The 135,171-nt window shown below is 42.0% G+C and overlaps 6 protein-coding genes and 1 long non-coding RNA gene across 12 annotated transcripts; 4 read left to right on the top strand and 3 right to left on the bottom strand.

The window, feature by feature from the left end:
* Positions 1–12,758: 12,758 nt before the first annotated feature.
* LOC134495216 (glucose-6-phosphatase catalytic subunit 1-like) lies at positions 12,759–21,433 on the top strand. The gene is made up of 5 exons (XM_063300467.1): positions 12,759–13,018; positions 14,448–14,557; positions 14,658–14,763; positions 19,840–19,955; positions 20,589–21,433. The coding sequence occupies exons 1-5, from the start codon at positions 12,801–12,803 to the stop codon at positions 21,098–21,100; spliced, it is 1,062 nt and encodes a 353-aa protein (XP_063156537.1). The 5' UTR covers positions 12,759–12,800; the 3' UTR covers positions 21,101–21,433.
* Positions 21,434–22,314: 881 nt separating this feature from the next.
* PTGES3L (prostaglandin E synthase 3 like) lies at positions 22,315–42,366 on the bottom strand. 3 transcript variants are annotated; one of them, XM_063300466.1, is made up of 16 exons: positions 42,203–42,366; positions 41,763–41,829; positions 40,078–40,176; positions 39,352–39,441; positions 38,229–38,282; positions 33,020–33,148; positions 32,243–32,402; positions 32,058–32,115; positions 27,111–27,267; positions 26,927–27,043; positions 26,639–26,769; positions 26,177–26,243; positions 25,531–25,619; positions 24,971–25,025; positions 23,124–23,218; positions 22,315–22,833 (listed from the first exon to the last, which is right to left on the bottom strand). In XM_063300466.1, exons 1-16 carry the CDS (start codon positions 42,364–42,366, stop codon positions 22,698–22,700), a joined length of 1,668 nt encoding a protein of 555 aa, XP_063156536.1. In that variant the 3' UTR covers positions 22,315–22,697. The 3 variants fall into 3 exon arrangements, with proteins under 3 accessions (XP_063156536.1, XP_063156534.1, XP_063156535.1); XM_063300464.1 differs by lacking the exons at positions 38,229–38,282; positions 39,352–39,441; positions 40,078–40,176; positions 41,763–41,829; positions 42,203–42,366 and adding an exon at positions 34,544–34,660; XM_063300465.1 differs by lacking the exons at positions 22,315–22,833; positions 23,124–23,218; positions 24,971–25,025; ... (6 more) ...; positions 32,243–32,402; positions 33,020–33,148 and adding an exon at positions 37,697–37,935.
* Positions 42,367–44,948: 2,582 nt separating this feature from the next.
* Positions 44,949–53,847, top strand: RUNDC1 (RUN domain containing 1). The gene is made up of 5 exons (XM_063300468.1): positions 44,949–45,372; positions 48,048–48,206; positions 48,360–48,558; positions 50,202–50,312; positions 51,344–53,847. Exons 1-5 carry the CDS (start codon positions 45,037–45,039, stop codon positions 52,213–52,215), a joined length of 1,677 nt encoding a protein of 558 aa, XP_063156538.1. The 5' UTR covers positions 44,949–45,036; the 3' UTR covers positions 52,216–53,847.
* A 4,510-nt stretch (positions 53,848–58,357) lies between these two features.
* RPL27 (ribosomal protein L27) lies at positions 58,358–61,383 on the top strand. Its single transcript, XM_063300475.1, has 4 exons — positions 58,358–58,467; positions 60,210–60,379; positions 60,593–60,703; positions 61,294–61,383. The coding sequence occupies exons 1-4, from the start codon at positions 58,387–58,389 to the stop codon at positions 61,340–61,342; spliced, it is 411 nt and encodes a 136-aa protein (XP_063156545.1). The 5' UTR covers positions 58,358–58,386; the 3' UTR covers positions 61,343–61,383.
* Positions 61,384–62,570: 1,187 nt separating this feature from the next.
* Positions 62,571–72,886, top strand: IFI35 (interferon induced protein 35). 4 transcript variants are annotated; one of them, XM_063300472.1, is made up of 10 exons: positions 62,571–62,659; positions 63,795–63,822; positions 65,340–65,435; positions 65,717–65,875; positions 66,972–67,088; positions 67,512–67,665; positions 68,903–69,012; positions 69,811–70,003; positions 71,250–71,356; positions 72,290–72,886. In XM_063300472.1, the coding sequence occupies exons 2-10, from the start codon at positions 63,808–63,810 to the stop codon at positions 72,476–72,478; spliced, it is 1,140 nt and encodes a 379-aa protein (XP_063156542.1). In that variant the 5' UTR covers positions 62,571–62,659; positions 63,795–63,807; the 3' UTR covers positions 72,479–72,886. The 4 variants fall into 4 exon arrangements, with proteins under 4 accessions (XP_063156542.1, XP_063156541.1, XP_063156539.1 ...); XM_063300471.1 differs by lacking the exon at positions 62,571–62,659 and adding an exon at positions 62,673–62,845; XM_063300469.1 differs by lacking the exon at positions 62,571–62,659 and adding an exon at positions 62,908–62,947.
* Positions 72,887–77,828: 4,942 nt separating this feature from the next.
* Positions 77,829–79,331, bottom strand: LOC134496243 (uncharacterized). Its single transcript, XR_010067886.1, has 2 exons — positions 79,206–79,331; positions 77,829–78,092 (listed from the first exon to the last, which is right to left on the bottom strand). It is a non-coding gene; the product is annotated as an uncharacterized LOC134496243 (long non-coding RNA).
* A 10,695-nt stretch (positions 79,332–90,026) lies between these two features.
* On the bottom strand, positions 90,027–111,597 carry VAT1 (vesicle amine transport 1). Its single transcript, XM_063300474.1, has 6 exons — positions 110,957–111,597; positions 100,081–100,288; positions 97,626–97,796; positions 94,386–94,475; positions 91,766–92,007; positions 90,027–91,030 (listed from the first exon to the last, which is right to left on the bottom strand). The coding sequence occupies exons 1-6, from the start codon at positions 111,404–111,406 to the stop codon at positions 90,926–90,928; spliced, it is 1,266 nt and encodes a 421-aa protein (XP_063156544.1). The 5' UTR covers positions 111,407–111,597; the 3' UTR covers positions 90,027–90,925.
* Positions 111,598–135,171: the final 23,574 nt, after the last annotated feature.

The raw sequence follows: 135,171 nt of genomic DNA on the forward strand, positions 1-135,171 counted from the left end.
CAGGAACCATCCTCCCGTCAAAGATGAAACACGCATTGAGCTAATGACATGCGAAACGTTACGATGTATCAAACACATTGAAACGGCGAACATGACATACCGCCTCCCCAAAAACAAACTTAAGGACCCAGTTTAGAGGGGTAGGCGGAATGGAAGCGGGCAACAAGGGTAGGAGAAGTCACGTCATAGGCAGCGACCCATTCCGGATGAGGGAAGTGCTTCCAGCAAACTAAATACTGTAGAGTATTGCGAAGGCGTCTAGAATCTAAAATTTCTTTAACTTCAAAGTGTTGTTGACCGTCAATCATGATGGGGGTTGGAGGTGGAGGCTGATCATGCCATCGGTCAGAACGAGTACTTGTTTTGAGCAAGCTGCAATGAAAAACAGGATGTAAGCGTTTAAGGTTATGTGGCAAATCAAGCTTAAAAGTCACAGGGTTAATTTGAGCGGTAATGGGGAAAGGACCCACAAATTTAGGTGCCAATTTCTTTGAAGGTTGCGAGGACTTAATGAACTTAGTTGATAAATAGACCAGGTCACCGACTTGAAAAGCAGGATGAGGGGCATGTTTCTGGTCAGCATAGTGTTTGTAATCCGATTGTGCATCAGCTAACGCCTTTTGAATCACCGGCCAGGACTCCGCTAGTTGTGTCGACCAATCCCCCGGCGAGGTCGGTCCGACAGAGGGTTGCAGTAGATCCGGGATGGGCACAAAGTCTCTGCCATGTGCAATACGAAATGGGGTCTGACCGGTGCTTTGATGAACTGCATTGTTGTAGGCAACTTCAGCAAAAGGGAGGAGGTCAACCCAGTTGTCCTGCTGATAATTTACAAAAGCCCGGAGGTATTGCTCCAGCGTTGAGTTTAACGCTTCTGTGGCCCTGTCCATCTGTGGATGCCATGCCGTGGACAAGGCTTGCTTAGTTCCCAAAAGTTTGAGGAACGCCCGCCAGAATTGCGAGGTGAACTGTGTGCCCCTGTCCGAAATCAAGCGAGAAGGACATCCGTGTAGCCGGTACACGTGTACCAAGAAAAGGCGGGCCAACTGGCGTGCGGAAGGAACTGACACGCATGGGATGAAATGGGCTTGTTTAGAGAAATAGTCTTTGACAACCCAAATCACTGTTTTGCGCCGGCTGGGTGGTAACTCTACAATAAAGTCCATGGAAATCTCATCCCAAGGGCAAGCTGGGCTAGCCACAGGTTGCAGGAGTCCCTGAGGTTTACCTCCTTTGCGCTTTGACATAGCACAGACAGAACAGGAGGCGACATACTCCTTTACATCTTTGCGCAAGGTGGGCCACCAGAACTGCCGCCGGACAAGGTGCAAAGTTTTTACAAAACCAAAGTGTCCCGCCACCTTGTCATCATGTGCACGGAGCAACATGTCTTTGCGCAACTTCTCAGGGACATAGAGACAGTTAGATTTCCAAGCAAAACCCCGGTCAAATGTAACATTGTCTTTGTTTGCGAGCAACCAAGTATCAGTTTTTAACTCCTTTAGAAACTTTTGTTGCAACTGGGAAGGAATTGACAAAGCACTCGGCGGTTCGGAGTCCACAGCGGCTGGCTGCTGCGCCCGTGTTTGGCTGCGCGTCACAGCCTGCATACCCAGTTGTGGCGTTGTCCACAGAGTGCTGACCACTTCGGGCGCTGCGCAAGAGTCCTGGGGTTGCCGTGACAACGCGTCTGCCAGGAAATTCTTTTTCCCCGGAATAAACTTCAATTGAAAATTAAATCGATTGAAGAACTGAGCCCAACAGACTTGTTTTGGGCTCAATTTGCGGGGGGTGCTGAGGGCTTCTAAGTTCTTATGGTCTGTCCACACTTTGAAAGGGTGATTCGCCCCCTCTAATAAATGCCGCCAAGATTCTAAAGCAGCTTTTACTGCGAATGCCTCCTTCTCCCACACATGCCAACGCCTCTCCGTCTCAGAGAACTTGCGGGACAGGTAGGCACATGGTTTGAGGCACCCTGCCCCATCAACCTGCATCAATAATGCCCCAATAGAATAATCAGAGGCATCAGCCTGAACCACAAAAGGTTTGGAGGGGTCAGGGTGTTGTAAAATTGGCTCTTTGGTAAAAGACGCCTTTAGCTGCTCGAACGCCGCCTGACAGGCCGGTGTCCACCGCAGCAGCGCCCCTGGATTCTTTACTCTTCTAGTATCTCCCAGTCCCTTGGTGCGAAGCAATTTCGTTAGGGGCAAAGCAATTTCAGCGAACCCCCTGATGAACAATCTGTAATAATTACTGAACCCCAGGAAACTTTGAAGTTGCCTGCAGGTGCGGGGTCTTTCCCAATCCACGACAGCCTGGACCTTGGCAGGATCCATTTCAATGCCCTTATCTGAAATTCTATACCCCAAATAATCAATTTGTGTCTGGTGAAAGGCACATTTGGACAGTTTGGCATACAATTCAGCTTTCCTGAGCTTGCAAAGCACCTGTTTAACCAAGGATACATGTTCCTCCATAGTTTCAGTATAAATCAATACATCATCCAAATACACCAATACCCCTTTAAACAGATGTTCGTGGAGTACCTCATGGATCAATTGCATAAACCCCAGGGGCCCCAGCCAGACCAAAAGGCAAAACCTTATACTGAAATGCCCCCAATGGGCAATTGAATGCCGTTTTCCACTCATCGCCCTCCTTGATCCTTACACAGTAATAGGCTTCTCTCAAATCAAGTTTGGAGAAGATTTTTCCTTTGGCCAGATGAGACAACATGTCTTTGATCAAAGGCAAAGGATATTTATTGGAAATTGAGACTGCATTTAGCCCCCGGAAATCAGTACAGAGTCTTAATGTCCCATCCTTCTTTGGGCGAAAGAGGACCGGTGCCCCCACCGGCGAGTTGGCTGGCTCGATAAACCCACGAGCCAAGTTTTTGTCCACAAAGTCCCGAAGCAAAGTTAATTCCTTTTGCGTCATGGAGTAGATTTTTGGCTTAGGTAATTGGGTGTTAGGCACCAGCTCAATGGCACAGTCCGTTTTCCGATGAGGGGGCAGTTGATCTGCTTCTTTTTCTCCAAACACATCAGCAAACATCTGGTAGTCCACCGGCAGGTAGTCCACCGGCAGGTGTCATTCTCAGCTTTATGTAATGGTTGCCCAGCCCAAATATTCAGACTCACAAGAGGTTGCTAAATGAAATCTGATTTATTAGGGAACTTAGGACAAATACAGAGAAAGCTGAGAATGACAGAAAGCGCGCCAAATACAAACTTAAACCCCTCGTTGCAAACGTAACCCCGCCTCCCTACCAGCAGAGCCGCCCGTCCCAGGTGCTGGCAACCGTCAGATCTCCTAGCCTGGGAAAGTAACCTTGAACACAGGAGATAACCCAAATACATTCCAAATTCACAGCCAAGAGATAAACCACTCCCAACAGGAACCATCCTCCCGTCAAAGATGAAACACGCATCGAGCTAATGACATGCGAAACGTTACGATGTATCAAACACATTGGAACGGCGAACATGACAGTGAGTCTGCCTTAACAGTAGTATCATCTAGCCCATAATCTACCATTATATGAAGAATATAATGAGGCATTCTAACAAAGGCTTTGCTGAGATCCAGGCTCACTATATCTACAGCATTCCCCTGATCTACTAGCTAGTAACTATCAAAGGAAGCATAAGGTTAGTATGGCACAATTTCTTTGCAATAAACTCATTCTGGTTCCTGTTAATTGTAGTACACCTGTCCAAGCACTCACAAACATGCTGCTTCTTGGTAATTTGATTGAAGACCTTATCCAGAATAGATGTCAAACTGGCAGGTCTGTCGTTTCTGGGTACTCCTCCTTCTTTTTGATGATGGGGGTGGCATTTGCTCTCACCAATCCTTCAGGATTCCTCCAAGATTTTCCAAAGTGATTTTGTGATAACCTCTGCCAGTTACTTCAGTACCCTGGGATGTAATCCATCTGGCCCTGGAGACTTAAATCCATTTAAATTGGCTAAGTTCTCTCTTAGCTAATTTAAGCTTAGCTTCTTGTCTATCGTAAGCTGCAGTTCCCTACTTCCCCCTGTGACATAACCATGATCAGCTAGGGCTCCATTCCCCTTCTGAGAGAAGACAGAGACAACATAGAAATTAAGAAATTCTGCCTTTTCACCATCTCCCATTAACAATTTGCCACTTACTCCTCACAATGAGACCTACACTGACTTTATTTCTAATGGAACCAGAAAAGCGTTGTTGTTGTTGTTGTTTTGGTATCTCTCACAAGCTTCAGCTTATTCTGAGCTTTAGTTTTTCCTGACAGAATTCTAATAGTTTCTGGAGACTACTTGGTATTCTTCTTTGGTTCCCCTCCACCTATTTCCTGTACATAGCCCTTTTTCTCTTCAGCATTTTAGACAGCTCTGCATGTATCCATGCTAGCCTCTTTAGCTTTCTCAATTTTCCATTCTTGTGTGAATAGTTTGTGAATGTGCCATCAATAACTGATTCTACAGAATTTTCTATCTTTCCTGGACATTCTTCTCTTTCAAGATTTCAAGCCATTGGATCCAACTACCTCCTCTCAGAATTCATGAAAATCTGCCCTTCTGAAATCTAGTATGCAGGACTGTCTTTCTTCAGTTCCTCCTCCTCTGGATACCACCAATTCAAGGATAATACAATCACTTTCCCCACCTTCACTTCTTCAACTAATACCTCCCTGTTGGTGCGGGTTAGGTCCAGGGCAGCAACCCTTTAGTCTTTCTTCCACCTTCTGACAAATGAACTTGTCAACAAGAGAGAACAAGAATTTATTGGACCTCTGATTCTTGGCAGAGTTAGATTCTAAGCAGATGTCAGGATAATTCAAACCCTCCTTTATTACTATTGGATGTCTCTTGGGAAGACGGTTGGTTTGTTGCAGAAAGACCTCATCTGTACCATCTGCCTGTCCAGTTGGTCTATAATAAACTCCCAAAAGTATCACTTTTGTTTCTCTCTTTTTATTCTTATCCAAATACTTTCAACAGGATTTCCATGCTCTGATTCCTGAATGTTTATGCATCTATATTTTTTCTTTAGGTACAGTGTAACATCTCTGCCCATTCTCTTGAGTATGTTTCTTTTGAATAAATTGTAGCCTTCCAGTGCCATTCATAAGTATCATCCTACCAAGTTTCAGTTTTGTTTTTTTATCGTATGGCATAGCAGTTCGGTGTTCATGCTGCTTTTTTTCTTTGCTGGGAAATCCTTGTGTGGTCCAACAGCCAGATGTGTAGACTATTTAGCCGTGACAAGTCATGTTGCCTAGGGTGCACCATGAGGAGGCTAGTCTACAAATTTCAGCGATGCCTATTATATCATATTTGTTTTCTTGAATTACAGTCTCTAGCTCTCCCTGCTTATTTCCCCTACGGGTATTCTGTGCGTTGGTATAGAAATATCTGAGACTTTGAGTACCATCTACTGGTATGTCTGTTGTAGTATCCTCTGAAATTTTGAGTCCCCATCCTGGCTTCCTGCTTCTCCCTTTGAGTTCTGCTTTCTTGGCTGCATATTTAGTTCTGGGCTTTCCCTACCCTTCCCATTTGTTCTAGCTTAACCCCTTCCTCACGAGACTAGTGAAGTGACTGTCACATACTTCCTTCCCAATTTTTGTAAGATGTGTCCAGTCTGTTCCCAGGGGTTCTTCATGAAGGTGGCATAGGGCATTTTCATAGCATACTCAGATGTTGGCTTCCAGGATCCTGTTTTTCCCTGTTCTGCTATGACCCACAAGTTTGAAGGACTGGTGAAAAAAGTATCTTCCTGAATCATAGTCTTCACAGATTCTTTTAAGATCTCTTTGGACAATGTCATTTGACCCTACATGGATCCAGAGGAATCAGTGGGTTTTAATAGCCTTGGTAGTTTCTCCGTTACATCCTGTATACAGGCCCTGGAAGACATCCCAGTGATGTCATATTAGATCTGCACACAGCTGCACCTGAACAAACCATGCCACAGAACATTGTAGAAAACACCTGAGCCTCCGGTTGATTGGTCCGGTTGATTCCTGAGTTCCCCTGGATTCCACTGATGTGCATGCAGATATGTAGCACTTATAAATACTTTACAAACCTATATTAGAAACAGCATGAAGTCTTGCCTGGTATATCACTATGCCCGACTGCAGCTAAAATACCACATTTCTCAATTCTTCCCATCTATCACTTCCATGCAAAAGGAGACATGGCAAATACATAATAATTAGCCTTTGAGTTCCAGGGAAAGTGAGAGCCAGCTGGGTGACATGTCTCAGTTTTGCCAGGATAAATCTGGTTCAGGGGGAAGCATTCTGGATCCTGGGCACACCCTGCAGACTAGGAAAGGGTCTCAGTTTTCAGGAGCCTGCTCCAGACAGCCACCAGCAGTCGCACAAGCAACAAGAGGGTTGAGTCGCAAGAACAACAGCAGGCATATACTGTATGTGAGGCCCAGTATGAGAAGCAACTTCCACGTTCCTGCTCACCAAGTCTACAGCAGTGTTTCTCAACCTTGGCAACTTTAAGGTGTGTGGACTTCAACTCCCAGAATTCCCTAGTCCACACATCTTAAAGTTGCCAAGGTTGAAAAACACTGGTCTACGGTATCCATAGCAGGACTCCAAAAAATTGTAGCAGCCACAAGATGGAAGCAAAGCATTAGAGTTTTCTGCATCTCTTTGCTGTGATCTAGTGGATATCTGGATTTGTACAGCTCAGATATGATAGTCATAATTGTGTCTATAGGTTATAGATCAATAAGAATGTAAATGTATGCAAATTAATGAATTTCACTCTTGGAAATCTGATCACCCTGGAGTCAGTGTTTTGGACAAGACTGATAGGCCTCAAGATGTATCTGAGCAATGATACAGCCTGCTGATCAACAGACTATATTCAATTGACCTTAGCCTGTGAACAGTGTCTTTATGGCACTGGTACAAATTTGTATGGGACCGAAGGGCAATAATGAATGTAACTTTTTTTTATCCTGCCTTTATCTATCTATCTATCTATCTATCTATCTATCTATCTATCTATCTATCTATCTATCTATCTATCTATCTATCTATATCAGCTATCAGCTATCTATATCATCTATCATAAGTAGAGCCAATTTGGTGTAGTCATTAAGGCACCATGCTGGAAACCAGGAGACTGTTGTGGCAGAGTGCTGGAAAGCGTTTGGCCTGAGAGATCAGAAAAATCACACACCAGGCATTTCTATAAAAATAAATGTATTTACAGAAAGCTTCTTACATAAACGTATTTATAGGCTTGTGCATTCACACGCGCTCAGAGAGGACTGGGAGGAAGGCTGTGTAGAAAGGAAACCGAAACTAACAAGCCCAGGCAAATACCTCTCCAGGGCAATTAAAACCTTTACCTAATATGGTCATCTTTTCACACCCAAAACTAAGGATACTTAAGTTTGACCTTCTGACTATGCCAGAGTGATTTGTTACCGTAGTAACTTAATGGCTTGCTCCTTGCAAAAAACAAGGAAATGCCAACAACCGTGAGTTCGAGTCCCACCTTAGCCACAAAGCCAGCTGGATAACCTTGGGCCAGTCACTTTCTCTCAGCCCTTGAAAGCAGGCAATGGCAAACCACTTCTGAAAATCTTTTCAAGGAAACTGCAGAGACTAGTCCAGGCAGTTGCCAGGAGTCACCACTGACTTGAAGGTACCAAACCCCCCCCACCAAACTATCATCAATCTATCTCAAGGTGGTGAACGTACCTAATCCTCCTGTTTTCCCAACAACAACCACCCTGTGAGGTGGGCTGGGCTGAGAGAGAGCGACTGGCTTGGAGTCACCCAGCTGGCTTTCATGCCTAAGGCAGGACTAGAACTCTCAGTCTCCTGGATTCTAGGCCAGCATCTTAACCACACCAAATTGGCTCTCTAATAATGTAATGGAGGATGTTGCAAACATCAGTTGATTAATTCTGCTCAGCATTGACATCAACAAATTCAGTGGACTCAGCCTTCAGTGCTGGAAACTGCTAATAATTTCTAAAGAATTTTAAGTTGTTAAGCCTGGTCATTTACCTTGCAACAGAAATGATAGCAAAACTGCTGCTTGGACATAAGGGTGGGGAATTTGTGGCCTACAAGCTAGGTGCAGCCTGGCAAGCTCTACCAGCCTGCTTTGCAGCCCACTACCTTGGCTCTTATTCACCTGCTCATTCAAGTGGTTTGGCTTTTTAAAAAAAAAAAAAACTTTCCAGGGAAGCCATTGGGATTAGGTTTACTGTTCAGGACATAATTTGAAGTGGGGGTGGAGATCACTGAAGGAGAGGAAAGGGTTATTTATTTATAGTAAGTTAGTTAGTTGATTTATATAGTTTCCCTCTCCAATGATTCAGGGCAATATACAATTAAATTTGAAAACAAAAGCAAACTATCATAAAATATAATAAAACTTGTACAGGAAATCCCACCAAGACAATTCAACAAACAAAACAATCATATTGGATGGGAGCACAAATCCATCTGACTCAGTGACTGGGGAAAAAAGCAGGTGTTTAAGGCATAACAAAGGCCATCAGGTTCAGGGCCATCTGGATTTGGGGGGGAATGCTATTCCATAGGGCTTGTGATGGAGTTCGGACCAGGGGTAGAAGAGAGCACATCCCAGGCTGATAAACGTTCTCACAGTTTGCTTAGCTTGGAGAATGCCTGGGGAAGGGGGGCGAGGAAGAAAGTTAGACTAGCTCCTCCCTAGATTTCCCAAGAGTATTTTTCCCTTTAGCTCAGTTAGGGAACCTTTAGTCTGGCAAGATTCTGTATAAGGTAGAAACAATAAAGGTACTAGAGTTACATCTCTGACTCAGCATGGTTTCTTCACCTTTTTCACAACAGGGCTGGAGCAGCAACAAAGAAAGCAAATCTTCTGATCACTGACTTATCCTAATGCCTCTGGAATTGCAGACTCATGAGCTGGGTGAGACTTTTCCAGATGCTTTCCAAGAAAACTTTCCTTCTTCAAAGTGATAATTCATCAACCCCCCTGCCTGAAGGCGGTAGTTTATATAGCCTCTTGTTAAATACTTAAAGCATAATACAGGCCCAAATCTCATGCTGGATCACATTAGGCTTTAGGGAACTGCAGTTCCAATCTACCTGGAGGGCACCAGGGTAAGGCTCACTCTAAGGGAATTCTCTTTCAGAAGAGGAAGGGTTGAATTCCACAGGACCCAAAATGGCTGTGACTATAATCAGCTGTGCAATTATATAAATAGCAGTAGGGAAGCCTGAGCAGCCTCAGAAGTAGAGACTGAGGCAAACATTGAGGATTTAACTCTGTCTCTCCTGACAAAATTTTCTCACCAGGTTGTTTTTTCAGGAAGAAATCCATTAATGCCACCAGTGGAAGCTTCAGAAGATATAAATGGCAACTGCTGAGATGGGACTTTTTGTGCAAGCAAAATGTTTTGTGGCAGAGAAAGAGGACAAATTAAGCACCCTCTTTCTCATGGTTGTTCTTTGCGGGTTTCAAAAGCACACGATCAACTCCATTCAGGCCACTCATGTCTCATTAAACTTGGCCTACAGATGACTCCTTCACAGCCACAATACAGCCTGAATATCTCCACTGGCCTGGTCTTTTGCTGTGTAAAGGGAAAGGTTAAGTTGGGACTCCCACAATACCAAACTGATCAGATTAGAAAGCAAGCAGTGGAACAGTGACCCATTGTGGTTGGGCAGTAAACAAGTTTCAACAGGGCGCAGAAATCATGTGGCAACTCTGCCTTCCAACCTTTGCTGTTGTTCCTTATGCACCAACCCCATCTCTGTTGTCCAATGTGGCTACTAGGCCTAGGCTACCGGGACTAATAGGTGAGACAATCTCATCCTTTAATAGGCTTGTGTGCTCCTTCCTAACTCCCTTGACACTGCAGTTTAGTGGTGAAATCCCCACTACTGGGGATTTGCTTTGTTTTTTTAATTAAAGACCAAAGAGAATAAAGCTTGGGGGACTAAAAATGAACTTATAACTCTAGTATTATTAACTGGCCTCTTAATCAACTTCATTCCCCCCCCCATTAATAAATTGTGGCCCAATTAAGCATTACATTATGAAAGAAAATGAAGGAGTCTTATATTTGTTGATGCAGCTTTTGATTTTCCTCTTTTTCCTTGGTGGTACTTCTAAAATCTAAGGCCCTCCTCTCCTCCCTCTTTCTGTGCATCCATTAGCCAGTTTCTGCTGGAGGAGGCCACTTTATATTATCTAGCCCAGTGTTTTTCAAACTTGGCAACTTTAAGATGAGTGGACTTCAACTCCCAGAATTCCACAGCCAGCATGAAGTCCACACATCTTAAAGTTGCCAAGTTTGAAAAACACTGATCTAGCCTGTCCTGTCCAGCTGACTATGGGATTGTCATTGAGAGGCTGGAACTGGTCATGCAAGTACTGTAAACAAGACCAAAAGGGCTGCTTGTAGAGATACTCTTAAAAGCTTTTTATTCCTTGCAATTAAGCAAAGTTGTGTCCTATGGTAAAATTGGATTTTCCTTCAGTTCAGTTTTCCCAGGACATCCAAGATCTCTCTAGCACAAAAACATAAATCCTGCTGGATTCCCTGAGAGGGGAAGAAACTTTGCTGAGTGAAAAGCAAAACAAAGGTAGAATTTAAAATAAATTTATTTTGGACATTTAAAGGTTATCAGCAGCAGGAAGCGTAAAGCAAAACCATTAAAATGTGACCAGTCTTCAGCAAAAGTGACTTGAGCTAACCAAGGCCTAGCAAAAAATGAAATGTTCATTGTTTGATTAAACAAAATGGGAAGAGAGAAGGACAACTAATGGTGTGGATCTTTATGGGCATTAAATCCATTAATGTAATGTCTGTCTCAATCATGAAAGATGGCATATGTTTCAATTCAGCCTTATTTGGCTGTATGATCAAAAGCACTGTCCTGCAGGAGGCCCTGACCTGTGAGATGAACTTCTCTCCCTTCTCATGAGATAGGATTATTGCAGGGTATGGAAGATGACCTTGATGGAAATACCCAAAAAGTAGGAAAATTTGTACAGACCTGCAAAGGGGGATCTCCCTGCACAAGCTGAAGGGGGAACAAATTTAAATGGCTAAACCTACACTCTCCGTTTGCTTAGAAGATCTGTCAAAATTTGCTGGCCATTGGTACAGAACATAACATACATTTTTCAGCATTTCTTCTCAAACTATTGCATCAGGAAGAATTGGGATAACCATAACACTTCACCTTTTCAGCCTTGTACAAATAAATAGTCCAGAAGGTTATCATGGCTGATAATATCATAAATGGCCAGAAGAAGCCACATGCTGTAATTTCTGGAACAAGTCACCCACCACAGCAATCAAGGCTACTTCATCCCAAAGCCAAGCCTCAGGCTGAATTGGAATGAATCTAAAGCCATTTCCTCACTAGTGTTTTTTACGAAAACTACTTCACATTACTTCTCATGTCCTTTAAAAATCATGCATAAGGCTGCCAGGTTTATTTTGCAACAGTTAGGATGAGCAGGCCCTGAAGCAGCACCAAGCTGTTGATTGAAATTGGGGGCTGTGCTGATTTCTTTTTGTATTCCTGTCAATAGTTGTTCTTTGGAGTGCTGCCATTTGGTCCTGGAGTCCAAGATGCCCAGATGGGTAGCCCGGGAAAGGAAATCTTGCTTGTATGAGCTTCAAGGCTAAAGGTTGCAGCCTACGCAGAGAAGAACAATTTGTTCTTCACCTGGAAAGTCAGAGATGAATAGACCAGCAGGTAGGGAGGAGAACTCAACTCTGCCCCCTCTTTCTTATCTCCTTTTATTTCCAGCCCATTCCTCTGCCTTCCCCAGGAAGGCTAAACTTGGCCCCAGCATGTCCATGCTGCTGTCATTCAGTGATCCCACTCAGCAAGCAACTGAGCTGTTGTTTTTTTTTAAATTATTCTTTGGAGTTGCCCCTATGCTCAGAACACACACTCAGCTTCCAAGCTCATTTTGGTTGTGTCTCATCATCACCCTTTACTTTCCTCTGTGGGACTGACCTTTGTGTGTGCTTATTAATCATTTGCTTTATTGCAGAATTTGGAAAATAATGCCTTAGATATTGTTAATTGTACTGCTGCATGTATTCCTGGTGGATAATTCTCTAACTCCAAGTATGCCAGATTGTGACCTTGGAGTCTTGATTAATTAATTAATCACCCTGGAAAGATTACTTATCAACCCTTATTTCCCAGTTTTTAGTTTGTGTCTAAAAATGGTCTGAGATTTTGACATCTAACTAGAACAAGCCCAAAGAACAAAGGACATTGAAACTGCTTATACTAATTTGATTCTTTAAAAAACAGCTCTTGAAGATTGCCTGTGGCTTATGCAAGTGTGTTATGCACACATTCCATGATAGTAGTTGAATTAAGCAGAGTATTTTTCCCCCCAGTGTGGCAATAGTTTCCCCATCTACTGAGAGTTATCACATTTAGATGTTCGTAACTTCTTTAAAAGATTCCTGAGAAGTGTAGTTTGATAAAGAAGTGTGTTGAGAATTCTGTTAAGCAGGGTCTAGCCACCATTCGGGATTCTGTGGGGAGAGGCAATGACATTTCAAACATTTTCAAGCAGGTAGAGGAGATGTGCTCCCTGAAACAGAAGATATTGACTCGTGCAAACAAATACACTTTGCTTCATGCTGCAGCTTCTGTCAATATTTTTTGGACAGGGGAGGTGGTTAAAGATCAAAGATCAGACGGCTTGGATATGAAAAAGGCCCAGCAGTAGCTGGGGAAACTAGGAAGAACCAAGGTGGGAGACGATAATCTCTGCTGAAGGTTCACCATGGATCTTATGCACAGTGCAGGGGTCCAGGCCACCAGCTACCTCCAAGAGAATTTCATGGACTTTCAGGACTGGTTTCTCTTCATCTCCACAGCAGCTGACCTCAAAACAACTTTTTTTGTCTTCTTCCCTGTCTGGTTCCAACTGAAGGAAGCAGTGGCAATCCGGCTCATCTGGGTAGCTGTCATCGGTGATTGGTTCAACCTTGTTTTCAAGTGGTGAGCATGGGTGAGAATCCCTGATCACCATATCTGGGGTCAGGAACAACTTCTCCTCTCACTCTTCCCACTCAAAGACCAAAGTGGCTTTTATACCCCTTCCTTGTTGCAAGTTGGTTGATCTGGTGCTTAAGCCAGAGCATAGTTCTTTGCATGCTGTGAAGCATGCAAAAGAGTATGATATACAATAATACTAGAATGAACAACTCCAAAAGGTACCTTGGGCTTATATCTTCCAGATTTTGACTCTTTGTTGAAGGGCCAACACAAATCATTATTTATTAGGTTGGATGTAATGCTAATGACTGATGCAAATCAAGAAAGGACTAAAGAGAGGGAGGGGACTGGGAAGAAGAGAACTGTTTTCTTCCAAATAAGCTTTCATCGTTTCCAGGTTATATTGCATATAAGCCACCTCAGAGAGTTGAATTTAGAAACACCTAAGGAGAGGGGAGCAGTCTTGAGGAGTGCCATTATTCTCCCCCCTCTCTCTTTAGAAAGTAAACGGTCCTTTGTTCAGTTGCTTGAGTATTCTGAGCATCCACTTGTTCTATGGATTTTTATTCTCTGATTATTACAAACTGGGATCTGGACATCATGAGGAGATCTGGGGACACTTTTGTCTCTGTGTCATGGAAGAGGCTACAGATGCAATTTTACACACAATTACTTGGGAATAGGGTTCGCTGTATTCAATCAGCTTTATAAATAGATACTGTACTGTGCTGTATGTCCAGAATGTGCTGTCAGGCTCCAGTCCAATTCAACTTTACCTGGGAGTCAATCTTACCAAATATAAGAGGTCTGCCTTCTGAGTAGGGAAGAGTAACATTGCACTGTACAAAAAGTCTTTGGCATTTTCAGACCTTACAATTTTGTTAATTCACAACTTCTAGACTTTGGTCTTATATGTGACTGAAGTCAAACAGAAAAGTACTCTATCTGTACAATATAACATGCGTTCCTCATTTTTGTTGAAAAATTTAGATTGATTTTGCTGAATGAAGGAAAATAATAAAAAACTGGCAGTTGAGATTTTATTTTAACTATGTATGGCTACTTTTCTACTAAAACGATCTTCAAAAAGCTTGCAAAAATAAAAATTAAAACTCACAAAAAAGCAGCAAGGGTAATAAATCTTTCTGAGTCAAATACCTTTGGCTTATAATTCTCATAATTCTCACAGGGCTAAGAATTATAGGAGTACAGGTTGGAGAAGGCTGCCCAAGTCTATCCCTGCTTGAAAAGCTTTTAACTCTAGAACAGTCTTGCAGGTAAATCTGAAATTAGAAACTGTTCCTTTTTAAAATTTATAGATGGATTAATTCCCCAGTATGCCTGGAACTGTAATGGCTATTTGTTGTCTTATGGCTGCTGATGGCTTTCTCCTTTACTGGGGTCAGAACTACTCAATTTTCCTTCCTTCTAGGATCCTCTTTGGAGAGAGACCCTACTGGTGGGTACATGAGACAGATTTCTATGGCAATGTAACACCCCCGGTAATCCGGCAGTTTCCCATTACCTGTGAGACTGGTCCAGGTAAGGTTGCAAGTGACATATCCCTTACTTCCCCAGTGCCTTCCTTAAGCCACTGTAGCTATCTTTTCCTTTCACTGACTCTTTTGTATCCATCTTCCAGGTAGCCCTTCTGGTCATGCCATGGGGTCTTCTGGGGTCTACTATGTCATGGTGACAGCACTGCTATCACAACTATTGCCAGAGAAGCGAAACACCCTGACTGCCAGGTGAGGCCAGGAAGCTGGGACTTTACATTTAGAAATGGGAATAACTGAGAGAGCTCCTCTCCTGGGTGCCTTGTTTTTCCTTTGCTGTTCTGTCCTGTAAATAAGGATACAACTCCCCATTCCCACTTCCCCCTAGGGAGGGGAGACTGACACACAACTATGGAAAAAAAACTATCCTTAGACATTGTCCCAATTCACTTTCTCATTTTCAAGCAGTTGGGGGTTTTCTTTCTTTGAGATAATGGCTGCCACAGCAATTAACACGTTAAGAAGTATTATCTATATGCAACATGAAATAAAACTGTTGTTTTACAGCAGTTTCAAAGCTGACTTCTAAATCAGCAGTGAGAACATTCATGAAATCAAGACCTGAGATTCAAAATTCAAGCATTATATTTGTGCAAAATTTAGTTTTGTTGAGTTTCAGTGTCAATCTATCACTGTTTTTGTTCAGCTGATTTTTGGAACCTTTGACAAATGTGTGGATTAAAACATCATTTTGAAAGTATCTGACTGAGTGATTAACTTGTTTCAGGGAATCATCAATTTCTCCTCACAAATTGATGATTCCCTGAAACAAGTTAATGAGTCAGTCAGATATTTTCAAAATGATGTTTCAATCCACACATTTGTCAAAGTTCCAAAAATCCGCTGAACAAAAACAGCAGTAGATTGACACTGAAACTCAACAAAATTAAATTTTGCACAAATTGATGATTCCTTGAAACAAGTTGACAAAATTCCCTGAAACAAGTTAACAAAATTTACTTTTGACTGCCAAACTGATTACATAAATTTCTATTGGCAAATTTACCTAATCCTAGAGTGAGTGAATGCACAGCCAGGTGTCTTGATAGTTTAGCACAGGTACACAAACATGGGTACACACGGCATAGTCAAAAAAGTCAAGATGATGGTCACAATGGAAAGATCAAAACTCTGCTGGGTTTGTAGACTTTGCATGTGTGCAATGCACATAAAAACAGGCAGAAATTTACACTATCACGGCTGCCATCTTGACTCTTTTTTTATCATGCTGTACACTGTAGGCATCCCTGCACACAATGTAAGGTCTCCAAGTTGCAGGTGGTCACAAAAGTCTTGGGTGCAGTCCCAGATTCCATTCCAATGTTTTTTTTATATAATTTTTATTAAACATTTTTAAAAAGGAAGATAAAAACTAATACAAATTAATACAGCGTAAGAGAAAGACAAAGAGAAAAAGGGAGAGAGAGAGAGAGAGGAGAAAGCCAAAAGTGCAAGAAAGGAAAACAAAGAAAAGAAAAATAGAAAAGAAAGAAAAAAGATGCAAAGAAGTAGCTTCCAGTCTTCTTTACAGCAGTTATAAGTACAATTACAAATTTACCTCTTACTCTATGGTTACAACTTAACTCTCTTCTTTCTATAATCTATCCTGTCTAATCATTAAAACCATAAATCATAAGTTGGTTTTTTTCTGTTTTACACAAGAAGTCCATAAGGGCTTTCCCGTCAGCAATAAATGTAGATACTGTCTTTTCTCTGATCAAAGAAGTCAATTTAGCCATCCCAGCAAGTTCCACCATCTTCACCAACCATTCCTCCATTATGGGTAGTGCCGAATCTTTCCATTTTTGTGCATACAATAATCTCGCTGCAGTCATCATGTAAAAAAACAAAGCTCCGTGACTTTTTTCCAACTGTTTGTCCATCAATCCCAAAAGAAAAACCTCTGGTCTCAATTGAATATTAATCTTTAAAATCCTCTGAATCAGGATGTAAATCTGAATCCAGAATTTTCTAGCTATTTTACATGTCCCCCAAATGTAATAAAATGTCCTTTCTTGTTGTTCACATTTCCAGCATAAATTTGAAGTGCCTTTATACATTCTAGATAATTTCTCTGGTGACATACAGTATACCAATGGTACATCATTTTATAAAAATTCTATTTAGGATTATAACATAGTGTAAATTTCAATCCTTTCAACCACATATTTTCCCATCGTTCTATCTGTATATTATAACCAAAGTTTTTAGCCCACTTTATCATACATTCTTTCACTTGTTCTTCTGTTTCAAATTTCAATAAAAATTTATACATTTTAGCAATTACATGTTCATCATTTGTACACAATTCTATTTCAAACTCAGTCTTACAATGTTCAAAATCATAAACTCTTTTGTCTACTTTAAATCTTTCTAATAACTGTAAATAAGGGAACTATTGACAACTTTGTTTGTTTGTTTGTTTATTTATTTATTTATATTTCAAATTTCGTCACCACCTGTCTCGCACGAAGCAACTCTGGGCGGTTTACAATAAAACTAAAAATAAATACAAATTAAAATACACTAAATACAGATATAAATATAAAATATAAAATCCAAGATGGCAGTATTAATATCCCTCTGCCATCAGTTCCAAGTGGCACTCTGTAGTTACAGTCAGCATCACAGTCAGCATCTCCATAGTTACAGTCAGCATTACAGTCTGGCTCATATTACCTTTATCTTTTGTTTTGTAAAATCTACCAATTGTCTGCACTCTTTAACAGTAAACAGAAAACATCCCCATGAAGGTCCAGTTCGTTGTCTATTTTAATTCCAATTTATTCAAATGCACTTTTACCAAAAATAACTAAAATAACTATTATTTCAAAATAACTATCCCCTTTATCTGTTTTAAACTTTCTTACATCCACTTCTTGTTAAGCTTTTTGCCAAGTTTTTAAATCTTTAAAACCTTTTTTTATTATTATTATTCCTTTGTAAGCCAGAAAGAATGATGACTGTCCTAACAGCCAGGAACCACACTGAGACGAGGAATAGGTCTCTAGTGTTTATTACTGCTACATTAGACAGAAAATCCTAACAAACTGAAGAAGCATGGGAAAAACCCAGACAGATAAACCCCCAAAGTCAAGGCGGGTCTGATCTGTGTCTCTTTGAATGGCTGCTTAACTCCTCAGTACTACGCATGCGTTTTCCCCCCTGGATAGAGACCCCCTCCTGCTCACCATCAGTACCCATGACAATGACTCACCAAGTGGAATTTTTATCCTGCTTCTCAGAAAATCTCTCTTTAGCTGTAAATTAGTTACATCCGAAAGTGGTTAAGAAATGAGGCTCTTGCAAACCTTATGTCCATATAGGCCACATTATGGCTGTGAGCTTGATTGAAATCCCTCAACTCCCAGCCGCTTAACTCACAAGCTGACCACAAAAACCTCAGTTCCTGCAGTCTACCCACAAGGAGCAGCTGTCCGGGCTGCAAGTGGGCGATCTCATGGTCTCTCCTTTTTTGGGAGAGACTGTGCCAGCCAGAATTCAATTGCTGATCTCCGATGCAATGCTGTCCCCACTCCTTTAGGGATGTCTAGTTTGCCATGAATCCTCACTGGAAGCTCAGTCCATTCAGATGTTTTAATGTGAAGGAAGAATTTAATTATAAGGAGGAATGAACTGTATTAAAAATGCAGGTAGTCCTCGTTTAGTGATCACAGTTGGGTAGATGATGTCATCATCACTAAGTGAAGTGGATGTTACATGACAGCAACTGTGCTTACAATTTTACTTCAGCTTTCCTTTGCTTTACAGCATCTGAGGGATATGACCCCAAACAGTTGGGTGAGTCTAAAAGGCAGGGAAGGTTACTGAAACTTGACTCCCAAGGAAGCCGGGTAGAAGGGCAAATCTTACAACCCTCTTCCCCACTCCCCTGCCCCTTGGAATGCTCACCCCAGTGCTGGGGTAATTAGCAAGAAGAGAATTGATGCTTCTATTTACATTCATTGGAGAGGAAGGGAATACAAGACAGTGAGCAGGAACTTACTCTGTGAGGGGGGAAGTGGGTCAGGCACAGGCGAGACTGCCTACCGAAATCACTTGGTCTTTTAATTCCCCCCTCTTGCAGAGCAATTGGAGAGGAAAGGATCACAAGAAAGTATGCAGGCAGACAATGAGTAACACTAGGCTGTTTGTATAGCATGCTTGCAGCTGCCAGCACCAGCGCATCGCTTTCAATGTGTATTCCCCATTGTATGCCTGCTTACTCTCTTGTAATCTGTTCCCCTCCAATTTCTCTGCTCTGCAAGGTGGGGGGGGGGGCACAACACGTCAGACACAAGACAACACATACTGACTGTAATGGTGATCACACGACTAAGGGGCACTGCGAAGGTCATAAATGCAGGCATTGGTCGTAAAGTTATTTTTCAGCGCCCATGTAACTTCGAACGGTCACTGAACAAAGCAGGTGGTAAGCAAGGACTACCTGTAGTGCCTTCCGGTAGAGGTATAGAGATTCCACCCTCTCCCTCGGGCTCCAAATCTCCTCCCGACTCGGATAATGCACCACCTCCATCGCTCTTGGGGACGTTGTAGGTTCCTCGGCTTCCCCCAACTGCAATGATTTGTCCGATGCCACTTTTGACATTCTGTGGAAACTTTCTTAGACTCTCAACTGGGTACACACATCTCCAGGTAGAGCCAAGGTTTGAAGAGATTCACAACTTTATGTGATGACTGGAATACTCAACCTCCCATTAAATCCGACTCATAAGTAATTACTTAAATTCTCCTTAATGGGGTGTAGCATTCAGTGCAAAGGAAAAAGTTGCCTGTGCTTTTCCCTCATTAAACATCTTCAGTTAATTCAAATTCCCCCCCCCCACTCCCCATCCTAGGTATGCACCCCTCCCTCTCATGCCAGTTAGCGTAAGCATCTGCAGCTGTCTTCAATGGCTCCTTGCAAATGACCTTGGCAGTCCAAGATAGTCCAAACAAAATGATTTCGCACTCCAATGATGTTCCCCCTCCCTTGCCTTCGACTCGCAAGAAGAAGACACGTGTTGACTGAAACAGGCACGTGAGTCCAATCAATTGTTCTAAGAACATTTGATGTGGGAGCATGACATTAATACACTGAAGAAATAGTTAAATGAAATCCTGCTTTTTCCTAGTCTATCTTTTGGGGTACAGCCCCTGGCACATCATTCATAGGACAAGCTGGCCCTTAGCCTAAGAAAATGTCCCTCTTTGGTGTGATTAAGAACTCCCACTTTTGCCCTGATCTGTCCATCCTCTCCATCCCAGGTGTCTGAATGGTCTCCTTTGGGCGGGATTCTGGGCTGTACAAGTCTGTGTTTGCTTATCCCGAGTCTTCCTTGCTGCACACTTCCCACATCAAGTGATCTCAGGTGTTATTTCAGGTGAGCTATTCCTAGGCCTGAAATGTGAATACACGGTCAAATTTATATACCCATAAGCATTATTGTTCAATAGAAATTGCATGAAAGGTTGCATGAAAGGAGTGTATGCATGTATAGTTATACTATTTATGTTACATACACCCAAATAATACTTGCCAGGGACTAGATTGGCATCAATTGCTCAAGATCAGGACTGACTGTAATCAAGATTTAACCCACTCACATAGGCAGAAGAAAAAAAACCTCTCAAAATGTTGATCATGACATTGTTCACATATCACACTAAGCTTTTAGCATGCTTTGATTTTGACACAGCATGTTGAGTGAACCTGGCCACTGTAGTTTTTAACTATCACCTATGGCTTAGCATGCTGCGCAACCACTTGCTCCTTATTCAATAAATCATGGTTAAACCACCATCAATTAATATGCTGTTTAATTTTCTGCTTGTATGAATTAAAGGGTAAAAAATTCAATGTGGGTTCAAAAGAGAACAGGGCAAGCTTAGCACACATAAGTGATATTTTTATGTTTGCTTATTTAGAGAAGTCTCTCACCCATCTTCAAGAATAAAAACCCTGCATGCCACTATTAGAGAATGCCAACTCAGTCAATGATTCACTTATTCCTCAGGGATGCTGGTGGCTGTGGTTTTTGAACACGTCCATTCCATCTACACCGCCAGTCTCATGCGATACATTGGAACGATTGGCTTCCTCTTTGGTTTTGCCCTGGGCTTCTACCTGCTGCTCAAGATGCTGGGTGTAGATCTCCTATGGACACTCGAGAAGGCCCACAAGTGGTGTGAACGGCCTGAGTGGGTCCATATTGACACGACCCCTTTTGCCAGTCTGCTGCGCAATCTGGGCATTTTGTTTGGTCTGGGGCTTGGACTCAACTCCCCAATGTATGCAGAAAGTTGCAAAGGGAAGCAAAGCCAAGGGCTGACTTTCCACCTCAGCTGCATCATTTCCTCACTGTTAGTCCTGCACCTGTTTGATTCCTTTGAACTACCCACTGACCAGGAGATCCTCTTCTACATCCTATCATTCTGCAAGTGCACTTGTGCCCACATCTGTGCCGTGGCCCTGATCCCCTACGGCATTTCCCACCTCCTTCAGCAGACAGACAAGAAAGATTTATAAGGAATCCTGCAGTAGAGCTACCTTGGACATGGATCTTCTTTAGTTCTGAAGACTAAAGGTTTATAAGCTAAGATATGTTGCTGTCTCTTCTGTGGGTGATCAAACAGAGCCTTGATCCCTTCCATACACTGATGAATACAGCTGCCTCCAGATAGAAATGGTTTGATATTCTGGCTGGAAGGACAGGGAGGAAAGGCATAGGTATTTTAGCCAGAGATGAAAGCTGAGTGGCATCTGGGATGTGCCTTAGAAAAGCTTCTGAGGAATGCAAACTGGAACAGGAGATGGCTAAAATACCTTGTTAATTTGCAAGCAAGCCGGAATTCATTACAATCAAACTTTTAGTAGTGGCCTGGAAGAACCATTTGCTGAATTTGCTGTCTGCTCCCCCCCCACCACACACACATTCTGGTTCCTTCTCCATATTTGTCTTACATTCTTTCCCCTCTTTTCATGTAAATGTTTGCACACAACAGCATTTCCTTATTTATCTCCACCCAGTGTCGGGCACAAATCTTGTTTTTTTGCCATTTTCTTACCACTTTGGACATGGTTATCCTACATTTAACCAATTTACTGCCCATTCAGATTTTATAATGGAGGTTTTTTCTTCCACTTGTAATCGTGTGTTTGGCACAGCATAGGCAGCGCCATAAACCCTAAATCAAATTGATGCAGGGTTAAGTTTGTGTACCATTTTTTAATATAACACCTGAAGGATTCAGGCACTTTCCTAGGATCACATTTCTATGCCTGCTTTTCAGGAAGTGATTCACAGTCACATCACAGTACTTCTTGAACAAAGTCATGTACTCAACAGCTTGTACACAAGCTGGTGAACTACGCAGTAACAGGCTGCTACGTATGAAGAAAGCTTATGCACCTCCCTCTTATTATATATCATGCTGTTTTGGACTAAACAAAACATGGATGATTAGTTATAAAAGTTTCTGATCCTAAGATGTAACAACAGGGAGTTAGAACAACCTTCCCAACTTGGTGCTTTCCAGATGCGTTGGGAATATAAATTCCAAAATGTCCAGCCAACAGGGCCATGCTGAGAATTCTATGCACATCAGTCCCCATATATCCAGAGGAGGCCAAATTAGGCAAGACTGAGCAACGCATTATGCCCTTTAAGCTCCTTTCCAAATGGTTCACCAGAAGACAGTTTGGAGAAGACAAGATACACTCTTAGAAACAAATACAGTAGCTAACTCTTGCAGTGTTTAATTTGGGATACAGTAACAGTATGGGACATGCATCATGACACATCTCTGACACATGCAATTCTTCTTCTCTGTACCAAAAAAAATGCTTGGTTTATGACTTCCTACAGCTGCTTCCTACAGAGATAACAAGGCTTCCAGGCATGCTTGTTTCACAACCCACAGCTCCCTCTTAGACACTTTACCTCTTTCATATCTAGTACTAGCTCTCTCTGCAGTATTAGACCACTGATAATTTTTTTCTGCTGGTACTGGCATGCTCAAGAAACAAAGGAGGGAGATTATTATATTATTAAACAGTCCTTAAGGAACAGTACGGCTGAATCTTTCCCCCCTTCCCTAATTGCACCATTGGTCCTGATGTCCAGTCATTGTTCTGAGTTCTGTTTGCTGGCAAATGCCAGAAGAAGAGCTTCTACTTCTGGTCGTTGGCTCATCCGTGTAGCTTTGCCCTGGTAGCGTCCATGCTTCCCTGCTCCTTTTCCTTCCAGTAGTTCAGCAACTCTTGTGGGAAGAACAACAAGAAGCGTGTCAGATGTTCGGCTAGACTGGATTTTCCTTACGCTTCAGGTTCTTCATTTGCCAGTAGCCTTCCAAAGAGTACACTGAGACTATATTTTGGCTGATAGGTACTTTGTCTTACAAATGCCAGCTGGATATTTGTCTCTTTCAAATACCCCCAAGAGTCTACAAATCTTCTTTGGGCAACTGACAAAACAACAGACCAGAGCTCCATCTCCACTGGTCACCAATCTAATACCTTGGTTTTATTTCAACTGGTTTGAATGACTCACCTGGGGCCTAGTTTCTCCACTGCTTCTGAAGGCCCTGCCAGCAGAAAAAGCCCAGCTGCCTTTTCATCTCCCACAGATAAGAAAAGGAGGGTTTCCTGCTGAAAGGGTAGCATTTCAAATCAACTGCTGCTAAACAAATCCTTTAAAAAGTACTACTCTGCTCAAGGATGCCACTATATATCAATACTTAGGTCAGAATTTTCTTCTGGTGGTATGTCTAATTCATTAGCAGGCCCCCTACAATTTTTACATTTCACTGGTTCCATTCTTGACAGCCATTTCAGGGTCTTCAGAGAAGCAATGCTCTGCAATTACAGCTCAGCTTTGCTTAAATGTTAGGATGAAGATCCATATATATGATCCCTATTTTTAAAAACCTGGGTATCAGCGGAGGACTAGTTTCTATTTCTATGTCATATAATTTTTATCAAGGTACTGGAGAACTAGTGGGTAAGTAAAGTCTATTCATCCCTATAGAAGGACCAAGTGCAACAAATACTGAATCAAGCTTCAGCATAAAGAACTGACATCAGTAAGCTGGCAAAGATTTTTTACCCCTTTGGATGTAAGCTATTAACCCTGAACTTTCATCTCTTTTGCTTTCATGTCTTTATTTGGCAGTATCATATGGATAAGAATATTTTACCAGAGAATAGTTAATTTAGGATATTTTAATGTACTTATTTACATCTGTTCATTCCTTATTCCATGTTAAGCCTTAAACTGTAGCTTCTGTGGTCAATTGCCTCACTTTTAATTTCACATTGATCTGAAGCCGTATGTTCTAAAGCCCACAGTAAAGATTCAAATGCCTATTAGTTTATCTATATACTATTAAAACTCTCGTGTGTTTGTAACCTTTAACTGGGCAAAACGGTGCATTACTAGCCAACAATTTTTGAACCAAGGTACTTCAAATGGGCTAATTTACAGAATGCGTCCACAATCCAGGACCCATGACCCCATGACTCCTGTGGAATTGAAATTTGGGAAATGTTATAAAACATGTTATGACATAAAAATTATCATGAAACATTTTATGATGTAATACAAAATGTCATAAAACACTTCCTGTGGTCAACTTCTGATGTTTGACTGTGCTATATGATTCAATATGAAAGACATGGGCTATTTTCAAGGCAGATACATCTCTGAATATCTCCCTGAATTTTTAAAAACTTTTCCAGTGAAGGCAGTACATTAGAAGTTCTGCCATTGTTAAGGCATTGAGGAATCTGGTATGGAAATATCTCTGAAACGATGACCCAATGGGTCACGGGTTGTCTAGTTTATAATAAGAAAACTGATATACAGGTAGTCCTCGCTTAATTATGGTAATTGAGACTGGCAACTCCATCGCAAAGTGATATGGTCATAAAACACAACATCACGTGACCACGCTGACTTACAACAGCACTTGCGGCAGTTCCAGTTGCCATTGTTACACGAATCCCATGCAGTCACAGCATCCCATGGTCACATGATCACTATTTGTGACCTCCTGCTGGCTTCCCCATTAGCTTTGCTTGTCAGAAGCTGGCAGTGAAGGTCGCAAATAGTGATCACGTGACCACAGGACGCTGTGACCATCATAATTGCAAGCCAGTTGCCAAGCGCCCAAATTCTGATCATGTGAACGTGGGGATGCTGCAATGGTCACAATTATGAGGAACAGTCATAAGTCTCCTTGTTCAGCGCTGTTGTAACTTCAAATGGTCACGAAACAAATGGTCATTGAATGAGGACTACCTGTATCAGAAACAGGAACTTCCTTTAAATTTAAAATAGGAAATCTTCAGCAAGTCTTCATCTCAGATAAAAGTTCAGAGAAACAAGAAAAGACTCACCCCAGAGCCAATTTCATTTGCAATTATATTCATGAACTCAGAATCACCATCTTTCCTGTAGAGAAGAAAAAGATGTTTCATGATCCCCCAACAAGCTTCTTTCCTATTCTTATATTTATATAAGAAATAAGTCCAAAATTGCACTGTCATACCACTCTCTGTAACAGGTCTATCAGCTCCACAAACAGGAAGCTATCAATGCCGGATTGACTTGATAATTTAATTAGCATTAACTTCAGCTTTTTGGAGATTTAAAATACAACACACCTTTCACTTGGTTGGGCTTTCAAGCATTTATTATTAAGGGAAAAATTGAAGAGTTCTCAGACATTAAAATGTACCCGTTGATAAAATTAAGTATCATTTTGTGTGCATGGGTGTATGGGGGAGGAAGGTAACTTCAATTATCTTGAATTTCCCCTTATCTCAGACATTTGTTGGTTCCACCATACTGACTGATTATCAAGTTGGTGTCAACTCTTAGTAACCACATAAATAGATTTTCTTATGATGATTTGCCTCACTAGCCAAGCTTAAACACGAGGAGTCTCTTCCCTCACCTGTGTAAGACAAACACTGGCTGCTGAGCTGAGATTTTGAAGTTTTGTGCAGTAAGAACAGCTAAATCTCTTAGCAGATTCACATTGTTCTGGAAAAAGAAGTAGATTGTGGATGTGTTACACTCAATCCATTCCGATAGTCAGCAAAGATTAAGTGACTGAGGAAATAACAACATGGCAATCCTAGCAAGGTCTTTCTGTTTTTCAAAGCAGGGCAAGGAGGCAATAAATGTTACTGAGCTTCTCCATGATCATGCTGTATTCTACTCATCTGGATTCTAGATCCCACAAAATTTTGTGGTATGCTGGGAGGCCAGACCTTGATTGGTTTTGAAAGGCAAGTAGGTACAATCTACCTGCAACTGGCTCTCAATCTGTTCCTTCTAGAGGCTGGACACCACAGTCCTTCCAGATGAACCAGATCCATCCTGAACATTATTTGCACGCACAGTCACCTACTCTGCTATTCCTGACTGACCCACCTTCCCCAGTCATGGTTTCCATATTCTGTTACTAAACATGCCTTTCGACAAACTGCTTACCAGAGTCTTATCTCAACAGAAAGTTGATGGTGTATCTTACTGCAGCTACTGTAAAGCCAGGCTCTAAACTTTCCATGGCAGAAAATGAAGTGACACAAACGTACCTTCTGAAGCAGCTTCAGAGAGCTCTGCAGCCTTTTCACAGCTTCCACATGCTCTTCAGGACCATTCCTAAAATGACAAAGGCAAGCAAGGGCCCTCAGGAAGGACTGTATAATCTCTTATGGGTAAGCTTTGTGGAGAAATCTGAGGGATGCAGAATTGAATGGTAATAGAAATTGCTGTATGATTTGGGAACAGAATTCCTTCCAACTTAGGTGCAATTGTTGAAAGGTTTACATTATTTATCACGAACCTTAAATATACTGAAATAAATTATCTGTTCCACTTAGGTAAATAATTAGCCTATGTGCCATTAATTCTTGACATAAGAAAAATCTCAACATTCAGCTGTTTTTTCCTTCTACTACTTACATGGAATTCTCAGGCCAATAAGTGTGAAATAGTTTCTCTGCAACTATGTATAGAGGTACCCCTCTGAGGTATACAGAAAGAGAAATACTTGCTTAAGCAGTGATGTCATGGCCTTTTCAGTGGCATGGCTTCGATCCAGACTCTTCAGCACCCGATTACCAGCAAGGAAAACTAAGTTGGTTTTGTTCTTTTTCCCCTTTTCCGTACCCAAGAGCTTAATGACCTTTAGAACAAACACAAATTGGCTCAGATTAGAAGAGTTTACAAGCACAAAGAGGCAATTTTTGTTCTTACACAAGACACAGAGGCAGACTGCAGGACAGTCGGAGACTCACATCTGAGGAAATTTGATCTATAAACCCTTGAACGTAGGGCCTCACCTGCAGGTCACTGAGATTGGAGACATGTGTGCCACAACACATATTGGCATCAATACTTTCAAAGCTTATTATCCGAACTGGCCCAGTGTGGTCATCTGGCAAGCCACGGCTCCTTACCTGTAATACAGTATCTGGTTAGAGAATACATAGTATTCCTCCTTCCTCTACCACAGCCCAAACTTACCATCTCAACTTCAGGATCGCCCACAGCAAACTCTCGCACCACCACAGGGATTCGGGCTCGAATTTTTTCATTCACACTCTGCTCAAGAACTGCCACCTGATCTACTGTCACTGAAGAGGTATCTAGCTCAATAGTGCTTCGCTGACGGCCCAGCTCCCTACAATGGATAGGAGAAAGACAATATGATATATTCCCCTCAGTTGTCAGGGAGAAAATGTAGGTCCACAGAGAGGCTTCTGGCCACTACATGATCTTCTTTTGATTAAGAATTAATCTGGAATTAAATGGAGGCGGCAATCCTATGCATGTTTATCTGGGAATTACACATCTTATGAACCACTGTGTATATCTGAACTGTAGTGAAATCAGCCATTAGTCTTATTCACCAATCCAACATTTTGTATCAACATTCATTCATTCATTCATTCATTCACTGAATCTCTAGGCTGTCCCATTCAAGAACAACTCTGGGCAGCTTCTCAATGAAAAAAACAGGTAAAAATAATATCAAATAAAAAGAATAATAGTAGCCCGGAGGGAACAAAGCCAAAAACATTCACCCCATGAATGACTTAAAAGGGCCCAACCACACATTAACCCAAGGCCTGGGAGAAAAGCTAGGTTTTTAAGGCTCATTTAAGGGGTGCAGGGTGGGGAGGTTGAACAAATTTCTGTAGGCTGCAGGATGCTGTTCCAGAAGGCAGGTGGAACAACAGAGAAGGCTGGTTTCTTGGGTATTGCTTGATGACGCTGCTTGATTGACATGACCCAAAGCTAGCCAATTTTGTTGGATCATATGAGACAGGCAGACACTATAGCTGACAGATTGTCCCTCAGATAACTAGGCTGTATGCCATGTAGGGCTTTAAATGTGACTATCAGCACCTTGAATTGAACATGGACACTTACTGGTAATCACTGCAGCTCATGGAGCACAGGTGTTACATGGGCATAGCAAGATTTGCCTAGCACTGGAACAGCTGCAGCCTCTGGGTGGGCTTCAAGGGCAGTCTCAAGTAAAGCACATTGCAATAGTCCACTCACAAGGTGACCAAGGCATGGGTGATTATAGGGAGGGCCTCCCAATCTGGGAATGAGTGCAACTGCACACAAGCTGAATCTGCACAAAGGCCTTCCTGGCCACAGCTGCCATTTGTTCTTCCAGCAGGACCTGAGATTCCAAGAAGACCCCCAGATTATGCTCCAGTCCTGAATGGGGCAGAGCAATCCCATTTAGAACCAGAGGTGGAATATCCCCAGAACTGGGTAGTCCAGGAACCCACAGTCACCTGGTCTTGCTAGGGTTGAGCTTGAGCCTGTTCCCTGCCATCCAGATTCCCACAGCCTCCAGGCATTAGAATAAGACTTTGACAGCATTGTTTGGTTGGTTAGGAGTCAAGATGTACAAAACCACAGTTAACTTCTCTCAGTAGCCTCATTATTATTAAACAGAAGGGATGAAAATGTCAAACCCTGTGGCATCCCACAAATCAGGAGCTTCAGACTTGACCTCTCACCTCCCCCCCCAACATTGAGTGGATCCGGCCACAGAGAAATGAGGAGAAACACCATAACACAATGCCTCCCACCGCCAGTCCCTACAGCCAGTCTAGAAGGATACATACATACATACATACATACATATCTCATATCATATCATATCATATCATATCATGTTCCACTGAGAGATCAAGGAGGGCCGGGATGGTTGCACCACCCTTGTCCCAACATTACCATAGGTCATTAACAAGCATGATCAGTGTTTTCTCAGTACTATGCACTGCCTAAATCCAACTGAAAAGGTTCAAATTATCTGTTTCTTCCAGGGTCCTCTGTAGTTTCAGCCCAACTATTCCTCAACAATCTTTTCCAAAAAAGGGAAGCTGGAAACCAGACATAAATTGTTTGGGATGGTTGGATCTAGCAATGGTCTCTTAACAAGAGGACACACCACTATTTCCTTTAAGGCCAGCAGAACCACCCTTCACTCAAGAAGGCAGACACCAATGCATAAATTCAACCATATATATATATATATATATATCAATCAATCAATCAATCAAATTTATCACTGCCCATCTCCCACACAAGGAGGGACTCTGGGCGGTTATATCACCAACCGGGGGGCGATTACAGATCACCAACTGGGGGGGCGAGGATCTAATAAACAGGCAGACAGAGTTAACAGTCCTGAGGATTCTGTCCACTTCCTCAGAAGTAACGAGATCAAACTCTTCCCAGCTAACAAAGCAAGGTCATGCCTCTGTTACTGCAATCAACGCAGCCAGTCACAGCCCAAATCCATGCAACTTTATCTGCAAAGTGCATATTCTTCACAGCAGCCAAACAGATGTTCCTGGGGCTTGTCCTTTCCCAGCAAGGAATAGGCCATGTGAAAAAGGACCTCTGGATAGCTATCCTTGGACACAGTAAGAATGGAGAAATAACCATATTTTGCCACTCTTATCACCACAATGCAATCCCTAATATGGGGTAATATGCTTGGTTGGGTTCACTCTTCAGCTTCCTTCAAACGTACTCTAGGCATCTCTGTTAATGATTCATTTCCCAGTGAAAAGCAATGAGTCTCAAGGGTCAACATACAGCAAGAGGCCATATAGGAACAATCCGATTTAAAGCCCTTGTCACTTGCCCACTTCAAGCAGAGACTAAGGCCTCAGGCAAACAGCCCGCCATGTCCTCAGTAAATAACTCCAAGCTCCCTTGGAAACTCCATCAGGTACCTGGGGCAGACAGATCTAATAGGTCCTATCTTCCTGCAGGGAGTGGGAGAACCAGCAAGCCGAAAAGCAGAGAGTGATCTAACATGGCAAAGGACTGTTGGTAATGTCCTCCATCCTCAGATGATATCGTAACTGCCCAAGAGAAAAAACAGATAGGCCCTCAATGATTTGGGTCAGGTCCAAGGTTGGCTTGAATTCCTGAGCTGCCTCTGACTGAATGCCATCTGGGGGCACATTAAAATCCCCTAGAACCATCACTTGGAGGTTCCATTGCCAACCTGGCCACAGAATCAAGCAGCTCAAGCTGCACAACTGGTAGAGCAGCAAACTCAACTTGCTCCCTAGAATCCACCTTCAATCACAAGGTTTCACATCCATTTTACATGCAGTGTAGAGTCTCTGAAAGCCATCAACGCTTCCAAAATAACAACTGCCACCCTAACCCCCACCCATTGCTGGGTAGAAGCTGAAACCAAACACAAAACCCAAGTGGGCACATCTCTGAGAGGAGAACCTCTCCCCTACCACCACTTGGGTCTAGCCAGATCTCAGTTATACTTGCATCTTGGAAACAGACAAGCAGCCTTGTTCTACTACTGTTTCTTAACAATAGTTATATCCCCTATAATCCTGAAGGTAATATACTGCCATCAAAATTAATAGCACCGATATATCTGTGCTCCATTAATTGTTCTAGTCCCCTTTTTATATCATCTAAATTGCTGGGTATCACCAAGGTTCATATCTTGTCAGACTCTTCAATTTCATTACGGCTCACAGTTGCTTATTTTTTTATACTGAATTCTGATTTAAGATGAAAGCAAAATATTATTTATTAATCACAATATTTAATAAGCACTAGATTTGTTGGTGTATTTTTAGTTCTGTCTTAACAAGAAAACATGATGTCAAAAATTCTCAAAGTTTGTGAGGACAAAGATTTTTTTCTACCTTTTGTTTAAAAACTACCTTGTATTTTTAAGGCCAAAAGTGATGATATCTGTTCTTCCCAATGGCTTCATGAAATGTTGAAAAGTGTAATGATTGCCCTAGCCCAAATACTCAGACTCACAAGAGGCTGCTGTGTAAAATCTGATTTATTAGGGAACTAAAGGCAAATACAGAGAAAGCTGAGAATGAGCAAAAGCGCGCCAAATACAAACTTAAAACTCCTCCAGTGCACACGTATCCCACCCCGTTACATCAGCCCCGCCCGGTCCAGGTGCTAGCCAACGTCAGACGTGCTAGCCTGGGAAAGGAACCTTGAACATAACAGATAATAGAAAAACATTCCAAAGCAAAGCCAAAAGATAAGCAGTACCATCCTCCCATGAGAGATGAAACACGCAACGCATTAATGACATGAGAAACGTTACGATGGCTCAAAGGCATTGAAACGGCGAGCATGACAAAAAGATATTTTTGTAGCTGTTTTGTTTGTTTGGAAAAAAACTAAAAATCAAGCCAAAAGTTGTGGCAACTTATAATCAGTCTTGAGAGGGATATTGCAGACTGAATATATCAATTTACATGCTGGGGGAAAAGTCAGTTGAATCCAAATTACCTAGCTAACTGGGGGAACAGAACCTTCAAAACATAAATAACTGTTTTCATTATATTTCTTTACCTTCTTATTATATTTCTTTAGCTTCAGAATCTGTCAGGCATTTCATCAAAGAAAGGAAAAAAAGGCAGGTGACTTTTGCGAGTTGCCAAACGAGGAGCCCAGCTATAGCTTTACTGTCCCAGAATCCTAATGGTAAAATGATGCCTCAGTCACGTACTAATATATTCAAGTCTGTAAACTTCCTCTTAAGATTTACTCTAAGCTGCCACCCTCATGGCGGCAACCCTTAGTTTAATGCTTCTTCCCCATTCGCTAATTTTGGGACCATCTACTTTGAAGAAGAGTTCCAATGACTCAAAAGCATGGTCAAACTTTTCTGCATTTTGATTTGTCCTGATTAAAGTATTGCCAACTGTGGATTTTTATTTTTTAATGAACCACATGGTTATTTATGCTCTTTACCTGAGGTTACTGTTACTAAATACCCAGTGGTTGATCTATATTACAGGGTTTTTTTGTCTGTCGGCATTGCCTGAAGGCCTTAAATTTCTAGAGATTTTGCAACTTATCTCTGCTCCATTCCAGTTTTTAGAACACACAAGCAAGGAAGAAGAGGCAGAGTTGCATCCTGCTTACCACGATGTTGTCTTGTATCCAAACATCAGATCTGCAAGTGCTGTGATGAGATGTTGTCCTGAAATAGATAATTATTCATTATCTATTATCAATTATTTCCTCCCAATTAGGTTTTTTTTTTTTTTTAAAAGTGTTCTCTGTTACATCACCCAAATTGATCAATATCACATGGATCAATTCTTCACCTGAATGCTGCTGCATGTGGTCAAACCGCCGGTCCCAGTCCAGCACCAGCTGTACTTTAGTTCCTGGCTCAAGTGGTGTCTGGATGAAGTGTAAAGCATCTGGGCCTTGTCGGGTGACTCTGAGAACAGGGATGTCATTAATAAGTCCCCGGTCATCAGGCTGGAGAGAAGAAATTTAAAGTTACAATCTCAGCTTCGGGGGAAAAACACCCTCAAAAAGATGTATAAAAGAGACAAACTTAATTCACAAATATTTTACTTGTGGGAAGGCTGTGGGGAAAAAGTACACTGATAAATGCCATCCATTCCACAAATATCCCAAAATAATTTTTATTAATGCAAAAGAATGACAATGCATGATTGCATAAATAGGGGCATCACTCAACCATTTTTACATTATTAATTAGCTCAAGTAAAAGTTTCAATCATCATGAATCTCATACAGCAGGTTTTTAGGCAGAATTACACTGCCACTCCAGAACTTTCAAAATATGTAACACATTTTAGCTCAATTCTATATATATCTATTTTACGTTAAAACCTGTATTCAGTAGAACTTATTCTTGAATTATCTCATTAAATATCTAAATAAAACTAATACAAATAAAACATCAATTTAAAACTAAACAGAAAGTCATGTATTCCTAGCAAGTATACTGACCAATTAAATTTTTGGTTTTAAAAACAGAAAGTAGTAGTTAACCCAAAGCAATGTGTTAAGAAATATACAATAATTTACACCTCTAAAATAGTCTGATTAAGAACAATTATTAGTACCTGCCCTCCACCCTCTGGGAAAAGAATAGTGTCTTCCAGGATGACATGAAAACCTTGTAAAATTGTCTTCTTCCCACCAATTTCTGTAGATAATTCTGCAGGGCAGCAGGAGACCACCTGAGTGGAAAACTGAAGAGAAAAAGAAAGGGATCTTTAGCTTTGGGAAAGATCTGGAGGCAACCAGCACACAGAAAGTTGAGATCAAAGAGGTATAGCCCAAATGTATCATGTGCAAGCCAAGAATGCTGAACAATGAGAAAACTACATGTTTTAAATTTCTTAGGGGAAGTGCACACATCTTGTTACAATTATTATATTCAGCAAATAATGCAACTTCTATTCCAAACTTCTATTTTATTTCTATATTTCTGTACCACATTTTAATTCTGTACCACATGTTTAAGAGCCTCATGTGGCGCAGAGTGGTAGGCGGCAGCATTGCAACCAAAACTCTCCCCGCGACCCGAGTTCGATCCCAGCAGAAGCTGGATTCTCTGCTAGCCGTCTCAGGTCAACTCAGCCTTCCATCCTTCTGAGGTCAGTAAAATGAGCACCCAGCTTGCTGGGGAAGGTGATGACTGGGGAAGGCAATGGCAAACCACCCCGCTATAGTCTGCCAAGAAAACATCACAAAAGCAGCGTCCCCCCAAAGGGTCAGACATGACTTGGTGCTTGCACAAGGGACCTTTCACTTTTTTTCACATGTTTACCAGGCTTCTTAACACCCAACAAAGCCATTTTAGTACATAAATGATAGTAGTTTTTTTTTTTAAGATGTTCAAGCTCACTTCCTGTTGCATCCTAAATGCTTAGCAGAATAGAAATATCTTAAAATGAGACCAAAGAATATAGATACGGCCTCTTGAGGCACTCTTCTATAATTACAGGGAGCCACAATTCTGCTCATAGTCAGGTTCTCTGTGGGCAAAGGGCAGTCAACCCTCACTCTTCCCTTTTGCTTTGCTGGGCTTTCCTTTCCTACTGACATACAATGCATAAGCAACTGATTTTTGTATAAGCATACTGTATTATGCAAGTAATTAAATATATACTATAATAAATTACAATGCCCTATTAGTATCAGTTGCACTAGAATAAACTGTAATAAGGAAAACATCGAATGACAACAATTGTTTGGGGAGGAAACCAGGCCTACCTAAGAATCGTCAGCTGTTTACAGGACTGTTCTTTCATTTAACAGGAATAATGGGCTGTCCCGGGCCCAGATAGTCCTGCCGGTTTCTAAAAGTCTGCATCTGTTGGAGATAGAAAAAGCTAGTGGGAGGGACTCTGCAATTATTCAGCTCAACTTGCGCTAGCGAACGGGGGGTTAGGCATAGTCTTTCCAATTTTGGGTAAGGCCAGTTTGCAGTTTTGGAGACTGGAAAGATTATGCCAAGAATCCTTTTTCTAGCACAAAAGGATGAAGAGTAAAACTGCAAACTCCTTCCATATACATTGATCCGCCTCGAATTGCGGCAATGAGCACGATCCTGAGCATTCACTTCCCGCATCCTTCCGCACCTGCTGGACCCAGCTGTCCCGCTGGCACATAAACGCCATGCAGCCACCGAAGTCAGCCAACCAGGATCAAGGACCACCACCGCTCGGCGCTTTTTCCCTCCCCGAGGCAACGGACATGCGCGACTGGCGGTCTAAGGCAGGCAGTGAAGGTCACAATTGCTACGTTAGGACCAGTTTCTGCGTTTTCTAAAGCTTGCTACGTAGAAGAAGGGCGGCACCAATGTCGGCCAGTGAACGATTTGTGTTTTATGACGTAAGCAGCACCTTCAAGGGGCTGCCCAGCCAGGACGGGCGTGGGGTGGGTGGCGGAGCTTCGGGAAAGTGTGGCTGTGGTTGCTCCCTGTCTTTTTGGGGAGCGGCGCAACGAAGCACCGGTGCAGCTACCAAGCAGGGCGCGCCTGCTTTCTGTCTCGATTTCTCCGTCACATCCATTATTATTGTTGCTTAGATTTGTTATAGTCGCCCACTCCAAAAACTCTGAGCGGCTTACCGCATCAAATATACAATTAAAAACAATTAAAAACGCAACAACGAAGCGGTAAAAACGGTAACAATCCGCGATTCTTTGCTCACCCTTTCATTCTTGCGAGGGGATAGAGATCTTACCCCGCGAGCTGCAAGCCTTAAGATTAACCACTTTTAGGATTGGGTAAGGCCCTTGTTGGGGATGTTAGCGGAGACTGGCTTCATACATCGTGTTAAGGCAATGAAAAATCAGAATTGAGTCGGTTTATACAGCACGATCATACAGTGTGTAGACCCGGGACTGCAGAACTCCAAACGACTACTGAATGGCAGCAAAGAGGAGAGTTTTTCCCATCTTTCTGCTGTGTTGAGCTGTCTGAATTTTTGCAGCACAGGTCTAGTAGCCGAACAGTTTATGGTTGCTTCCTATGACATTTTGCTTGGTATTATATAGATCAGTGTTTCTCAGCCTCAGCAACTTTTTTAAGATGTGTGGACTTCAACACCCTGGCTGGGGAATTCTGGGAGTTGAATTCCACTCATCTTAAGTTGTGAAGTTGAGAAACACTGGTACAGTATAGAAAAAGGATTAAGGGGATGGGGGAGAACAATAGTTGACTGGATCTCCATTTTGGTTCCCATTTTTAAGACCAGAGAGTTCTTCCTGCTACCCTCCATGTTTGTAGCCCAGAGCCCAGATCTGATAGCCCTAACATAAGATACTTTGGAATTATGCTATAAAATCAGGTAAGGTTTAGGATAGTCACAAAGAAGCATGATAAAAAAGCTGCTTTCTCAGGAAAAATAAAAATGCTCACCATTTACGCTAACCCAAGTGACTACATCCACATAATTTTCTTGACACTGTTAGGGAAATGATTTGCTATTGCCTTCTTCCAGGATGTTTTTTGATTTCCCTGTTTAATCAACAGCTGAGGTATTCCCACGTGGTCCCCACTTCTGGCTGAGCTTCCAAGATCAAGCAAGGTTGGCTACCCAATGAGATGGGGGGGGACACACACCTATAGATGTCTGCTTGAAAGTAAAATCAGTTGAAGCTTTTATTGATCATTCTTCTTTCACAAAATGTTATGGAGAGTTTCCTTGCAATTACCCACTGCTACCTGAGTCTTGTTTCTTTCTACACCAATTAAGGATGAAATAATATGATCATTTTCACAGTATCTTTGAACTGGGAGCACTAAGAACTGGAAGATGATAGCCTTTCTTGTATTGATGTGGCAGGCCTTAGTGTCCTAGCAGTGGCAACACCAGCCAGCTACAGCTGTAGCTAGACCAGTGTTTCTCGACCTTGGCAACATTTTTTTATTTTTTATGTCCCACCTTTTATTATTTTATAAGTAACTCAAGGCAATGAACATACTTCATACTCCTTCCTCCTTCTATTTTCCCCATGTGCTGGCTGGGGAATTCTGGGTGTTGAGGTCCACTCATCTTAAAGTTGCCACGGTTGAGAGACACTGAGCCAGACTGTAGACTAAACCGGCAAGCAAAGTGGGAGGAGCTGGTGGCAGAACAGTTCCATTCTGTTGCCAAAAAACCCTACATGGACCTGTATATGTAGTGAACAGGAGCTGAGTTCTACTAGGAGTCTTTACTCTTTGAGCAGTAGCTCTGCTTTCTCCACTACACTCAGTTGCATATTGTTTTTGTTTTAGTACACCTAGTATACGTTGCTGGATTGTAAGGTTTTTTTAAAGTGGTTTTGATTCTGAAACATTCTGAGTTCAAAATGGATGGTTCTGTGTTTGAAAAATATCCAGTGGAGTTTGAGCATTCTTCTGGTTTTCATAGTTCGAAACATTTCTGGAATGGTTGAAATACTTCCCGAATAGTTGGAATAGCATCAGAATACTTCTTGTAAAGTTAGAACAGTTCTCTGGAACTCAAAACACAGCACTTTGAATTGGAACAGGGCATTTCAAGCTTAAAATGCTTGAATTTGAAACACTTTCCACATCACTAATTGTCACTGTATCTGAAATGAGCTGTTTTGTATTTTTTCACTATCTGATGTTGAGAGAAATATTATAGCAGCAGTGGCCCTTATGCCTAGTCCTTCTGAACCTAGCATCATTTGGGACTAATCAAAATCACTCTCCAAAGAGTTGATGAACTGACAACAAGCAAGAGGGTCAGATTAACAAAGTTCATTCAGAAAGATGTTGCTAACATGCTGCTTTTATGTTTGTCATCTCCAAGGAGAAAGAAACCTGCAGTGAGGCTCAGGGGACATGATGAAGGAAGATGTAGGGTCAGAGAGGTTAGGTGAAGTGAGGACATCAAAATCAGAATAGAACTAGCCAGCAGATGACATAGGCCTTGCCCTGCATTTACTCTTCTAAGCTGAAGGCAGGAGGTGGGGCTGCTATGTTGCTCATCCAGCAACAAATGTCTCCAAAGAGATAGTCCTATATGAGAGTTAAAAGTAAACCCCTGCATATTAATGTCTTGGAGCACAGTTACAGACCCTGAAAATTCTGGAGAGGAATACAACAATCACATGTTTTTCAACTTTGTTTTTCTTCTCTCTTGCTTCAATTACAATGGTGCTTTTGCATGTGGGCAGAAAAAAGGCAGTGCAGTGCCTCAAAAATGGAATGAATACATGGATAGGGCATGGATTATAGCAACTGCAGGGTCTTTAGGGCCAACTCCACTTCCAGATTTGGTGCAAAGAGTTGTTTATTAAGATAAGTAGTCCAGTAAAATTCTGCTGCAGTCATTTAACACTCATTTGAAAACATAAATGCAACTGAAATACTTTGCCAGATGACATTGACCATCTGCTTCCTTGTCCCAGGCCTTAGCCAGTACCTTCCCTAGTCCCATGTCACTGCTGACTGTAGCTGTAGCATACTTAGGTATCAGTCCTTTCAGGGATGTGTGCCTTTTCAGATGTCATCCTAAAATTATTAAGGGCATACAGAGAAAGATTAATACTTTCACTGAGAGAGGAACATATCCCAAATTTATGAAATGAAATGTTTTAAAAATGTACAGTATAGATCAACTTCTCCAACTTCTGGCACAGTGGCTTGAAATACCAGTGGGGCACAAGCCATATCCCATCCCAATTCTATGTTAGCTTGTGAATGTGGCAGCATCTGGCAAATTGCTAGTGCAGAGTCAAGCTAACAGAAGCTCAGAAGTAGTTAAAGGTGACAGAGACTCATTCTGCCCTCTCCTACATACTTACATCAAGATCATCCATAGCTGGGGGTGGACCTTTCTTGGTGACCTTTTGCATGAGCTGCAAGGGAACAAAAAGATTAAAGCAAACAGTGCTGCTATTTAATACTGAGAAATATGCATGGGCTTGGCTTCTTGTCTTTGGTCTGTTTATCTTATGATTGGTTCTTTGCCCACTGGAAAATACATCATCTTGATCTCAGAACCTTGGATATTGCTTAATACTGCATGTTTCCACATCCATTATGAAACCACAGACCACCCTTCCCCAGTCTGGTGCCACCAGGCCTCCACTATCTCTAGCCAACATGGCCATTGCTGAACATAAAACTGAAGGCCATGAATTGTGCATTTCATTTACTTTCCCTCTAGTGTTTTGAATCTATCCACAAATGGACATAATCAAGACTTAACTGTGCCCTCAAGAAGTGTTAGGCCTGTAAAGCCCATCATCTTCATTAATTGTGGCCATGCTGTGGGATGATGGGAGTTATATCTGAAGTGTACAAGGTTGGCAAAGGCTTTCATTAACTGTTCAGCCTTCAGGATATTGCTACCCAAATAGTGTAACTAAAATACTAACAGCTATTTACATGAGAAAGTATTAGAAATACCTACTAATATTTCTGTTAGCCAGTGAATAACAGTACTGAATCTGGCTAACTAGATTTAAGTTGCCTTACTAAGCTATGTGAAAAGAAGGCAGGGCAGCATGTAGACTATCACTTCTGAAATCTCAAAACGAGGGAAAGGTAAATATTATTTTCTCTTTTGCTATAGCCTTTTATCTCTTGGAGATTAACTTGAGCATAAATTTGCATTGTGAAACACTTCATGTATGAATGATGCATAAATAATACAAGAATTTATGGCATGTATAATAATAGTACAGTCCCGCCTTTGGTAAATGCTAGTTTTCTAGCTATTGCTTCTATTTGATAACATTGCTAAACAGAATCACTGCATTCTATAATATATGTAAAAGGCTCTTGTCATTCCTACTGTCCCTGTTAGTCAGAACTAGTAATGGGATGCAGAATGGCCACTGTCAGCTTTCTCAGACTTCAGCTTTGCTGACTGAGACTGAAAGAAATTTCAGAATTCTGCCTTGATCCGATAATTGGGCTCACCTCTGCATATTGTTCAGCCATGGCTGCTTCTACCTCCTCATCTCCTTCCCAATCTCGCCAGTTATCGAAGTCCACAGAGAGCCATGCTGGCTATAAATAAGATAAACAATTGCTTATGGCATGGTTCCATCCTTGCTACTGTTACTGTTATTAAAAGAAACATTTCAAAACCAAATGATAAATAAACCAATGGCATTCTAATTTCCCTATCTTTTCAACCTAACAGAGAGAGAACTGGTGCTTAATCAGAACATATATCACCCAATTGGCTATTTCCCCCTTTAGCAGGGTTCACAGCCTTTCTTTCAACAACTCTACTGGTATAAAATCAACTAAGTCATGTTAACTACCCATCTTTGACTAAAAAGCAAAACGACCAATTTTCTATCGAGATTGTTAAGCAAGCAGGACTCAGCCTTACTGATATCTCCACTTAATACTGAGATTGAGTAGTACAGGTGGTCCTTGTTTAGTGACTGCCTCATTCAATGACTGTTCAAAGTTACAACGGTGATTAAAAAGTAAATTTGCAGCCAGTCCTCACATTTACAACCTTCGCACGTCTGTAAATCAAAGGAAAGCTGAAGTAAGATCATAAGCACAGTTGTGGGTTCACTTAGCAACCACTTCACTTAATGACTGAGTTGCTGGTCCCAATCATGGTTGCTAAATGAGGATTACCTGTATGGTTCCCTAATTAAACAGGGAAGGTTAAAGGAGACCTACCTTGAAATCTTCTTTGGTGAGACGTGGCCAGGGCACTTTTTCCTTCCACTTGCGTGCAAAGAGTGTGATGGACCTGCCTGAGCGCTTATTTTGAGAATCCTGAAAGTGATTACATTTGCAGTAGAAAAATGTCTGAGTTTTATCAGTTAATTGTTCTGTAGGTAACTTGTAATTGCAATTAGTTGTATACATTTAAGGTGGGGTGGTCCTACAAATACTGATGCAGTCCACACTTGAGGGCCACTCTTTTGCCCTTATTTGCTTTAGAAGTTCTATCGATCCACACTAGTCAGGGTGATAGCTTTGTTTGGAAATAACAAGATGCCTGAGGGCACCCTTAGCATTTTTCCTCTAATATAGTTTAAAAGCATGTTTTAAAACTGTGAAAAAATGTTTGTACATCAAACTTTTTGTCAATAACAGGGAAAGGATTCTTCTATTGAATATAATATAGAAAAGGGGAGAGACACATAGTAATAAAGCAGCACAAATGAGAAAGACCAGAAAGTCCTGTTTTTAACCAATGCTTATATTTATATATTTTCATTTAAGCAATATTACAGAAATAAAATACTGGTTAAAATAAACTCTTAAAATAGAGCTCACCAAAAGGAAATAGTGGAGATATGCAATGGTATAATCCCATGGATGGATTCACTCTATCCAATACATCACTGAACAGTTGAATCTACAACTTAAAAAGACAGAAGAGTAATGCTAAGATCATCCACACCTATGGTATTATGCCACTGTTCATTAAAAAAAAAACTGATTTTTTACAGCCTAAGAGGGAAAACAGAAAATTTGCAACACAATAATTTGTTGACAACATCATGTAGATGTCTCACAGAGTTAACGAAGTGTGATAAATCCAAAAGTGTGCTTCCTGACAAAAATTTTCTTACGCAATCATCTTCTCTTATCTATGGAATTTTCTATGTAGGGGTTGTTAAATGTTGTCTCCTACTTATAACACCCATGAACAGGGTTATGTTGTATGAAAAAACATGTTCAGTGTTTTCCAGCTATACGTAGGTTTTTTTCCTAATCCAAATCTGTTAAAGAGGAAAAGAAGAATAGCTGCAATACATCTTGTAACTGTTAGTGATAACAGCTGTATAGCTGGAAGCACCCATATGCAGATAAGGAAGCACAGAAGCAGACACAAGTGTATACAATAGCACCGAATGTGAGACCCAAGACCTGCCATTTTGTATGAACTGCTTGTTGCAAGTATCTGTCTGGCAGATTACATGAAGAGACTGTAAAATGCCTTGCATTCCCTAAAAATGCCATCCTTGATAAATTAACATTCTATTCCAGTAGTAGCCCCTCATTTCCTCTAGGTGACATCTGGGGCAGCCCATCAAGGGATCTAGGAATTCCTGTCCGAAGGAACAAGACATTATTTCCCGCGTGGGGGAGATGGGCAGTGATAAAAATATGATTGATAAATAAATAAATAAATACATTTTACTGCAGCCTGACTTTGGTTCTGTTTCTGCTCACAGAGATGCATTTTTCTCAAAGAATCTCTAACTAGGAAGACAGATTTTCCCAACTGGTTCAGTTTTCAGTTGGAGTCCTGCTGCACAGAGATTTTTCAAAAGTATCTGTCAAAGAAAAATAGATGTACTCTTCGATGTTAGGGCTCCCATAAACTGGTCCTCTATTCAGCTGCTTACCTTGGAATTCACCCGGGCATAAAAGTGAATCTCATTGTACATTTCAATGCCATCGGTATTCTTACAACTGCAGAAAGAAACACGGTAAATACTTATCAGAATTTTTCTCTTGTCACAAATGCTATTCCAAATAACTGACCTGGTAGGCTAGCTATTATATTGCTTAAGCATTACTAATCCACAGTTTAATGGCACACTTTCCATTTTTAGTGAAGACTGCAGTTGTGTGAAGCGTTAAAGTCCACTGATCATGTGTGAATGAGAATCAAATGGAACATCAACAGACTTATACAGTAACACAGTCCAATGTATGTTTTTGTGGAAGTTAAGTTCCACAGTGTTAGATAGAAAATAAAGCAAGCCATTAGTACTTGCTTACCTAAGGCCAATATTTATCCTCCTGTTTTTTTTTCCTGAAATAGAAAACAATATTCTCTTACCTGAATATCACCTTGTAATCATCAAGGTCCACTTTTACATCTTTGCTGTCTTCCACGCAGAACTCAAGAAACACATACCGTAGACGGTCATACCACAGGGTCTTGGCTGGTTGTCTTAAGGAAACGAAGAATGCACGTTGGGATGGTAAAAGCGCGAATGCCATCTCCAGAGAAATGATGGAGCCTGAAGCTCATCATCATCATCATCATCATCATCATCCTGCTTTTTTAATATGTAACTCTAGGCAGCAAACATGCCTAAGAGTCCTGCCTCCTATTTTCCCCACAACAACAACCCTGTGAGGTGGGCTGGGCTGAGAGAGAGTGACTGGCCCAAAGTCACCCAGCCGGCTTTCCTGCCTAAGGCAGGACTAGAACTCACAGTCTCCTGGTTTCTAGCCCAGCACCTTAACCACTAGACCAAACTGGCTAGTTATAATACAGACAATCCCATTTTAAATTATTACAACATATGTTCCATTTTTTGTGGCTTTTATTCCCAATCAGAAATGTCTTGCATGGATTTTTATGCTTTTTAAAGCAGATTTATGTGACTCCCATTATAAAATTGTTTTATTTAGACAGTACAGAACCATCCTCTCCAGTCACTATTGCTCTGAGCAGCTGAATTGATGGAGGAGCTACTCACGGTGGTCACCAGGACCAAATTTCCTGTGAAGAAGCAGACAGTGAGGAAGAGCTACCTCCGCTTACTGTAACCAGCGGGATTGGAGAATCTCTTCTCAGAGGCCGTTGAAGCAACCGACCAGTGAGGAGCAGACCTTTAGCTCTGGAATCGGTGGTGTCGTCTGTACTCTGACTAGCCCATTTCCCTCATACATACTTGACTGTTATTAGGAAATGATAAGGCCTTAGGAAACAGTGCTGGGTTCTCCTCTGTTCATTTTCCTTCTCCATCCCCTTTTCCTTTTATGCCTTAGTAGGTTTAAACTCCAGGGCAAACTGTCTATTATTATTATTATTATTATTATTATTATTATTATTTTAACAGCTCTGGGATGAAACTGCTTTATACTGTATATGTATAATCTCCATCCATAACATGGCAATTAATGGTGAACAGAGTTTTTAATGCTGTGGCTTACAGCATTGTATGAATCAGAAGATGAACTTTTTTTCTTACCTGCTGTGTAAAGACACACACTCACACACAAACAGGCTTGCTTGTACTCTATATGGCCCTGTATTATATCCCTTCCCTTTCGGTATAGATCCCTGTGAGTTCAAGATTCCTGAGACTTGACTGAGGAGAGAAAAATACTGTGGGTTTTTTTTTCTTGGAAAGGGAATGTTAGACTGAATCAAGCCTATCCTTGAACAGGGAAGCCTGCTTGCTATTCTGTAACATATCAGAGCTATTTCTGTTTGCTCAGTTTGAAAGAGGGTACTCAAGAGGAGCACACAATGTAATATAATTGGAAAGTTGTAATAAATTGAAAGTTTAGTGCTGCTGGCACAAAATACCACATTTTCATACAGTGAATATTAGGGATCTGAGGAAGTAGGCTTCCTGCCCAAGAAGGCAAGGCCGAAGATTTTCATTCTATTTTGAGAGGATCCCAGAAGTCACATGATCAGATCAGATCAGATCAGCTGGAAGAGAAATCCAGAACAATTCCTGCCAGAGTGGTCACCACACCGCAAGCACTCACCTTGCCATGACAGCTGCCGCTTAATGTGCTCTGTGTCCTGGCTGCCGCTTATTGTGCTCCGTGTCCCCCAGCCTTCCTGCCCCGGCAGGCAGACAAACTTACTTGATTCCCCTCGGGCCAGGCGGAGCTAAATTCAGAGCTTCCCCTCCCCAGTAGTTGCTGCCCAGCACTGAAGCTACGATTCCAGAAATGTCCTGAAGCATCCTGCAAAATGTCATAGATACCATGTATCTATTTTAACTGGGTAGTCACTTTGACCGTTATAGTTCAGTTGAAAAAAAGTAAACTTTCTTGGGTATTATGCCAGTTTCAATAAGCTAACATAAGAGTAGTTATTTCTGATATTATGGCATGAACTTTTGTGGACCGGCTTAAATTTGCTTTCAAGATAAGGCACATTTGCTTAGAGAGATTACGTGCAAGATTTCTGCTTAGTAAATTAATTCTTGATTTCATTATAGAGACAAATCAAGTTGCAATTTCTAACTTTTTAACTGTGTTTGTAGGGAGTAAGCATCTACGAAAAAGTACAAATTTCCAGATAAGTGAGATTGTCCTGCAAGTATAATTCTTTTCAGTTCTATAACTTATATTATTGAAACAGGATTAACTTTTAACTCTCGTGAGTATATACATTTACTCCCTTCCTTCGAAACAATCAACATTATATATTATGTATTTAAGAAAATTCTAATTAAATCTCAGCTGAAATATGTATCCTTTCTACTAACATAGCCATGCCTTTTTCTTTTCTACCCGCCGCTCAGATTTCAGACTGAGTTGCTGAAGTTTATTTTGGGCAATTGACCTCTGTCTTGTTCTTCGTTGCCGTTTAGGGGCGGGTAACAAACCAACCACATTTCAATTTAATGTGTTGTGCGAACTCAGACCACTTGGTTAGTTTATGCTTCAATGCATCGTGCCAAGCTAGAAAACTGATTTAAATAAACCACCCTCACGTCAATCATGGGAACGCACGTCATACGTCAACTCACGTCATTTCTACGCCCCTGCACGTAGAAAGAACTGAGGGCCACAGCTACTTCCGTATGACGATTACTCTCTCTCCCTCCCACAGGAACGGAAGTGACGTCTCACCTCGCCTGCCCGGTTCCTGGCTGGTGTTTTAGCCGTTGGCGGCGGCTACTCGTGGCAACGGTGATGGAGACTGCGGCGAGTCCCGGCGAGCGCTGGGCGCCGGTGGGCGCGGTAGCCGAGGTCCAAGCTGGAGAAGAAGAAGTAGGGGAGGAGATCGAAGCCGAGCCGGGATCCCCGCGGGCGCTGATGGCGGAGCGCCGCCGCCTCCACTCGGCGCTCCTGGCTTTGGCTTCGCACTTCGCCCAGGTCCAGTTCCGGCTCCGGCAAGTGGCGCACGCCGGTCCAGGACAGCAGCAGCGCCTCCTCCGCGAGCTCGAGGAGTTCGCTTTCCGCGGCTGCCCCGGTTCCGGCCTCGGCTTCGCCGCGGCGGCAGTGGATGGAGTGGGCGGTGACGCCAAGGTGAGCAGGAGCTGGAGGGCATCGGCTTGGCAGCTGATCCGAAGCCGTAGCTGCGGATCGGGAAGTTGCGTGGTCGCGGCCGTCTTCTGCTCTGCTCTTTCAAAGAGACATTAGGCAGACTCCGTTGCCTAATAAATCTGATCTCCTATATATATGATAGTGGTAAATCTAGAGCCGCTTGGGATAGTTGTATGTTAAGCTACTACAAAGATTTCCTGGAACTTGGCTCTGTGCAGTGCCTAATTTACCCACCACTGGATAAATATTCCAGTTACTTAAAAGTTTTGATGTTGGTATTTAGAAGCACAAGTAGTTTTCCGGCCCCATATTAAGCACAGAACATAAAAGGAAACATTACCGAAGATGCGGCCACTCTAGCCTTTCAGGAACAATTTATTTCTGTCAAAGCTAATGAAATCAGCAGTAGAGGAGAAGAGATTGTTATTATCACCTTACTAAAGCTGACCAGCTGTCAAAATACAGAACTTAAATAACATTAAGATTTGGGCTCATTCTGGTTTTCCTGGTGGGGGTGTACCCACAGTTCCAACACAGTGGGGACATGATTTTTTTTAAGTTGTTATAAAGCCAGACTTGCAGTTTTCCATTTACTTCCTCTAAATTATTGACACTAATATTAATCAAAAAATTAGAAAATCTTTTTTTCAACCAGCACAAATTAATAAAATGTATGTGCCAACAGACTTATAGGACTTTCTCTTTTCAGAATTACTACTTGAAGGTGTGATAGTCCAGTTTGTTTGTTTTTAAAACTTTGTGATTAATAAATAAGCAAGAATCCAGCTTAATAATACAGATTTTGGGGGAATTTTGAATTAGAAAATGTTCAAGCATCTGTCATTTTTTGAGATTTGATTGAAGTATAATCAAGGAGGAGAAGGATATAAATAATATCCATACAACCAAGGCAGCATAAAGTTTGGAGTCTTATCTTCAGTATCATGCCAGCTAACTTTTGCTAATCCCTAACAAATTATCGCTATCACGGAGCATTTGCTCTAACTAGATCTGATGTATTGCCTTTGGTAGTCACTGACAGTAGATTCCCTACTGTGGATACCTCTGTCTGTGTAACTCGCCCACTGTAATGGATGTGGGACATGTCCTTCTGTACAGGTAATTCTTGCTTAGTGACCGTTCACAGTTACAACAGTGATGAAAAAGTAACTTTATGGCCAATCCTCGCATTTACAACCTTCACGGGTGTGTAAAGCAAAGGAAAGCTGATCGTAAGCCCATTCGTGGTTTCACTTAGTGACCACTTTGCTTAATGACCAAGTTGCCAATCCCAGTTGTGGTCGATAAGCAAGGACTACCTGTACTGAAATTTACATGGGACTTAATTAGATCCCTCATAAAAGAATTCCCAGGTGATGTTGAGTGGCACATCAGTTTTCTTCTGATAGACCATAGAATTGTTGTTACCCACAATAGTGCCAATTTTTGTCTAGCTGCTATGAGGCCACAGCAGTGAATATTGTCCAACATGGCCAAACCCTTTAAAAACATTTACTCTTCCTATAGATTCCTTGTTGCCTCTTGTATATGCTAGTCTGTGACAATAATAAAAACATACAAATACAGAAAATGGAATAAAAGATTATTCATCATTAGTTAGAGCCAAGCCTCACTGATTTAATGAGCCTCCCATGTTCATGACTGCAACCCAAGTATGGATGTTTTCAAATGTAGTAAACTAAGAAAATGTGGAATATAAATTGTATGTGATTTATAATTATATCAGAAGCGTTTCCAGTTCTTAAAAGTATTTGCACTGAAATATTTATTAACATTGATGAAGCATACATAATCCTAGTTTTAATTTTGAGTAGTCTAACACGCTCAATACGTTGGTTTCCACCTGAGATGTCAAAGCTCAATTCAAGCCCACGAAGTGAGTGCTGTGATCAAATCAGAAAATATGTTTTTGAAAACTCTCCAAGATCTGGGAAATCTTTGAGGTTCCAGTACTATATCCTTTTTATTCATTAGTGTTTTTTTATTCGTTAGTGTTAACAAAGCAAATTACTTTGCTTACCTAACAATTGTTTGCTGTATTCTGCATCTCCTTATATTAGTTCTTACATCCTGTTGCACTAGAAAGGCATGGTTTTCTGAATTGATCCATGGAATTTAATGTGCTTGTCACGAGGTTTTCTAGGTTTTAGCTGTAGGGCATCCTTCCCCACCTGCCCCTTCCAGTGATTATGGGTTACAACTCTTGAAACTAATGGGATTTGTGGACAGAAATAAGAACTGGAGAAAGATGCTCTAAAGGAATGTTCAACATTCTGTTAGCTCTGGAATGTGCACACGGTTCTTTGGAACCTTATTCTAATTTTACTCTTAAAGTCAATAGGAGTCTGGTAGCATCTTTTCTGATCAACAAATTATATAAAACATAGGCTTTTGTGAGCTGCAGCTCACTTCATTAACTGCATAGTGTGACTAGATTGATCAGTCTAGCCGTTTGGCGCATTTGATGAAGTGAGCTGCATCCCCTGAAAGCTTATGCCTTTTAATAAAATTTGTTAATCAGAAAAGTTGCTATCAGACTCCTCCTGATTTTTTGCTCCCATAGACTAACACAGCTCTCCTCCTCCAATTACTCTAATTTACAAAGAGATACAAGATGATTTTTTTCTTTATTTCAGAATGAATTTGAGAAGCAAGAACAGCTTGAAGCACGGAAGGAGAAGCAACGGGAACTCATTCTGCAGCTCAAGGCACAGTTGGATGACTTGGAAACATTTGCCTACCAGGAGGGCAGCTATGATGCACTGCCTCAGTCTGTGGTCATGGAGAGACAGCGGGTGAGGCCCACTGGTATATAGTCAGGCATAATCTTTATTTGCCTACAGAGGGGCACCTTTTAGCTGAGCCGCTTGATCTTTAATCATTTGGGGAGGAGAATCCTTGGGGAGGGGTGAGATTAACCCCTGTTTTGTTCTCACTGTGCTTCACAGGTGATTATTGAGGAGCTAATCAAGAAATTGGACATGAACTTGAGTGAGGACATTGCCTTACTATCCCCAGAGGAGTTGCGTCAGCAGGTGGATGCTGCTGTGGCACAAATTGTCAACCCAGCACGTGTAAAGGAACAGCTGGTGGATCAGCTGAAAACCCAGATCCGGGACCTTGAAATGTTTATCAATTTCATCCAGGGTCAGAAAACGCAAATATCTTGCATACTGGGCACAATCCATGGGGTTGGCTAGGAACCAGATCTGAAAGGGAACATGGAATGTATTGAATAACCTGAGGTTCTGGATTGAATTGTGATGCCAAATTAATATAAATATTTACTTCAGCTTAAGGCATTAATAGGTATCAAGTTTTGTTTATTCCTTCTTAAATTAGAGGGAAAATGAGAAGAACCAAGTCCTGTTTAATAATTTTTCAGTAGGGTAGTCCTTCTCCTGTCTTGCAGGGGGAAAAAAGCTAAATTCCTATGGAACCTGAATATCCTAGAACATTTATTCTGGCATAAGTTTTCTAGAGTCCACTTCATAGATCCTATTATTATCCGAAGTTTAATTCTGTAAGCCGCCCAGAGTCACCGTGTGAGAGTTGGGCAGCTTTACAAATTTGTTAGATAGATAGATAGATAGATAGATAGATAGATAGATAGATAGATAGATAGATAGATAGATAGATAGATAGATAGATAGTTGCAGATATATTAGGTTCTGTAATGTTGTCTGAAAAGATAAGGAGATCATGGTCATACCAAAATTTGTTGCACCATCTGCTTATCTATGTGGCTTGTGGAATGGTTGCTTCAGGTGGCTGTTTATAAATAAGACCTATGAGGATTGCTGTCTAAGATGAACAGCTGATCGCTGTTGATACTTTAGAGTGATTTCAGTTGTGACCTATTGCAGGATTTGATAACATTGGCCATCACAATAGCAAGGATATAGTCACTTCCTCATCCAGTGTTATATTCACTTTCAGTTGGCCTTCTGCATTCTTTCTGCAGTATAGGTAATTCTTTCTGTTCTGTGAGAGAATAAAGATACACAAATTTGACATCTGAAAAAGCAGTATCTGGCAAAAAGTATGACATGATTTCAATTATTGACTATTAAAATCACGTACTCTGACCTTATTTAGACAAGCCCATAAGACCTGGCTCTTTTCCCAAAACTAGAATTGGTGGTGGCCCTTGGGGGTTGTGGGATGGTGATTATTTTCTTCTGACGTTCTTTTTGTATTTTATGAATAGTTCTACATTTTTTATATCGTATGCCACCCAGCTTCATAATGGAGTTGGGTAGCTTAGAAATTTAATTAAATAAATAAGTAAGTAAAGTATTAACATTAATAAATTTACAGTGGCATAGGGTCTCTCTGAAATCCAGAGAATGGCAGTAAACAAAGTTTTTCATATTTTTGTTTTTAACAAAGACTCTGATGACCACTCAACTTTTATTATAGAATCACTACATACCAACTCCGGATATTTTTGTCTATCTAGAAAGAGTCCTCCTTGAGGGAGATAGGCGGTGATAGAAATTTGAAAAATAAATAAATAGGGGTAATCCTTTACAAAGGCTTGTACAGAACTGAGATATCCTCAGATGATTGCACTGAATGTGGAAGCAGAGAATATAGAAATAATGTATTGCAGCTGTTAGGTTTCATCTGTGTAAAGACAGCTGAAACAGAAGGATTATTGCTGGGATGAAGCTGGGCCTATGGATCACTGGGTCTGTGGATGTGAGCCAAAGCTGGTTTGGTTTTATAATGGTTTTATATTGGTTTTATAATGGTTGGCCAAAATCTTTTTCTTTCTGATATTGCAGAAGAAGGCAGTCCTGGCAAACCAGAGGATGGACATTGTGACTGTTCAGGTGGAAAAACTGGAAGTGGCACCTGCAAGCCAAACGCACAGCAACCCCACAGAAGCAACCGAGGTGGGTATCTGAGCAACTTCAGAGGCCCATATAGATTTGCTCTTAATCAAATAAATAAATAAAGGCTTTTTTTTTTTTTTTTGAAAAATTGATTCTAGATCAATGTTTAGTTAAAAAGATTGGATGAATAAAAAAATGTGTGGGGCCTTTTGCTTGTTGTAGGAATGAAGAGATGGCAGTTTGGAGTGGGTGGGTGGGTGAGAGAGCTGGAGTGTACAGAACCCATCCATCACAGGCTCACCTGCCCCAGTTCTTATTTCCTTTTCAGCCTCCAAGATGTTGGCAGAAGCAGCCACCAGTATCTTGTTTATACTATATTGTGGAAAAATTCAGCACCGTTTCTTTGGAAAGAGCTGAGTAGGAATTGGTCATCCTCATCAGCTGAGCTTTCCCCAGATGCCCCTTTGTAACCTTGATTTCTCTCTCACTAGTGGAGGTGTATTACTACAGGCTTATATTAATTTCTTGTGCTTGAAAATCAGCCACAGGCATCAAATGTCCCATCACTATAAGGAACTCAGATTCTTAAATATCAGACAGCCAAATGCCTTGGGGGTTTCCTGAAAAATGCTATGGGTGCAAGAGCTATAGGCGGAATGTGCTGTTTGATTGTACATACCAGGCTAATGAAATATGGAGTGAATTATGTGCATGTTGCAAAACACCCACAGATGGAAGAGGCAGCTCTATTCCTGCCTTAAGATTGATATATGGGCAACAATGTGGGCCTGTGTCTCCTTTTCATTATCTGCCCATGTTGTCCTGTTGAATGAGTCAGCACAGATATTACTACCCTCTTTCATGATCACCCATCATCTATATCAGTGCCCACCAACCCCAGTCTCAAGTACTGTTTCTTTTCCAAAACTATACAAGAATGTTGCTAAAGTGAGCCCTTCTTATCACTGCAACCATCATAGCCTTCCTCCTCATTCTGTCCCTTCCTCAATCAGTGATATGAGGCCCTGCAATACACAAGGATACACGACTCTGTTAAAGAATATTAAAGAATATTCACTTTCTTTCTGCAGTGAACCCAGAAGATGCCCAGAAGATGCGAGAAACGGGGCTACATCTCATGCGTCGGATGCTTGCTGTGCTACAGATTTTTGCCTTGAGCCAATTTGGTTGTGCAACAGGCCAAATCCCTCATCATTTATGGCAGAGGGACAAGTCTGACAGAGATTATTCCCCTTTAGTGAACAAGCTAGAGATGGCTGTGGCCCATGTCAGGCAACTTGCTCAAAAGTACCAGTTGCGAGAGCTGGAGCATGTCATCAGCTACTCAGGTGTCCAGGATACTTCTTTGGGAGGACGTGATGAACTAACGCTGGCTGTACGTAAAGAACTGACAACTGCTGTGCGGGATCTGCTGGCTCATGGTCTCTACGCCCCATCTCCTGGGATGAGCTTGGTTCTAGCTCCAATTGCCTGCTTGCTGCCTATGCTGGGCTCCTCCCCTCAGCCCATGCACCCATGGGAACTCTTTGTGAAGTATTACAGTTCAAAGAATGGCCGTGCCTTTGTGGAATCGCCAGCGCGCAAACTCTCCCAGTCTTTTGCCCTCCCAGTGATGGGTGGGGTACCTGCCACCCCAAAGCAGAGCCTGCTGTCAGCCATTCACACAGTATTGTCAGAACATGATCCATTCAAGCGTAGTGCAGACTCAGAACTGAAGGCACTGATATGCCTGGCGCTCAACGAGCAGCGTCTAGTCTCGTGGCTCAACCTCATCTGTAAGTCAGGAACATTGATCCAAGTCCACTACCAGCCCTGGAGTTACATGGCCCAGACAGGCTTTGAGGGAGCCCTTAATCTCCTTAGCCGCCTTAGTAATCTACAGTTCAGCCTTCCTGTGGACCTGGCTGTACGGCAGCTGAAAAACATCAAGGATGCCTTTTGAGTGGCTTGGCAGGTGGACGCTGCTTCAGTCCTGGGGTTGGCTGGGTGTGTGTGTGGGGCGGGGGGGCATTTGTTGCTCTGTCCAGGAGGCCAATCCTGGGGAGGAAAATGCTGCTAGTTGGCTGTAGTCTCCTGTTGCTGAACTGCTGCTATTAGCTATTCCAGTTGCATGCATCAGGCTGGCTAGAGCTCCTGATTGGCAGGAGTTCTGAGGTACCTGTTGCATGGACAAATTTGACAGCAGAGCTAGAGAGCATTTCACTTGCCAATAGACATTTTAAGGGGATGTTAGGAAGTTGTTTTTGTCCTGCCATGGAACCAAGGTTATATTTAAACATAGCTAATATTTTAGTTGCATCACAGTTTATGTGTTCTCTCCCTGAGGCATAGGGGAGTGATGCCTAGGTTTGTAATTTCACTTTTAAATATACTGCCTGGCTTCTCACATTTGAAGAAGTGGCTTTCTATGTGCCAGTAGCCTTAAAACTATTTGATACTGATGCTGCAGAACCAGTTACTTGCAGGGAGATGTGTTTGTTTTTTCCAGTCAAGCTATTTTGTGCTGAAATAGAATCCAGTGTATCCTTGCGTGTCAATGTATGCCCAATATTTTCAGCTGGCTTGCTGATAAGGGAATACATTGGTTAAGTAAATACCACAGTTTACTCAGATTCCAACCAGACTTGATGAAAACAGAAAATTCAATACACTCAGGTGTTGAGAGAGATTTTGGGGATTAGGTGGGAAGGAAGAATGAGAGAAGATAATGCACTTGTTTGTAGAAGCAGTTTAATTTGGGATCCTGGTTACTTTGATTTGTCAGAGTGGGTTGGAGGTCTTGGCTTGATGTCAAGAATGAAAAAGCTGTTAAGCTTGAAAGTTTAAACAGCACTTAAAGCTTCCTCCTTGAAAGAACAAGCACCTGGATGCTGGATGCTGGATGCCTCCTTGCTGGCACACAAAGTAGTCTTCTCTGACTTGGTCTGCACAACCAGCCCTAAGCTGCTGTTTTGGAAATTCACACTGCCGAACATTGAAGCTGAACCTATTGATTCTTCCATTAGATCTCTTAAAACAACAAGGCTTGGCTAGAATGTTCTTTTGAGCTATTTCTCTCCAGTGGAGTAGAATAGTGATAAAAGATGTATCTAAAAGGGATCCATTCCAGATTGTAGCACTCTTCCATTAGGTCAACAGTAATCTTTTAGTCTCCATGTAGACAGCACTTGTAACTCTATACAGTCTCTCTTAAGACTTCCTATATTTGTGAGACTGAAAGCAAACTGCAGTTCTCAAAGCTTTCTGACTATGCCATTGCTCAAGAGGGCAAGCAGGGGGGCTCATTGGCCTTTTGGCCACATAAACTGTGCAGTTTTATTTTTGTTTTCTTTTCTGAAAAACTAGTTGTGATACATCTCTATATATGAATGGTCTGACTGAAATTCCTGTCCAGTGTAGGTGCTCTCTTCTACCCTTAGGTGGTTTATCTGTTGGTGCACTTTAGAAAACCGTCCTAAGCCCTTCAGTTAAAAGTATCTGTTTGTGTGTTTTGACACCAGTTCATTGCAATGGAAGAATGCATTGATGGGGAAAATATGTCTTTTGCTGATAATAAACTCAGCCTGGTGTCTTAGGTTTTTTTTTTCATTTAATTTTCATTTGGTTTTATTTGAGTTCCTGCACTGAATTGGGATTAGACTCAAAGGCCTAATTGGCTTCTTCCCACTCTGCAGTTCTAATTGTTTCTCTAGGCTGACATGGCTGCCACAGAATCTGCTCCTGGCCACGTGTACATGTTTGGCTGAGGAAAAGTGAAGTATCTCTTTCAAAGGAGTTGCTCAATCTTCCTAGGGAAGGTACACAGTTCTGAGGATGATAGATCTTTCACAAAGAATGAAATAAATGGATTCATCTTTCCAACAGAATATGGAAAGATGATAGGAATATCAGCAAACAAAAGTATTATAGTTGTGTCTATGGAGATTTTTGGCATGAAGCTGATCCTGCTTTACTTGGTCCTCTAGTGATGGGGAAGAAATTGACACAGGGAATTCAGTATGTTGCACTACAGTGTATTTCCTTTGTTAAAAAAAAAAAAGCTGATGTTATCTTTAAGCATAGAAGAGAATCACCAACAAACTGACTGCTATTGTGAAAATGAGTTACAAAAGTGTCTAAAATCGTCCATCAGGAGCAAAGATAAATGACAGCCTCAAGAAAGAATATGGGTTCTTCACAAGAGACTACAGCACTTTGAAAGAGGCTTTGATACTTAATGCACCCTCTAGTCTAAGGAAGAGCTGGGTTTGTATACAGGTATTAAAAGTGACCTCAATTTTCTTCCTTTTTGTGGAGCACTGTTCATACTTGGCAGTGGGGGGGTGTCATTAGTAGGCCTGAAAGAAACAGAGGTTTCTAGAATTATGAAATAAATTGAAAGGAAAACCTGATAGGTAAGGGATTATTTAAATGACAGCCAATGAGGATTAGTGACAGTGAAAGGGAGGGAGGTGGAATGGAGTAGCCTAAATTCTGAACTGACAACTATTCTGTGATGCATTCCTGCTTTTTTTCAGTTAATTGTATTTATTGCAATAGATTAGGGGAGAGCAGCTGTTTTGCCTCCAAATAGCAGACGAAAACATAACACACACTCTAATAATTGACTCCTATTAGCATAAAATAGATTATACTGTTATTAGGAACTTGGCAGCTTTTTGTGATAGCCATTCATTCCCTGCCATCTTCACCACTTGAGAACCACAATGTATTTTTCCCAAGTAGTGGTAAGTAGTGTTTATTATTTGCCTAATTAATGGTAACACAAGGTCCTAATAACAAATACCCCAGCTCTTTCATAGAATATACAGTCAGAAAAATAATATTTGATTAAAACAAAGTCGATACACTTGATACACGGGCATCTATCTTCAAAATTATATAGGAGGAGGAGCAAGAAAACAGCTGTAATATATTATCTAAGTTTTCAGCTAGCTGGAAAGCACTTTGTTCATGTTCTTCTCAGCTATGAAATAGCAATAGGTATTTTAGGGGTCCATAAGTTTTTGAAATGTGGAGGATCCAATATAAAATGTCAAAATGTTCTGTCAGGAATAAGCCCTATTAGTGCTCCTGCAGTAAATACCATTTACAGTGAGCCCTTCTAGTGCATGTTCCTGTTCATCTATACAGTCTGCTATGGTTTGTGAGCCCTGAGCAATAACTGACAGCCAGCATAAAAACATGTACATTGCTGGTTTGATCCTGCACAGACACAGGTATGGAAAAAACAAACTCAAATGGCAGCATGATCAATTCTGCATTACTAATTGTTACAGTGAACAAATGAGATCAATGAATTAATAAAACTGAGGTGTACTAAATTTAAAAAATCAATATCCCAATTCATCCTCACAAATGATCAGTCATGCACTTGAAGCCTTCACTTAGAGAATCAATGATTTGTCACAGGCCAGAACTTTGGCAGAGACATAACCTCAAAAAGTTCAGTGTGTTTGATAGGTTTTGTTCAGCTGCTCTTTTTATTATACTTTTATGTATCTTTCAAAAAAAAATTACAGCTTCAAGTTTCAGCACATAACACCATAATATTGTAAGTCTTAACATTCAAGACGTTAGTGACAGTCATTCTCTAGAACTATCAATGTTGTATACAAATTTGCATAGCTTAACAATTCTATGATTAAATTAGATGCTCTGAGAAACAATATTGAAACAATTCTGAAATAGTCACATTAGTCAACATGATACTCATACCGTTAACCTCCCATTTCAAAAACAAAAACACAAAAAAGGAAAATGCTGTGTTGCATTGACCTTAAAAAATTAAACCATAATAAACAATAGTCTAGAACAGTGGTTTTCGACCAGGGCAAAGGGCCACAGGTGAAGAACATGTGATGGGTGGCTGCAGCATGTGTTGAGGGGGCCACAGAAAAGCAAAGTGTATTATACTGCAAATACTTCCTTGTTGATGCCAAATAAGGCACCAGTTACTGTCCTGTGTCTGTATCCAGTGATGGGACCTGGACAGGTACACAGGAGAAAAACAAGGTTGGAAGGGGAACATGGGCGGAAAAAGTTTGAGAAATACTGGTCTGGAAGATTCTCAGAGAATATGGGTGGGAGCTTTCCAGTATTTTCAAATAAGGGAATTTTCTCTTGGCTATGTAAGAGGATTTATGGAAAAGATCTATTCCTTAGCAATTTGAATAACAAAAAAAAAAATGGGAAATGCATGTTAGGTTGCTGATCCACAAAGTTATCTTTCAGTTGTCCTGTGCATGCAATACAAGAATCTTCAGCCAGTATTTTACACCAGTTGTGTAAAAGAAAATAATTTTTATGGTATATTTTAAATTCCAGATAGCACAAAACTGTTGAAGCAAAAGTTTCACTTTCAATTTACAAATTGTACAGTAATGATATTTTTATTTTTTTATTTATATTTCCAATTTAGTCATCGCCCATCTCATTCAAAGAGCCAGTTTACAATAAAGCAAGAATAAAAATTAAAATACAAGTTAAAAATACAATCAATATTATTTAAAAATATAATCCTGTTAAAAAGTTCTTGATTTACAGGAGCATCTTCAGGGTGCTAACCACCCCCAGGGTTGGTTACCCCTTTGTGCCTAAATAAATTTTTCAACATAGAAATCCAACCTTTAAAGATCTTTCTTGAATTTACTTACTCTTCCTAAATTTCTGAGTTCAGATCATTTCAGAACGGTGGGAAGAACGTCTTGCTTTGGCAGAAATAAGCAAAATAATTACAGAATTAACGTAATCTGCACAGCTCAGCCTTCTCCTACTGATAGGCTACTATTTTCATCTCCATCCCCAGCACAGTGCAGCAAGTTTTTAAATTGTTTTTAAGCTGATTCAAATAGTCCCAGTAGGGCTTTTTCTACGGAAAAAGTGTTTAGGAAATAATATCAATTGATCGTACTCTTAGCTTAACATAGAATTCAAAATGAAAGGGAGAAAAAGAGGGACTCCTGTTTTGCCTGAAGCTGGTTGGTATTCCCACGCTTAAAAAAATATATTAACAAAATAGAATCAATTGTCATCCTAGGTTCGGCTGCTCTCCCCCAACTCAAAATTTGACCTTCCTCTTTTAAATGCTTAATTCGAACCACAACTTTCACACAAAGTATGAATGAAAAGAACGGCAGAGGGCTTGCTGGGCTTGCTACCGCCATCTATTTTGGGTGGACTAGGTAGTAAATATATTAAACACATCATTACAACTACTTTTAAATCCTGGATTTCTTAATTGTTTTCTAAAAGTAAATCTTAATTTTTGAAAAGAGACGGCAGAAATTGCTTTTCATAACTCAGATATCGGAAATTTCAGCTTTCTCAGACCTACCGTCTTTCGTTTAAGTTCCATTAGCGCATGCGCAGCCTGTTAGCTAGGGTGAAAGGTTGGCGGAAGTTATTTGACTTTCTTTTTCCGGCTTCGTTCTATAGGCGAGATAGCTTCGGTAAGTTTGCCGTAGGGGTCGTGGAACAATCCATTATAATCCTCTTAAACTGTTTGGAAAGTCAGGTTGGTGGGACAGTTAAAGAGTAGATATAATTTGTCTTTGATGGTTTGGGAGGTTTGGGAATAAGAACCTGCAGCAAGTAGCTGTGATAGAGGACTTCGTTTCTCGGTCGGGGCTCTGCCTGCACGAGAGAGGGAAATATATTCTCTTAAGGGCTGATGTTCTTCTTCCTCAACTTCCATGCTAAAGTAGTCACCGTCTAGAAAAAGAAGTAAATGTGGAGGTGTCTGTTTTCAAGTAAAAATAAAGGAATGTCTACTCACTTCTAATGGGCAGCCATTGTCCTTTATCACTGTTTCCTTGGCTCTCGTTAGTGAGATTACGAAGATTAAGTTAACCCTGTTGGTGACCAAACTTCCCCCCAGCCATCATTGATCATACCTCTCATTGCTAAGGTCAAAAGATTTCTTTTAAATTCTGAGTTGTCCCACTCCCAGATAAAGCCGTATTTATATGTGAATGAAACGTTGTACATATCTGTGTATATCCAGGTGTAAGTTAGTTGATTACTTGATGGCAAGGAAATGCTTGATTTTTCAGATAACGATGTGATACATGAGTGAATGCTTTTTAAGTTTTTCTTCCTCTTCTGCTCAGAGATGGGCAAGTTTATGAAACCTGGGAAGGTGGTTCTTGTTCTGGCTGGACGTTATTCTGGACGCAAAGCTGTTATTGTTAAGGTGAGAAAGCTAGATCTCCTCAACCAAGTATTTTAGTAAAGACTCCCTGAACTCAACTCCAGATGACTAGATGGACATATCCATGTAGTCTTCTCGGCAACAATATGGAAGCGGTTTGCCAATACCTCCTTCCAGGATATTTTTTTACTCTCTAGTCTGCTCTACAGCCTTGGGATTTCCTAGTGGTTTCCCATTCAAGTATTAATCATGTCTAACCCTGCTTTGGTGTTTTCAAGATCAATTAAGTTGCCAGTTTACTTGTTAGAAGGGCTTAGTTGTGGTCCAAATTAGTGGAATATATTTGGTATTATCTTACCATTAGATTTTATTTCAAATATAAATTACCCACCATTTCAGAGCCACTTTAGAAAATATAGTTGCAGTCAAAGCCACTGGACAGCATACAGGTGCTATTATAGAACTACATAACCATACAAAAATATTACAAACTAATAAAGAGCTGTATCAGGAATAGAAACAACAAAGATGGAAATCCAGTTGCTTTGAATATCACAATGGAGAATTCTGTTTTAAAGTGATCTTAGCTACTGAGAAGAGCCAGTGACTGTCAATAATCTTATATTGTGTCTAGTTGTGTATGACTAGATTCATACATTGCAATAAGCATTGTTTATTTAAATATAGCTTACTGAACAAGCTCCAGTTTTCTGGATTACACTACATGTTAAGCCATAAAATGTAGCTTGCAAATTTCATTGGCTGGGTTCCTTTGACACACTTATTTGTTGTCAAAGCAACAAATAACATTATGGGCCTATTGAAAACTGTTTAATGTCTAATTGATTTCCGTGGATCTATATAAAGTCTAACAAACTGGGTGCAAAGTTCATTTTTGCCACTTACTACGATGTATTGAAAATTGCATTGATATATGGGATTTGATTTTATGTATATGTGTGCATATATATATATATATGAATATGAATATATGCATTGATATATGGGATGGGAGGGGGGACAGTTATTCATGGGGGTGGTTGGCCCTGTGAGGGTCCAAAGTTAAGATCTTCCCATCTGGAATTTTATATTTTATATTGTATGTTTTGTATTGTATTTTTAGGAATTTATATTGAACTGTTTTAGCGATTTGTTATTTTTGTTATTTGTAAGCCGCCCAGAGTTGTCATATGCAAAGAAATTTAATAAATAAAATAAAATAGTCATACTTGGGGCTGGCTAGTGCCTTGAAGTGCCCCTCCTATGCAATGACTGAATGAGACCACAGCCATCTGGATTTTATTATATTTGATAGTTCTGTGAAATTGTTTTATAGTGTGTTTTATATTGAAATTTTATTATATATTTATTGTCTATATTGTAAACTGCCCAGAGTCCCTCCGGTCAGAGGAGATGGGTGGTGACAAATTTGATAAACAAACAAATAAATAATAAAAATTAATGTATGTAGGCACATTTTATGATAACATGAATTCTTAAACTCCTCAAAGTGAGCTTAGGATGTAAATTCTGAACTAAGGAAAGTGAGGACAGATTTGCACAGTAATTAAACAATGATCAGCTGAAAAAATACAGAATGCCTTATTTGAAGAATGACTGGGTAAATCTTGAATAGGAGGTTCCCTATTCGGAAAAACAAAATAAATAACACTAACCCACCCACCCCATAACGTTGCAGTTTAATACCCATCAGTATCATCATTTAAACATTGTGACAGATGCTGCTTATGATGGCTTATCTTTCTAATGAGTTTCTATTACAGAACATTGACGATGGCACTTCAGACCGTCCATACAGCCATGCCTTGGTGGCAGGTATTGATCGTTACCCACGCAAAGTAACAGCCAGTATGGGCAAGAAGAAAATTGCTAAAAGGTCCAAAATCAAGTCATTCGTTAAAGTTTACAATTACAACCACTTGATGCCAACCAGGTGAGTTGGAAGGAAAAGAAAGCATGGAGGAATATTACGTGGGAGGAAAATAAAGTATGGAGGGCTGTATTTGCTCTTTCAACCAAGAGCAATAGTTTCTGTCTCCCTTCTCCTGTGCTTTTGAGCACAGCTGGGGAAGTCAAAGAAAAGCCAGGCAAGAGAGCAAAAGGGCTTCCGGGTTTGTAACTCCCCCGCCTTTTGTGTTTTGCTCAGATACTCCGTTGATATTCCCCTGGACAAAACCATTGTCAACAAGGATGTGTTTAGGGATCCTGCCCTGAAACGTAAGGCACGGCGAGAGGCCAAAGTGAAATTTGAAGAAAGGTGAATCTTGGAATAATGTTTGCTTCCAATTGAATGCATGCTGCAGGCATTAACTCTTGATGCAGCAAAAATGTTATAAGATAAGGTGGATGCAAAATAATTCCATCATAACTCATAACTGAGTTTACTTTTTTCTCTCTTGTCTCTCATCCCACCCTTTTGTAACATGTTGCTTGATGAACGAGCCTGTAGATTTCAAAGGCTTGGGTAACACTTTGAGTTGCCCTAATAAAGACAATGCTTTAAGAAGGAATTTAGACCTGTTCTGATGGTTGAGGTGGCTTGCTTCCTTGCTTATTTATTTTTCTATTTATTACATTTATATGGCTGCCCATCTCACACAACACAATTGGGCGGTGTACAACTTATTTTACAGCTTCTGTGATTCTGACAGTGTCTCTTGATTTATGTCAGTCTTCCATACTGGTTCCACTCTGAATGTGCTAGGGCTACAACTCCTAAAGTTCTCAACCACTGTACTTACGTGATACTCATTCCCTAGCTCATTTCATGCATGAAGTGATTCCTTTGGCTGATGCTCCCACATAGGGATTTGCAGAACCATTAACAAAATGTTTTCTTTCTTTCAGATATAAGACAGGCAAAAACAAGTGGTTTTTCCAGAAGCTCAGATTCTGATTTGCTTTTAGCTGCACCAATAAATGTTTTTGAAAAGCCCATTTCTCTGTGTTTGTATTGCAAATTTCCTCATCCATAGATGAGTTAGAAAGAGTAAGGCTACCAGAACTAGCCTGCAGAAATTCACTTGACCATAGAAGGCAGCAGACTTTTCTTTACTGCCATCTGCCAGTTGTCTGGATTTTTGCCCAGATCTGGTAGTGTTACTCAGACAGTAAGAATAGTAAAATAATTGTCATGAGATACTTTGTCAAGTAAAGCAGCAGAGGAATACATGAAAAATCATGTGATTGCATCATCCATTGGGGCCAATTTAAATCTGCCTCCTAATTGTGATAAAGTGAATTCTGAAGAACTGCAGACTGATTCCCTGACTCAATAGATGAAGAAAAATAAATCTCCACTATAGAACAGAGTATCCTAGATACGACATAATTGAAATAGGAATACAGTAATAGGAAATAATAATGTGTATGTGATTATTACTACACTCATAATTTGCCCTTCCTCTGGCTTTGCTGGCTGGGGAATTCTTGGAATTGAAGTCCACACATCTTAAAGTTGCAAAGGTTGAGAAACACTGCTCTGAAGGTTTATATCTTTGGCTTCCAGCATTATTCATTTTTGCTTAGTGTAAATATATTGCTGGGTGGAGTAAAATCAAATACTAAAAAGAGAAAAATCACTTGAACAGTTTTTGAGTAGCACCCTGAGTAAGGACTGAATGTGTGCTACTTGAAAAGAATTAGAAGCCTGATAGTGTCGCCCTAATTTCATGTTGACTGGAGAGCACGTTGCCATGTACACGTGATCATTGTTTAAAATCCTTAAAACAGGTGGTAACGGTTTTGAGCTCCAACTCCTGTCACCCTGTAATTACGGCTAGTGGATAACTTGGGGAAAAGCAATGCATGTGTCTCTTGTCCTAAGTGTAGGATAAAAAGAAGACTAGACAGAGCCAGCTGACCAAACAAGTCGATCCTTAGCATCCGTTTCCTGAAATTTCTCATACGGCTCGGGTGTTGGAGATAAAATAGGTGTTGGACGGGGTGTTGCTCGGGTGTTGGACGGCGCGCGCATACAGGTTGTCCATTCAGCCCAAACTGGATAGATCTTCGGATCCTTCCGAAATAGAATTCGACTTAGACCTTTCTGATTAGAGCCTCGCGCGGCTGAGGAGCGAAGGCAGCTTTCGGGAAGTTCTGAGAAAAACCTCCGCCTCCTCTCCCTGGAGGGCGGGGCTGACGGGAGGGCCTGAAGGGCTGGAAATCGAAAGTAGAAGCGAACTCTGAGAAGCAGGCGCTCCGAGCTTTGGAGGTAAGAGTTTGGGACGGGCAGTAGAGGGTGGTTCCCCTTCTTCCCTAAAGTCGCGAAGATCTACAAAAATCACGCTTTTCTTTTAATGGAGAAATTCGCCCCATGACCGTGGCAATGTAGTAGGGGCTGTGTTAACATCTCCTCCCGTCTCGACCCCCCACAAAAGTGGGGTGCTCCTGTTCTGAGGTCAGAAGAGATTGGGAAAGAAAGATTCCGCAAGCAATTTCATGCTCTCGACTCAACGCAGGCTTGATTCTGATGCGATGGGCAGGACACCACGCTCTTGAGGCCCGGAAGCCCTTCGGCCTTTCTGATTGTAAATAAATAAAGAAATCCGGGTTGATTCACATTTGGGTTGGGACTTCCTCTTCTCTCTCTCTCCCAAAGTAAGGATGAGATGGGAGCCTATTTCTGGGCAGAAAGGAGGGAAGCCCAGAATTTGTTCCTGGGTTCTGAGCTCGCTAATCTGAACTTTTTTTTTTTTTTAATAAAAATGCCAACTTTTAGCTAGCCCGCATGGCTGGGATTATTGGAGTTGCCAAAAATTATGTTGTGTAACACGAATATAAAATGTGGTTGCTTGATTTTAGCTCAGCTTATTGCATGAATCCAGTCACAGAGATTTGTAATGCGTGGCCATTGAGTTACTGGGATGTGCAAGCCCTGTCAGCTGTGGTTTAGTCAGCAATTTATTTATTTATTTATTCATTCATTCATTCATTCATTCATTCATTCATTCATTCTTTAATTAATCAAATTTGTCACCGCCTGTCTCCTCCCACCGGAGGGACTCTGGGCAGTTTACAACAAAATACTCACTAAAACAATAAATACATGTATGCATAAATAAATTTATGATTAAACTGTACTTAGCATGATGTCTGAACTTGGACAATACTTTGTATGGGTAGCACCCATTGAAACTGAAGATGGGGAAAAGGGAGGAGGGATACTGATAACCAGGAAGACTTCTAGTGGTTAAAAAGTGGGGATTTTAGCTCAGAAATTCTCTGTATTCCTTATGGCCACTTGAAGCAGATTAAATTGTGCAAAGTTTGTACACAATTGCAGAATGATTTGGCATTTCCCCTCATGAAATGTACTGTAAATGCACCCCTTCCATTTTTTCTTCTAGGAGTGTCAGCACAATGGATTCAAATACGGTAAGCACTAGTAGGAAACTAATATAAAAAGGTGGACTTTGTTTACCAGAAATAAAAGGAGAATGTAGAAGGCTCTAGAATGCCCTCATGCAACATGGATTGCTCCAGATGTTATGGACTACAATTACCAGTCAGCCTAGCTAGTGTGGTCAGTGATAATGGGAATTGTAGATCAAGCGTAGACAGACTTCAGGTGGAGTCCAGACAGGAAGTGGTAATTAGAAAATATTTTTATTCTGGCTGTGGTCTATTAAAGCTTATGTAGTGGTAAATTCACACAGTTCCCCAGGACTTTAGTCCCTTTCTAAAAAAATTCCTAGCATATTTGTCTTTAGTTTTCACTGAACTACTACTGTGACTGCAATATTTTTTTCCTGTGGGTATCACAAGCAGTTCCAAGTCCTTTACATTAAAGAAGTGAAGATATTATCTGCCCATTTCACCCAGTTTGGAGAAACTATTGAGCTCTTTGTAGTCAACTTGAGTGGGTTTTTTTTTCCTTGATACGATGTCGACTGCCAATTTGGCCACTTCACAGCTCTTACCTGGCATCAGATAATTTGTGAACAAATTAAATAGGACAACCTGGGAATGCACTAGGCAGAACATCCTTACTTCACTTCATTGGGGAAAAGGCCATTTTGAAGATGTACTGGAAGTTTTTTCTTCTTGCCCTAAGATTGCTAAATCTGTTCGGAAATCTTTGGTGAAGTATTTTTAGCAGAATAACAACCATGTTTGTATGTCATGCTAAACTGTACTTTAGCATAATATAAATACATCAGAATAGGGAGCAGCCTCACATACCTTTCTCCTTCTGCATGTCTGAGAGAGTATCTCAGAAGCTTCCATTTTATTTAACTGATGTTTGTAATTTTTTTAAACCCATGAATTGGATGTATTGAAATAAGGGTGAGCCTATACTAGGCTTCCCTATTATTTTCACAAAACGTTTCAGGAGCCAAAATATGTATGGCCAGTCCCTGCTTTTTCAGGAAGAGGGCAGACTTTCTTTGCCTTAAAATAGTGATTCACACATGGTGGTTTAGCAACTATCTGTAGTACCAATGCCAATATATATGTATACATATTAATAAGGTGAAAACTTTGGAAGGTCTCATTCATGTTACGTACCCTGGCTTATATGGGGGTCTGCAAAAGATTTGTAAATGATGTGTTTGGGAACCATTGTCATAAAAACAATCAGTGGTTGTGCTGGAAGAAAACAATTCTTTGTTTGTTTGTTTCCTTTATGACCATCAGAGGTGGAAGGGCTTTCTCTATAATTTATTCATAAAGAGACTGATTTATGGAATGCTTACACTTTATGTTATTACAAATGGATGTTTTCAAGGAACAGTGATTGTGTTCCCTGTTGCCTCTTTAAATTTTCTTAATTAATGCTTCCACATCAGGGGTAATGCTCCCTTCTCCTCAGCTCTCTTCCCCATTCCTTTGTGATCACCTCCATACTTCCTTTGTGGGAGGAAGGCTGTGAACCTCGTTTTGTTCTGCAGGAGTCCTTCATCCATCTACCTGGGGATAACTTTGCTGCAGGTGAACCTTGGAAGATGACAGCAGTCCAAATCTTGAGAGAGATTAAGAGATGCCAGGTATTCCACTTAGAGAAGAGATTGTCTTTAGTGGTTCAGATGAGATAAACTGGTGTTTGGTCATTCCTTGGAAACTCTCATCTCCACTCCTACCTATTGGTAGCCAAGTTTTAGTGTTTGGTAACAGTTGAGGTTTACTGGACATGCCCCAAGGCACGTTAATGTCCCATCATCCATTCCTCCTGTTCTTGATAGATTATTTTTAGCTTTCTGTTTAAATTGTCACAGTTAAAGCATGAGAGAAAATTCTGATCGGCCTACGGTTGTCTCTTCATCTTCAGGATGCATGGAAAGTTTTTGAAATGGATTGTTTATCCTTGGAGACAAGCAAAAGGGCAAGTGAGCAGGACTTGGCCAAATTACAAGAAGAATATGATCTGCTCAGTCGAAATCTTCTTGAAGCTGAAAATGAGGCCAAGGCCCAGGAAGCCTCCTTCCAGGTCTGACAATTTTAAATCCAGACTTATGTATAATCTTCCTGTAAGGATGCCTTCAATGGAGCAACACATTGACTGCATCATCATATTACTCCTGATTGCCTACAGAAATCTCCAGAAAGTGAAGATGAGGCCCAGGATATAGCTCTGGTGTGCCACATTTTAAAACTAGATTGTATATATTCTTTTAAAACAAACATTTTTTGGCAATGCTTGAAAAGTTGGATATTGTAATTTATATGCATTATATTGTTTCAGTTAAGCCATATAGTACATTTATTGCTTATTTTGCATAATTTCTTTTGTTCTTGCAAGCCACTAGGTGAATATGTTAGAGACGGAGGCTTCTAATGCCCTGAACTTCTCATCTGTAGAATTTTTCTTAAGCGCTTTGGCCCAAATTAGAATATTTCCCCAGTTATTGCCAATGCACATTGCAAGCTTTTGCTTGCAGCCACTTGGACAAAATCCATTCAAGTGAACTGTGCATGCCATGCCAGTACTGGCAGCTGGGCACTCCAGTTCAAATATGTTAGAAGCCATAATCTCTGGTGTAGAAATGAGACCCCACAACTCTGTAGCAAGGAAGATGTGCCAGGTCCATTCTTGGTAATCTTCTGTTTAAGGGCAGAAAAGCTTGATCAACTTCATATTCCTGTAACTGACTGTGTCAACATAATACGTTTGCCTGTGTTTAATTGTGGCTTACTCAACCCCGTCTTTTGGGTTCAAAGGACCCAGTAAGCCATAAACCAAGGACACAAATTAACTTTGCAAATCACACTTAGCTAAAATGTGGTTGGTTAATTTGTAGTTCAGAGTACGAGGCAAACACGGCTATTGTTTCCCATACTCTGCTATCTCCAGAATTTCAGCATCTCTTCCAGAATTCTTCCTGCCGGAGTCCCTAGGCTCAGGCCTCTTGCCACAAGCTGAAACCTTGGGGAGGCCCAGCAATGATGGCTGTATCTGTTCAGAAGCTGATAACGTGCAGTCTGTTTTCCGAGAGTCTGAGTCAGTAATTCATCTTTAGACTGCCATCCAGTGGCAAAGAAGTCCCACTTGTTCCCAACTGGTAACCTACCTTCTTCCCCTGCAGTCAACGCTTCAGTTGGGAAAGGAGGATTCAGACCAGTTGCTGAAAGAAAAACAGGCACTGGAAAATGAAGTGAAACATCTGGAGTGTCTTCATACAGCCCAGGAAGAACTTTTCAAGGTATTAGGACAAACGAGTTTCCAGATGTTTCTTAAAGATGGCTTTGGAAAGCCATATTATTTTATTTAAACTCACATAGGCGAGCTTTGGCCCTGAGCTATACAAATTATTCAAAACCTCAGCCCGAATTCTTCTTCGGACTTCTCCATTTGGAGGAATTCTCCAAACCACTTGTTTTTCTAGAGCAAAAAATACTGGGGCTTGAACATATCTGTCAGTCACATTTTCTGCCCTATAAACCAACCCAGGAGGCAAAACATTTTGTACAGGTACTTTTGTGTCTTCCCCTAATATTTCACATCTGATTTTGAACATGGAGGGGGCTGAGCCCCAATTTGTGTGCTAGAGTTTGAGGAACAAGTAAACCTGTTGCATAGGAGAGGGAGTCTCAAGATTCAGTGTATACAACTTTGCATTGCCTAGGTTCCAGCTGCTCTTCCTGACACAGATATGGTGTTTAAAGGTCATGTGGAAGAGGGAAAGTTTGAGAACTTGCCAGAAATGCTGACTGTCTTGCCCCAGATCCGATGCCCTGTACGTGGGGGATTGGCTCTCATCACTTTTGAGGATCCTGAAGGTAGGAACAAGACTTCAAAATTGAAATTCTGGTTCTTTTTAGCATCACCATAATGGCTATTAATTGTGAATCACAGTGAAGGTAAAGAATGGGAACTTGTTTGGAGGGAAAAATATCAAAGTACTTAAGGATAATGTGATTTCTTCAAATCAGTTAAGATATTGGTTCAGTCTTACCTTGCCATGGGCTCTTTATTTACCTTTAAGTAGGTTTCATTCACTTAGCCCATGCCTTTAAATTGGGAGAAGAATTAAGCAGAAGAAATGGAAGAGAAGAGAAGCATGGATTTTAATAGTGTCAGCTCTCTTAATCTGGTCTGTATCATTTCAGATCTACATCGGTGACATTCCTCGATACCAAAACAAACAAAAGATAACAGTAAAGAAAAACCTTCCCACTTATAGAAAGGAAGCATTGTAGCCTTTCATTCAAACAATGTGTTTTCTATTCAGAGGGGATTATATTTATTTATTTATTTATTCACATTTCTGTCACTGCCCATCTCCCCCTAAAAGGGGGACTCTTTACCTAAAATACAGACACAATCTGCAGATATCAGTAAGAACTGGGCCTAAGTGTAGATAGAGAATTCAGAGGGATATTTTGCATCAGGTCTGGAGCCCCATTGCTTGGTCTTGCACAGTGATCCAGGTGTTTTCCAAAGATGAAAAAAAAATAACCCACAAAGGACAGTGCATTTAAATCAGTGTTCCTCAGCCTCAGCAACTTGAAGACCTGTGGACCATGCTGTGGACCATGCTGGCTGGGGAATTCTGGGAGTTGAAGTCCACAGGTCTTCAAGTTGCTGAGGCTGAGGAACACTGATTTAAAGGACAAGTTCCAACTTCATGAGCCCTCCCTTTTGTACTTTCTGTACTACTGTTTTATACTTTGTTAGAAACTGAAAATTTTCTTCAGTCCATCACAGTGTTTCTCAACCTTGGCAACTTTAAGATGTGTGGACCAACTCCCATTAGCTGGTTGGGGAATTCTGGGAGTTGAAGTCCACACATCTTAAAGTTGCCAAGGTTGAGAAATACTGGTCCATCATGTATTGAATCCATTGATTAAAAACCCTAAATCCTGTACACCCATTCAAGCAATGAGATGGTCCAAAAATACCCTCTTCTCAAAGAATGGGGAAACTGGTTGGGGGTTGTTGAACTGACCCAAGAGCTGCAGAGGGAAGAGACTGGTTTGGTTTGAATGTGTCTCTTTCCTTACTTCTCCCCATCAGTTGCCAGCAGCATCATCAAAACAGGACAGCATCGCATCCAGCTAGACGAGTGGAGCTACATGCATGTGAAGGCTGAACCTGTGATCTTGCTGCTGCCCTCATTCTTAAGTGTGAGTTCTTCAGCCTTTGATTGTGGAGGAATGTATGCATTTGGGGGGTTACTGTAGAAAGGGGGTCTCACTGCAAGTAGTATTGTCTGCTCATCCAATCTGCTTAAATCTGTGATTAGGAAATATCCCAACTGATTGTTTTTGATTGTCTCAGTCCTTTAATAGATGGCTTGAGGAGGGAATGTTGGCAGGTACAGCTAATCACATGGTGAGCTGTATGAGTTCGGAGGGGAAAAGGCTAGCAAGTCCAAATTACTTGGCACTTTAAAATAAGGCAAAAACGTTGCCCCTGCATTCTGCAACCTGCAAAGTTACATACTTTCCCTTACCTCATTTTGAATTTTAACTTTTGATAATATATTTTCCATAAATAGTTATGGAGAAGGCCAAGGCATTGAGCATTAAAGCTTTGGTCCAACCACTGGAAATGCATTCTTCCCTTTTTTCTGCACCTTCTGTTTCAACTGGGGCTGCCTAACTTTCAAGGATGCAAGCAGTCAAATTAAAGAACTACAATGAAACTTTCGGATACCCAAAAAACTAATTTTATGCTCCATTCCACACTATATTTCCCTGAAAGATCAGCTATCGCTGTTCAAAAATATCATTCTGAAGAAGAGAGAAGTTATCGTCATGCTTTGAGTTTTCCTTTACCCACTTACGTTGTGGTTTTATTTTTATTTTTGCTTTCTTAAGCTGCAAAAAATCCCTAGTATTAATGCCAACACAATATTATAATAATGCTATACTGTTGTATACAATTCTACTTTCTCAAGGCTTTTTTTCTTCTGGCCCCAGCAGATCTCCCTGAAACAGAGTCCCCGGCAAGTGCTGTTATCTGGATTGTCTGCCCTGTCTTTGCCCAAGGATCAGCTCTATGACAAGCTAGCTCTGTTTTTCAGCAAACGGAAGAACCAGGGGGGTGAGGTGGAGAATGTGGAACAGCTGAGGAACTCAGACAGTATAGTGCTGACTTTTGTGGATGATGGAGGTAGGGGGAAATGTGAGAAAATGGAGAGTGTGCCTCATGTGTGTTGGGGGGAGTAGCGTTCCTTCTACAAGTTTAGAGGCTCATGATTATATAGCCTTCTGGATTTATCAGTGGTCCCATATTCTTCCTAAGATACTTCTATTGAAGCACACAAGGGTGGGTTAAGAATTGTAAGCAGGCCCACAACTAGGGTCTGTGTCTTCCGGGGCAAACATGGATTCTGTGCCCATTTTGGTGCCCCCCCCCCCCAGCACGGCGCCCAGGACACATGCCCTGCTTGCCTGCCCCCCCCCCCCCCAGTTGCGGCCCTGATTGTAAAAGTGGCCATCCACTCTTGATCTGAGCATGGAAGCTGGAATCCTAGCTTCTGAGCCTGGACCATCAATAGATTCCCTCTGCATATTTATCATAACCCTTTTTGAAACAACTACTAGTACTGTAGCCACTGCATTATTCTATAACAATTACTCATAGTCCTCATTTAGTGACCACAGTTAGGATCAGCAACTCATCCTTAAGGGAAGTGTTCGCTAAGTGAAGCTGCAACTGTGCTTATGATCTTAACTTCAGGTATCCTTTGCTTTACAGACCTGCAAAGACTGTAAATGCGAGGACTGGTCACAAAGTTACTTGTTCATCACCATCATAACTTAGAACAGTCACTAAACAAGGCAGTCTCTAAATGAGGACTACCTGTAGTTCTGTAGTGTTGTGCTGTTTAGATTGAGAATGGCTTCCTTTTCCCCACCTTAAATCTGTTTCTTCACATTTTCAGCAAGTACTTCTCAGTCCTTGTATTTTGTGGATTAACTTTTCCCATCATTTTGTAAATTTCTTACTCAACGTTTCTCAACTTTAACAGTTTTAAAAGTCTGTTTGGTCAGTCTTTTACTTCACAAGACAGGTGAATTGGAACATTTCTAATTTTATCTTTTTTTTTTTTTAGAACATTACAATGTTTAGTAATTCTTGAAACTTTCTAGTTTCAGCATTTTTGTTTGAACATCCCATAAGAGTTCAATTTTTTAAAAAGCATGTTGTTCCATTTTCTTTTCTGCTTCACTTCTCTGCACAAACCGATTTTTTTTCCTTCTAATTGGAAAGACGTGGGCAGAAAACTGAAATAAGCACAGCAACATTGCGCTTTGCGGTCTGTAAAACTTGCTTTGTCTTGCACAAGGACACATATTTGGGGGGACGGGTCTTGGTTACAGATTTCAAGCACAGTCTTTTTCCTTCCTTCCAGTGGCTCAACGGATTGTTGAAAAAGGTCTGTTCCAGGTGCCTCTTGGAAAGGAAACCCATCAGGTCAAGGCATCACCTTGCTTAGGTGGGGAAATGGCAGATTTACAGGTGAGGGGGAAAGATTGACAGAGATACATCATGTTCTCCTCTCCTAAAGCAAACTGTGCCCCCATCCAAAGGCTACAGTAGGGTGGGGGCTGTTTTCCAAAAGTAGTGGGTGGGGCTAGAAGAAAAACTAAATTTTGTTTCATTTATATTTAACTTTAATTTAAATTATATACAGTTGACATGGTTACTTTACAGTCATGTATTTAATCATTTTTTTCTCTCTCACCATAGAAATTAAAAGTTGGTAACAATTTTTGGAGATTTGGGGGGGCACATCAAGGCTTTGTGGCATGGGTATCTCTGGGGTCAAAAGAGTCAAAAGCTGCAAGGAGGCAGATGTAGTTTCACAAATGAAACTCTGCCCTTTTGAATGTGCAGTTCTTAACACAGAGATGATGCCGTTCTTTGGGAGGCTCTGCCCTGAACAGTAGCCCGTTCCTGGCCCCAGTCAGAGAGAGATCTTCCTTCTCCTCCCAAATTCTGGTACATTATAGCAGGAATAATTCCATAGGAAAATGGTGTAAAAAGGGGAAGAAGAAAAGGTCTCCTTTAGCTCAACTTTAAGCTCTTTTCTCCAATTTTCAACAGTGGAGCACAATTGTGATTCCATAAGACCCATACATTTAACTGTGTAATGCAAATGTGATATGTACCTTTCCATCCTGGTGCCAGCTGAAGAATTTACAAGATGTTCTGTGGTCCACTGGAATTAGAAAGGGCATCTCATGTATATGAATTGGACATTCAGTCGTCTCATATCAAGAACCCCAACTTAAAGCAGAGAACACTGCCTACCTAAAATCAGCTGGCAGGACTATAAACAGATCTCTTGACTCTTGTTTTTATTTTAACCGCTGCTGTTCCTGGCTTTATATTTATCTTTATTTGTGGCATTTGTTCACCAGCTTCCATTTTCTTTTCTCTCCATCCCAGCTCTGTCCTTCGGTCTGCGCTCGTACCGTCCTGCTGACAGAGATTCCAGATGTCTTAGAGAGGGAGCTAATGTGTGAAGCTCTGGAGATCCATTTCCAGAAGCCAAGCAAGGGTGGGGGAGAGGTGGAAGCTGCTGTGTACGTTCCAGCTGGACATTGCGCAGTAGCTGTTTTTCAGGAGGAGATCTGACCGATTCTGCTTGCCCAAGACAGAGATGACATCTCAGTCAAGATACAGCTGAAAAGAAGCACATGGAACATGCTGATGATCCAGGGAAGAGAAGAAACTTTTGATCGCCTGAACTAGGGCTTAGTGGAAGGAGATAGAACCTGTCGAGCTGGTATTGCTGGGCAAGGTGGGAGATAGATCCATTTTTGTAGTTTAGGTGATAAACTGAGGGGTCTTCTGCCACAATGATACCTGTCTTTCACATCTGAACTATGCACGATTTGATCTGTGTTGCTGTTTGTTCCTCCAGTAAGTTTATTGTATGTCATTGAGGCAGCTGTAGCTGCCTAAATTGTATTTTCCTGCAGAACATATTCAACAAGAAAAATGTTCAGAAAATAAAAAGAATGGAATGCTGTTCACAAAGAATTCATGCAAAGGGAGCAAGGCTTTTAAGTAAAATAATTCAGTGGCTTATTGGTTGATTCAGTAATTGGAAATTTTGACTGCAGCAGGGGTGAAATTGCTTGAAGCATTAGGATATCCTAAAATAATATGACCTAAAGAACGTACGATAAGAATGAATAATACTAAAAACGTCCTTTGCAAACAGGAGAGACATGTTTGTATGTGTGATGTGCCTGTCTGTGTTACAGATTAGTTTTTTTTCCAAGGAAGTTAAACACTCCCCCATTTTAACCTCGGATATGTGTTTGAAACAGCCTTTTCATATATATACGAAACCAGTACGTGGCCCCAAAGTATCTACTAAGTTCCATGGCCAAGGAGGAATATAACCTTGTCTCTCTCTAATTCAACACCATAACCACTGCAAATTGAAGGTGCTCTGGATGAAGATGAATCTGGGCAAGAGTGTCTGCAGACGTGGTCAGAGTCAAGATGGCAGCCATAACGGTGCAATCAAAGCACCAGTTTTTACATGAGTTGCACATGTGGCTTATGTGACATACATGAAAGGTAGGGCTATGATTGCCTTGCTGTGGCTGCCATCTTGACTTTTTTGACCACACTGAATCTGGATGCACAGAAATTCTGAATGTCTGATATTTATGTAACTTTTTTTAGGGGCTTGATGAGGCTAAAGTACATGGGAGGAAATTTGGTTGGCTTTCCCCATTATCCCTCTCTGCATCTGTTGACTCTTGGCATAGTAAGGCTTCAGCCAATGCAGATGGGGAAGGCACTGGGCAAATGGATATCGTGAGGAAACCCAGTGCAGGAGGAGGAAAGGTCTACCTATTTTTACTTCCTTACCCAAGTTGATTTGTTGATCGCTTAGTACAGTGTTTCTCAACCTTGGCAGCTTGTAGATGTGTGGACTTCAACTTCCAGAATTCCATGGCTGGCTGGGAAATTCTGGGAGTTGAAGTCCACACACCTTTAAACTGCCAAGGTTGAGAAACACTTAGTAAAACTATGAAAGATGTGTAACACCTCACACAACTTAAGCGAGCATAGGCAAAATACATACATGGATACATAAAAAAGCCTTCCAGAAGCAAAAACAGGTCGAACCTTTGGTTCATTGTAAGATTAACTACCGCTCCTGGATTACACGGGAAAGCTAGGTTGTCTAGCCTTATTTGGACAATTACATTGGGAATCGGACCAGCAGGCGGAGACCGCCCCCCTCTGCAGAAATCGCTGCTGTGTGATAAACAGCTTCGGCCTGCGTTAATACTCCCGACTGCTGCAAATCCCCGAGGGAGCGATACTGGGCGTTCTCATCGGGCGGCGCCAAGGTAGTAAAACCCTCCAGCGTCGCACAGGGCTGGAAATAATTGAGGCTGCAGTTCCGTGGCTCCCAAGCGTGTGTACCGCATTTTTGTGCAAATGCAAATATTGTGGGTGTGTACTTCGTGTTCGCCAAGCTGCGTATCTGCTTAAATCGATCGCTTTTTTCTGCCCCCCTCCCCCCCTCAAGGCGGTTCTTGGGTTGGGCTTTCGTTTTTTCGTTACAGTTGTTCCTGCCCAGGTTGGTATCCACGTACCCAAGTCTACCCGACTGCACGGATTTCTTTTTCCTCTTAAAATTACTTGCCGCCTCATTTCTTTGAACCCAGTGCTGCACCTCACTTCGGGAGTGCGGCGTTATCCCGGTCGGCAGCGCGCTTCGTTCGCGGATTTCATTTTCTCCGCTCGCTGCTACTTCCTGCACCCGTTAAGAGGACGATTTCGGGTGAAGCCACGCGTTTGATTCTGGCAAACAAAAAAGTTTTTCTGCCGCTTTGATGAATGCTTTTCCTGCCATCCCCACCGGCCCACAAAAACCCTATCATATTTAGAGCGACAAGAAATGCAGAGGGAGTGACATTTGCAAACCAGTATGGCAGCGTTTCTCAACCTTGGCCACTTGTAGATGTGTGGACTTCAACTCCCAGAATTCCATGCCTGGCTGGGGAATTCTGGGAATTGAAGTCCACACACCTTAAAGTTGCTAAGGTTGAGGAACTGCTTTCTGGCTTACAATTTTCTACTGTGGGAAGTTAAAATCTTCAAGAAGATTTCATAACATTATAGCAAGTCAGCTAATAGAACGACTGAAGAGGAGCCCACTAGCCGATGCTGGGGCTTTCAAAAAGGAATGTGATGTTTTAGATGCTCGGTTGCTATTTTTAATTATATAAAGAGTGAGTATACTAAAAAAAGAAAAGTGGTTGGTTTCACTTCAATATAGTTGTGTGAGCAATTCGCTTTACAGGTGCTCTTTTTATGAGATTTCTGTCCTGTCAACAGCTCCCTTTAAATCTTGTGTGGTGTGTATAGAGCCAGAACACCCATTACAGATGAAACTGCTATGGCTCCATCCTGCAAATATGCTTCCATCAACTTACATTTGGCCTGTTTTTAAAATTCTATCCCAGGAATGTGCCTCCAAGGAGTGATATTCCTGGACTCTCGTTTAGAAAGAGGATCTGAAGACCCAAGCAAAAGATGAGGGCTGAAATACCTTTTTCTTTGATAAAAATAACTTTTCCTTGCCTGCTTTTTGAACTGTTCCCTGCTTTGTCTTTCTCTCTCTCTGTCCATCTGTCTCTCTCACTTTCTCTTCCATGCACATACATATACACAGGGACCCAATGCCCTGGGCCTTTTCTAGACCAGCATGTTGCACAAGAACACCTGCATATACATCTTCCCCTCCCCTTTTCACTGCATTTTACTCAGGCTTGATTAGTAGGTTTGGAAAAAGCACTGAAACTTCATGAATATTTATATTATGCAGGAATACTTCTTTGCATGTTAATTTGATGATTTCTGGTGAATAATTCAAGAGCAGAGAGTCAGTCCAAGCACCTGTGCTGGAGCAACAAGGCTTTTGAGGGAAGTGACAAGCTGGCTCCTCGCCCACCATCAGTAGGGCAGGACCTTCCATTGCTGCATTATTCATGTGAGAGTCAGCAAGACAAACGGGGCGGGGGGAGCTCGTGGGGCTCATTTATTTGCAGCCTCTGAGATGGCTGGGCTAAGGCTGAAAAGGTCTTGCCAGAGGAGACATTTGTGGGCTTGGCGGGAGAGGGAAGGGAATCACTTGGTCCCTCACAGCCTGGTCAGAAAGAACAATGGACTCTAAAAACAAACATATCTTTCAGTATTAAATACATTAATGTTCCAGCTTTGTTTTTCTCCAGATCTTTTTACCTGTTACACTGATGTGATAATGTCTGTAGTTAATATATTCTTCAGTTTATACATTCATCGAGTACAGCTGCTGTCCAGGTTAAGCAAGATCAGATTTACATAAACTCCTTTGTGTGCAGGATACGAGTGCTTGCCAACTTCAGATGTGGCTTAAACACTGGCATTCTGCACACAACACAAAACAGTATGGCAAGCAGATGATACCTACGTTATGCAAGAGTCAGGCTCTGTGGGGCTTTCCAGAACAAAATGATTAGGTGAGTAGGAGAATGTTTACTCCCCTCTTTTGGGGGAGGTGGGCAGTGACGAAATTTGATAAATGAATAAATACAAAAAATTGTATTTGAACTCAAAAAGTATTGGATGTTTGGGTAGGTGTGGTCAAGAAATATGTACCTTTTCCAAACTGTTTGCTTCTTCCTCCAAAGGAAAATGAATAGGTCATCCCCCCATGAGGATGGGGACTTTAAAATATTTGTGACACCCAAGTCCATGGATCATCTGTGTGCTGTGTTTGAAACTGAAGATGCTTGTCTTCTTGAGCACTGCACCACTGGAGGGGATGGTGGGTTACCTCTGCTGTACCTCTAGTTCAGTGCCAGGATGCCTTTTTCCCTAGATGGCAGCTGAAATCATTGGGCATGAGTTACTGCTGTTGGGGCTGGATGATTCACAACTGTAATAGTGTTCAAAATTCTTCCTATGGCAAAAAGCCAATCATCTGTGAGTCTGCTATAGACCTGTCAGGCCTGTCCACATGGCAGCTTCTCTTCCAGATTAGACAAAACGTCATCATGCTGCACTATTTGCGTTCGTGGATATCCCAGTGACTTACCCCTGGAGCATGCAGCGGACAAGTTGATGGTGCAATTGTGGTGGAGAAACTGGCAGTGCTGAATTTGTATCAGAGTCCCCCAACTGTGCTATGATCACCTTTGAGGATGCAAAAGGTCACTAGTTAAGTAGAACAATTATATGGTGTCGTGCTGGCATGTATGTAAGGAAAGAAGTAATTTATGGCTGAAGAAAAACAATGAAGGTCCTTTTGTTGATAGTTGTTAGTGATGCAGATCTGTCATTTGGGGATTGGAGTAAGCATTAATCTTCCCTATGGCAGGGATGTCTTATTTCTGACAGCTTGAGGGTCGTGCCAGGCACTGTGAGGCCTGTCAAAGGCCACACTTCAGAAGGAAGCAGGGCTATGGCCTGTTTTGGCAGGAGGAGGTGGGTTCCTAGGAATTTTAAGGAGTTTATGCAGGACATAAAGCCCCCAGGCTGCTCCTTAAATTTCCCCCAACCATTCCAAAATGTAAAAAGGGCCTGATTTTTGCCCCTACCAGCCACCAAGTGAAAGTTCCTGGGTACCACCAAAGACTACATGCAACTTTTAGGCCAAATGTGCTGCACCTCTGCCCTATGATATATGCGTCATTAAAGTTTACATACCTTTGAAATCTGGCAAAAAATCCTGGCTTAGAGAGTTTATTGTATATTTTCCCCCCTTCAAAATGGAAGCTTCTTGCTGGAGGATTGCTGGCAGTTTTGGGAAACTCACACCTTCAAATTGTTGCATGATTTTGACAAAAACAGATATTGGAAGGTGACATTGATATAGTGAATATTTGGTTCTGAATACAGAAAAAGTTGATACTGGTTTGGGCATTTACTGTTTGGGGGGATGGGGGCCCCAAATTAAAGTCTACTCCAGTAATGAGCAATCTGTACAAAACTGCTTATTATTGGAGATTACATTTTACAGTCAAGATTTTGAATTTTAAAATGTTGGAAGGTAGATTTTGAGTTGAGGATTTTGAGAAGCATTCTGAGGATTGAGCGAGTATCCCTGGAGGTGATGGGGAAACGCAAAAAGAAGCAAGCAGAGAAGTTTTGTTCTATTGCAGTGATGAGCTTAGGGCTTCCTATTGACTCCTCTTGATCCCTGTTTTTTTCTCATTCAGTAGCTCAGTAGGTACTGAAAGTCAACATGGTTTGTCAGTCTGTGCAAAAAACTGTTCTTTGGAAGTAATAGCACATTCAACTGAATTGAACCCCAGTGAGGTTAACAGCCTGGGTGATGTCTCTACCTTGATGGTGGTGGGGAACTGAACTCTCAATTCTGAATTATGAACCCTCCAACTTTCTTACTGAGATAATATTGAATTAATTTTTAGGAATTTCTGGAAAGTGTTCTGTCTGTTTGGAGCAGCAGTGGAATTGCTGCAAGCAGCTATAGCCACCAAATGGCAACAGAACTTCACTTCAAAAGAGTACTATCTTAATTACTGAAAATATTGTCATTGGGAGTACATCTAAGCACACTAGAGGTCATTTCCAAAGCTACTGAGTAGCAACTGGATATACACGTCTGGTAAAGATATACAGAAATGCTTCTAAGGCAGAAGATACAATATTTTAAGAAACTAAAATACTTCAATAGCTCTAAAAGGAAGATTCTATATGTCCTGAAAGCTAAAGAACTTAGTTTTAGTCTGAATATTCTGTATGCAGTTTAACAGACAAAACCATGAAACTGCATGGAAAGGAGTTGGAAATGCATTCTGAACATGATCTGTGTATTCCTTGTGATGGAAACTTAGATTACACAGATTCCATTTTTCCCACACCACTTACCCTATAGAGTAGACTATGGAGACAAAGTGACTTCTCCAAATCACTCAGTCAGCTTCTATGGCTAAAGGTGAACTTCAGTCTCCCTGGTCCCAATTCAGCACTGTATCCACTACAGTATATTGGCTTGTCAAGAAACTGGGGATTTTGCAGGCTAGTGAAAGCTATCAATACTTCAGAGACAGGTGCTTTATTTTTATTTATTTTCTATCCTTTTATTTTTTATAAATAAGGAGGCAAATATACGAAATACTCCTTCCTTCTCTTTTCCCCACAACCACCACCCTGTGAGCTGAGTTGGGCTGAGAGGGTAACTGGCCCAAGGTCACCCAGCCAGCTTTCATGCCTAAGGCGGGACTAGAACTCTCAGCCTCCTGGTTTCTAGCCCGTTGCCTTAACCACTAGACCAAACTGACTCTATGCTCTGGTGTCTTCTATAATTAGTATTAGTGCATACCCCTCTTTTTGCAGAGTGCACCCTCCTTGGACACAACTTCCAGGATCACAGGCTGGTGTGGTTTTATTGTTATCTGCTACAGCACTTTGCTTCTTTTCTGGGAAAAAGCCCTTTCAGTTTCCTGTCTAGAAGTGAGAAGCATTTATTTTAATATCAATGGGATGCCTTGAATTCTAATTATGGTCTATGAGTTCTACCGCAGTTGTTGTTTTTTCCTCTTTGTCTAGAAGGTCTTTTCTAGAATTCCCATTAGAGTCTGTCAGAGAAAACTCGGTTTAAGTAGTTATATAGGTCACATTTTGTAAACCCGGCAGAAACGGAGCTAGCTTTCCAAGGCTTCTTTGTTGTTAGTAGCTGGCCTACCTCAGTGGACTTATTGGCCATGAAACTGAGTTCCTTCAGTGGACTATGAGCCTAGACCTAGTCTTTAAGTTAGTTGTCTCAAGGTTTTAAAGGACCCGTGTCTGATAAATTAGAAGATAAATAATCTTAAGGAGCTATGTTAAAATAATAGGGTGGCTTTTAAGGATGCTTGGTGTGACTTGCCACCTCTTAATACGTAGCCTTTTCCTCTTTCAACAGTTTATAATTTCAAAGAAACATGGCTGTGATAGCAAGGCAGATGGGGCTACGTTGTGGCACAAGGCTGCGAGGAAGAAAGGCAGGGGAGAAGGGATACAGGAATCCCCAACGTTTTAGTTGACTTTCATTATTAGAACTTGCAGATCATTTGCATTTTGGGCTATCAGAGTTGTGTCATCATTGTAGCACAGGTTATTGACGTTTCTTTCTCCAGTATTAGAACCACACTCCTTTCAATCTAGCTTCCCTCAATATATATTCTGCATATAGTTTGAATAAATAAGTGGTGAGTGTACAGCCTTGTCTCACTCATTTGCTGACCTGGAACCAGTCTGTTTCATCACATTCCATCCAGATTGTGGCTTCCTGACCTGTGTATAGATTTCACATAAGGACAGTGAGATGTTTGGGATTCCCATTTTCCTAGGCACCTTCCACAGCTTGACATGGTTAGTACAATCAAAGGCCTTTCTATAATCAATGAAGCACATACTGACTTATTTTTGGTATTCTTTGGCTTTCTCAATAATCCAATGTGCATCAACAATAATATCTGTTGTTCCTTAGCCTTTTCTAAAGCCAACTTGAACATCTGGTATCTTCCTATCCATGTAGGGCTCTAATCAATGTTGAATGATATTAAGCATTATTTTGCTAGCAGATTAAATTAAGGATAATGTGCAATAGTTTGCATACTCTGTTAAGCTTCCTTTCTTTGTATTGGTAAGTACATTGACCTTTTTCAGTCTGTTGGCCACTGTGTCATTCTCCAGATTTGCTGATATAGTTTAGTTAGAACCTTTACTGATTCTTATGTTGCTTGCCATATTTCTGTATATGCTCCATCAATTCCTATAGCCCTCTGACCTGGTAGCCTGGTCAGCTTGGTAGTAATGATCAGAATGCTGATCTGTCTTCATTTTCTAATACTAGAGGTTCTTGTGAGCAGGGAATATTTTCTAAGATGTCTTGGATATTGACATCTCTACTACACAGAATTTCAGTATATTTGATCTTCTCTGAATCAGTTACTATCTGCCCACTGGCATTCTTTAGCAAACCAGTTTGAGGTTGGAATCTCCTTCTGAGTTTGGACATCCTTCAGAAAACTTGCCTAGTTTTTCCTGTGTCTGTTTTCATCTTGGATGTCTTTATAGATGTCATAATTCTGCTTCTTTTCTCTTCTAAAGAATGAAAAAATAAAAGGGGGCTTTTCTATGATTTCTTCTCTGTGTCAACAGTGGAAACCCCTTTCACCCAATACAGCAGATAAGGAGAAATTAATTTTGTTCCAGCTCCTCCAGAGCTATTTCAAGCTAAAGCCAGCCACTTCTAACCCCAGGACAGATTAAGCTGAGCTGTTTGCATAATTTACCAAACTCAACCACTGCCATCTGCACCCAAACCCAGTTGAGCTTGTTATACAAACCCAACCCAATTAAGCTTGTTGAACGAACAGGGCCTACTGTAGCCTCAGGAACTTTTCAAAAGGAGCAACTATTTTATGTTGGCAGAAAAAGTTAGCAGAAATTATTGGAATCTGAATTGCTAGCCACAAGTAGACTCTGGAAAGATAGAAGATGTGTACCTTTAATCGAAAGGAAGGACAAGGTATTTCACAGTAGTATTCATTTTCACATGCTGATTTGAAAGAAATTCTCATCTTTGCCCAGAGCCAAACTATGTATGCACCTCAGTTCTGTGAAAATGCACAGGAAAAAACACAAAAAGGGATGTGTGAGAAAGAACTGGGCTGAGGGAAACTGAGGATAAAAAATTCTAGTCTTTGTGGGCCTTTATGTTCTTTCATTCTTTCATCTGGAACTTGTTCCAAGAATTCTTTGTTATTGAATAGAAATAATGAAATGCATTGAATAAGAATTATGATTATCTATGATTCTTTATGCTTGAGCTGCAAAAACTGGTTCTTCAGCTGATGAACCAGCTCTTAGCAGTTCTTTGCCAAAATAGTGACAGGCCACTGGGAGTTATAATTTGCAGTATTTGGAGGCCCACAGACTCCTATCCTTGATGTAGGTAAAACCTGCTAGACTCTTATAAGCCAAGGAAGATGATGAACAGAGTTTTAATAGCCACTAGCAATGTGCTTGATTTGGATAATGAAAAGAGGACTGAAAGTTTTGGCCTGCCCATGCGTGAAGGTTTTTATTTTTAATTTATGTGGATTTGATATGCACCAAATCTTGTTCTGTAAGTGTAGTTCACATTTCTGCAATCTGGAACCTTCCAGATGTGATGATTTGCACTTCTATAACTTCATCATACCTGGAGAAAATGAATGCTTATCTTTTTATTCATGGCATAAAAAGAGGGGGGGCAAATACCCTAATACTCCTTGCACAAAAGTCAACATTTTTTATAGCAAGGAGTCCTTTATTTTACTTAGAGAAACAAGTCAGATATTACTCGTCATCTCTTCAATTTCTAAAAATGCTGCCCTTCATGGCTATCTGTGACGCATTTTCAATTCCAGGCTGTCATCCAGAAACTTGTGGAAAGTTGCATCAGTGTTATCTATTGATATAAAATTTCTTATCCTTTAATCCTTTATTGGATATCCAGCAAGACTTTGATATAGCTCTACAAACTGAGCATTATTGGGCCAACTAATAAGGTTGCATCAGGATAAAGTAAGTCGTTCCCCCGTCCACACACTCTCTTTTGCTTTGTAGAAATGGCTGCCTGGATGCTCAGTATCTCCAGAGCTTGAGCCTGAAGCTAAAAGAGCTGAATGTTGGATGAAGAAACATGCGCCTACAAACACTGTGAAATGCAGAAAACTCCTAAGCTTCCAAAGCCAGGAATCATCATTCCTGCTTGGCACAATGTCTCAAGGGTCTTTTTTTCCAACCACGGAAGCATGGTACAGTGACCACATTTGGCAGGGCAAAGTGAAAGTGTAACCCATGCAAAACTGACATTTTTCTTAAACTGATCTATCTACCCAAGCCTTGATTTTAACTTAACAATTGGTGAGTTCTACAGATGGGGCTGGCCCATTCAATTTCCCAGCTTTCAGGGTTATCTTTCTCCCTGTATGTCCAGCAGATGTGTGTGTTCCCTCTGCTTTCTACCACCTTAAAAGCATCTGCAGGCACTTGCATGCCTTCCTCTTCAAAAATCTCCCTCTCTGCAAATAATTCATGTATCAGAAAGGGAGCTTTTCAGACAAAAGGATTTTTGACATGACTCCTCTTCCAGAGAAGTAGCCAAGTCCCCACACACTCTTGATGGGTTTTAAAAAGTCACATGAGAGGATTGTAACACATCATTAAAGTTGCTTTGCTAGCATCTTGTGATGTTTTAGTTATCTAGATCAGTGTTTCTCAACCTTGGCAACTTTAAGCTGTGTGGATGCTGGCTGGGAAATTCTGGGAATTGAAGTCCACATAGCTTAAAGTTGCCAAGATTGAAAAACACTGATCTAGATCATTGTATTCCTCACAATATTTGTCAGAGTCTAAGGGAATCCCCCCCCCTTTTTTTTAATGAAAATGTACTTCTAACGGTTGCCTTTGGATATTGTGCTGAAAAGTGTAGATATAAGCAATTATACAAAGGGGGAAAGTAGAAGCTCTTCTGAGTGAAAAGCATGATGCCCTAGTGCAGAATTACTTGGAACGTATGACAAGATGATGCAGGAAGCATTTTTGTGTCTGATCTAGTATCATGCTTGAAATCACACTGACATTGGGACAGCAGCTGATGCAAGCAGAATTTGGAGACACTTCTCAGGCTTTTTACATGTTGAGACACTGACTCCCAGAAGAGAAGAAAGAAGAAACACAAGTACTCTTCATTTCTCTCCCCAGTTATCCCTGCTAGTAACTCTGAATTTCCAGGAGAGTTGCAGATAAATTGGTTTCTGCTTCTGTGCAAAACTTGCTGGTTCGTTCAGAGCCTCTCCCACTTTCTGCAAATACCAGGCTTCAAGTAACAAATCTTGCAAGGATTTTGTTCTAATGTGACCTGAACTTCCTACTGCAGCCTGGTTTAAAGAAGGCCTTTAGAAAGTTCCAAGTTGGACTGTGATCTGTTCAGAATGCAAAGGCATATAAGAAATGTCCTTTTCTCCTCCAAACCCATAACTGTATAACTTTTTTTTTTTTACCTTTTCAGGAAACTGTTATATAAACCAAATCACACAAAGCCAGGTGCAGGAAATTTGTGGGCCCTCAGATGTTGCTAGGCTACAATCTCTAGCAGCTACCAAGAGCATGCCCAATAGTGAAGGATGCTAGAAGCCAAGTTCCTCCATTCCTGTGAGCCTTTCTTCACATATAGTTGTTGTTATATAACACTGGTAATTTTAATTACCCTTTTGTTTAAACTTGGTTGGCAGACGAGATGTATTCCAGGCAGCTATATCAATTCCTCCCTTCCTCCTAGGTCTCTGGGAAGTTCTCAGAAAACACAAATAATGAAACTATTCCCCATCAGCTGGCAAAGTCAGCAAACACAAACCTATGAAAGAATAGGGAGATGAGAACCACAGGACAAATTCTATCATTTTTGTTATGCTTTTAATGGAACACCCAGAAAACACCTAAGGCATATGGTAACAGTAGGCAGACTAGCAATTTCATGTCTGAATCTGTAAACAGCGTTGGCACATTTGCTTTGTTGACACACACGTACACGCACGCACGCAGGCGCAAGCAGAAGAGAACTTCTTTTCAAACACCATAAAGAGACTTGAGAAAGCATCTTGAACCATAACAAGACACACAAGCTGTTTGTGAACCACCCAAAGTAGATGGGGTGGGACAGTGTCACCACCAGCTATGAGGGGGCTGTGCAGCCTGCTCTCACTGCCAACTGCCTTTTCTTCCTCAGCCATCTCCCTAGCATGGGGGGGAGGGATCTATTTGGCAATAGTAGTGGTTCCACAGCTGACTCTCGCTGCAGGGCCAGGATATCCATCGCTTGTCATTCAAGCCTACATCACACTAAATCATGCAAATAAAACAGCCTGCCTTGACAAAGGGAGCACTTTTCCTGCCTCTGAAACACCCACAATTACCTTGACTTTAGCTTTCTTTGCTAACATTTCTCCCAGTGGTAATTAATACCCCTTCTGGGGTTTGGCCAGCCAAGCCTAACACAATGCCAAATGGGACTTTAAAAACAAAAAGAAAAGCTAACTGATGATAATGGAGAGAGGATATTTGAAATGATGTTTTTATTTTAGAGACATAAGTATAAAAAAAACAGTGAAACAAATCTTAAAGAAATAGCAGACACTATGAAATGTTTACCTCTGGACTCAGAATTCTGAACTGTTTAAATCTGAGGGACAGTTGAATTAAGTCATCCTGACAATCAAAGAGAAGAGTGGGTCTATAAAAAGACTGTAAAGTGAGTTATTTTACTCTCTGTGTGACCTTTCCCCCTCCTAAATTCTATGCAATCTATAATTGAGAATGGTATAAAAAATTAGAGAGAGAGAGAGAGATAATAGAGATATTTCATTCATTTAGGAAGTTTTTTTAAAAAATCTCTCTAAAGATATTTCATCTCCAGCAAGAAAACAAATGAGGCCCAACTCTGATGTTAACTTTGGCACATTGCAAATCATTTCCCTGAGGGAGTTTTACCTTTGTCCCTTTCACTTCTTTATTTGAGGGGTCCCTATATAAGGGGAGCTGGTATTAACTGCCAGATCAAGTTGCTGTAGCTGTTGTGTAAGAAGGCTGCTATTAGTTCATGCCACCAAGGACCCACTTCAGCCCCATGAAACTGGTTTTGCAAAAACTGCTCTTTAAATGCTCTTTGGACCTTCAATAATGTTCAGGGTACATGCTGCTTAAACGCTCACTGAGCAGGAAATATGGCACTTTTTTGATCAGACTGCTCCATCTTTGGCCCTTCATGTCAGCCATACCTGTGGCAATCTATGCAACATCATTTTGGAGCTGTGTCAGCTGCCCTGAACCCTGCAAGAAAATCCATCAAGAAAGGCTTCTTGTGATAAATGGTGTCCTTGTATTTTGTTTTACAGACAATTCAAGAAAACACCTTATTTCTCCCCCCCCCAAATTTTATCCTTGAAATTAAGCACATTCTTTTAACTGGTTAAGACCACTGATTTTAATTTTAAAAGGATGGGGAGCAGTGGTCAAGGGGCTTTATTATTACAGATGGCCCATAAAACCACTATCTGAAACACACATATATGCATGCACACAGACACACACAGTCAAGCTGCAAAATAAAAGGGATGATACAAAGTTCAAGATTACAGTATTAACCAGCAAGGCAACAAACAGCATAGTTATAGTGCTTTAAAATTTGATGTTTTCTGTATAAAAGAACTACAGCTTACCGAGTAGTAGTAAGACAAATCCGCTTTAACTCTAGCACAAAGGCAAAGATCTCTTCCGTTCAGGAGGAACGTTTGAAAACTGTCAGATTCCAGCATGAGAAAGCAAGGTTGCGGGAAGGGAACAGGACATCTCTTGCTGCTGCTTTGGGTTAAGACTAGTTTTTCTTTTTGGGTGTGTTTGCAAATACATGAAAATATATATTTGCCCCATCTCTTCCCAAAGGCACTGGAGCACACTACAGGAAGGGGTTGGTTATCTCTCACCAATGAGTAATTCCAGAAATTATACCAGTGTTTCTCAACCTTGGCAACTTTAAGATGTGTGGAGTTCAACTCCCAGAATTCCCTAGCCAGTATGGCTGGCTGGGGAATTCTGGGAGTTGATGTCCGCACATCTTAATGTTGCCAAGGTTGAGAAACACTGAATTATACTATGAACAGAATTCACATTCTCCATATTGATCATTTGACAGAGACTCATTGAGCCAGACATCTGCTCAATTTCAAAAGTAGTTTTCAGCCATTAAGATTCAGAAACAGTGGTCAGGAGACTTAAACAACACTTTCACAGTACCATGCAGAAAATGTCCCATGGCTCTCCTAAAGAAGGATGAGGCTATCTCGGACAGGACAATTCATTGTGTCCATTAATAGCATCAAAATCTATGCATTTCTGCAACAATTCATCCTATTATGTAGGTGTCCTCACTGATCAAAGAACAGAAGCCGTAAATATATTTCATACTATTTCCTTGGGGTGGGGCTCTCTTTTTAAACAAGTCAACATTGGCAAAGGCTTCTTGAATTAGACCTTACTCACTGTTTGGAACAAGGCACAATAAACTGGGAGTAACAATGCAGCATATAAGTTCTTTTAAAGGCAAGGCTATTCCTTGCAGTTTTACAATGATGAGGTTAGAAATGTTTTGGAATGCCATCCAGAATAAGGCACCAGGCAGCAGCAAGAAGGAAGGCATGAGAAAAAAAAAACCATCAACAACCCATGAAGTTTTACAATAGATTCTCACCCCACCCCACCCCTCCCCCACTACTTTGTAAGAGCTTGGGAGACCACAGCTGATCATGAAAGACTGATTTTTTTTCCTGTTGTGCTTAAAACAAGAGAAAGTTGGGAACTCCAGTTTTCTTTTTTGGCTATACAGTTGGGATCTGTAAACTCCTACTGGCCTATAATCTTAAAGATCGGAAGCTAAAAAATTGGGCCTTGGTAGGTCCTGGGAGATGGTAAAAATACCAAGAGGTATGAGGATATGTACAAAGTAAGTGGCAGAAGAAATGCCACATCAGATAATCAGGACTACAGCCTCATGCTCTGGGTTAGTCTCCAGGATCTATTGAGTCTCTCATATATCAGATCAAATCTCTGCATCTTCCCTTCCTGATGCCCTCCAGATTTGGAAATTCCCTCTGCTGGAAAGGCTGAAAGTTTAAGTTCAATATCTCTGAAGGGCTTCAAGCTGGAAAAGGTGGCATTTGACTGTGAATGAGTGGCTGGCTGTCCAGCCAGCTGTCTTTCCATAATGTATGAACTTCTAGGAATCTGCCTTACACTACATTAAACCACTAAGGGCCATTGAAAGTTCTCAGGCCAATGTTTTTTCCAGCTAACTTGACCCAACATGGCTTGGATCTGGAATTACCTGCAATAAAAATCACATACTGTAGCATTGAGCATCGGCTCCTTGAAGCAACTGACCTTTTGGTTCCTCCCAGATCTAGGATCCCATGAATTAATTTGGATTCTGTAATAAGTTTCAGTAAGAACACGACAGGTTAAATAATGTTAAAAAATGCTTAGTGGCCTTTGTTTGGGCCTCTAGGAATGATGTACTCACCAATCTCAAAACATCAAGATATACAGAATACTGTAATGAAAGGAATGATCCACAGCAAGAATAATCACTTCCAGAATGTTCATCTTTTGCTTAGAACTATCCACTGGATGTTTCGCATTCAAACCTAGATTTTCTCCACACTGACTGCAGTGGATACCTCCTTCCCTATGTTACTCACCAAAATGTCTAATGGGGTTGTTTATTATAAAGGTGACAGCCAAGGCATCTTAGAGCAGCCTTCCCAAGTTGGAGTCTTGCAAATAAATTGTCTTACTGTTTTCATAATTGGTAGATTAGGGAAGGATAGCTTAACAGACTGGCAACTGTTTCAGCAACTGGATGTTTGAGAAGGAAGAGAAAATATTTATAAATATTACATTGAAGGTGTGATTTTCCATTTCAGTTTTTTAAAGAAAAAAATGAATCTCTCTCTCTCACCTGCCCCCAATAAAGTATCAGGAATTAGATGCAGTACTAAAGACTAAAAAACTATAGCACTGTGCAAGAGTTTGAGAATGTTCTATTCCCAAAACAGACATGCTAGACAAACACAGTCCTGCAAAACATTAAAAGCTGAGGATCCCCCTAAATAATATGAGCAATCAAGGGCTGATAGGCCAACAAGACTCCAAAGATGGTTTCCATCCTCACACACATAAATTTTGCTAACAGTAGAGGGTTGGCCTTGACATTTTCATAGACCACTTTCTGATAGGAGAAGGAAAAGAATTGCCAGCAAGAAAAATGCTTACTTGATACAATTCAACGAAAGTCTTGTCTTTTTTTCCTCTAGGCCAATAAAAGACAAAATATTAGAATTAGGGATTTTCTGCCATTACTAACTGTGAGAATCAAAGGAAAAGGCTAAGAAGTAACCCGGGATCCTTGTCCTTTTCTGGGACCTATGTTGCTTAGTGGAATGTGAAGAAGGATAACAGCCTCACCCAAAGTAGACTGGCAACACTTTTGGAAAAAGGAGAAACTTCAGAAATGGATAATTCAAAGTGCAGAGAAATGCTGTGAGGATCAGATCCCTAAAAGAGTAAAAATATTTACTGACATAAAAAAAGAACTCTGGATTTTCAAGGAAGAGCTTTCAGAAATGGTGGTGAATGAAATAGGAGCAGATTTAACCTACTCAGCATAAAACGTCTTCAGCAGAAATAGTTTGTGGGTACATTCTTAAGGTGACCAACTGAAATTTTCAAGCTAAGATAGAATGCTTACAAATTAATCCAAAAATCTGTTTCTACCTTCTGCCCAATCTGTTTCTTGCAGAGAATTGGTCACGTTGCCCTTCCACAAAACAAAAACTGTAGACTCTGTTAACCAGCACCCATGGGGATTGGTAGATGCTGGATAAATGTAGTTTCTGGTTGCCTGAGAGTTACTATTAAACCCTAATACCCACTAGGTGGCAGCAGAGTGATACAGATTTTTTTGCCAGTTGCTTAAGAGTGCTGTCATCCCGCCCCCCCCCCTTGATTTTTGTGCCAGTTGCTTGAGAGTGCCGGTTTTTTTCCAGTTTGATTTTTGTGCCGGTTGCTTGAGAGTGCCGGTTAACTGAGAATCTACTGTATTTCACCTGCAGTGAGTCTTAAACATAAACTAGGTTCATGTTGGATGTAACTTGCAAATGACTGGCACAGGCACACATGCGGATGCTTTTGGTCTCAAAGGAGGGAATAAAATAATGCTGAGTTCAAAGTACTTCTCATATCTTTGACTGAGAACATATCCGTTGTTTTTATAGTTAAACATCAGATCAGCCCCGTATCAAGTCACAAGCCACTGAGATGACATACATGGTATCACTATTTTGAGATTACAGACTAGTCAGCTGTTTAGCACTGTTAAATATATGGCTGACTGCACAACCCCATTTAAATGGAAAAAGTCAATATTTCTCTTGAAAAGTAGCCACAGTTTGGAGTCTTGGGGCCAGGGCCGCAACTGGGGGGGGGGGGGGCAAGCAGGGCATGTGCCCTGGGCGCTGTGCTGGGGGGGCACCAAAATGGGCGCGGAATCCATGTTTGCCCTGGGTGGCACAGACCCTAGTTGCAAGCCTGCTTGGGGCTTCCTTCATTGGCAATTCTTTGATTTCTCCATACCTGCAATCTCTATAATAGATTTTGAAAAAGACGTGATATGTTAGGTTTGCCTAGATAACACAGGGTACTTCCATATTGCAGGAAGCAGTGGTGGCTTTGTTGCACCAACGTATAGGAGCGCCACCAGAGACAAAATTCCCTTCCTCCCCCATTCAGCTGCAAAGATGCCTAGTGTGTTCTGCTTATTAAATGTGCCCTTCCAAAGTGGCAAGTTTGAAGATTTGTTTCTATGGAAACTGTCAACTGTCAATAGCTGCTAGAACAATGGGTGTTTTACATGCTCTAAACTTATTAATCACTGAGTATTCAGAGGCAAGCTAAGGATGGCTAAGGAGAGAAGAGGCCATAGAGACAAACAACATGGCTAGGAATTTATGAACACTGAATGAAGAAAGATAAAGAAATCAGAGAAAATGCCAATGGATACATCTGCCGTGTGCACCTTTCACCTCTTCAGATGATGCCCTATGGTTCCTTTAAGAACAAAGTATCAAGATTGCAAAAGAAGAAGTGCTGGATTCACATAATATTTTGTTTTTTAAACTAGGCCAACCAATATTTTCATAGAGATGGGGCAATCTTTTAAGTTCTACTCTGTAAAGATTTTATGAAACTCAGAAGCCTGCCTCATCATTAAAAAGTCAATTAACCACAAGACAAGACATTTTTCTCTTCAATCCTTATGTCACTTATTCCATTAACAGCAGTGAGAGACCTGTCCATTCCTACTTCCCTCAAGGGTCAGATGTGGGGGGAGGGGAGGCAGTAAAAAAAAAGTCCCCCAAAATCAACCTGAGGTCAAACAGTCCACCCATGCCCTTTGCTTTAATTTTCTGTTTTCTTGTTTTCATCCTTCGGTGGAGCTTCAGGAATCAAGACAACTTTCCCAATATTCTTCTTCTCTTGCATCTGCTTCATGGCATCCACCACCTGTGTCAGAAGAAGGACCAGACCATTTCATTCCTTGTGCCTCAAGAAATATGACCAAGGAGAATACTTCCAAGGATATACAGTATATCAGCCTTGCCCAAACTGGTGCATTCTAGGTGTGATGGACTAGGAATACTCATCATTCCCTCTTTAACATATACTCACCACTCACTAACGCCATACATGGCTTGGGTTTGGTTTGTTTGTTTGGTTTTTGGTAATATCTGCCTAGAAAGAGAAGCATATACACATGGGAGAGGGAGTGTTGATCAAATGACTCAGCTGCTTGCTTACTCACTTTCTTCGTACTTCCTGTCATCAGGAGGCCAAACGCAAAGTCAGCCAAAGAAGGCTTTATACAACCTTCAACACCACTTTGCTCTCTATACTTTCTTTTTATAGCCTTTTCCCTTGAAAAATCTGCCTGACAATTTGTATGAAGCTGCCCTCCCCCCAGCATTAAAAGACCAACAGAATGAATGTGATCTATATACTGCTACTTTGGACATTCAACTGACACTGCTATAAGAGTATGGCAGATGGCCAGCAGACATCTAACATTTTGTAAACCCTCCTTAAAGGCTTTGGTGCTAATTTTCTGAAAAGGGAAGTGCTGGGGTTGAAGCCTATAATGATGTCAGTTCTTTGGAGGGATAAACTAGGCTAAAAGCAGGAAATTTTTATTGTGGAACACAATATATAAGAGGAATTCATTGGGTTGCCAAGCATTCTCACCTGTTCAAAGGGCCAAACAGAGTCCACCTTTGGTTTGATTTTGCCCTGATTGTAGAGACCAATTAGCTTGGTCACTACGGCAGCTAAGAGCTCCACTTCCTCATCTAGGTAGCCCAGATGGTAGCCACAAACTGCTTTGTTGAGATGAAGCAGCTGCAAGGCATTGATGCTAAACTGGTTCCACCAGGTCTTCGCCATAGCCATCAGGTTCTTCCTCTGCCCTGTTAGCAAGTTGGCTACACCTACAAAATTGAAAAATATCCAGTTTAGCACCCATCAGTGTAATAATGCTGGCAACTGTGCCTAGAAGATCAAGATGCCTCTTTCTTCAAATGCAAGGTACTGCAGTGTAGAAGCAGGCTACAGCTCTCGTTCTGAAGCTGCACTTTCACATCAGGAAGTTATACTTAATAAGGTGCTCTGCAAGAAGATGGGGACATTCTGGGCTGAAGTAAAGTCTGTCAGCCCAGCCCAATCTACCTCTGCTCCTTGATTGAGGTTCTATATAAGCAGAAGAAAGTCTATTTCCATCTCAACAGCAGCAGAATAGCTAGCGAGGATGGGGTTTGGGGAAGAATTTCCCTTTCCCAAAGCCCCTTTTTCTGAAACATGGCCTGTGGACAGATTCACTTCCTGGTTCCTGTATGCATGCTCAGACACATTCCAAAGCCGCTGAAACAAAAAACACAACTTTGGTTCACTGCTACAATTAAAAAGAAATCAATACTCACAGATGGTCCTTCCCAGCAACCAAAGAGAAAATTGGTGAGAAGATACAGTTCCTTTCCTTTGTGGAGTCCTTGGTGCTCTCTGAGCTTGGTTGAGCAACCAAGCTCAGAGAACACCAAGGGCTCCACAGTTCAACCCTGAGCTACGGATACTCTCTTTGATTGGTTTCCTTTGCTTTCCAGGATTTGGAAATGGCAAGCAAGTTGAAAATAAACTTGTCTATTAAGCTATGGGTTGACTGATATTAAGGATTAAGGGTGAAAACTATTCACTAACATTACTGCTACCTTTTTATTTTACTGCAATGGGGAATACTATGGTAGAAATGCTGGAAGGCTGATCACCATGCCCTCAATACCTTCCAGGCTTGACCATTCAGACAGATTTGGAACCATCAGATCACTAGAGATTCGCTTTCCGGACAATGTGTTATGCAGAAAGATGTGATATTTGATGATATGGAAAGCTACTGAGAGGCCCAGAAGTAAGCAAGATTATCTCCTTCATCTTTCTCCTGGCATAGTTTAGACCCTGAGATGTTGATACATCACTTCAGAATTTTAAGTGCCTGAATATTTACCTTGTTTTTAGACAGATCAAAGTTTGCCTGGAACCAATTTGAAATTCATCCCGTCTTGCAGAGTACCTACAAACTAACCACTAGTCTGAAGTGTATAGACAGAATATGAGAATAGTGGATAGCTTCACACTGCAGTAGCAAAAAGTAGCCTCTTGGGCTGTTCAGGGTTTTAAAGCTTTCTCTCTCTCTCTCTCTCTCTCTCTCTATATATATATATATATATATATATGTAGCTGCATAATTCATGTCACTCTAGATTGGCACCTAAGGCAGCAAGATTTCAGCATCCAATGTGATGGTGAAAGGGCTTATCTGCAGGTGCAAAATTACACTGTGTTCACTGCAGAGAAAAAGGGAAAAAAAGTATTGACAGCTTTGGAGCTTGACTTCCACATGCCACACATTTTCCATTATAGCTGCAGAATATTCGTTGATTCACAAAAAGGGATATTCATCAGGGAATCTCAAGAACGTGTGGACAGGAAGAGCATACAGTCACACAAGGGAGTGAACTGGAATTCAATATAAAACTGCAGGGAAGGCATTTCTCTGGGGCACTTGCTACATAGCAAGCCACAAGAATGAGCTGTCCTCAGAGCAGAAGTTTAGCTTGCAGAACATACCCTTCAATTCCAGTTGTGGTACAGTTGGTCTTAAAAATATTGCTGCTTTGTAAGTTTTCTCCTTGACCACATTAAAACATTGAAATCAGGTTCATGGGCAGGAACCAGCACCTTTTTCAGGCTTCAGATCCCCTCCACACCCAAATCTTGCAAGACCATATGCAAGAATGCTGCAGTTTCATTAGACCTGGCATTCTTACGAGATTTCAGCAATTTTTAATTTTATAAAATAATTTTACTTCTGAAGTCTGTAGGCATTATGGGACCCACAGATGCAGGGTTGTTGACCCCTATTGCACAGCTGCTGATAGCACAAATCCACATAGTAGTCAATCTTTCTGCTCTGGGAATCCTTGATACTTGGTTGTGGTTATCCAATTCAGATCCCTGAAGTTCCCAATGTAAGGTATGAGTAAAGAGCATTGTTACACAAATCCACCATCTTGTAAGTTTCACTAGAGCATCCAGCTGACCACTGTTAGAACTTTGGCCTGATCCAGAAAACCAGACCTCTAACATCATTACTTATTGTCTGAATTCCAGAGGATAAATCTTGACACTGCAAAGTGACCTCCTTTAGGCACACTGATTCTCAAATTCCATATCTGAGCTTTGGGATTTAGAAGATTTTGAAACTGAACTCCTGATGAATTTCAGCCACCCTTAGATGGGTTGCTTTCTTACTCACCATAGGTGACTAGTTTGCCCATTGGTTTCAGGAGGTGAAAGCCTTTTGTGGTATCTGAACCCCCCAAGGGGTCCAAAACAACATCTACACCTAAAAAGGAAGAGAAGAGGGAGGGAAAAAACCAGAAATTATTTACAGTAATGAGAAATTTCAATTGAAAGGAAACAAAATTATCTATGTGGCATTTTCAGTTTAGCCAAGTTTCAACAATTTTAATTTCAGTTACTTTAATTTTACTGTTAGGTCTTGGTAAAAGAAATGAAATAAATCAGCCACCAGGATAAACTAATCATTTATTCAAATGTATGATTCAGCCAGCCATCAATCTCTAAGTAGAATATCAATACTGTTCTCTCACACTATATTATTACTTTCCATCTACCAATAAACCTGTGGATGCTGCCTATGATTGCAAACTATTTTCCCCTTTTTTTATTATTATTATAATTTCAAGAAAAAAAGGGAAAACAATAATGCTGATACAAATGCACATTTAAAAGAGTATAGGAATTATAGTAAGGAAGGGGAAAAACAATATAAGCATTAAAATACAGGTGGATAACTAACAAAACTTGAATAACTAATTCTTATGGCTAATATATTCTAATACACCATGAACAACTTAGAGTATTATAAGACATTTCATATCCCATTTCTAATCAAAACATGCCCTTACTGAAATGTAAAAATATTTAGTGGGCACTATTGAAATCACTAAGAGGAAAAGAAAAGCTATAAATAAACAATACATTTAAAAAATACTGTAGGTAATATATACAGTTGTAATTGAAATTATTCAACCCCCATTGCAAATCAAGTTGATTGTCAAAATGTACAGACTTCCAGCTGTTTGCAATGAACAAATCAAACAAAAGCAATTGAAATAGCTCAACACAACGAACGCTTCAAGTGGTGTCCCCAAAGTCAACTGAAAATGCAACTTATAATGACTTCTCCAGTCTCAAAATTATTCAACCCCTTCATGGCAAGCATCTTCAGTACTTAGTAGAGCACCCTTTTGCTGTTATGACCTGCTGCAAATGAGATGCATAGCCAGACACCAGCTTCTGGTAGCGTTCCTGAGGAACCTTAGCCCATTCCTCATGAGCAGTGGCCTCCAGTTCAGTAATATTCTTGGGTTTGCGTGCTGCAACCGCCTTCTTCAAATCCCAGCAGAGATTTTCTATGGGGTTCAAGTCAGGTGACTGTGACGGCCACTGTAGAATCTTCCAGGACTTCTTCTGCATCCAAGCCTTAGTGAAATTTGAGGTATGCTTGGGATCATTGTCCTGTTGGAAGGTCCAATAACGCCCAAGCTTCAGGTTTCTTACAGATGGCATGGTGTTTTCTCCTAGGATTTCCTGATACTTCAATGAATCTATCTTGTCGTCCACACGCTGCAGGTTTCCAGTGCCAGAGGATGCAAAGCAGCCCCAGAGCATCCCTGAGCCACCACCATGCTTAACTGTAGGCAGAGTGTTCTTTTCAGTATATGCTTCATTCTTCTTCCTCCAGACATACCACTGATCCATTCGGCCGAAAAGTTCCAGTTTTGTTTCACCGCTCCACAGAACAGAATCCCAAAACTTCTGTGGCTTATTTATATGATTTTATATGATTTTGAACATACTGGAACTGACTTTTCTTGTGCTTTTGGGTCAGTAGTGGTGTACATCTTGGAGTTCTGGCATGGAAACCTTCTGTGTCTAGTACGCGCCTTACTGTGCTCACTGAAACCTCAGTGCCTGTTGCCACCAAGTCTTGCTGCAGGTCTTTTGCAGTCACTCGAGGGTTTCTCTCCACCTGCCTTCTCAGAAATCTGGTTGCAGCCATTGGCAGCTTCCTCCTTCTGCCCCATCCAGGTAGTGTCACCACTGTTCCTTTGACTTCAAACTTGCGAACTATGCTTCCAACAGTGTCTCTAGGGACATTCAGTGCCTTCGCTATCTTTTGTATCCTGTTCCTTGTTTGTGAAGGGCGATGATCTCTTCTCTTACCTTTCTGGACCATCCTTTTGACTTAGCCATACTATATTTCTGACATGCAGTCAAACGTGACACTCAGCAAACCCCTAGCCACTTCAGGTATTTCATGTGTTCCACCTCAAGCACACCTGGTGCAACTAATGAAGCCCTTGATTAGTTGCATCAGGTGTGCTTGAGGCAACACCTGTTTTGCATATTGTATGTGTGCTGTTGTGACGGATTCTATTCAGGGGGTTGAATAATTTTGAGTCTGGAGAAGTCATTACAAGCTGCATATTCAGTTGAATTTGGGGACACCACTTGAGGCATTCATTGTGTTGAGCTATTTCAATTGCTTTTGTTTGATTTGTTCATTGCAAACAGCTGAAAGTCTGTACATTTTGACAATCAACCTGATTTGCAATGGGGTTGAATAATTTTGATTACAACTGTATTGCAGGCTATATATAAGATTGAAATATAAACTCTATAACCCAGATTTGAGATGTGTTTCCAAATAAGATTGGATTGTACATCAGATTAATTTTTTAGATATGAAGTTATTCTAGACATCAGAGCGTATTCCCACAGCTTAGTTAACCATTCTTCCACAGACAGGACAAATCTAAGTAACACTTGGACCTTAAACGTTTGCTCCCAGTTTGGTATATTTTGGTTAGTCCTAATAAAGATATGGCCAAAGTAGATTTTGGAACAAATCCAGTAATCTCCATCTTTGAAAGATAAACATAAATTAACAGCTCTACAACTGCACCACCAACTCAATTATTTATTTAAACTGATTAAAAAGGTGACCCTGATTAAGCTGGACTGCAGTTATAATAGAAGTACTTAAAAATAACACGTGGGCTGCCAACTTTGGAAAGCAACATTTCCCTAAAGGAGAGAATGTCTCTTCTAATGCACCTGCAGTGATTGGCATAATTTGTTTCTATCTAACATCATTTTTTCCTCTGATTTGGTGCCCATCCTATATTTTGAAATGTAAATCCCATCACCACCACTGCCCCTGACTACACTTACTGTTTGACAATATTTCTGCACATTCATGACATTATGATTAGTCATGCTCTGCAAATTAAAATCTAAAAAAGTAAATAATAGATAATTCAAATTATGCCAGTTTATTGGCAAATTCTTCAGCCACTTTCTTTTCAGCTCTATAATACTGAATGTCCCAAACTGGAGCACAGAAAATGAAGGAAATCTCAGATCATCTTGCTCCACCCCTTCTTTTTATTCAGTCTCTACTAACCTTTGGGAGAGATCTTCCGGACTTCAGCCACATAATCAGCTGCCCGGTAATCAATAGGATGAGTCACCCCATTCTCTCTGAGGGCCTCATGTTTGGAGGCAGACGCTGTGCCAAAAATGGTGACATTTTCCACAGTTTTGCAGAGTTGGACTGCTGCAGTTCCCACACCACCTGGAGAAAGGGGAAAGTGGGTCAAGTGGGCAAGGAAGAAGGCCCACAAGCCAAAAGAATGCAAAGTTTTCCATTTATTTAAAAAAAAATGGATTGCCACTAAACTTACATGCTTCTGTTCTAACTAAAGTTAAATCAGTGCAAGATGATAGATAGATACCATAGGTAGGTAGGTAGGTAGGTAGGTGTGGGGAACATACCTAATACCTCTTCCTCCTCCTATTTTCCCCACAACAACCCTGTGAGGTGAGCTGGGCTGAGAGAGAGTGACTGGCCCAAGGTCACCCAGCCAGCTTTCATACCTAAAGCGGGACTAGAACTCACGGTCTCCTGGTTTCTAGCCTGGTGCTTACCCACTAGACCAAACCGGCTCTTATTCTCATCAGTACCATAAAATGGGCAAAGCATGAAGACAGTGTTAACACAAGGAAATGTATCTGACACTGTTTAATGGTCCTGACTACCTTCCCACCACAATCCGTGAGGGTTGGATAGATTGTGAGTGATTAGGACTTTTTGGAATAAGGAGAGGGATCTGTAAACCTCCAGCTGCTATTGGATTGACCCTGCATCATTCCTGATCTTTAGCCATACCAAATGATGGAGTCCAACAACATCTGAGGTTCATAATTTCCCCATCTCAGCCTTACAGCATTACAATTCAGAGTTTGGGAGCAGAAAAAAATTAGTATACTGTATATCAGATGGACTGAATGCCACATTCTTATATAACATATAGTGAGTAGAATGTCAGACAATGGCTATATTTGCACAAGAAACTAAAGCAAAGCAAGGCAACCTTTGGGGGTTGGGAACATACTTGGAACTTTTGAGTGCACGTGGTGGGTACACTCATAAATGGCTACATACGGTAGCTCAGCCAATCACAGAACATACTGTAAAGCTATTCTGCCATATAAATATAAAGCCTGAGGCTGGTGTTTTTCTTTGCAGTATATCAGATTCCATTAAAAATAATAAAGGAATCTTTTTTATTAAAGAAAAGTCAGAATCAGGGGGCTTAATCTGTACCAAGGGAAGGCACTACACTGCCTATCTCTACACCAATATTTGCTTAATTATCCCAATAGCCGGGTTCCCACAATACACTGAATTGTAAACTAACCACAATGTCTACACACTAACCACAAACTATTCAACCATATATTAGTTTCATGTCATGCAATATCTTAACCCAACCATTGTGGCTTATTAACCTTTTTTTCCCCCTTGACACTATGTAGAAACAAGCCACTACGGCATGTTCAACAAGCCAAAAGTAAACTATAGCTTAGAATGGGGTGGCAACTTTTCTGTAACCAAAGGCCATGTGCCACATTCCTTGACAGGCTGAGGTCACATTACACATAAGAGAGGTGCTAGGTTTACAGAGTCCATGTTTTTTCAAGTTTCTTCATTTTTTAACTATTAAATGCCCTTTTTAGGGTTGACATCAGAGTTTATTTATTTCTTTATCTAATTTATCCCGGCCCATCTCCTCCCGTCAGAGGCCTCTGGGCAGTTTACAACAATTAATTAAAACCATCACAATAATATACATGTTTATACATGTTTTCCACCTCAAAATGGGGTGAAACTGCCATCAGTTTTTAGCAATCATAATCACACACAGAGAGAGTTCAGAGCACATTGTTGTGGGGAATCAAGACTGCTCACCCACAACTTAGCAGCATTATGAACCCAATTTATGACTGGGGAAAAATAAGATTCCAATCCCGCTTCCCCATGAAATTTACTATGGCTGGCTTTATAGATTATGTACAGCCTTGATTTTTAAACCATGGCTTAGTGAATAAACCACAAGTGGCTGGTTTACACAGCATGCTAAGACATAAACCACAATTTAAAAACCCCAATTGAATTCTCATGAGTCAAAAATAAAGAAAGCACATTCAGTTTAGCACAATGCAAAAACCCAACTTATATGAGCTTGTGCCAGATGCTCTTTCATAACCTAACGTATCTTACATCTAAGACATGTTAATACCTTATAGTTAAAAATATCTCAAGGTGATGGACAAAAAAAAAAGTAAAATGCTTGTTAATCAATGCCACAATAGAACAATCAAATAAAAGTAGCATAGTCAAAAACTGTCACCACATGAGCATCCTGAGCTACTTAGAAGAAAGGTGGGATACAAATATATACATGAATGCAAATACATTAGTAGAGCAGGAGAAAAAGAGGTCCACACTGGAGATGACTTTTGCCTCAAGCAGATTAGCGATACCTTGAGAGCACAGTCGGACACATTTTTGTTACCTGCTGCCATGTGGACAAGGACGCTCTGGTTGGGGCGCAGATTGCCAAAGTCAAAGAGGACCATGTAGGCTGTGATGTAATTGACCAGAAAGGCGGCTGCTTCCTCAAAGCTCATTCCTTCTGGCATGAGAAAAGTCTGATTGGCTTGGACTGTCACAATTTCTTGCCAGAGACCTGACCGGGCCATTATCATCACCTTATCACCTACCTAGCAAAAGAAGAAGAAAGATCATTGTCAGAATTGAGACACCCAAACACAAATTCAGGAGTATGAAAAGCTAAACTTGAAAATAAATTTCAAGCCACTCATAGCACAGCTCCAGGGACCTTTATAAATGCAGTTTGCCTCATGTCTTTTATACTCTACCAGTGAGATTTCTCCATGAATACCAGAATACCATCCAATTTACAAGTCAGCAGAAGAGGTTGCCTTACAATAGGCATATGCTTGTACTCAAACTTGGCAAACTTGGGAACAAGTCTTTGCTAGGTCTATACTGTGTTAACATTGCTGAATATTAAGAAAAGGCATATAAAGCTCAGGCAAGTAAGTCTGACCTGAGGCTTCTCACTGGAATCTTTTTCCAGAATGGCTTTAATTCAGGAAATTCACTTTTTCCCTGAAGACTCCTTGAAAGTTCGGTTGACAATGAGGAAGGGTTTGATTCCTTGTGTATTGCCTCAAGAAAGGCAACTATGCCCTTTGGATGTTGTGCTACCTAAAAAGTCATAATCAACATTAGCTGAGCCAGTATCCAGGCAGCTCTTCCATTAAAAGGTCTGGCTGGATTTTAAACTAGAACTATGTACTCAGCTAATAATATATATTTGAAAAGAAATCTGCATGTTTAGGTAGATAGGTCTGGAACAGTGTTTCTCAACCTTGGCAACTTTAAGATGTATAGACTTCAACTCCCAGAATTCCCCAGCCAGCGTGCTTAAAACCAATCAAGCACCTAGCATGGATAAGTTCTTTGCTTCTTGGACTCATGCTACATTACAGTGGCAGGGTGCAAGGGTTTCTGGAGGTGACTGCAAACAATACAACCTTCTGGCAGCACTTCCAGATTTCCGCCAGCTCACTGCGAAACTCTCCTGTTGAAAGAAAACACCACTATTTCCTCTGCAGAGAGGAAATCCTGTGTTTATTTAGCTCTGGAATCAGGAAAAGAGTATGACTGAGGCCCCACATCCTTCACCTTCTGCATGAACTGCTGTGTCCAGTATGTTCATAAATACTCTGGACACGGGTTTAAGATCAAATAGCAAATTTCACCCTTCACCAAATTAAGAAATGTTAGTTTCCAGAGCTACATATACTCTGTTTAGTAGCTGGCTATGCACATTTCTGAAAGTTATGAGTTTGTCTGGTGTGAATTTGTCGATGCTGCAAGGCTGCATTTCCTAAAGCCCTTAGTCACCTCTCAATAGGTTTACTGCAATGCACTCTGCACTGCTTGCTGTTGAAGAACATTGAAGTGACAGCCTCAGTACACCTATGCAACATCTCTACTTCAAGAGCTGCGCTGGTTACCAGGAGCAGTTCCAGGTGCTGGGTCTGCTTGTTGTGAAGGTCCAGGAAACTGCCCTTCCAGGTATAGGTGAATTACAGCTCCCACCATCCCTCCCTAGAGCTGTCAGGAATTATAATTCAACCTCTGGCAACCTACAGACTTCCCACCCTTGGTGTAGACATTACCTTATTTCTAACTGGGTGTGGAAAAAAGTGGTTGTGCCTGTCACAGTTATGAAATGAAAATCTATGCTTAAGTCATACAGTATATGTCAATTTATCTCCAGATAAATTGGAATTACAGTTTCCAGAATTTCCAACTAGCCTGGTCATTCAGGAATTAAAGTCCCAATGTATCTGGAAGGCAGCAGCATGAACTATTACTACAGATATGGTTTCTCCTCAAGTCACAGAGCACTGCTGAAATGGAAAGAAAACACAGTTCAAATGATAATGTTATTCCTGAAATGACAAGCATTAGTTACAAGCCTATTGTTCAAGCACCAAGTCATGAGCTTGATTTATTAAACACAGCAGTCAAAGACAAGGCATTAGCAAAAGCAGCACTTGATCATTATTCAGTTGTGTTTCCTTCCGGTTCATGAAGCATTGTTCTACAGCTCCTTTTAGCTGAAGTATGCAGAAGAACAGTACCAAGATTTCCTTCCCTGTTCTTCTACTCCTTTTAAAATTCTGCATTCGTTTTAGGGAGAATTCCAAACATTCTTTACATGATTTTTTTTTCCAGGAAGAATACAACTTGTGGAAAGCACTTCCTAGAGAAACATACCCAGTATCTCCTTTACTATCTTTAGTTTTAATATAACTATTGGGAAGGTAGCATCTGAATTATTTCCTGTAAGTATACTAGTAGTCTTGTGGTTTTTTTCTCTTAACCATTTGCCTCCTGCCTCCTACATATTAAAGACGTATAAGCCATAGAAGCCCTTTAGCTGATTCAAAAAATGGATTCAGTACCTCTAAGAGTTTATTATTTAAGAATTCCCAAATAGGCTAGATTTTTGTCAAAATGTTTCCTGCCTACCTTTATTATAATAAAACAGTGTCAGTTTCTTAGGACTAGCCTTGACAGCCAGATAATACATTTACATGAAAAGGAGGAATCAGTAGTTCTGGGAGAACGTATTACTGAAAAAAATAAAATATCAAAATTCAGTGGCAAGGACTAATTAGGGTAAGAGAGAAATGGAAAATCAAGGGATGTGGAATGAAACAGAGTTGCTGAAAATATGAACAAGCCATTTCTATATTGCAACGTGTTGTTGCAGGGCCCACTTGTAATGTGATGAGTGACTGTAAGACAACAAAACAAAAACCAGAATGAATCTCTCCATCCCTCTTCTTCTGAAGACCAGATTAAGACAATGCCCTATTCCCTTTAAAGGGTAAAGAGGCAGAAATAATTACTAAACACCAGGGAACATTGTCTGAGATCTGCTGCCTGTCTGTTTCCCCAGCATGATGCCCATTTATTCTATGTAGCAAAAAAACAGATGTCGTCTGTTGTAGAAATGATGGTTGCCAAGCTTATTAATACTCCCAGCAGTTCAGCCCAAGCTTTCCCTTCCTTCTGCAAGAATCCAAAATCCAAAATACATTACACATACTGAATTAGATTGAACTCCCAGTTAGGCAGATGTTGTTGCATACTTCCAGATGAGGATTTCATTGTGCAATTGCCTCATTCATGACATTTTATAGGGGGTCTAGATAACATTGCCCTACACTTGTCACTTTCTTACATGTGACCATCATTTTCTCCATCTTTCTTCTAATTACAGAAAAATAATTTAGAATACCTAACATTGTCATGTAAAATCCATTTCAAATACCCACAGATTGGTAGTGCTAGGAGCCCTTTATCTGGAAGAATGATTTAGGTACATTCTTACAATATGCTAAGACAGTTTATAGTTTGCCTTATTATATCAGCCAAATCTGAGAGACAGCAGAGATTGCTGTTAAACTGTGGAGCCTTCGTTACAGTCTGAAACCTTGACTTCTTTTACCCATGATAATGTGATGGCTACTGCAATTAACCAATCCTTAATTCTCCTTCTGGCCTCCAAAAATAAAGCTACATGGGAGAAATAGTGGTAAAGTGTGTTTACTAATCTGGCTTCTTTGTCACAAGGTGCAGCTGGGGGTGGGGGAGTTATCTATTTGGAAAATAAGATGCCAATAAAAGAATTAGCCTTTCCTTGTGGATAGTGGCTCCCACATGAATGAGGCCATAGACAAGTGTACTTTTGCCCCATAAATAGAAAAGCAAAACAGAAAATAAGATCTGGCCAGCCACTGCAAATGTCACCGGAAAGGAGGAGGAGTTGCACATCACTGCTGGTGGTGTCTGATGTGCCATCTGGGGCATATATCCTGTCTGTACAACATCAAGCCACAAAGTAGCCAATCGATACAGGATTGTGCAAATCCAATTGGTGTGATTAGTTTATGGTTCTGTGCATTGCACAAATCCATTAAAACTTGGTTAATTGGGAAAACAATGATTAACTACTGTTAACAGAAGCTTGTTCTGCAGTTGCAGGCTATGGCAAAGTCCATTACTCGTTGTTAACACTAGATGCAGTTTAGCATTCCTTTTTCTCTCTCTGCATCCCATAACAACAGACCAGTACACTAATTTAATTCCCAAAAGACTTTGCTACACTCAAATGACACATACCACTATGAAGATGCATTTAGGCAACCCTCAAGCTCCTATGCTTCCCCTTTTCTCACCTCCTTCACTACTGCTGTAAGAAGCAGATCAGTGCTGGAGGAATATCAGAAGCAATTATTTCTGTGATATATTTACCACAGAATCTCAGTTCCGTCAGTGTTGCGGATTATCTAGTTTTTCTAAGGGAAAAATTAATTATACTGAACCTCAAAAGTGTATGGTTCAGCTTACCATTTAAAATATGTTCTGTCTCTGCCCCATTACAGTTCTCTGTTGTGTTTTTAGGTGGGTTCCTTTATTCTCATCTTTTAGAGACTAAAATACAAGTTTGTTATTTACGCAAAATTAGGTCGAGGACATCTGGGATGCTGGTGAACCCTGAACGGCGGAACTAGTTATCTGTACCTCTTTGCTGCCACCTACCCATTGTCTAGAGTTTTGCAGCCCACACATACATGGCAGCTCTGCACGGTGGGCTCCTCACATTCCTCTAACTGCAGCATGAAGATCCCCCGCCAAGCATTTTTAAAGAATATGTCTGCATCGGATTGCTTTTGTCCCATGCCCACTTCAACATGCGGGCGGCCTGAATTAATTTTCAGCTATTCTTGGTTTAATGTTTTCCCCGTCTTCTGACACAAGACTTCCCACAGAAATGATCCCCGACCTCCTGTGGTGGTGACATGGTAAGGGGGCGGGTCTATCCAGCTCCTGCTTGGCCCACTTCAGGATGCTGTGAACACGCCTTCTATCCTCTGATTGCTGCACATTGTCCTCAGTGCCTATTTCGCTCAGCTTCCACAAAAGTATCTGTCAGTGTAATCCTGACATCTTCAAAAAGTGCTGCTCAGGTATTACACTGACTCTTGACAGATGTAGGTGCAGAATTCTTCTGGAAGAGCACTACTGCAGAGCTTCTGCTGACAATGGGTTTGTATGACCGTACTTCAACTGTTTTTTTTACATGGGGAGGGCACCTACCCCAATGCCATTTTGTGAGCTACTTCCAGATACTGATATATGATTTGGGATATGTGGCAGCTGGGGTGAAAATGATTACCTGTTTCTTCTTTTAGCCTGGGTGACAGGGCATGGGGTGAAGAGCAAGGGGTGAAGCACAACTAACCTAGATAAACATCTCAACCCCTCAACCATGCCTCTGAGCTCCTCTTGCTTAATTTGGAGCTGTCCAGGCTTAAGCAAAGACCACACTGAGACGAGGGAAATGTCTCTAGTGTTTATTAAACTGCTATAGTAGACAGAAAATCCTACCAAACTGAAGGAGCATGGGAAAACCCAGATAAACCCCCAAACTCAAGGCGGGTCTGTTCTGGGTTTCTTTGAATGACAGTTCAAAGCCTCTGAACTACACATGTGTTTTCCCACCTGGACAGGGGCCCCCTCCTGCTCACCATCCATACTCATAACAGGAGCAATGGTCTGGTGATCTCCTGAAAGAACACTAGTGTCCAAGGTAGCCCAGCTGACAGGTCAGTGGGCAGAGAATGGGCATGGGATGAAGTGGGAGGGAGTTCTCAAGGTGTGCTCTGTGAGCCCCCTTCTGCTTCATCGCATGCCTGTCCTTCATCCCACCAGCTTGTCAACAAGGCAAGTTTTGGACAGGTACAATGTTCTTCCAGAAGACTGCTAGAGCCATGTTCAGAAATAACCTGAGTGACTTAGTCACTGGTGCAGAACATAACAGTGCTGATGTCCTGTCACCTGGGCAACCTGAAAGGTGGCTACAGCCTCCTTTCCAGGCACTCAACTACAGTCACTCAAGAATGCCCAACCACATGTTAAGGTTGTTTTCCCCGCAGACTAGTGATGCTGTGGGAGTGAGATACAGCCAGGAGACTCCATTAATCACTTGTCCTTAACATGTCCCACATCAGAACCATAAGGACTAGAGGTTGTGCCCTTCACATCTTTACAAGTTGCCCACCCCAATCAAATCAGTTTCACTAGTATTTTAATGTTCTGGTCCAACTTATTTTGACTGGAGTATTCCATGGGACTTTTCCCTTCTCTTGTAAGTGAAACAAAATTTTAAAACCTTACCATTTCTTAAATGCATAGATCAAATACTTTAGATCTTCCCCAACTTGGCACTTCCAGATTTATCCAATTACAACATGGTTGTGAGGAGTAGCCCTTACCCCTTTATAAAAAAATAAGCTCTGCTAACAATTAGAAACTTCCAATTCAGTAAATTATGGTTAAATTTGTTTTCACCAAGTGTAGTTAAACTGGCCATATTTGCTACATTCAGGCCCCCAAATATCACCATTCTAAATTGGTAGTGAGAGTTTCTAAATTCTTCTTTGTAATCATGCCAAGGAAGGACAGGAGGAACACATAAGCCCAAATCTGTTGCACTCATGTTCATTTCCAGAGTCAAATGATGATCTAGATTAGATTAGGGCTAAACCAGCTCCAGGTGTTATTTACCATATACCTAGTAAGGACAATGCCGGGCATAAATTAGGCACATAAGGGAGGAGATCCATAAAAGCAATCCCCTGAAACCTCCTATTAAGCCCTTAGCTTTCTGAGGAGTGTCTTCATTGGACAATCTATCCAAACATACAAGACTGTTTTCTAGGTTGTCTGGGAGGGTAAGGTTAATATTAGGACTGTGCAGCACTTAGATCTGTAGGGGGAAAAGTACACACATAGTACACATACCACCCATTGGCAGCTGCTTAAACTTGCCACAATTTCCTTCTGTGATCATGCTGCAGCCAGGGGCTGGGGAGGTGGTTGTATGATCCCAGAAAAAGATGCAATTGCTTTCAAAGATTGATGATAGGTACCCACGTACCCTATGAGTGTTCCCACATACCCCCTACCTTTGAATTTACAGCGCTCCACAGCCTAGCAGATAGGCTTGGTTTGGAGGGCTGTAAACATCAAATCCCAGACAGCAAAGAGGCAGCAGGATAGAGACTGCATTTTGCATTTAACATGAACTAACCAACTTATGCCTTGACTGAAAGGCTTCTAGTTATCTTTATTTCTTGATCTTTACATACATACAAATGCACATATGTCTAGGAAATGAATTTGGTTGCCAAAGGTTTCACAATGCACGGTGAATAACTAACAGGCCAGACGCAACTTCCGAACAACCTAGGATCATGCTGCTGACATTTGGTGGCAACATGGCTGAAAGTTCACTGTGAAATTTTCACTTTTTTCTAAACATGAGGACAGAAATGGCAAGCTGACCACTACCATTTCCACTCTTAATCCCCTCCCACATAAAACCTCCTAAAGATCAAACACTATAAGAACTTGGCAGCAAAATCATCAGGAAATTTTCCTCTTTTTTCCCCCCAGAGAGTAGAAATGGGAGTGTGAGGCCTCTGGAAGGCAAAAATCTCCCTTCCTCACCCTTAACCACACCCCCAGTTCTAATTTTTAAAAAAACCACACCAAAATCACACTGCCAAATTTCAGCAGCAAAATGGATAAATTTTGGTAATATATTTTAGGCCATTTTGGGGAGTATGGAGGTGCTTAAGGGCAGAAATAAGAGCCATTTTCCTGCTATTATTCCCACCCGTTCCCAAAGCCATGAAAAATAATCTGAACATTTTTCAGTGCAATGTCATCACATTCCCTATAGCCCTTCAACAGATTGTTAGGCTGAGTTGTGCCCTTCACATCATTACAAGTTGCCCACCCCAATCAAATCAGTTTCACTAGTATTTTAATGTTCTGGTCCAACTTATTTTGACTGGAGTATTCCATGGGACTTTTCCCTTCTCTTGTAAGTGAAACAAAATTTTAAAACCTTACCATTTCTTAAATGCATAGATCAAATACTTTAGATCTTCCCCAACTTGGCACTTCCAGATTTATCCAGTTACAACTCCTAGCCTTCCCAATCAGCATTACCATTAGCAGAGGGTTAGAGAATTGAAAACAATTATATCCAGGAGTGTCATATTGGTACTCCCAAACCGTTGCTCTGCCGATATTGCTCTACCAAATAGATTGAGATGTCACATCTTCTTACAAGTCTCCCATAATATCCTGTTCAACAGAGAACAATACAGTAGCATGAGACAGTACCATCTGAGGACTGTGTAGAATCCCAGCCAGTTAAACAAATTTGAAATGTATTAAATATCCGTGGGATAGATTGAAGCTCCAGATCCTGCCCTTTTCAAGTTCTGAAGCAGAAACCATCAAAGTAATTTTCCTATTTCAAGGACAAGATTGATGACAGGTCTTAGTTAACAACTGCAAAGGAAAATGGAGAAAATGGCTGCTCATGAAATGTCTTCCTGCAGGTGACAAAAAAACTCATGAAATGCAGCCCTCTTTAAAAAACGCTGCCTGCTGATCATCCATGTAAAGCAGCCATTAAATTTTACTAATGCTGATCTGTGAAGAAAAGCAGACCTGATTCTTCAAAACTAGGCCTCATTTTATTTTGCATTACCTCTTATTTGATTCTGCCTGGGAACAAATCTACACCAATAAATGCATGCATTATCATGTTGTTACACTTAAGTCAACTCTTCAGAAAATCAGGCTACAAAAGTTAATGAAAGAAAATAGACTTTTGTTTATTATACACCAAAGAGGCATTCAGGAAATATCTTTCACACATTGGCAGGGGGAAGGTAGTAAGGCTGTGAAACTCCCAGGCCTGATCCACATTTGCCCAGCATGAAAGTCTAGCTAGCAGTTGTCAAGAACCAGGGAAATCAGATTCAAGTCCTCAGTTGGCCCTATCAGATGACTTTTGGCCAGGCGTTACTTCTCAGCCTATCCTGCCTCATCGCATGGTTGTTATGAGGAAAAAATGACAGAGGGTCCCTATACAAACTGCCTTTAGCTCCTTACAGGGAAGGCATACAACCCTCTAGCTTAGAAATTATCGGAAGGCAGTTGTGATCCAGCTTTATATGGATGAATTCAATCTACAAATGCCAGCATGCAGGCAGGGGCCACTATTAAGCTTGATGACACACAGCTGAGAACAGAGGCAGTAGAAAACAGATTCCCCCTGCCCATCCTATTTTAATGAATGAATAGCTTAACAAATCTCAGAATCTTTGGAAATGCCCTTGGGTTAAAGCAGAAACAGGGGTCAAGTCCAGTTTCCTTTACTCCACCCTCCCCCATTTTAAGGCACAGATTAGATATGCTTCAAGCTTGTTTTATAACACATGATTTGTGAACTCAGATAATGCGTACAATGAAAGCACATAATTGGCTTCAGCTTAATGACTGGGGATGCCCCCCCAAAAAGGGGGGAAGCAGACATAGAAGGTGCTGGTGCTCAGACACAGCTGTCATCCTTGAACTCCTCCAAGGATGAACATGGGGGCAGGGGGGAAGCCTTCCAGAGTGGAATACTCTCTGCAAATTCCAGCAGCTCTTTCTGTGTATGTGTTTAATATTTCCATGTGTTTCAAGGTTGAACAGAGGCATTGAAAAGCAATTCAGAGATTAAACACTTGAGAAGAAAGCATCACTATGCTGTAGCTTGTGAGAAGACAGGGAAGGAAAGGATATTTACCATGAAATGCCAGAAATCCAAAGTTTTCAAAATAAGGAATGTAGACACCTGCATCCTGGCCCCACTGGCAGGCAGCTTCCTGTTCCCTGTCTGGGCTGGGAAGGACTCCCTCTAGACGAGGGTCCACAACTCTACTCACCACAGCCCATCCTTTTGGGCAAGCCTGAGAGCTCCAGGCTTGGGAGTGGGGTGGGCAAGAGGTCACTCTTGCAGCAGTGCTTCAGCGGGATTTGTATTCCAAAAGGCTTCTGAATCATTTCTAGGATGCAGCTCCACCCGCCTTCAGTTCAATGGCTGAGAGGAGAAATGAGGCAGGTCTCTTCTTACACAGCGCCCTCAAGGGGCCCAAGCCCCTTCAAAGACAGGCCCTCGCTTGAAGCCAAGTGAAACCAGGGCCAAAACCCCACCCCTTGAGGGAGGGAAATGTCCTGGCGATCATCAATGATTGGCCAGTTCCCAAGGCTAGCCAAAATGTCTAAAGCCCTGCCTCCCACAGCAATCTTCTAGCAGCCATCGCCCACTTCCCACCCTTTAGGGAGAGGTCCTGGAACTCACTTGCCTCTCTGAATCTGTTCCCTCACTTCTGGCTGACATCAGCTTAGCAGGGGAGGCCGAGAGCACGAGCGGGCTGGCTGGCTGGCTGGCTGGCTGGCTGCCTGCCTGCCTGTGGAGTCTGACCGTCTCATTGTCTTAACAGAGAAAAAGCAGCAGATCCACACCCACTTTTTCTGACAGGTACAGTTACAAAGAGGATGGAACCCATCTGCTACTCCTCGCTCCAGTCTTGGTCCATAGGGCGGGACCCTTAGACAGCTTCACCGCTTTTCTTTCTCCTCAACCCACATTTAGGATTTCGGTCCCCCGCCCCATCGTTAGACCCTGAAGTCTGGGTCTCCCCAACACTCCAGGCCGTTTCACGACCGCCTCGAGGCACCCCACCCATTTTCTTGCACCCAAATATCGGGATAGTGGCTACGCCCACCATCCATCTTTCTGCCGCCCAACCACCCCCGATTAGGGCGGGCAGCCCGTTATCCGCCGCCGCAGACCAAAAACTGCTGCCTCCCCCTCCCCGCATCTGAACCCTCCGTCCGTTCTGAGCCGCCGAGAGCTCCTCACCCACCTTTGGGCTGGAGACGCCCTCGCCCACGGCCAGGACGATTCCCGCCGCCTCCATGCCAGGGCTGACGGGCGGCGCGGGAAGCCTCTCGTAAAGCCCCTGGCGAGCCAGCAGGTCAGCGAAGTTGAGCCCGCAGGCCTTGACATGCACGCTGACTTGGCCAGCGCCCGGGCTGGGTTCCGCCTGAGGCAGCTGCCGGGTCTGCAACTTCACCTTCTCGTAACCACCAAAGCCGGTCAGCACCAGTGCCCTATACTGGCGACCAGCAGCAGCGGTACTGGTAGAAACAGCGGGCGCCTCCTCCGACGTCCCTCCAGCAGCCTTTTCCTCCCCGCCGGTCGCTGTTGCAGCCGCCGCCGCGGCTTCTTCATTCCGCTGCTGCTCTGCGGGTGGAACAGCAGTGCCCGTTTGAGGGGCGCCCGCATCGTCCCCGGCAGCTTCTTCCCCGGACATGGCAGCTTCTTCGGTGCTAGCAGCTGTGGTGTGCCTACACGAGGAAGAGGAGAAGGAGAAGAAGGCGCGGCGGACCAGATGCGCCAAACAGCTGGAGGAGGCCGCCTGCAAAAAACGGAGCCGGAACTTAGCGCTGGATGGATCCGACCTACTATGCTGGGGTGGAAAACGCGGAATGGAGAGCGGAGCTAGCGGCTCCACTTAGCAAGACCTGCCCGCCTGACTTTTCGTCAGTGGATCCAATACGCCCACCCTCTCCTTGTTCAGGAAGCGAGGCGGAGACTGGAATACGGCTGGGTGTGTCCGGCAGAGACAAAGTGAAGCGCATGCTTGTTTTCTCGAAAGTCCCCCTGAGTTCGAGGGCTTATTCCCAAGGAAAATCGCACGTAGCATCGCAGATGTACAGCCCAGTTTAATGCGTTTTAGAACGGGACCCTCTGTGTTGAACGGGCCTAACTCCTAAGCAAATACGCACAAAATGGCAACCCTCCATATTATGTGTGTCTCCGTAGCTCAGCGAGTTTATTCTCCCGAGGAAGCATGCATAGAATATTAAGCCTCCCTCTCGCTCTCTCATCTTCCAGCATCTTCTCTGCTATGGTAGTAATTTCTCACTATTCACTCATGTTGTTCTTCTTGCGCTTTTTCTCTGATTACATCACTCTAAGACCACCATCACTTCTTCATAATTTTTCTTTCTTATTTTTTCAGAACAGATCAGGAGCACAGCAAGGTGTGTTTTATACTGGATCTGATATGCGTAAACTAGTATTGTTGCTGTCCAGGGGTTCAGATACAAGTTTTACCAGCCCAGCTGTAATCTGTAACTATATGAAAAGCATGCACCTTATAGTGGCTGAGTTCACACATTATGGGGTTTGTTATAATCATAATTTGTTCAGCAAGCCATAGAGGTGTGGTTCATACATGAACACAGTCATAAACAATGGTTTATGTGATATGACAAAGTGCAGCTAACTATGACATGCAAAGCTACATACTTACCTGAGTTCACACATAATGTTATGCCATAACCAATGAGCCACTGAGTCAGGCCACTAGTCCATCTACCACTGCCAGGTCAACTGGTAGCAGCATTTCAGGTACCTAGGACTGAGTACTCCCAGCCTTACCTGAAAATGTTGAGAATTGTCACTGGGGCTTTTTGCATGCAGAGAAAGTCTGTACAATTTGCCCTTCCTTAACACTTCTAACCCCATCATGCTAACGGCCTTCCCAGAAACGTCCAGAGAATTTTATGCTTTCATCAAATTGTAGACAGTAGAGCCGGCTGAAATTTAGGAAAAAGCTGAAGGACCAAAAAATTAAAGTGATTTTGTTGTGACAGACCACATTGCAGATAAAAAGACATGGATAATGGTGTCCTGAAGCAGAGGATAAAACTTTCCACAGAGATAAGGTAGAACATAAGATAGGTAAGAATAAGAATGCAATATTTTAATTAGGGCTACACAACTGGGTTGCAGAAATCCAAATCATTTATTTATTTGTTTTTCAAACTTTATCTCCGCCCATCTCCCCCCAAAAGGGGGACTCATACCTTAAGTATACCTGTATCTCTTTCCTGCAATCGAGTGCTCATCTGGGTTTTTATTATCTGGATTTAGTAGTCTTATTGCAAAAGAATTAAAATCTCCAACTGGAGAGATTTTCTTATAGCAAAAGAATTAAAATCTCCAAGCTAGATTATATACCAAGATATTCAAGGAGATCGCAGATTTTAGAACGGTTGAAATCTTCAAATATTCTTGGAGGATAGGTGAAGTGCCAGAAGAATAAAGACAGGGAAACACTGTAAATTTTGGAACCTTCACATTAGCACTTGGCATTACAGCATTAAGCAGTGCTGCATGGTGCTTCTGTTTATGCAGAGGTACAAAATCCTTAGAGCAACTGTGAGTTTTACCAAGATTAGGCAAATGCTTTAAAGACTTGCAGACAAGTATTATGTTCACACTCCCAAGGTGCCTATTATTAAGCAATTAATTGGTGAGCATCTAGAGCTGATAATGAAGAGCCAGCCTAGGTTTATCACAAACACAACTGGATTCATGCAACTTACAAAGGCATGGATTGTTCATCACAATTAGCTGGGGTTGCATAATTTACTAAGCTAAAACCAGACAAACCACATTATGGTTTAGTGCCAGATGTGTGAAGCCAGCCTATACCTGCAGATTAGCATTGGCTTTACTGTCCTTGAAACCTGAATGTCCCTCCCATCTTCCACCGCACTCTGTTTGTTCTTTATACAGAGAAAATACTATTAGCAACCAGGGAATTCTTACAATTCGTAGGGTCATTTGTCACACAGGATTGTCAAACTATAATTTCTATTAATTCCTGTACAAACACTTTGGCTCTGTTTTAAAGAACAGAGGGCAGCTAACAAAAAAACCAACAAGAGTTGTATAAATACTCAGAAATGCATTGAACAAACATCTTCATGAATTGTGTTTCCTTATATAGTATTGGGTTTGCATCTCAGGTTGGCTCTCTGAACCTCCAAACCAATGTAATATGTCACCTTCCTCATGCCCATCTGTGCAATTTGCTAGTAAGGGAAATAAGGCCCAGGCATGCATAACATAAATGTGGGGTGGTGGTGTTTCTAAATGGGGGACCCATAATGATGCTTCAGCTCTGCTCTTTTGGGTTTCCAGCTGCTTCATCCTAGTAAGCAGCTTGAGGCTCTTGAAAATCCTGCAGTTTTTATGTCTGTAAAAACTTGGGAGCTTTCCTCCCAAGGATACACAAAATTGGCTTTTTCCTGAACAGCTTTCTAAAACAGAGGAGTGTCACAGAGAGAGAGAGAGAGAGAGAGAAAGATTTGTTTGCAAACGCTGTGTACTATTGCCATGTGGAGCTTGCAGATTTTATGGGTTAATTTACTAAATACTTCCCTCAGGGTGCTGATGGAGACATCTGTGGTGATAAACCAGACTTGCAGACTGTAAGGCCTGTTCCACAGGGAATTAAGAGCTGGACCAAGGGAGGCCTTGAGGAGATGCTTTTTGTGCAGATGATCTGCTTGGACTGGCCCACTGGTGCTACTGAGTTTGACTGCACCTTGAGTTTCCCAGGGCCCAGTCACATGACCTAATGTGACCCAAACTTTTTGAGAGACTGGAGTTATATCCTTGTCATGGGTCACCATAAACAAGAAGCTAGAAACATATCTGAATATATTAATAGAATTTTGTTTCTTGTACTTTCCGGTCTAATTTTTCACGTAGCTCAAACCCTATTTTAAGGATTTCCAAACAGGATCAAAGAGGTGGCTTGCACAGATAAAATGATTACAACAAAGGGCAACATTGCTGTGGCTTTTACAGGCACTGAATCTTCAACAGCTACACTACATAGCAATCATAAAGTACCTAATGATTGTACAGACACAGGAATAAACCTTATAGCAGAGATCATTTCTGTCTCTTTCAGGTTCCATATCTATTGGGCTTAATAATCTTACCCACCGTATCAGGAGGACAAAGACTTCCTCACTCCCAATATAGTGGTGGTAGTAGCAGTAGTAGTACTGGTGGATTATGTGGATTGAATGGGATCTGCCTCAGTGAGATATGATTCTATTTGAAGAAGTGAAATCCCCCCAGGGATGCATCACTGCAGCTCTACAAAGGCTGACCTGGGGCCAATATGGCTTCTTAAGGAGCTTTGCTTCAATGCCAGGGGCTCACGCAAACAGTATAGAAAGGGCAGGGCTTCAATCACATGGCCATGGCCACCATCTTGATTTTTTATGACCACCTCCTTTCAGGCTCAAATTATCCTACTTCAGACACATTATGTGAAAACCTAGCTCTCTGGAGAAGGCTCTAATGCTGGGAAAGGTGGAAGGAAAGAGAAGAAGAGGACAACCCATAGCAAGGTGGATGGACTCAGTTTATAGTGTCAATGAGTGCACCATTGGGAGACTTGAAAGAACGGGTTAGGGATAGATCGTCTTGAAGAAAATCTTATCAATGTGGTCATTAGGAGTTGAAAACCACTTGATGGCACATCACCATCATCCTCGTCATCATTTCAGATGACCTTGCAGGGACTTCTGCATGTACTGTAGGTTGCATGAGCGCAGATTGTCTTATTAGCTGGTGGGTGCAACTCCTTGGCTTTTGGCATGCTTTGTCAGGTCGCAGTTTTGCTCAAGAGGTGTTTTGTCTGAGCCACAGAGCAACCTTTCGAAGACATGCACAGACCTGGCCATTGTATTTTATATGAGGCACATTGGCTACTCAAATGAGTGAGTGGAGTTTGATATCAGAAATGCCAAAATTCTAACAAAAATACAATACAATACAATATTCAGGATATTCAATCACTCTCCTCAAAGCAGCCATTCCTGAACAGAGGAATCACAAAGTCTTCTTTGCACAAATAACTGCATTAACAGATTTAATTCTTGCAGATTGCACAAACTTCACAGTACCCAACTCCATGTGTGAGTTTGTTCACTGATACAAGAGTACCTGTGCCACACTCAGGATTAGACTTGGTATATGAAATCTTAGACCATAATATATTTTATAGGCAGCAACAGCTCTGGAATTCACTTTCTAGAACAGCCTTTTCTGATATCTTTATTGCTTCTGTAAAAAGTGAAAAAAGAAGGGCAATGGGCTACTTTGAGACAAAAACCTAACAGGCAAGCAGAGGCAAGAAAATCATATGCAGGCGACCAGAACAACAACAGCGACTAGTATGTCTGAGTCACAAAAACAGTGAAGACTCTTGTGGTACATTAAAAGTGGCCATTTCCATATTAGTGATTTATACCAAGGTATAATATCACCCAAATGTTGCTGTGCTGATCTAAGAGTAATGAAAATAATATTTATATCACCCTAGCGATGTCTGGGTGACACTATAAATCACTGGTGAGGAAATGGATGAACATATTGATTAACCTGTGACAGTCTCTTGTCTGGATCTCCCTTTGGTATTTCTTAATTCTAGAATATCCGCTGTGGAAGTCAATAAGGGATTGTTCTAGGATACTGAATTGTTTCCTTCTGGTTTCTGAGAGTTGCCATTTTAGGCCAGATTTGTGTTATTTTGTTCTGCTATATGCCAATACAAAAAAACAGTGCTGGCAGGTGATGGCACATATCTCACTGGGAGATATGTAGGTAAGTAAACTTAATGGCATGATGGGGGTTATTGGGTCCATCTGAGCAACGGTGACAGAATTGGCACATGAGTTTGTTACAGGATCTGTTCTTCTTATGGGGCCTGTCAGTGCTCCTTAGTAACTGTCTGGGGCTTAAACAAGCATAGGCCTATTTCCCGACATATTAGAGCTGTGTGGATTTTTAAAGGAGCACTTTGCTTCATCAAAGGCATGAACAAAACCCAGTGTGTCACCTCCCTCTGAAACCAAAGAATGGTCCTGCTGCACACTTTGCGGCACAACCAATGCAAGCCTGGAAGCTTCAAACATCAAAACAAAGCACTTAATGTAGGCAGGTTGATCCCTGAAGGTAGTTGATCCCTTTAAGGTAGACCAGACTGGAGAACCAATGTTAAGAATGCCAGTTCTACTTTTATTATATGGCTACAGTAACAGAATCTTGCAAGTCTGAAAATGCTCCCCCTCTTCCTCCCTTTATCTTTGTGAGAACTAGGGATGGTCAAGTCTGAGACACTTTCTCAAATTACATTTCTGTCCCAGGCTCAGATTTCTTTTATTTGACTGTTGTCTTCATTGCAGCTCCTCCTGGTCCTCAAGGTTATTCCCACTGCCCATTACAGTAGTGGCTACCATTGTGCAAACAAAGCCCCACCCATCTTTTATATGTGTCTTGCATGCGACACGTATAAAAGGGCCAAGGCTTCCATTATGTGGCCGCTATTGCCATCTTGACTTCTTTATCCTTCCACAGATGCCCCTGGTTGGTCCCCCATTCAAGGCAAAGCAACAAAAGGTGCTTTTCCATGCTGAAGCCATGAGGTATCTTGCTGAGGCAGATGCTGAGCAGTCTGTGGGAAGTATAATTGGCAGCATTCGCATGTAATATTACATCAGCATTCATTTCAAAAATGTGAATTTTTTTCAGCATGATTGATCCGAATAAACAGAGTAGGTAAAAAAGCAGCACTGATGGCTCAATAGGTTGTGAGCATATCTGGCTGAGCAGCTGGGTCCCCAAAAATTGGCAGCTTTTTGTTCCTTAGCCATTGGAATGAGCTGGCTATTGACTAAACTTGCAGCCTTATAAATTGCCCATGTTCTTGATGGAGTTTTTAAAGGTTAATAAAAGAACTCCAAGCAGCTAACAACAATCTTGCAAAGTAGAAGTGTGAACCAAAACTTCCACATTAAGCTTAATTACGTTCAGAAATAAATTCAGCCTTCACACAGTAGTTAGATGAAGAGAAAAAAAGGTAGCTTACATTTATTCAGTGCCATGTTCACTGTTTCAATGTGCACTGTACATCGTAACGTTTCACATGCCATGGCGCTGACGCGTGTTTCTGTTTGGGAGGGAGTTGCTGTGAAACCTTGTGCCAAGCTCTGTATCTATGTTCATTTCAATGGAATGTGTTTGGGTTATGTGCTCTGTTCAAGGACTTTTCCCGCAGACCATCAGAAGCCGTTAGGAGCACCTGGGATTGTGAGCTTGGGAAGATTCTACGGGGGGAGGGATCTCATTTGTACCGAGGGTTTTTAGTTTGCATTTGGTGTGCTTTTATCATTCTCAGCTTTCTTTGTGATCCTGCATACTATTCTTTAATAAATCGGATATCTTTGAATTACTGCTCACGAGTCTGAGAGTGTTTTAGAATAGGCATTCATTACATTCAGTAGATCTGGATACAAGTAGATTCATAGCAGAAAACACTTATTCATCACTGGTTCTTTGTAGACACTTTCTATGGAAACAGAAAGTCTGCGTGCAAGCGAGATGAGAGGACGAGAGCTGCATTCTGCAGCACCTCCTGCTTGCAGGTGTGCCCAAGAGGTAATGGAGATAGTTAATCCCCAAACCCAAGAAGGAGGAGGAAGTGGAAATCAGGTGACCCATGACATCCCACAAGCACAATAGAGATGTGTTTACTAGAAAGACCCCCTTATGCTTATGAGACAATGCTGAGTTGACCCCTGATAATTCCAACAGTTCTTACATGTTTAATAGCAATCTGACATACAAGAATCAAAGGAGTAAAACTTTCCCCACTGCCCTTCACCTTCAACATTCCAGACACACATGTAGCATCACTATAAAAGTAGTAATTTGTTCCTCTCTTCTACTGCTTTGAATGGTTAATTTCTCCTTCGAGTGAACTTGACTCCAGGTGATTTAAAGACACCATGGACTCTTTTTATCAACCGTCCAGAAGTGGCTTGCTATTGCTGCCTTTGGGATGTGTTTGACTTCCCAAGCTAGCCTACAGTCCTGGTATTTCCAAATACTAACCAGGCCCAGCCAGCTTATTAAGCAACTTTTCCTCCAAAATTCCAAATACCAAGACCTCCTGAACTTCAGTCATCTTACACCTTCATCTTTACAAGTTGCCAATACTGTAGTTTATTTCCGCATTTTCCTGTTAGCTGAAGACAATATTTTACATCCAAAGTTTATGCAGTAAGAAATTTGCTGGTTCAATGGGACCAAAAAAAAAGGCTGTGGTTCTTGCAGCAACAGACTGATGCCCCTGCTCTTCTGCAATTTACCTTTATTGTTGGCAAGTCCTGCTGTATTATGCTGGAGATATCAAGGACTAGACTGCAGGAAACAAATGTGGTGCCAAGAGCTGACTGTAGACCTGGCAACAACTCACTGAACAGGAAATGCCTGGGTTTAAGTCCTCCCTCCACACAGAATGAAATTTGATCTTCAGACACATAGCTTTGTTCTGATCACTTTCAACTATATGGCTGGAAATGTGCTACAGTACAGTGCTGTATTCTTCTCCATTGTTCAGTTCATTGGTATTTAGAAAGACAGCCTGACTCATATACAGTATCATACTAACCTCGAAAATTAATTTGGTACTTCTGAACACAGCTATTGTGGTTTTTAGTTCATGGTTTATGGCTTAGGGGATGTGTAAACCCAGTCACTTGCAGCTTATTCAACAAACCACAATTCAACAAAGTATGACTTAGCAATCTGCATGCTGATTGTGCCTGCCTTAAAAAAACCTGTAATTGCTGCCAGATCAGTTGAATCAACCCTGGCAATCAATGAGGTGTCGGATGCTGTAGCCAATTGCCCTCACATCCAGGGTAACAGATGGGTTCTTTCTGTCTTTCCTTGGTCTTGGAGGTGCAGGACTCTCATGTTGGCAGCAACTTGGTGACAGCAAACATCACCCAAGGCTCCTTTACCATTCTCGGTGTACCTACTCACGTAAATCTCTTGAGGATTCCATTTCATGCATCTCACGAAGTGGCTTTTGACCATGAGAACCTCCACAATAATCGTGCTAAGCATTTCTTATTTTTGTATTAGTATATACAAAGCTCTGAACAACTCAGGATCAGATTACCTTGAAGAATGGCTGCAAACCCTCTTCAGGGAGGTGCTGCTCTTGATACTGCAACTTGCTAATTACTAAAGGAGGGCCTTGTCTACAGTGCGGCCCATCCTATGAGAAGGACATCAAGTAAATAATAGGTTAGATGAACTTCTGTCTGAAAGGTAGTTTTATATTTGAGAGATCAGTGCTTCCCTGAACAAAACTGGGGAAACTCGAGGTGCCTTCAGTGATATTTAAGCAGCTTCATTCTGTGCAGAATTTCAACCAGTGTCTTTGCATCTGTCTCTATTGGAGCATGCCTGTGCATTTGCACACAAATGAATGTGCACGTGCACATCCCCATCCTCATTCACTTAACCCAGTGAAGGAGATTTTTTGCATTTGTTCTGGCTGTGACTCTGCCAAACTGTAGAAATAGCCTTGAACATTTTGATATGCTGTTTCCATGGTTTAAAAAAAAAATCAATTTCTCCATGACAGCACTGCCTTTTAATTTCTCCTCTGCTGGGTAAATTCTGGCTGCAGGGGAGACTCAAACAAAGTGTCCTGCTAAATCTAAAAGATGGCTGGAACACATTCCAAGATCTTGGATGCTTGCCATGGAAGAGTCTCTGGACCTGCAGCTGGGGATTGGCTGCCTGCAGCCTGTGTTCCTTGTGTATGATTAGAGGACTGGTGACCTCCAAGGTTGTAGAACAGAACACATGCCCGAAGGGATTGTACCAGGGTGGCACTGCTCTACAAAAGAACTGTGTTGGCCCACTCTGTTCACTGTAACAAGAATTAAGGATCTGCAATCCCCAGAGTTTTGAGCTAAGAATATGCAAAGCAAGGCATTTCTTCCCAATTCAGGAATATGAAGGTTAGTGCAGTCTGCAGTCAAAAAATGCACTGTGTATATATCCAGAGGACTAAGGAACAACAAGGCAGAAGCATGGAGTTTCCTAGAAATATTTCCAGTTTTCTCATCCACCTAATAGCCAAGGGTCAGAAAATATAATATAATTTGAATCAATTCTTTCAAAGGGTATTTAATTTTAAAGATATCTCATCTCTCTGTCCTCTACTCCAAAACACCCTATGGAGGAAGGGGTAAAGGCTCCCTGTCCATAGTTAATGTGATGACTGTTGACTGGAAAAGCTCATGCAAGCTAAGTTGCAATCCAGGATATTATAACTTCTGTATGTGTGTGTGTGCGTGTCTCCAAAGGCATATTTGATAGTTACACCAGAGCCAGTAAGGGGGAGCAATGCATGACACCAAAGACTGACTCTTCTGCATTAACTAAACCTTCTAACCTTTTAGCCCTACTCCTTCCAAAACCTATATAATTTCTTAGGGAAGAGTTTAGATATTGCGTGACAGAAGAATCCCAGGTTCCCATCCAGAATATTATGGCCTCCTGAGAAGAGTCCCCATCCCAGCACACCCAAGTATGTCATCTAATCTGATCAGAGAAAGGGCTTTATGAGCTGTTATCTGTCCTCTCTATAAATCAACCAGCACTTCTGGCCCTCTCCTATTGCCTACAACCCACATGTCCAGCTCCCACCCTTATTTTGTTGACAGGACAATATGATAGAGAACACCTTAATTGTCAACATCCATCCATCCATCCATCTTCCCCTTTCCCATTGCTGGTAAATCATCTACTTGCCTGAGCTGAGCTGCCTGCCCCCTACACACCATAGAGCCTGATTGAGGGACAAGCAAATGCACCATTTATCTGGTAGCAACACACTTACACTCACACAAACCAGAACCCTCCAGATGTATTGAGACTGCAAATTCCAAAATTCCCAGCCAACAGGATCAAAAGTTGGCGGGATCCATTTCTGTAGCTCCTAAACAACCAAAAAACTCACTTGTTAACATTAGAGGTATTATGAAGTAGCAGCAGGAACTGAGTAAATTCTAAAGGGAAAGGTCACTGCTCCTCTGCCTCTGACAGCTGCATTATGGAGAGAGCCCAGCAGCAGAGGCAGAAGGGGAGATGGACCATCATCAGTTGCATAACAATGAAAGAATCAAAAAATGGCTTTTTAGTGGAATGCTGAATTAGCTCTGAAATGGAGGTAAAGGAAAAAATGGCATTTCTAAAAAATGGCCAAAGGTGAAATATTAATTAATTACACAAGATACACTTGAACTAAGGGCATTGAAAAATAACCACAAGGAAATAGGGGGAAAATATGAACCTGTGCTGCAATCTGCTTTCCTTTTTAGCTTTAATATTTGTTCTTAATCTTATTATCGTGTGTATGGAATCTCCCATCTGGACTTGGGAGGGTCTAGCCCATACACTGTGCAGATGTTCCCGTACACAATGCCAGCTACTTGGTTGTGCCGTTCAGTGTATGCTGTGCCTGCCTGCATCTTACACCCTGCCACTATGTGTTGGACGGTCTCTGAGGCCTCTCTGCACAGTCTGCACCTGGATCCTGCCTAGTGTGGTAGACCCCTGCTTCTGTGGATCTGGTGCTTGGTGCCTGTTCTTGTGCTGCTATATTGGTGCCTCAGTGGTGTCTTTTAGTCCAGCCACTGGTAGGATTTCCCAAGGTCAGCCACCTCCGCTATCTGTCCCCTTTGGTTGTAGAGGTTTACATATTGTTTTTAAAATGCACAACAGTTTTGTTGTTTTTTTAAAGTAGAATATAATTTACAATGTAGTTTGTGTGAAAGAATCTTGACTGAAGCTTTGATCTAGCCCTCTTGTGGCGGTGGCTGGTATTCGTTTTCTCAAGGCCTTTGGAATCGCCTGCCCTCCTAGGGTTAACAAGGAACCAGAGACGAAGTCTTTCCAAAGTGCTGTTCAATAATGAATTCAACTTATTAATAAGCATATATATATAAAAAATATGAATTCATAAAGGCCAGCTCTGCATGAGGCAGAATGAAATGCCTGCTTCTTTGAAGCTGCTGATTTTGAATATATATATATATATATATATATATATATATATATATATTTAGATTTAGATTTAGATTTATATTCTACTTTTAACTCTGAACCTCTTGGCAGCATGCAAAGCATTCCCTCCTCCTCTTTTTATCCACAACATCTCTGTGAGGTAGATGAGGCTTATATCACAAAAGGGCAACACAATATTAGTTATTTTTCTACTTGGATAGGAGGCCATCAAAAAAATCCGAGGGTTATAGACTGATCTGGAAGAAGGCAGAGGCAAATCCTATCCACACTGTTGCCAAGAAACCAGCATGGATACGTTCAGAAATCACCAGGAGGTGAGCCCAACCTGAAGGAGACGTCATGTTTTAAATTTATTCCTATGACAGTCAGAAAGGAAAAAGGGTACTTCTATAACTTCCACTTTTGCTACCAAAACAATCTTGTTGGGTCTCATAAGCAGGGAGTGGGGGGGGGGGGAAGCAGGGATTGTTTTATAGGTATTCCAGTCCTTTCTGGTGGGAAAGACTCAGGAAGTGGTGCTGGAGAACTCCAACTCTACCCTCGGCCATTGGCTTTCAGGGAGTCTCAGCATTCCGCCATGTTCCCTTTCAGGCATCTATCTCAGGGGTTGGCAACCTAAATGCTATTGAGAACCGGTGTGGGGTCCAGATCATCTTGGAAATCAGAATTATGTTGGGGGACAGCAAGGCTATGCAGCATGCCAGCTTCCTGTTTAATCTGCTTTAATTAAAAGAATAAATGTAAATATATCTGGTTAGAACAACAAAGAATACCATGGTGGGAGCCAATCCACTTTGTCAGGCTAAGGTCCACATGGAACAATTAGAAGTAATCATCCAGCAGTTTTGCTGTTGCTGCTGCTGCTAAAGTGCTATAAATATGCTGATGGCACCACTCCATGGAGGCCTCCAATAAGCACCTGGAAGCAGTTCTGGGATGGATGAAGGTGAATAAACTGAAGCTTAATCTAGATAAGATAGAAGTTCTGTAGTAGAGAGATGTCATGATCACCGTTGCGATGCTTGTGACATCGCAATGGCTCGCATGACAATACAAGGAGATGGGTACCGGGCGGATTAAGGAAAAAGGCAACTAGCTGACAAAAGAGAGCAACAGGTCCTGGCAACAAAGTATCGACTCTAGCCAGAGGCACAGAAGGAAGACATACAATGTTGCAAAGGAGGTAATTGACAACACCCGACCACGAGGCGCGCCCGAGCTGTCAGAAAGATTACGAGCCTGATTGCCCGGCAATGACCCATCGCCGGCCGGGAAAACAGTCAAGGAAACGCCCGAAGCACAGGAGGGGCTCCACGACCCCTCACCTACTGGCAACGGGACCCAACGGGGCTCGGGGCACACTTGGAGTAAGGAGGGGTGGAGCGCTGACCGGCATGGGCTATTTAAATCCTGTTCCAGCGCGCTCCACTCACTCTCAGCTTTTCTAAAAGGCATGCACTCTGTTCTATCAATAAAGCCAGAACCTAAGCCCACGCTAGCGTCTGTGTCTTTACTGGTTAGCAGGCAGTAAAGCTGAGAGTCACCAAACCAAAATCGCCAAGCTCCACCGGACGAAAATTTTTCCGTGGGAGAGACCAACTGGCGAAAAACGGAACCAGGGACAGCGATGGAGCCAGCACTTTGCACCAGAGGCGTGAAGGACGGCCCGCAAGAGGCAGAGGCAACCCGACGGCAGCCGGAGGCAGCGCACCCCAAAGGAGACGCGGACACCCTCCCTGCCCACACCACACCCCAGTTCCAGACCTGGAGCCCCAACCCTAACGGGAAAACCCCGACGGAAGATGAGGTCGGGGACCAGCAACTCCTCGCTTGGGCCGACGGAACAAGATCCTGGACGGGAACACCCTATTCCACCTGGAGGCTCCGCTACCCCCAAATGCCCGAGCAGGAAGGCGCAAGACTACGTACCGGATAGCATCTGGCAGCACCGACGTCGGACGACCAGGGCACGCTAGACAGGGTCACGGCCCTGGAAGCCAAGGTACGAGACCTGGAACATATGCTCCAGTCCCTGGCAACAATCGTCAGCGAGCACTCCAAGACTGAGGCGGCACAGGGGGTAAGAGGGGATCGGGGCAACACACCCACCCCACCAACAACCCTGAGCGGAAGGGGCCAAGCACGAGACTCTGTTGCAGGAATTCGTGGCCCCAGGCCAGTGGGAGCCATCCTTCAGCACCCACAGGTAGGGGACCCGCAAATTGGGAGGTTTGCCAATGACTTCACCGTACAATTTGACGGGAACCCCACGAAACTGTCCTTCTTCTTAACTAATGCGAGGGACTACATGGCCCAATACGGCCATTGCTTCAACACGGAAGCTGCCAAAATCTCAGCGGTGGCCACCAAGCTCCAAGACAGGGCTGCAGACTGGTACGTACAGATGTCCAAGTCCGGAGCCCCAGCTTTGGCCAATTTCCATGACTTCCTCGCCAAGCTGAAGCAGTACTTTGAGGACCCCCTGGCGAAGGAAAGGGCAAAGTGCACACTCCTAGCGCTGCGGCAGGGAAGAAGAACGGTGGCCGACTACGCCCTCGAATTCAAGGTCCTCGTGGGCAAAATCACGGAATGGTCGGAGGCCATCCTGATCAACATGTTCAAGCGTGGCCTCAACTGGGAGGTGCTTCAGTGGGCACTCTACAGGGACGACCCAGCCTCCCTTCACGGGTGGATTTGCCTAGCCGGTAAAGCAGAGCACGCTCAGCGCACGTTCCTGCTCGCAACTGCAGATGACAAAAACCTGCCCAGCACAAGAGGATCAGTCCCACAGCCGGGGCCAACCTGGCACGCAGACCAACAACGGAGGCTTGCCCGCAGGCAGTGTACCAGGTGTGGGAAAATGGGCCACCGAGCGGCGGACTGTTTCACAAACAGAACAACGGATCGCCCGCCCAGACCCACACCAAAGATACCGCACAAACCATCCAACCCCCCCAGATGGCTGACAGGAGCATTAGCAACCCCGGACGAGGACGCGGATGCCTACCTTGCAGGGGACACAATCGACGCCCAAGAACAGCCGGCGGAAAATGCTCCCCACCTGCTCTAAGCAGCGCCGCTGGGCAGGTGGTGAAGAAGGGGCGCAACAACCCCAGGGTGAGTGACAATTGCTCCATCCTGGCAGGGACAATTGAACTTGCTTACGGCCCTAGAGCCATTGCGGCCGAAGCTATGGTGGATTCTGGGTGCTCCAGAAATCTGATCCACCCGGATATTGTCACCACACTAAAACTGCCCTGTTTCCCCCTCCCCAAACCACTGGCATTCCATCAACTAGACGGTTCTACAGCGGGGGGGAGACCGGCCACCCAAAGGACCAGAATGGTCACCCTGACAATGGGCACCCACAAGGAATCAATAAACTTTGTGGTGACCCAGATAGGAAAACCCACTAGTGCTGGGGATCCCCTGGCTAGCACGCAACAACCCACACATAGACTGGAGGACACGCTCCATCAAGTTCAAAGACAGGGTCTACCAGGCACCGACACCAGACAAACCAGCTGCTCTGACAGTGGGGAGGGCAGAAGTCGTCGTCCAAAACAACGACCCCGCCCCCCCCAGAAGGACTACCAGAGCAATATGCAGACTTTGCAGATGTCTTCGGAGAAGAGGAGGCGGACCAATTACCCCCCCCACCACAAGACGGACTGCACAATTGAACTGCTCCCAGACGTCCCATTACCCAAGCCCAAGATCTACCCCATGACCCAGTGAGAATTAGCGGCACTGCGGGAATTCTTGGATAAAAACCTCTCCAGGGGCTTCATAGAACCAGCGAACTCGCCGGTTGGAGCACCCGTCCTATTTCGGGAAAAGAAGGACGGCACCCTAAGACTATGCACTGATTATCGTGGATTAAATTCTGCTTCCCTATCCAACAAATACCCACTACCCCTCGTAAAGGACATGCTAGCACACCTGTCAAAGGGAAGGGTGTTTTCCAAACTCGACCTCCGCGAAGCATATTACAGAATCCGCATCAGGGAGGGGGACGAGTGGAAAACGGCATTCAACTGCCCCTTGGGCTCCTTCCAATACAAGGTACTACCATTCGGCCTTGCGGGGGCTCTGGGGGTCTTCATGCAACTCATCAACGAGGTGCTGCATGAACACCTATTCAAGGGTGTACTGGTTTACCTGGATGATGTCCTCATCTACACAAGGACGCAGAGGGAACACGAGAAGTTGGTGAGGCAAGTCCTCACTAAGCTACGAAAAGCCAAACTCTACGCTAAGCTGTCCAAGTGCGAATTCCACAAATTGCGCTTGGACTACCTAGGGTACAGAATCTCTGACAAAGGCGTAGAAATGGACCCCGTGAAGGTCCAGGCAGTTTTGAGCTGGGAACGCCCACGCACCAGGCGCCAGCTTCAAAGCTTCCTCGGGTTCGCAAATTTCTATAGGTCCTTCGTGAGGGGGTTCACAGAAATAGCCCTACCCTTAACCGATTTGCTCAAGACCAAGGGCGTTGGGGAGACGCGCAAGGTAAAAAACCCGGGGGCCGTACTTAATTGGACTCCTGCCTGTCAAACTGCGTTTGACAGGCTGAAAGCGCTGTTCACAGCGGAGCCAATCCTAGCTCACCTGGACCTTTTGTGGTGCAGGTGGATGCCTCTGACTTCTCAATAGGCGCCATCCTGCTGCAAAAGGATTCCGTGGGAATTCTTAAGCCATGCACCTACCTCTCAAGGAAATTCTCGGAGACAGAGAGGCGATGGCACGTATGGGAAAAGGAGGCGTTTGCGGTTAAAGCAGCGCTGGAGGATTGGCGTCACCTTTTGGAGGGGACAACTTGCCCATTTGAGGTCTGGACAGACCACCGCAACCTCGAGGCGCTCCGTACGCCCCGACGCCTCAGCCCCAAGCAAATACGATGGGCTCAGTTCTTCAGCCGGTTCAACTTCCAGCTGAAGTTCATACCAGGCAAAAAGAACTTCCTGGCAGACGCACTCTCCCGACTGCCCCAGGATGCGGAGCCTATCTCCGACATTGTAGGGACGGTGCTTTCTGATTCCCAGCTGGGTATGGCAGCGGTCACCCGGGGTCGTGCACAGGGACAGCCTGCCCCCCCCTCGCAAACAACTACAACGCAACCCACCCCCAGATGCAGGCAACCTCAAATACCAGGGGGGCTACGGGCAGACTTCATAATGGCATTGTAATCTGACCCCTGGCTCCTCGCCAACCCCAACAAGGTCACCATGGACCAGGACCTCGCATGGGCGGAGGGAAGGCTGTATGTACCCGACTCACAACGGCAGGCAATCCTCAACAGATCGCATGACAGCAAACAGGCTGGTCATTTCGGGTTCTTGAAAACCCTACACCTGACTCGGAGGCAGTTTTGGTGGCCCTCGCTGAGGAAGGACATCAAGACGTACGTGGTGTCCTGCCCAGTGTGCGCTATGGCCAAGCAACCGGCTGGCAAATGCCAGGGGCTGCTGCAACCCGTAGCTGAACCCTCCCGCCCTTGGGATGAAATCTCAATGGATTTCATAGTTGACTTACCGCCCAGCCAAAAGAAAACGGTCATTTGGGTGGTAAAAGACTACTTTTCAAAACAAGCGCATTTCATCCCCTGCGCCTCGATTCCGTCAGCCCAACAGCTGGCGAAACTGTTCCTAGTCCACATGTACCGCCTACACGGATGCCCCTCCCGTTTGGTGACCAATAGGGACACACAATTACCTTGAGCTTTTGGTGGGCTTTTTTGAAACTGATAGGTACCCAGCAAGCCCTGTCAACCTCCTGGCATCTCCAGACGGACGGATCCACAGAGATCCTTAATGCCACACTGGAGCAAATCCTCCGCTCCTACATAAACTATCACCAAGATGACTGGGTAGACCTCCTCCCGTTTGCAGAGGTCGCATACAACAACGCAATACACCAAAGCACCGGAAAAACCCCATTTGGGGTGGTGTCGGGTTGGGAGTTCGTCCCCATCCCTGAACTACCTCAGCCTCCATCCCCAACAGTGGCCGCTTGTGATTGGGGCGAGAAAATCGCAGATTCCTGGCCGGTCATCAAGGACGCACTTAAAGAGGCACAAACAGCATACAAATCACAAGCGGACAAGCACTGGCGCCAGCAACCAACGTTTCAGGTGGGGGACATGGTCTATCTATCCACCAGATTCATAAAATCGCCGCAACCGTCAAAGAAGCTGGCCCCCAAGTTTATTGGACCATTCCAGGTGACACAAATAGTGAACCCAGTCACGGTGCACTTAGACCTGCCCCATAATCTTAAGAGACTGCACCCGGTATTTCACTGCAGCTTACTCAAGCCGGCAAGTGATCCCTCCCGGTGGCACCCACGCACGCCCCCCCCACCAGTGATGATAGACAGACAGCAACACTTTGAAGTTAAGGAGGTGCTTGACTCCCATAAGCAGCGGGGCTCCCTCCAATACCTCGTAAAGTGGAAACACTTTCCACACCCTGAGTGGGTCGCTGCCCGTGACGTCCAGGCTCCCGACCTGATCCGCACCTTCCACACCGCCTACCCCTCCAAACCCGCGGCTTAACCTTCCCGAAGGGGGAAAGTATGTCATGATCACCGTTGCGATGCTTGTGACATCGCAACGGCTCACATAACAATACAAGGAGATGGGTACCGGGTGGATTAAGGAAAAAGGCAACTAGCTGACAAAAGAGAGCAACAGGTGCTGGCAACAAAGTATCGACTCTAGCCGGAGGCACGGAAGGAAGAGATACAATGTTGCAAAGGAGGTAATTGACAAGACCCGACCACGAGGCGTGCCCGAACTGTCAGAAAGATTACGAGCCTGATCGCCCGGCAATGACCCATCACCGGTCGGGAAAAACAGTCAAGGAAACACCCGAGGCACAGGAGGGGCTCCACGACCCCTCACCTACCGGCAACGGGACCCAACGGGGCTCGGGGCACACTCGGAGTAAGGAGGGGTGGAGCGCTGACCGGCGCGGGCTATTTAAATCCCGTTCCGGCGCGCTCCACTCACTCTCAGCTTTTCTAAAAGGCATGCACTCTGTTCTATCAATAAAGCCAGAACCTAAGCCCACGCTAGCGTCTGCGTCTTTACTGGTTAGCAGGCAGAGCCTGACAAGAGATCAGTTGAGCTGGATGGAGGGGTGTGACCAAAACGAAATGGTGTTGCACCCTCCCTGAAGGATCAACTGTGCAGATCATAATATAGACAGCCAGGAGAGTACAGAGTGCAGAATGGAATTGGCCTTCCATGTTGAGCTTGACCTAGTCTATTTACAGTATTCAGAGTTGTGTCCAATAATAAATAATTAAATCCAATATTGGTGCACATCTTTTTATCCCTGCTGCAAATTTTTACATTTTGTTTAGGGCCAGTTCCACCTAGCTGCATTTTCTTTCAGTCCTAGAAAGCACAAGCATTTAAGATAAACCTGCTTTGAAAAGTAAAGAACTGGATCCGTCAATTCATCTATTAATTACTGTCCCAGTGTTGCTGCCCAAAACATTTTATTCTCTACTTTATCAACAGTGGGCTTTCTTGCTCTCACTGTCTTTCTGTGTTGTCTAGTCTTGGCAAATTAATATTTTTCCATTACGGTAAATCTCTGGAGTCCTCCGCCTTTTGCTGCATGATTCATTCTGCCATATATTAGCTCAGAGTTGACCCTCCCATCCTTTTTTTCAACAAAATAAATAACACTAGCAATGAATATGCTGACATGTCATTTATAAATATTTGAGCAGGAGACCCAGCATTATTCTGGAGCAACGTGAAGCATTTATCTCAGAAGAGTCACACTTTCCAAAGAAGGTGCTGCTTCACCGTTTGAGAGAACTTGAGGAGGAGGAAAGAGCTTGATTTGGGGCTGTAAATTTGGATGTGTCTGCAAAGAATACAGATTTCCTAATATCAATCCACCAGATTTAGATGTATTCTAAATTTGGAATATTTCTGGGGCTCGGAATACTTCTGGCCATGACAGCTGGACATTACTTGGGAATACGGAGCAGGCTTTGAATGTATGTTTGTGACTTCCACTTGAAGCCACCAGCACCCCTAGTGTTGTAAACAGTCTTCTGATAGCTGGCATTTCTCCCTAATCCCATCTTGGAGAGACTGTATAATGGTTTAATGTAGGGTGGATAAGACCTTATGTAATTACTTACAGAATTATTAGTTTATATATTCCAGTGGATTAGCTGAAATTTTAGAATAGGTTCATGGCTGCCACACGGCTTTGAAGAAAAGGAGTCCAAATTACATAATATGCCAGTCATGCCATTAACAATAATATGAATGGCAAGTGAACCAATCCCAACAGGGTGCTTCATTTTTCCTCCCGTTCAATAAATCCCATTCAGTTGACATTTACACCTGCTACCTGAAATAAAGCAAAGCTCCTGTTTCGGCCCAAGGAAGCTTTTACTCCCAATGCAGATAGTAGGTGTGGCCTGTAATGTTCCTTGCTGTACAAGGGGCAGAGTGTTAAATGCCCACGTGCTTGCTGAGATCCCTGTGCCCGCTGAAACCCAACTGAGAATTATATTCTCTTTGCCTTTGTCTGACTCTAGTATAGATTCCTGGGAAAAATACTTTCCCTTTTGAGAGCCAACATTCTCAGTTGGGGCTGCGAGTTTTAGCAGCGGCAACCTTCCCCAATCTGCCTCCCTCTAGTTGTATTGGGAACACAGGTTAGAAATACAGAGAGGTCTCGATTAAAAATGGTTGCATTATTCGAATTCACACTATTGAAGTGATCTTCCTGTGCAAAATAGGGTAATTGGTCCCAGCTTGACAGAAATAGGCAATTAACATCTTTAACCATCCATTGTTATATGTTTATTAAGGAAATACCGTATAACAGTAGAAGAGGATAAACCCATATCCAAAGCATACCTGTTATTTCCTGTGTTCTGCTTCAAAACACGCCTCTTCTGTTTTGAGCTTTCTCTGAACGGAACCTTCCTTTTCTCCATTTTGCATGGATGACGACAAGCGTCTAAAACCCCAACTTTGGCAACTGTACATGCGCTAGCCGCAACCATGCGCACGCTAGCCTCGCGCTGAGTTTTGGCTCACATTAAACGCCACCTCATGCCACTTTATAACTCACACTAAATCGAATGTCACACTATTCAAACTTGCACTAATTGCGACCTACCTGTAGCGAGAGTCTACACCTCTAGCACATTTGGAAGGCAACAGGCAAAGGGAGCCTGAGCAAATGTTACATGAATTATTTGCTTGGTGTAGAAGAGTGAGACGGAGGACTTTGCCTTTTGCTGGAAATAAGGAACAATTTGTTGCAAAGTAACTATCTGAACATTCTTCAGATGACTGCTGCTTGCTGAAGCTAAGCAGGTCTGGATTGTTCAGCGCTCAGAATTAGCACAGTCTGTGAACTGCATGTAAACTGCCTTCCTTGCTGAAAGATAGGTGGGGCATAAATTTACTAATAACAGGAATAAATAAATGGAATAATAGCAGCCTCCTGCCGTATGGCTGTTACTGGAGCAAAAGTTACAAGGAACGTGAAACAGTGCAGATTTAAAATCTTGGATAAATTAAAGACCTTATAATAAGAGGAACACTTGTTTGCTTTTCCTCCATATATTCCAGTGGGGGATGCTATTTGCAGTAGATAAAAAGCCAATTCTTAGGATTCATAATGCATCCAGTCTGCACTCAAAACTCTTTTAAGGCGCATGACTAGCAATACATATTGCACTTCCTTAATAAACACCGTCACAGAATACTAACAAAGGACCAGTCCTGGCAGATATTCAGGCTCAATTCCCCTTTTGGTTTCTCAGTAAAGGCAAAATCCAGGTGAGTGGTTTGGACAATAAAGTCAGAGGCTACAAAAATGATGGTGATTTCCTAAGGCATTCAGGGACCCACTGGCAGGCTTGATATACATGTAAGATTTCACCAGGGATCAGTGGGCACATCTGATGTAAGTTGTAGGCACTAAAATAACATGGATGCCCATGCACAAATGGCTGTTAAGTGGATCTGCCAATCAAAAAAAACAGGGGGGTCTGCAGGATAATCAGGAATTTAGAAAAACTGGCCTGCTCACCAAACAATCTTATTTTTTGTATTTCTGTATTTAAATCAATCATTTAGGGACCTAAAAGCCTCTTGCAGGATTTTGTCTTTTCACCCACTGCTAGAAACAACTGCAAAGGGTCTTGTGGCATCTTAAAACAAAGCTGATCAATCTTGTAGTGTAGAGAGTGTCTTTTTTGTAATAACTTTATTAAATTTTTGAACAAGAAAGATAAAAACTGACAAGAACTAATATTTAGAATGAATGAAAAAAGAAAAGAACAAAGTCAAAAGTCCAGAAAGAAAAAGGAAGAAAAAAGAAATGTAAAGAAATGACTTCCAATTTTTGTTTACAACAGTAATAAATATAGATTTAAACTGAACTCTTACTCTAGGGTTACAGCATAACTTGCATTTTTTAAATCATCTAATTTTTTTTCTCATCATGAAACCTATATATCGTAATTCCATTTTTTTTTCTTGTTTCATGGAAAAAGTCCAAAAGGGGCTTCCAATCAGCATTGAAGTATTGTCTTTCCTCTGAGTAAAGCTGTCAATTTAGCCATCGTAATGTAGAGAGTTTTGAAATGAGGCTGAGGTCCACTTACAAGACTGGGGTAACAGGTTGCTCACCCTGCCTTACCGACTCACATTTTTGCATTTTGCTGGAATAAAGTATATGGCATGAGATGCTAGGCATTTATGGCTGCAAAGGGTAAAGAGAGGCCAGGGAGAATGAATGGCTGTGGGGGGAAGGCAATGGCAGTTGTATAAATGTAAAAGAGTTACAGCAGCCATTAACAGAGCCAGGAATGCCCAGGGAGACTCAAAAAAGTTAAGATGGTGGCTGTGACTACATGACTGAAGCCCATGAAATGCACATTAAAAAAGGGCAGGGTTTCAATAACCATTTGACTGTTTTGATCCCCCCAAGGGACGCCCCTGGCCCTGTTGACAGCTTTTGCAACTCTTTTTATACAACGATCACTGCTTTTTTTTCTTTTGCAATTCACTTTCCCTGACCCCAGTCCTCTCATTTTCCTCTCCCAACCCCTTGCAGCCATATGGGCCTGCCATTTTTTCTTCCTCTGCCTTTAGTCAGTTCTGACTTCTGGTAAATATGTAGACAAGCCCATGCGATTTTCTTGGCAAGGTTTTTCAGAAGTGGTTTGCCATTGCCTCCTTCTGAGGGCTGAGAGGGAGTGACTGGCCAAAGTCACCCAGCTGGCTTCATGCCTAAGGCAAGACTAGAACTCGTGTCTCCTGCTTTCTAGCATGGGCCTTTAACCACCAAACTGGCTCTTGCCATCTTGTATAGGGTGCTTTATTCCACCAAAAGTTACACCTGCAAAGGCCCCTGAGCAGGGCAATGTTAATGACTACTGTACATAAACATTCTGAGACTGGTAAATTAATTAGCACTGGAGCATGAAAAAAATAAGTGAATTCAGTTCAGGGCACAAGTGACAGATATAACTTCCTGATATAATTCAGCATTTCCCAGCCAGAATTTCACATTCAATATTCAAGGCTGGTTGCATTAAGCTCATTTAATCAGCATCTCCTGGCAGATGACAGTGTTCTGTATTTCAGGATACGGCCATTCCTGATATCACGGATGCTTTTGTGTGGAGATCTGCTCAGAATGTGGAAAGACTCTGGAAGATAGGCTGGAAAGCAAAACTTTGGGCGTGACCGACAGTACTGGATTGCTGGTTGTCAGAGCAGACACAGGAAGAGTCAGGCTCTGGGCTGCTTGCCGTATTCTTGTTCTGTATTCCGTGGTCTGTGGTTACAGGCCAGTGGCCATTTTAAACAGGGAGATTGTGAGAAAGGAACAAAGCAAAGCAGATTTAACCTCCATTTCTTTTCAATGGGGGGTTGAATTGTATATAAATAATGATATGGCTGTATTTATATCTCATACGTATGTGTATGGCTATGCTGTCCAAGGATGTTGGGTGTTGTAGTCCAGTGCACATGGAAGGCAGTCAACAGGGAAATGCTGCTGCCTGCCATAAGTCTACAATCCTACATCCACTTTTATGATGCCACTTAATATAATGGCCCTTGTTGTAGCCATGTCACAAAATGTCCATGCAGTCACCAGGAGGTCAGCCTGTAACTCAAGGACGCCTTTACCTCGAGCTTCTTTACATTCACTGCAGCGTTTTCCTCTTCCCTTCTGTAGCCTTTCCAATCTTGAGTGAAGACTGTTGTGGCCCCCATGTGGCCAAAGGAGAAAATAGTCTCCATTCATG

Source organism: Candoia aspera, chromosome 4 (assembly GCF_035149785.1).
Source record: "Candoia aspera isolate rCanAsp1 chromosome 4, rCanAsp1.hap2, whole genome shotgun sequence".
Lineage (NCBI taxonomy): Eukaryota > Metazoa > Chordata > Lepidosauria > Squamata > Boidae > Candoia > Candoia aspera.

What these genes read in the sequence shown, in the direction of transcription:
- LOC134495216 (XM_063300467.1), top strand. Translation starts at nt 12,801, where the DNA reads ATGGATCTTATGCACAGTGCAGGGGTCCAGGCCACCAGCTACCTCCAA. An exon ending in TTCAACCTTGTTTTCAAGTG is followed by an intron (nt 13,019 to 14,447) that starts GTGAGCATGGGT and finishes CCTTCCTTCTAG; the next exon opens with GATCCTCTTTGGAGAGAGAC. An exon ending in CGAAACACCCTGACTGCCAG is followed by an intron (nt 14,764 to 19,839) that starts GTGAGGCCAGGA and finishes TCTCCATCCCAG; the next exon opens with GTGTCTGAATGGTCTCCTTT.
- PTGES3L (XM_063300466.1), bottom strand. Translation starts at nt 42,366, where the DNA reads ATGGCATTCGCGCTTTTACCATCCCAACGTGCATTCTTCGTTTCCTTA. An exon ending in GATTACAAGGTGATATTCAG is followed by an intron (nt 41,830 to 42,202) that starts GTAAGAGAATAT and finishes TTCTTTCTGCAG; the next exon opens with TTGTAAGAATACCGATGGCA. An exon ending in GGATACAAGACAACATCGTG is followed by an intron (nt 27,268 to 32,057) that starts GTAAGCAGGATG and finishes TATCCATTGTAG; the next exon opens with GGAGCTGGGCCGTCAGCGAA.
- RUNDC1 (XM_063300468.1), top strand. Translation starts at nt 45,037, where the DNA reads ATGGAGACTGCGGCGAGTCCCGGCGAGCGCTGGGCGCCGGTGGGCGCG. An exon ending in GAGTGGGCGGTGACGCCAAG is followed by an intron (nt 45,373 to 48,047) that starts GTGAGCAGGAGC and finishes TCTTTATTTCAG; the next exon opens with AATGAATTTGAGAAGCAAGA. An exon ending in GTTTATCAATTTCATCCAGG is followed by an intron (nt 48,559 to 50,201) that starts GTCAGAAAACGC and finishes CTGATATTGCAG; the next exon opens with AAGAAGGCAGTCCTGGCAAA.
- RPL27 (XM_063300475.1), top strand. Translation starts at nt 58,387, where the DNA reads ATGGGCAAGTTTATGAAACCTGGGAAGGTGGTTCTTGTTCTGGCTGGA. An exon ending in GCAAAGCTGTTATTGTTAAG is followed by an intron (nt 58,468 to 60,209) that starts GTGAGAAAGCTA and finishes TTTCTATTACAG; the next exon opens with AACATTGACGATGGCACTTC. An exon ending in AAAGTGAAATTTGAAGAAAG is followed by an intron (nt 60,704 to 61,293) that starts GTGAATCTTGGA and finishes TCTTTCTTTCAG; the next exon opens with ATATAAGACAGGCAAAAACA.
- IFI35 (XM_063300472.1), top strand. An exon ending in TGCTGCCCTCATTCTTAAGT is followed by an intron (nt 69,013 to 69,810) that starts GTGAGTTCTTCA and finishes TTCTGGCCCCAG; the next exon opens with CAGATCTCCCTGAAACAGAG. An exon ending in GGGAAATGGCAGATTTACAG is followed by an intron (nt 71,357 to 72,289) that starts GTGAGGGGGAAA and finishes TCTCCATCCCAG; the next exon opens with CTCTGTCCTTCGGTCTGCGC.
- VAT1 (XM_063300474.1), bottom strand. Translation starts at nt 111,406, where the DNA reads ATGTCCGGGGAAGAAGCTGCCGGGGACGATGCGGGCGCCCCTCAAACG. An exon ending in AGGGCGTCTCCAGCCCAAAG is followed by an intron (nt 100,289 to 110,956) that starts GTGGGTGAGGAG and finishes TTCTTTTGCTAG; the next exon opens with GTAGGTGATAAGGTGATGAT. An exon ending in CCTTGTCCACATGGCAGCAG is followed by an intron (nt 97,797 to 100,080) that starts GTAACAAAAATG and finishes CCCTTTCTCCAG; the next exon opens with GTGGTGTGGGAACTGCAGCA.